Source organism: Oryctolagus cuniculus, chromosome 14 (assembly GCF_051225735.1).
Source record: "Oryctolagus cuniculus isolate XC-2025 breed Fujian yellow rabbit chromosome 14, ASM5122573v1, whole genome shotgun sequence".
Taxonomy (NCBI): Eukaryota; Metazoa; Chordata; class Mammalia; order Lagomorpha; family Leporidae; genus Oryctolagus; species Oryctolagus cuniculus.
The window spans coordinates 69,494,746-69,638,924 of NC_142880.1; the positions used below are offsets into that span (position 1 = coordinate 69,494,746).

Consider the following 144,179-nt stretch of genomic DNA (forward strand, 5'->3'; position numbering starts at 1 on the left):
TTGTCAAGATCGAAGTCAGAGAACTCAAGAGGCTTCCATAGCCTTGGCAACTCATGACAAGAGCCTAGGGAGATTACTGACGCCATAAACAAGAGTGTCAAATTGTTAAGTCAACAACAGGAGTCACTGTGAACTTACTCCTCATGTGGGATCTCTGTCCTTAATGTGTTGTCCAATGTGAATTAATGCTATAACTAGTACTCAAACAGTATTTTACACTGTATGTTCTGTGTGGATGCAAACTGATGAAATCTTTACTTAATAAATACTAAATCGATCTTCTGTATATAAAGATAATTGAAAATGAATCTTGATGTGAATGGAATGGGAGAGGGAGCGTTAGATGGGAGGGGTGCGGGTGGGAGGGAAGTTATGGGGGGGGGAAGCCATTGATAAAAAAAATCCTATTTAATTTTTTTGTGATTCAGAGTAAGCTTGAATTGTGAAATGCACTTCATCATCATTCTGTGTTTCTCTTTTGTTTGTCTCAGTTGAAAACACTCTAAAAACAGGTATGTCATTTTTATAAATATTGGATTAAATACCACTGATATAAAGATATTGATAATGACACTTTAAAAAAAGAGCCATTGGGAAAACTGATGGTTTAATACCAGATGTTAAAATGTTTTTAATATTGAATTGAATTGATAAGTGACCCCTAACCCTAATGTTTCCCATAACCATATATGCAGTCTTTTTTAAAGTTTATAATACCTCATGAAACACTGGTTTTAATTTACTTCTCCTTGAAAGACTTCTCAAAGAATATTTGCATTGTCAGCAGCTTAAATTGACCGCAGAAATGATAACTAAATAATTCAGAAAATTGTAAGATGATTTAGGCATTTCAGATGTGTATAAGGTAATTAAAACCAAACTTCACAAGGGTTAAGGCCATACTGTAGTTAGTTATTCTACAGCTGGGGTCACTGCCTAAGTTGTATGAAGGCATATGTTCAATTTATGATTGTAATGAGGAACATGGGATGTTTTGATTCTTATTTGCTGTGCTCATCTCTAGAGGATGCAATTGCCTACATTAAAAATGAACATAGGGTTCTTTGTGGCAGATAATAAAACTGTAAAATAATGCTTGCACACGCATGGACAGTGTATATGCCTTTCTCTCGGCAGGGACTTGTTGCCTTTAGCTCCTGTGATGGAGCAGGCTCAGGGAGCTGTTCATTGTTAGTCACTGAGGAACTGAGGAACGAAACCAATTTCTTTGATCTCAGTAATTTGATCATGATTATCCTTTTTTATTTTTTTATTTTTTGACAGATGCAGAGAGAAAAGATCTTCCTTTTTTTTTTTTTTTTTTTTTACAGGCAGAGTGGACAGTGAGAGAGAGAGAGAAAAGTCTTCCTTTTGCTGTTGGTTCGCCCTCCAATGGCCGCCGTGGCTGGCGCACACGCTGATCCGAAGGCAGGAGCCAGGTGCTTCTCCTGGTCTCCCATGGGGTGCAGGGCCCAAGCACTTGGGCCATCCTCCACTGCACTCCCGGGCCACAGCAGAGAGCTGGCCTGGAAGAGGGGCAACCGGGACAGAATCCAGCGCCCTGACCGAGACTAGAACCGGGTGTGCTGGCGCCGCAAGGTGGAGGATTAGCCTAGTGAGCCAAGGCGCCGGCCTAGATCTTCCTTTTTCCGTTGGTTCACCCCCCAAGTGGCCACTACGGCTGGTGCGCTGCAGCCAGTGCGCTGCGCCTATCTGAAGCCAGGAGCCAGGTGCTTCTCCTGGTCTCCCATGGGGTGCAGGGCCTAAGCACTTGGGCCATCCTCCACTGCACTCCCGGGCCACAGCAGAGAGCTGGCCTGGAAGAGGAGCAACTGGGACAGAATCCGGTGCTCCAACCGGGACTAGAACCGGGTGTGCTGGTGCCGCAGGCAGAAGATTAGCCAAGTGAGCCAAGGCGCCGGCCGATTGTCCTCTTTTTAATACATGAGGTTTACGAAGATGTTTTCAGTAGGTTATTCATTTGAAATCTCATTTTGTATCATTTTTTACTCTAATCCTCAAAGGGAAGGAGAAATATAAGTTATAAAATTTTCCCTTAAACTCATTTTTAAATGTGCATAATACATAGTAAAAGAAACAAAGTAGGTTTTGCTTTGCTTTTCTTTTTTCTGTTTTATTTTACAATTTAAAAATAAATGGCATCGGAGTTTCAGGATGTTTTCCTATATGTTGATATACATGAAAATACTAGTATACATTCTAGGGATAAATTTAAAGAAATAGTTATAATATCATGTTGTGGTATAGGTTGATATTTAATAGGAGGACCAGCTATTTATTCAGTGAAAACGTGTGTCTATCCTATCATCCTATCAAGTTTGCAAAACCACAATGAGACTGGCTATCTCTAGAGCTCTACTATTTGCTTAAACCAAAACAAATATTGTATTTCCATTTTTAAACATTTATGAAATAAAAATATCCTTAGATTTCTCTGATTTGAACAAATTTGTGAATAACTGGAATTAGTGGAAAATATAGGAATAAAAGAAACATGGTTAAATCTGTACTCTCATTTAAATAGATGTATTTAGCAACATTTTGGTTTTGCACCTGCTTACCACTACTGCTTTTTCCTTAGTGCACAGTTCCTCACTAGCTGCCATCACGTGGGAGAGTGAAATTTGGACCTTGCCTCTTCGTGGTCATGTAACTGAAAACTGACCAACCGCAAGTCCCAAATCTATTGTTATATTGATGGGTCTAAAAGCTGTTTTATTACTCAAGTTTGAACAGTAAGAGTGGTATCTAGGAATGCTTCCAATTTTGGATCTAGAGAAAAAGGAGTGTTAGGTTTTGGAATTGGAGAGTAGTATGTTAGAAGCAAACATCAGCCAATCAAATAAAGCCAATCTGAGATGGACAGAAATGAGTGTCTGAGAAAAAGCAGAGCATCATTGCTTCATTTCTCAGTTCTGTAGAACTTGGAATTGCTTCTTCCCTAACATCCTTGTAAGATCTGCCTCTTCTATCCTTTTGCTTAGCTTAAGTTGCAAAAGCCCTGCCTGATGCAAGAGACAAGAACTTTTTTTCAACATGGTACTAGTCTGTCTTCTATCTATCTATCTATCTATCTATCTATCTATCTATCAGATATCATGTGTAATGTACAAGTATTTAATTGCAAGTTTCCTACATATTTCATGGTATAGCAAAAAGTTCATGGAAAATTAATTTTATGGAATACCATGCATAGAATACCATGCATAGATTTCAAATTGTTCTGCACTGAAAGAAACTTTTCCTTTATTTCAATTTTCCAGATTATTTTGAAGTTCCTTTATATATTATTTAGACAAAATGCATACCTGCTAAAGACTTCACTGATATGGAAAAGGTAAATTTTACTGTGTTGATTAATCATGAACCCACAATGAACACTCAAATTTTTAGGACAGTGCAACATTAATTCTGGTTTCCTTAAACTGTGTCCACAAAGTTTATTGAGCCTTGGAATCAACTTGTGTTATGATGTATTTTTTTCCCTCTCTCTTTTTCAAATCCAATTCATTGGTCTACTCCCTCCCCTTGAAATCAGATTTTGTGGGCTCCTGGCTTTCCTCCAAAAAACTTCCATTGTTTCACAAGCCATACTTGTTTTCAATTCATTCTTCTTTATCCACTGTGTAAACTAGGTGGACCTGAATACTTAGGAAAAATCAAAAACATTTGGTTGTTATTAGAGTAAGGACAGCCAACTCACACATGTAAAACATTAAAGAAACCTTACAAATGTTTGAGCAGGTTTTTTTTCCTGTTGTTGTTTGTGCTGTGGGGTATTTTACCACGCATACAAGACTTGAGCTTCTCTTGCTGTGGCAAGGTAAAATTTTAGGCTAATAAAACAAACAAGGACAATATTTTTGTTTTCTTTTCCCAGCATTTTTATTATGTTTATTTAAATGTAACATACTATATACCGTTCGGCCTTCTGGGAGGTAGGAGAAGAAGTGATTCTATATCTGTATGAGGACTCTCCTCAGACTTTCACCCAGATGGACACCTTTTTGTGGCTGATGCACCTTAACTTGACAGACCGAGGCCCATGATTCCTACAGAGGCAGAGCTCCTTAAAGATCACTATTGTTTTTTTACACCTACAACAGTCAGGGCTGGAGCTGCTTTTCTTTCAGTAGTTGCAAAGGGGACTAGAATTATAGCTCAATATTTAGCAAGGATGCCATCTTTAAACGAAGAGGGTTCTCATTACTCCCTACCACACTATTACTGTCTTTATCTGTTGGCGTGTTTGTTTGATAGTGGGGGTCAGGAGAAAGGGAGGAATTGTTTTCTAGTTTTGGCCTCTGTGAGCTTTGAGACGTCTGTTATATGTTTTAGTGTCTTGAGTCCTACAATGAAGACTGTTAACACATGGTCTCTTTGGTAATCTAAATGGTTCTGTGAAATCAGAATCCAGTCTGTGCCCTATTTACTGTTAATGTGGTCATCTAATACTATATTTGTTAAACAAAACATTTAATTTTGATTATGGGTGGTCCATGTTCATGTGTCAGGTGTCATTTTTATTTCAAAGTAAAAGAAATACGTTATCTGGTTCCGATAGGAATGCATTACATTATAATTCCCAGATTTAGTTACCAACTAAATTTTAGCATATAGTATTCCAACCACAATAATTAAGCAGTTTTAGAATCCCATTTGTCAAAAAGCAAGTTGGAAACAAATTACCATGAAATACAACTGTAACCATAAGCCAAAATACTGTACCTCAAATGCATTTCTTTTGAAGTACCCACTTTTTGAAGGAATGAGTTTTTAATGAGAAAATGTCTTAATAAAACAAAGTTTTAAATAACAGGTTTACTGGTAGTGCTGGTTAAGCATTGACACAAATAAGTTAGAATCACAAAACACCAACCTTTCTAGAACTTATATTTTAGTAAAAAGACACATTCAGTGAGTTTTTTTTCCTTCTACCAAAATACTGGGTCCAGACAATAAAAAATAAGCAAACTTTTCAAAACAAGAAATATAAAGATAAAACTGCAGCATCAATATAATCTTATAGTCATCACTTAAAGTATTTAGAACAAATAATATTTTTCTACATTTTTTAAAATCACTACAGACACTGCAAATAAGGCTTATGTATTTATTTAGTGGAATACAATGTGATGATGACCGATAAACTCTTATGCATTGTTTTCTATACCTGCTCTAACAAAATGAATTTCAATACGGTTACGTTATGGAACCTTCTAAAGCTCTTTAAATTTACAGAAAATAAGTTTTATTTGGTAATGTAAAGACTAGATCATACAGCTTGAACAGGTTTCAATAAATGATTAAACATATGCCAGGATATATTTGCTCAGTTTCAGCCCCTGGGACAGTTGCACTTCAAACCAAATTTCTTGATGGTTCCTTGGGGGAGATGCATTATGTGGCATATGAAGGTTTCTTCCATGTGCAGAAAGCCTCGTCATCATTTACCACTCTGACATATGGCAGGAAATCATTAGTAAACAACGAGGCTAGGCTACTAAAATGCACTTAACAATTAATTTTCTTCTTTTAGTAGCTTCTTGGAGATTAATGAGATTAATTAATTAGATTGATGAGAAGGATTTGGCCTTCTGCTCTATTTCATGGAAAAGGAAGCCTCTGGAGTAATGTGTGCTTTTAAACAATGGTAGACATCTCTCAGTAAAAGCCATGGCACAGCTTTGCCATCTTTATGGTTGACAGTTCTCGTTGCAGAAGTGCAAATCAAGTCACCTGATAGCACATGGGGCGCTCATACTGCTTTCCTAATTTCATCTGTTTTTGAAGTATTTGCCAGGTTTTAAAAACACTTTGTTATGAACATGCATGTGATGTGCTCAAGACAAAGAAAAGGGAAACCAGAGGGCAGCTTCTGAGGATATTTTTAAAAACCCCAACAGATATTTAACATCCTATTAAATAAATAACTTAGAAAGAAATAGAAAGGGTAGAAGGCAGAATGCACAAGCATACCATACTATTTGTAGTGTTAGAACAATTTCAACTAACATGTTTATACTTTTTCATCCTATCCGATGCTTCCACGGTGCCACACCCAAAGCTCCTTTGGTTGTGCATATGATATGACCCAAGTGCTTTCCAGTAAATGCTTGCATGTCTTACTGCTCATTGAATCATTAGGCTTGAATGAGCATGGATAGTCTTTGATATGAGTTCATATTCCATAAATAACTCCCAAAGATCATTCAACAGATTGTTCCATGTCTCAGAGGTTCAAAAATAAAAACAAAAACTTAACAACAACCAAAAAACCCAGCCACAATATTGTTCACTTGGGATAACTTCCATCCCATTTGATCTGCCTATATCTTGATTATAAGGCATGACACAGAACTAATTTAAACAACATCATATGTCAGCAGTGAGTACAAAAACCTTGAAAGGCCTCATTTCGTCTAAGCAAGCAGACTCTGCCATGTGTCTTTGCCTTTCGAGCTACTGTCTTCATGAAGAATTCCAACTATCCTTGGCAAAATAGCCTTTGGTGCCACCACATCCATGAACATTGCCTTCCTCTATGAGTGGACCACCATGGGAAGAAAATGAGCTGAGGTGTTTTTCCTTCGTGTTTTCTGTCCTCTCCTTGGAGCTCCTTTTCCGTTCAATGCCACATACATTTGCCTTCCATTGTGCTGCCAGTTAAAGGATGCATAGGTATTGTATCCATTTTCCTCTATTCTTTCCTTCAGCTTACAGTCATTGTTAAATTCTTTCTGCAAAGGAAACACATAATCTTTTATTCCTGTGGTGATGATACTTGATTCCATTTGACACAAAGCACCTAGAGAATTTCAAAAGTTCTGTGTTATGAATGCCAGTTTTATACAAGTTGTGTACTCAATACGTAATATCAACAGAAAACTGGAACTTATAACCATAAAGTAGACTCTATGACTGAAAGAACATGATGCACTTTAACTGATCACCATAGCCACATCCAGGAACTCTTTTTAAAAGCTAAAGTACTTGAAGATAACATGGTTTAAGTGCCTAGAATGATTGTCATGAAGCAGACATCTCACTACCAATAATTGTGATGGGCTAATAATAAAAAAAAGTATTAAAATCCTTCTTTCATAATGATAACCATGTGAAAAATAGAACTGCAAAAAAAATTAGGCTTGCCAAGTTTACAAACTTGTTCTACCTATAAACCCACAATAAGTAAACACACATTGAAAAGAAATCAGATCTTATCATAAAACCTCTGTAGGACAATAAAGCTACAAATGACCGTTGTCTTTCTCTTTTCCAAGTACAAAATTTCTCAGTTTTGCTGTTCTTTATTTATAAATTTTCCATAACTTGTAATTGTGGCAGATTTTGTTCTGAACTCTAAGAATGACTGAAAAGTATGGCACAGAAAGTTTTGTGAATTGTCATATTAAATAAATTATAAAAACATGATGAATAACAATGTCTGTATTACATAAACCTGGAGACTATCAATGTGGGAACCCTTCTCTATAGTCATAGCTCTTTGGCTTTGCTGGAAGTAGTCAAGTGGTTTTTAAGGAGAGCTACTGGGATAAGGCTTGCCTCTCCCTCACTCCATGAATGCATGATCTCACCCTAGAGGTAATAACAAAGAGGAGAGTCCTCACTGGTCTCAAGACTTTCCCTTCAGAAGCATTCTTTTTCTCTCAAACTCAAACTCAAACTCAAAGCAGTTAAGATGCTATGGGATTCAGCTCTTGCTCCTCTGATTCCAGCTTCTCTATCCAAACAAGGGCATTGTGGACATATTTTGAGGGGTTTTGACTAAGAACTTTCTCACACCTAGGGGCTTTTGAAACTTCTACTAAATTCCAAATTCTTAAATGTATGTATAAAAATATCTATGTTCCTATGTTATAAGTCATACTTTTGCACATTACCAAAACCATCACAAGCAGCTATATTTTATGTGGATATAACCAGTTTATATTTCCTTTCCTGGAATTGTTAGTCCTAAGTGCTTCTCTTCTAATATTTAAGTATAACATTCAAATATGGCTTAACTGGTTAAAACTAAGAAAGAAAGGTGCATTATTTAAGGCAAGGGTTCTAGTCAAAACCAAGAAACCTATATTGGAGAGAAATTCAAATACATATTGCTGAATTATTATTTATCTCCTTAAATTCATCTCAGTCTAAGATTATGTAATATTCAGAGCAGAGGGATTTTTTATATGGATAATTATATCTTTCAATGAATAGTTGAAATTATTTCATTTCCATAAATAATTGAAATTATTTCAGATGATCTCATATTTGAGGCACAGCTGTGTGTAGAAAAGTGAGAGTAGCTCTAACTATTTTTTGTCCATAAATGAATTTATAGAGTAATGTCTCTTGAAGTGAAATACACATGTATGAACCTCCTCATTTTAGGTGCACTGACATTTGGACCATAATTCAAATATATTGAAAGCTCTGGAAGAGTCCATGAATCTGTGTTGTTTACTTTATCTCAGTGAATTCATAAACACTATTATTTAAAAAGAATATAGGCTAGAGTAAGTTCTCAAAAGCAGAGTTTTGGTAGTTTAGAAAAACAGTTTTAAATTTTATCCAATTACATAGGAAATTGCTTTGGTCTTTGAGTCTTACTGTGTGAGGATCCATTCCATTTAATTGCTTTAATGTTTATGTACCTAATTCCATCAATCAGGAGAAAATTTGGAATGCAATAAATGTATTGTTCTGAAAGTATAACAAAGAGAATAGGCACACGGCCGGCACTGCAGCTCACTAGGCTAATCCTCCACCTGCGGCTCTGGCACACTGGGTTCTAGTCCCGGTTGGGGCGCCAGTTCTGTCCCAGTTGCTCCTCTTCCAGTCCAGCTCTCTGCTGTGGCCTGGGAGGGCAGTGGAGGATGGCCCAGTGCTTGGGCCTTGCACCCGCATGGGAGACCAGGAGGAAGCACCTGGATCCTGGCTTCGGATCAGCGCAGCGCACCGGCCGTAGTGGCCATTTGGGGGGTGAACCAATGGAAAAAGGAGAACCTCTCTCTCTCTCTCTCTCACTAACTCTATCTGTCAAAAAACAAAACAAAACAAAACAAACAAAAACAAACAAACAAAAAACAAAAAAATAAGAGAATATGCACAGAGCTGGTTTAATCAATCATTCTGGGTGTTTGCATATTTGAGATTTGCAGGGAGACTTAGGAAATCAATGCAACTTGTAAGTAAAAGGAGTTGTCACTTGGTATACAGACCTAGATTAGGTAGGTGCTCATGAATTTTAATAATATATTCTTAGATGCAAAATTGTTAGCCCTATTCCACTTGAATAGGACATTCAATTTAAGAAGATTTTTCATAATTTGAATAAGGTACAATTTTCACTATTCCTTGTAGAAATGCAAAATCCAAAAACAGAAAGAGAATTTATGTCCTTTAATGGGCTGCGCTGCTAGGAGAGGTAGTTAGGTTTATGCATCCTACAATTCTATGCTCTGTATGGTTCCAAGTGCTGAACATAGAATGGGAGACAAGGCTGCTTCTGGTCTCCTGAAGATAACAATCTGCTGGGGAAAGACAGTCAACAATAAACACCTTAGTGAGAGAAATATCAGATAAGAGCCACTGCAAATAATTACAATGGTGTGATGTGACAGAAAGCATCTGGGCACTTACTCTAGATAAAGAGATGGACTGAAATGATTCACTGAACTTAGAGCTCAAGAAGAACCATAGGAACAGTACATTAGCTGTGTTGGTATGGAAGAAAAAGTTGGGACATGGCAAGGAGAGTATTAAAAATTCTACCTCACAGTTCATTTGAGAGCTAACAATTTCCCCTTAATGTCACCTAAAAATTTGTCACTAATTTGAGAGGCAGAGATGGAGATACACATAGAAGGATAAATAGATGGGGGGGGGGGATGATCTTCTCTGATTTTTTTACTCCCCAAATGCCTGCAAAGGCACAGTCCAGGTCTTCCACAAATGTAACAGGAAGCCAATTACTTGAGCCATGACTGTTGCCTACAAAGTAGAATCTGCATTAGCAAGGAGCCAGAGCTGGAAAACAAACCTAGCCACTCCAATATAAGACATGGGCATTTTAATCAACAGGTGGAATGGCTGCTCTCCACATTTTAAATAAGTTTAAAAGTATTTTAATGTTTTATTTCAATTAATATTATTTATGTTTTTTCTTTAAATTAGTGTTAGCTGGCTTTACTTTTGATTTTGTATTCTTGGTTATTCAAATTTTGATGGACACATAATTTTATGTATGTATTTAGGAGATACAATGTGACATTTCTATACAGCTATACCTTGTGTAATGAGAAAATTAGAGAAATTTTCTGACTTTACTTTAAATCATTATTTCTTTACTAAATATGTTTATAAGTATCTTTTCAAAGAATATAAACCTGTTCCTCTCAGTAATTCTGATATAATAGATTAAAGGGATGCCTGAGCATATTTAATGAAAAGAAAAGCAAACAATGACTCAAAAGTGATTATGATGTGAACTTCTAAATTTAATAACTTTTTAAAATGATTCCTTACTTTTCTAGGTCCACTAGTGGAGGGATGTAGAGTAGAAAAATTTAGCTAAAATTCTTATGACCTCCATGCAAAAAACATTAACCATAGCTAAAGTGACCATCCTAAAGAATTCCTGACTAAAAAGCTAAAAGTGGATGATAAGAATAAAATACAAGACTATTCTAAGTCCAGATCAGTGGTTCTCAACTTGGGGTTACTGAACCAGGAACATCAGGAACACTGGGAGCCATTATAGAAATGCCAATTCTTTTTTTTTTTTAATTTTATTTTTTTATTTATTTCACAGGTAGAGTTATAGACAGTGAGAGAGAGAGAGAGAGACAGAGAGAAAGGTCTTCCCTCCGCTGGTTCACTTCCCAAATGGCCACCATGGCTGGCGCTGCGTTGATTGGAAGCCAAGGAGCCAGGTGCTTCTTCCTGGTCTCCCATGTGGGTGCAGAGGCCCAAGCACTTGGGCCATCCTCAACTGCCCTCCTGGGCCACAGCAGAGAGATGGACTGGAAGAGCAGCAACTGGGACTAGAACCCGGCATCCATATGGGATGCTGGCGCCACAAGTGGAGAATTAACCAAGTGAGCCATGGTGCCGGCTCCGAAATGCCAATTCTTAAACCCTAACACACTGAATGACAAACTCTAGACATGCATAGCTTCATTCTGTTTGCTTTCTGAGATAACATATTTTCAATTTACATTATAGTCAAAGCTTACTGCTCTATTAAATAAATAGAGTTAAATAAATAAAAAGTGAAAAGACCTTAATTCAGCAGAAGTATAACAAGAGCTATAAACAATCAAAAGAAAAGATGACTATTTTATTCATATAAGGTGAATTTTAAAATAGTCACAGATCATTAAAACTATAGTAGTTTATCATTCTTAACAATTTGACAAAGATTTCAAACAAAGTTTGACAAAACATCACATCTGTAGGAAACATTTCAAGACACTGGTGTACATGATGACTTCTTGGATAAGACCCCCAAAGTTCAAGAAACAAAAGCAAAAGCAGACAAATGAAATTATATCAGATTCAGAAGCTTTTGCACATCAAAGGAAACGATCAAGAGAGTGAAGAGGCATCCAACAGAATAGGAAAAATATTTGTAAGCTGATTATCTGACAAAGGATTAATACCCAGAATGTGTTGGCAACAAACTCAACAATAACAAGAATACATTGAATAAAGGTAAGAAATAGGCAAAGGGCCTCGATAGACAGTTCTCTAAAAAATAAATACAAATGGCCAACAATTATATGAAAAAATGCTCAAATCACTAGTTATCAGGGAAGTGCAAATCAAAATCACGATGAGATATCACCTCACCCCAGACAGAATGGCTATTATCCAAAAGACAGGGGGCAACAAACACTGGTGAGGAAGTGGAAAAAGGGGACACTTACATGCTGTTGATAGGAATAAATATTAGTGCAGCCACTGTGGGAAACAGTATGGAGATTTCTTTAAAAATTAGAAATAGACTTGCCATATGATCCAGCATAGATATATACCAAAAAGATATGAACATACTTTACTACGTTGATAGGAGCACAGCTCACAATAGCCAAAATATAGAATCAAACAACTTGTTCATCGTTAGATGACTGTGTAAAGAAAAGGTGATATAATACATACACACACACTGGAATGCCATTCTGTGTTTTAATAAGCACCCCCCCCTTTGATTCTGATGTATCCTCTCAAGTCTCAGAGCTATTAGCTCTAGGATGGGTCAACACAATTATCCTAACCAACAAAAAAAAAAGTTTATTTACAATGAAACTCTTCTGTCATACTTGAAAAATTAAAAAATGACACAAATATTGGTAGGAAAAAATGATCTTTGTCTCACAGGTTTTATTTCTAGTCATACATATTACATATCCTCCAAAAATACATTTTTTCAATTAATTAAAATTTTAAAAAATTAAAAATTAATTTTTTTCAATTAAAATTTTTAAGATCATGTATTTTCTTAGAATGGAATCTAGAAAAATTTAATTCATTTAGCAATTCCTTGATCTACCTCTGAGAAAGACATCAGAAATGAATCTGCATTCTTAAACTGACCTATTCCCACCATCATTCAATGGCAACCAAGAGATGAAAATTTAGTTTCTGACTTTATCATGGGCTTACTCTACTAGTCCTAGTCCTTCCTATACTTGATCTTAGCCAAAAGGCCAAGAAGTGTTCCTAGTCCTTCCTTACATTTGAAAACTAATTGTTCTGTAATCATTTCACATTTGCTAACATTTTTCCCTAAATACATCAGAAATTATTTGAAATTAAGGCCCATTTTCTATATTTCTTTCATATTCCTTTAATCAGTATCCAGTATTTAGATGTTCATATGTTTGACTGATATATTCTAAAAACCTAAACTGGATAGACTGTTACATTGTTTATAATTTAATTATAATTCTAAAATAATTATTGGCTTTTATAAGTGAGACCTTAGCTAAGAAAATGAATCTAAATGAGTTTGATCCAAGATTGAAGAGGTGATAATCAGGATACATAACACTTGGCATGGCATGGAATAAAATTATGGAAATATCCAAACCATTGACTTAACATCAACTCCACAAGGACTCTGTTGCAAGGAATATCATAAGTGTGTGTGTGCTTGTGTGTGTGATGCTCAGACACAATTTGGATTAATGACTATTGTGTAGGTAAACAATATTATAGAATTGATTAGACAGCAAACAATGATTTCTTTACATGTTTGTTCACTTCTTAATTTAACAAAATACAAAACAACTAGGCTATGTTGTAGCTTCAGCAGGAACACACATGTAATGTATTCTACTCAGTTCATGATCTTTGTTTTTAATGGTTCTTATCCAAGTTGTCTGCAGCTCTCATGCCAATCTAACCAGATGCTTCCGTCAGAGTCAGACTGGGTGCAGTTCAGAACATTCTCAGACAAATGCCAGCAACAGCCTGTGTGGTAGACTAATGGGTGAGCAACAAGGAGTTGGAGAGCTGCTTTGAAGGCCTGCAAACTCTGGTGACCAGCCCTTTGTGGCTCTATTTACTAGCAATAGCACAAAAATAAAGCTATTCAGTGTCTGAAAACATTCCAAAAAACCCGTGCCAATGATATTCTGCAGTGGATTTTGAAAACAAAAGCAGAAAACTTACTGAGCCATAGAGTTTCCCCTTCTTGTTCATGGCTAAGTAATAGTTGCTGTTAATGGCTTTGACAGCAACAACTCCAATCTCCACTGATGTTATCTCCAGGATACCTAAAACATATAATTAAAGAGAGTTAAAGGTAAACGGTCACATCAATGTTTTTGAAAGAAAACAAAATCAAATGAAACCATTGATTTTATGTTTTCATGGTTCTAAAAGGAAAACACAAAGAAACTGAACAAACAGCCAATTCTCTTCCATGTGTCCCAAAACTGAACATGGTTTTAGAATTCCTCCCCATTTTACTCAGCATTTATAGGAAAATATCATTTTATAGGAAAATATTGTTTTAATTACAAGGCTTCTTTTGCTAACTCTGCATCTTCAACTTCATAAACACTGAAACAACTCTCCTCATCTTAACCTAGATTTCATAAAACCTTATCAGAGCACATATCTGTACTATGGTATTAAATTAAATCTATAGCATATGTCAGTAATATGTCAGATTTACCTCAATCTGTATAAACAGTGGCAAACTATTTCTTCTTTGTAGAACACCAAGATAAACCAAATCTCTTAGCTACATTTAACTGATAAATTCATTTTTGGCAAATGTGTTGACATTCTGAGACACAGGGATTCACATTGCCTTAAAAATAGCACAAATAGCTGGTAGGGAGGAAAACCCACCAACATTTTAAATGTGTTTTTTTTTCTTCTATAAAGAGTGAAAACCTGAAGAAATTAGTAACTGATAATCAAACAATCTTTGCACCTGGTGAAACTACAGATAATTTTTCTAAAAAGTTTTTCAGTTAGCTATAAATAGCACAGTTGATATTCAACCTAAAGTCCTCACCCATACCAGGTTAAGAAGACCTCAAGAAATACATAACTACTTATGCTACAACTTTAAAGCATTGTGATTACCATGCAGGTTGCAATCAGAGTGGGATTGACTCTTGGCTCTGCATCTACTGGTGAAGAAGAAGTCACGAAAAGTGTCTTCTGTCTCAATGTCATTTACATAAAAGGAAACCTAATCCATTTTTACTCTTAATCTTCTTGAGAAGAGTAAATGAGAGAGTGCACATAAAACAATTATTTTGCCTAAAGCTTATATTTCCTTAATTGTTACTATTGGGAACTTCTCCAGTAGTTCTGGATCTTAGGACTTCTCCAATGGGCTACATAATTGCAAAGAGAACACACAAATTACCATTGGCTTAGCCCATAAAATCTGAAAGCAACATGTCATTTATTGTGTGTCACCTATCATCAGATCCTATTGCGTCTATGTTCTTCCCATAAGAATAGAGTGGCTTATTCTCAAAACACGATGTCTTCTTTCCTCCTTTTCCTTCACTGATTAACGTCATGAAGGCTAACAGAAACGTTTGAGGCCTCCTCATCACAGAGCTAGCTCGGAGTTGGCCAGACTACATACTACAGATCATTCTGTCCATGTATTCTGCAGGAAGACTCTGACAAGACACAGCCCACCTCCTCATTAATAGAGTGAGATGGATCTCATTCAATTTGCAAGCCTAAATCAAGGAAAGATCATGAAGGTTTAAGGGGAAAATATCAATATTTTTAACACTCCTTTCCTTTAAGTTGGTAGTGTTCCTCAAGGTACCCCTTGGCACATTTTAAAAAGTACTTTACTGGGGCTGACACTGTGGCGCAGCAGGTTAAAGCCACGGCCTAGAGCACCAGCATCCCACACGGGCGCCAGGTTCTATTCCCAGCTGCTCCTTTTCCAATCTAGCTCTCTGCTATGGCCTGGGAAAGCAGTGGAAGATGGCCCAAGTCCTTGGGCCCCTGCACCCACGTGGGAGACCTGGAAGACGCTCCTGGCTCTTGCCTTTGGCCTGGCCCTTTCTCAACAATTGCGACCATTTGGAGAGTAAACCAGTGGATGGAAGACCCCTGTCTCTGTCACTGCCTCTCTGAAACTCTGTCTTTCAAATAAATAAAAATAAATCTTTTCAAAAAAGGACTTTATTGTAATTATTATGAAATTCACCCAACAGCTCTTGATGAAGTACTGTTATTCTCTATTACAGATCAAAAAGTAGAACACAGTGTGGTTATAGAACTCAGACAAGTTGACATGGTAACTCAAGTCAGTGCTAAGAGAATCAACACCTGAGTCTTTGTTGCACTGACTTGCTCTCCATCTGACTATTTTGCTTATTTATCACCTCTTCCTCCTCTTTCCCAGTCTCACAAGGTACTGTTGTTTGAAAACATGTGACAAAGGGAATCAGCAACATAAGTTTTTAATGACAGACTGTGATATTCCTCCCAAGGATATTTGCGTGCCATAGAGGAGGCCACCTGGTATTCAAAGAACAAAATTTTAAAAACTTAATGATGTCAGAAACAGAAAATTTTGATTACTTAATTATGTCAGAAGCAGAAAATATAGAGCAAGGCAGCAGATAGAATTCCAGGGCAAAATATTTAGGCTGCTGTTGACTTTGCCTACCCAACAGGGAAAAAAGTACTGTCAGTAAACAGTAAGGTATTCTTTAGGTATGCTTTTGAAACCAGAAATTAACAGAGCAAAGAGGATTGAAGGACATTACTAGCAAAGAATAAGATTTTTGATGATGAATGAGAAATAGTGGCATTGGCTGGCCCTGTGGCTCACTAGGCTAATCCTCCACCTGCGGCGCCTGCACACTGGGTTCTAGTCCTGGTCAGGGTGCCAGATTCTGTCCCGGTTGCCCCTCTTCCAGTCCATCCTCACTGCCCCGGGAGGGCAGTGGAAGATGGCCCAAGTCCTTGGGCCCTGCACCCGCATGGGAGACCAGGAAAAGCACCTGGCTCCTGGCTTCGAATCAGCACGGTGCGCCAGCCGCAGCGGCCATTGGAGGGTGAACCAACGGGAAAAAGGAAGACCTTTCTCTCTGTCTCTCTCTCACTGTCCACTCTGCCTGTCAAAAAAAAAAAAAAAAAAGAAAGAAAGAAAGAAAGAAACAATGGCATTAAGTTACAGTTAACAGGCTGGATTGGACAAAGGAATATCATCAACAAAAATAAATACAAATTGCATTTCTCATTTATTTAAGTCAGATGTAGTGAAATTCTGTTATTTACATTAAATCATAACCATGTAAGTTTTGGTGCCCCCTCCAAAGATAAGTATCTTAGGTAGTATTGTAAATCTATTTCAGGGTCTCCAGATAGCTGAGTTAAACACTTAGGAAGATGTAAAAGGAAAAGAGCGCTCTTTAAGGAAATAAAACCAGAAAAATAAGTTGTGGATCTTCCCCTGAAAAGTCTATTTTCTATTAGAAATAAAAGAAAAATTATAGTCTTTTTTTTTTTTTTTTTTGACAGGCAGAGTGGACAGTGAGAGAGAGAGACAGAGAGAAAGGTCTTCCTTTGCTGTTGGTTCACCCTCCAATGGCCGCCGCGGCCAGCGCGCTGCGGCCGGTGCACCGCGCTGATCCGATGGCAGGAGCCAGGAGCCAGGTGCTTTTCCTGGTCTCCCATGGGGTGCAGGGCCCAAGCACCTGGGCCATCCTCCACTGCACTCCCTGGCCACAGCAGAGAGCTGGCCTGGAAGAGGGACAACTGGGACAGAATCCGGCGCCCCAACCGGGACTAGAACCCGGTGTGCCGGCGCCGCTAGGTGGAGGATTAGCCTAGTGAGCCGCGGCGCCGGGTAGTGAGTGGGAGGGACGGTATGTGGGGGAAGCCATTGTAATCCATAAATCGTACTTTGGAAATTTATATTCATTAAATAAAAGTTAAAAAAAATTTAAAAAAAAAAAGGAAATGTGACATACTGAAAAAAAAAGAAATAAAAGAAAAATACACAAGTAATTATAATAAAAATACTATGTGATAGTAAGTACTCAGATGAAGCCAGGAGCATTATAGAGCAAAGAGGAATGCAGTTTATACTAGCTGGGGCTCTGGGGTACACTTCCCTCTGTAGATAAGCCCGTAAATGCGTTTTGAAGGCTGAGTAAGAAGTATGCAGGGTAAGAGTGGGAAGACAAAAATTGTTAAGGTGAAATAGGATGGTACTTTCAGAAAAATCCCAAGACGCCTAGTGTTGTGGCATAGCCAGTTATGTTACTGCTTGTGATGCTGGCATCCCATATCAGAGTGCCAGCTGCTCCACTTCCAATCCAGCTTCCTACCAATACACCTGGGAAGGCAATGGATGGTGGCCAAGTGCTTGGGGCTGCCACCCATGTGAGAGACTTGTACATGGTTCTTGTCCCAAATGTAGTAGCCTGACCAACCCTAGCCATTGCTGCCACTTGCAGAGTGAACCTGAGGATGAAAGATATCCTCTTTCTCTCTCTGTCTCTCTCCCCCATCTTTCACTGTATCTCCGTCACTCAGTCATTTTACTTTTCAAATTAAGAAATCTTATAAAAAAGGATTTTTTACCCAGTAGAGTTCAAGAAAAACACAGAAAGTTGTGAAAAGGGGAGTTGGGTAGTTATATTAGATTCAGGTTACTGTAGATTCTAAGAATTTAGCAACCAGGAAGTGTTTTACCTAAAATATATGTGTTTAAGCAACTTTTAACAAATTTTTAAAGTAAATAGTAGCAATCAATAAAATTTGCTTTGTATTATATTTGAAATGTTACAGAACAGGTTTTTATAATAACACCACAATATTACAAAAATTATTGTCACAAAAATCAGCTCTTATTTATTAGCAAATGCTTCTTAGTGTAGCAAAATATCATCAACATAGTAATTGGGAGGATTTTATAAACTGATGCATTATGCTTGGTAATAACATAAAGGTCACAATTTCCACGTAAATCATCTTTTGCTTTAACTTGCAAACATGAGTGTATAATTGTAGGATAATTATGTTTAGATGAATCACTAAGCAGTTATTCTGAGGAAGCAGCCATTCACAAGTAGCATTCTCAGATTCATGTCTCACTTTTCTCCAGGAGAAAAGACTACTTGAGTCAACACAAGTACTATTTGGGAGCCGGGGAATAAGCAAGCTATTGATTTAGATGTAACTTTCTTTCTAAATGTTTTTTATTATACATCAACAGAGAAAAAAAGATAAATTCAACTCCTTTAATAGAATGAATACACACAGAAGGAAAGCTGGATGCAAAAAAATTAATGTAAAATCTTATTATCCTCTCCTAGATAAGCAGGACATCAACATATAAAGGAATTCTATTTATTCAGTAAAATAATTTGGCTAAAACGTATTAAGAACCAATGTGTAGCTCTGGCATTAGGTCTAATAACGAAGAATGGAAAGGCCAACAGGACACAATCTTTGCTTTCAAAGAGTTTTGAAACTAGGTAAGATAAAGACACAAATAATTAACTACAGTAACATATATTAAGTGCTATATATATGTGAGATAAAACACAGTCTTGGCTTTCAAGAGTAAAGTTGTATTAGAGAAATAGTCCCAGAAAACAGCTGGTGTTTGAGGTGAAGCTTCCAGGAAGTCAGGAGGTAGAATTTCAGGCAGAGCAGTTTGCCTATGTGAAGAGAGGCAGGGAAGGGGACAAGGGCTCAGCATGTGCTGGAACCACATTTCCCTCACCCACCCCCACCGCACTTTGTTGTGGTCACTTAGCTAAAAGCATGGGGTTCTGCCTCATTGAGTAGTAGTGCTCTCTTGGGTGAGAAATGTACTTTTCAGGAAAATATTATTATGAAACTGAGAAACAGCTCAATAGATGTCAGAGCCCCATGAATTCAGAATCAGTTATGTCTGCTATTTTTCCCTAAACATTTTAACTCAAAATAGATTATAATTTTATGTAGCTTAATAGTTTTTTTTAAGTAGCCAGGCATACAGGTTAAAATCGATTAGGTTTGTGAGCCGGAAGACCATGCCTTCACCACGCCCCTGTGTGACATAATGCTCCTACCTGGCCACACCTGGGTGCCCACCAGCCAGTCAGGTTAATTAACTAGTCCCCTTTGGAAGTGGGTTAAAAGCCTGGGACACAGTGTGTCCTGTCCTCTCTTTGCCCTGGCTTCCAGCAAGGTGGGGACTTGCTGTAGCCCTGCACCTTCAAGGCGCATGGCCTTCAGGCCACCCACCCTAGGCTTCCTGGCATAGATGCTCCTCCACGTGGCGGGTTCCTGGTGTTCGATATGAACCCAGATTTACCTCTCTCTCTTAGATAAAGCTCTCACTCTCCTATGCATCTTTTGCACTAAATAAAAGCCTAAAATGTACCATGCTGCCTTGTTTATTGATACCAGTATTTAGAATTCTTCTCTAAATATTAGGCAAGAACCCTCTTGGGCTTATTAATATTGGGTATTTATTAATAAGCATATGGTGATATCGTATGGCACCCCAAATTCCAGTAACGTATGTGGCATCCCAGATAGTGCTCCTGAGGAACTCCAAGGGTTACATTTTCATATAGATTTTAGAGGGTCATTTCCGCTATCAGTTTTTGTTTATTATTTAATAAATGTGAATTTACAAAGTGCAACTTTTTTTTTTTTTTTTTTTTTTTTTGACAGGCAGAGTGGACAGTGAGAGAGAGAGACAGAGAGAAAGGTCTTCCTTTGCTGTTGGTTCACCCTCCAATGGCCGCCGCGGCTGGCGCACTGCGGCTGGCGCACCGCACTGATCCGATGGCAGGAGCCAGGTGCTTCTCCTGGTCTCCCATGGGGTGCAGGGCCCAAGCACCTGGGCCATCCTCCACTGCACTCCCGGGCCACAGCAGAGAGCTGGCCTGGAAGAGGGGCAACCGGGACAGAATCCGGCGCCCCAACCGGGACTAGAACCCGGTGTGTTGGCGCCACTAGGTGGAGGATTAGCCTAGTGAGCCACGGCGCCGGCCTAAAGTGCAACTTTTGTATTGTTGTGGCTCCCCCCTCCCCAACCTCCCTCCCTCCCACGGCCCCTCCCCTCTTCCCACTCCCTCTCCCATCCCGCCCTTCATCGAGTTTCATTTTCAATTACCTTCATATACAGAAGATCAACAGTATACGCTAAGCAAGGATTTCAACAGGCTGCACTCACACAACCTCACAAGGTATAGGGTATTGTTTGACTAGTAGTGTTGTTTTTAAGTTTCATAGTAAACCACATTAAGATAGAGATCCTACGTGGGGAGCCTGTACCCAGTGACTCCCGTTGTAGATTTAACAATTGGCACTCTCATTTATGGCGTCAGCAATCACCTGAGGCTCTTGCCATGAGCTGTCTAGGCTATGGAAGCCCCTTGAGTTCACCAACTCTAAACTTGTTTCCACTATCAGTTTTAGTCAATGTGTTGAAATGTAGCATGGTTAGTATAACAGAATACACAAATATTAATCTGTTTTTCTTTCTCATGAATTATTATCAGTTTCCTAAGTTGATCTACCGTATCCTAGCTTCAAAAGACTTTGGAGCTCATTGGGGCTGTTATCACATTTATATTATAAGCTTCAATGATTATCTGGTCACATTCAGTAGAGTGAGACTAAATGGCTCCAATTGTGGTCTTTTGATTTGGTATCTTTGTCAAAGAACCATAGTAACACAGTAGTCTTTTTTTCTTTTTCTTTCTTGTTTTAACTAGAAAAGGGCGTAGTTTACATTATGTGCTTAATATATATATTTATAGAATGAACAAAATGAATGAATGAGTGGTCAGTCCATTGACTGGCTGATTGGATGAAAACTGGGTATGCATTAACAGAATACTTTTCTTTTGACAGTAGGGTCATATTTGTAAAAGTTTGAGGTGAATTAATAATTTCATATCCAAATAAAACAAAAATGTAAGAAAAAGGAAACATCAAAATGTAGTTTGATTCAAAGTGGAAGTCAATAAATTATAAAATATATTTAATATCAATTAAAGGTAAACTATCATAAATCTGAACATCCTTTAAGTTTGCTAAATTACATATGTATAGCTCTGCAACTATTCATTATTGCTATTTTGAGAAAAGGAGTCTTAACAGGAATCTGGGATAATATTTACAGTGTGAGGTCCCTGGTCAAGGAAGCACTCATTCAAGTTTAAGAAAAACACTATTTAGGGTAAACTGAGTTTAGAGATAGGATATAAGATAAAAATCGGGATCTGACTCAGATTGATTATCAAGTGTCATTTACTGCTGTATCTCATTCGTATCTCAATTCATTTTCACAAAATATACTACAAGTAATCATTTTGTTCTATGCAGTTTATAACTCGCCTGGGTGAAAGTAAGTAAACTGGCAAACATATATCAATTTGAATACATTGAATTTCATGTTTAGATCAAACTTCATTATCTTTCCAATACAGTACATCAGGCTTCAATGGATGAAGTTGACAACAGCAAAACAACAAAAGCAATGGTAAAGTTTTAGATGCTTTTCTCTATGTCTTAGCAAGCACTTCATAGCTATGCTTCAAAAACACTTTAGAGAAACATACCACTCTGTCAACACAGAAGAGTTATTTCCATATAGGACTGGTTTTCTGACGTTTTCCAGCCTTCAGAGTTTATTCACTTAAAAAATAATTTTTACACCTAAGTCTTCAAGTTCACTCAGTTACTGCTTTCATATATGGAGATTACCAAGCTAAATTTACTGTTTTTTCTTGATGAGTTAGGGTCATCATTATTAGCTATGATGATATTTTCTGCTGTGAAAGTAGAATGCTCTCAGGAACTCATGAGTAATTATATTCAAATAAACTGTTTAATTAATATGTAAGCCTGTTAGAGTTGACTCAAAAATATAAGCAAGGTTTGGCAGTCTTTGTTGAGGCTAGGACATGAGCTTTTGTATAGAAACTCTAGCACCTGTTTTTTTTTTTTTTTTTTTTGACAGGCAGAGTAGACAGTGAGAGAGAGAAACAGAGAGAAAGGTCTTCCTTTTTTCCGTTGGTTCACCCCTCAATGGCCGCTGTGGCCAGCGCACTGTGCTGATCCGAAGCCGGGAGCCAGGTGCTTCTCCTGGTCTCCCATGGGGTGCAGGGCCTAAGCACTTGGGCCATCCTCCACTGCACTCCCGGGCCACAGCAGAGAGCTGGCCTGGAAGAGGGGCAACCGGGACAGAATCCGGTGTGCCGGCACCACAGGTGGAGGATTAGCCTATTGAGACGCGGTGCCAGCCAGCACCTGTTTTTTGATAGGTTCTCTGTTGTAATAAAAAGGAAAATTTATACACATGTGATGTTATAATTCTGGGAGACTCATAAATGTCTTTTATGACTACAATTTTATTTTTGTAACTTTTTCCTCAGGTTGGAATACTTATAATTAGCAAATAATCTAATGTACTATGTTTTTGCTTCATAAACACTAGAGTTGAAAAAATTGCATTAGCAATTAGTATTTCAGGTAGATATTAGTTCATTAAAGCCTTGAATTTGTTGAAACTGAGATTTCACTTGTGTTTTTTTTTTAAAGATATATTTATTTGCAAGTCAGAGTTACACAGAGAGGAGAGGCAGAGAGAGAGAGAGAGAAAGAGAGAGAGAGAGGCCTTCTATCAGCTGGTTTACTCCCCTGCTGGCCGCAACAGCTGGAGCTGTGCCTATCCGAAGCCAGGAGCCAGGAGCCTCTTCCGTGACTCCGACGCGAGTGCAGGGGCCCAAGGACCTGAGCCATCCTCCACTGCTTTCCCAGGCCACAGCAGAGAGCCAGATAGGAAGTGGAGCAGCTGGGTTTTGAACCGGCACCCATATGGGATGCCAGCGCCTCAGGTCAGGGTGTTAACCTGCTGCACCACAGCGCCGGCCCCCACTTGTGGTTCCAAACAATACTACGTCACTTTACTTCCAGAATGTCCAATAGACTCTCGGTCTCTATGATCATGCACACAAAAAATATGCTTTTTAATATCTATATTTTCAAAATCTAAATAATTTTCATTATAATAAGTAAGTACATTTTAATTTAAAATGTTTCCAGGTGTTTTTTTGTGTGTTTGTTTTTTGAGATGCAGAGAGACAGAGAGAGACAGTTCCTATATACTGATTCACTTTACAAGTGCTCCCGAGAGCTATCCCTGGGCTGAGGCTGAGGCTGAAGCTGGGAGCTGGTAATTTAATCCAGGTCTCCCATTTGGGTGGCAAGATTCCGCTCACTTGGGCCATCACCCGCTGATTTGCAGGATGCACATTAGCAGGCAGCTGGAATCAGAAGCCAGAGCTGTGTGTCAAACCCAAGTTCTCTGGTGTCAGACATCTTGGTTATCTTAACTGTGAGACTAAATACCTGACCCACTCATCTCTTTTTAAATAGAAGGAAATTAAGTGAAACATCAAAACATTATGGGAACTGGGACTTCTTACACAACAAAGGACCTGCCTGAACACTGTGCTGAGAGACTTAATTCAACTTTAGCCTGACTTCCACCTGCACTAGGTAGTATCACTAAAGGTGACTTCTCAGGTCCCCTGCTGAGACTACTTAAGAAAGCAAAAAGTTGGGGGTGACACTGTGGCACAGTGGGTTAAAGCCCCAGCCTGCAGCGCCAGCATCCAATATGGTGCCAGTTCAAGTCCAGGCTGCTTCTCTTCTGATCCAGCTCTCTGCTATGGCCTGGGAAAGTAGTGGAAGATGTCCCAAGTCCTTGGGCCCCTGCATCTGCGTGAGAGACCCGGAAGAAGCTCCTAGCTCCTGGCTTTGGCTCTGGCTCTGGCTGTTCTGGTCATTTAGGGAGTAAACCAATGGAATGGAAGACCTCTCTCTCTCTGGCCCTACCTATCTCTTTAACTCTTTGAAATAAATAAATATAATCCTTAAAGAAAAAGACTTAAAAAAAAAAAGCAAAAAGTTTACCAAACTGCAAAATGTGCATTGCCTCAGCTGACCCTGCCAAAGCATTTTCAGCAATTCTCCTCTTGGCTTCTTCTTAAATTTGCCATTTCCACATAGCTCCTAATGCCTTTTAGTTCTCTTTTTTTATTCTCCTAGTGTAAGTATTTTTTGTCTCTTCTTCTGACTTGAATGAGTTCTCCAAAAATTTAAGCCCTAGAAATTTAAATCTCAAATACATGTTAATGGCATATGGAACTGAAGCCTTTGGGAGATAATTAGGGTCAGATGAGGTCCTGAGCTAGGGTCCCCATGATGGCATTAGTGGCGTTAGAGGAGGAGGAAAGACCCGAGGTAGCAGGCTTGTGCCGTCTCACCATGGTATGCCCTCTGCCATGGTGTGCTGCTGCCAGGAGGCCCTCAGTAGATATTGGCACCATGGTCCTGGACTTCACAGCCTCTAGCATGATGAGCTAAATCAACTTCGATTCTTTGTAAATTACCTGGTCTCGGGTATTTTGTTGTAGCAACAGAAAACAGACTAAAACATTCCCTTTGTGTTCTTTCTTTAAAAACATCAGCAATTTTGTATTAAGAGTGGAGCTCAGTTTATTTGTATTATGTCATTTTTAACATTGATTTGTGAGGAAGATACAGATAGACACACATACATACACACCCATGCAGAGAGGCGGAGAGAGAGACAGAGTGCTGGTTCACTCTGGAGCTGAAGATGGGAGCTAGGAATGTAACCCAGGTCTCCCCATATGGCTGGCAAGAACCCTTTTATTTACGTCATCACTGCTGCCTCCACTGGAGGGTATGTACTGGGAGGAAGCTGGAATAAGGAGCCAAAGCCAGGAATTGAACTCAGGTACTAAGCTCAGTTTACACTGGAGTTTCTCTCCCCTACTGCAGTTGTCTGAAGATCATCTGTCTTGTTCCCTTCAACAAGTGTTCAGCACTGCTTTCTTCTCTTTGTCAAATCTGGGAGATTAAACAAATCTCACAGAGATTACGGAACTACACTGTCATGGAACTCATGGGTGGCAGGTATCGAGAAAAATAGTTCCTAGGTAATTAATGCAAAAAGGAAGACAAGAAGGGGTTTTTGAAGACTGGCTAAGGAAGACACCTAGCTATGCAAGAAAACAGAATTATGATTGTGTCTGTTAATTTAAATCTCATATTAAACCATATTAAAGATATCTTCCATCTGCTGGTTCATGCCCCAAATGACTGCAATATCCAGGCCAAAGCCAGGAGCCTGGAACTCCATCTGGGTCTCCCATGTGAATGGCAGGGTTCGTAGTATTGGGGCCATCATCTGCTGCTTTCCCCAGTGCATTAACAGGGAGCTGGATCAGGAGTGTAGCAGCCAGGATTCAATCAGTGAGCATATGGGATGCTGGTGTCACAGGCAGAGGCACCACATGGTTGGCCCAGAAATAAATGTTTAAATACAGAAAGAAATAAAGGGCCTTTCTTCTGCTCGTTGAGATCCCTCCTTTAGGGATTCCTAAGGGACAGTGTTGGGACTCTTAAGAATTAAAGATCCCTATGGCTCCTGTACAGTTATGCACATGGCCAAGAAATGATCTCAAAGCAATGGGGATTCACTTTATTCCCCTCATGCCACCCAGTGTTGAAAGCACACACTTGCTCTAGAAGGAGCTCATCACCTGTAACAGGAGAATAGCAGGGCTAATCTTTAATCTAGGTCTATTGAACTTGGTCTGAAATAGACTCTGGCAGTGTTTAGAACATCATGGAACAGCGATATTTGGTTTCCTCTACCTGCCTCGGTTGTTTCATATACCTTTGACATCCATTTAGAATTACAAATAGAAATGTATCTGAATTGGCAGATAATCCTTACCATCCTTACCAATTTGGTAAACACCAAAATGACTTCTTACATTAATATTTCGTACAAGTTATCAGATAAATGTAATGATTACCTTGGCCTTACTGATGAGTTTTTTATAATTCATAATATAAATAATAAAACTTAAAAATGAGTTTTTATAATTTGCAATGGCAAATTATGACAGTTCTCAATTCAAGGCTATGTTAACTAACCCATATTGCATTTAATTACTATCACTGATCTAATATTAAAAAATACAAGAAACTTACAATGCAATCTAGGAGCAATAGTCCCAAGCTGTAGATTAATTATTAAAAACACATTAAAGATCAATTTAATACTGATCTTAAGGATCAGTATGGGTCTTCCATACTGATCACCAGTCAACAAATACTTGCAGATGGTCATTTTATGTGCCTTGTTCACATCACTGTGCCAGTACAACAGATATAATAAACAATATTTCCTTTCTAGTATTTTTCTTTATTAGCAGAGATTTACCTTTCTACTTATATTTATGTAAATGTGTCAGAAAATAGATAATTATTTTCACTATTGTATTAGACTGTGTTTATATTATTCTATGTTCTCAGGATACATACAAAGTGGGACAAAAATGTCACGTTTCTAGCAAAGGAATTATTTAGAATTCCTAAGAATTGTCCATCATAACTGCTGACATAAGCTTAGCCCACAAAGTAAGAAATGATTCTACAGCTAGCTTTGGGTAAGCACTTAGAGAAGCTTGTATGACCCTGCACAAAGGAATCTCTGTTACCAACTACAGCAATTCAGAGAGAAAAAAAGAAACGTTTACGTGTTTGAGTTATTTGCTGTGACCTAAAATAATAGACATTTCATCCTATTATGCAACAGGACAAACAGTGGAAAACAGCAAAAAAACAGAAGAGTTTAGAATTGAACATAACCTCAGAAAACTGGCACAATTCATCTGAATGATGACAAAGCCATGAGCCAGGTGTAGAGGAATTTATGAAAATATTTCTTCCTGCAAGTTGAACACAGTTCCTAAGCTATTTATTAGTCTTTCTCTCCCCCTACCCCCCGCCACCATCAACAATTCATTTATTAGGTAAATAAACCCTTCAAAAATTCTAGAAAGTTAGAAATCCTGGAGTCTTGCCAGTGCATCTGACCACACCTTATGTTAAGGCATATATTTATTGTGTCTCCTGCACATGTTTGGGGAAAAAATTAAGGAGATCATAATGTGACTTGGACCTCCTCACTGAACACTGGAAAGAAGAAAAGTCTGGCATTCTGTGTAGGAAAATTCCATATACCAATCATGTAAAACCAAGGGACAATCATTTCAATGTTATTGCTCCTGGAAAAGTCTGTAGAGAATGCAAAATAATATTTGAAGTGTGTTATGTACTAAAAAAAAAATCAGTTGACTCCCTAAATTAGATCTATCGTAACAAGTAGGCTTTGGTAAGCATGGCATTTGTAATAATTTTCCCCCAAAGCTAATTCATTTCTGATTATTTTAAGAAATCTCTGTTTCGTCAAAACCTCTGATCCATCTAATTTAAAGTGTGGACTTCAAAACCTCAAAATGAATGAAAATTATAAAATTTTTAGAAGAATACTTTTTCCTAGGAAAGTTCAGATCATTTAAAGCTTAAGAAAAAGCCACATCTTAGCCAATCATAGTGTCAGAGAAGAGCTTGAGGAAATCTAGAAATTGTCTGCTTTATATCTGATTCTCTGCTACAACAGATGACACTGGGAGATCAAGGGAGATTGAAAGGCTTATCCAAGCACCGGTAGAAGGTTACTTAGAGCCTGAAATAAATACTTAGTCCATGTTCTTTCTACCACACCATGAAGCTCCTATAAACATTTACAAACTGCTGGCAGCCAGACAAAGGTTTTATATTGACTTAATGTTTTATAGACTAATTTATCTTGTTCATTACACAGAAACAATCCATTCTATTTGAGCTGGAACATTGCATATTATTATAAATGGAGAAAAATTTTAAAGCCAACATAAAGCATTAGGAGAATTACTACATCACATATTTCAATTCATGATCACCATATTAATATAGATATTTACCCTAAGGATATTGCTACAATATGTCTACCCCATTTCCTGTAGTTCTTACGAATTTCTTTAAAAAAAAACTATTTATAGTATAATGTATCTTTGTCCTTAATGAAAAGAATAAAATGGGTCAGTAGAGCACATCTTGGTATTACGTTCCTCACAAGAAAAAATCTTACCTAACTCACTGAAATATTCACAAATTGGCTAAAGTGTGAACAGCCCTATGTAATTTGAAATGCTTAATGTGGAACAAGTTTGAGAGATTCAACCCCAAGACTCAATTTGGACGTAATGTGTTTATTGTAAATTTGACAATCTTCCAACAGGGTATGGAATAACATATAATTAGCTTTTGAACAGTATCAAAGATTCTTTCCACAATTACATAGATAGTGAGTAATTATAATATTTACTAAGGAATACAAACACTACTATACGGTACAGGGATTATTTTGGTTTGGCCATGCAAAAGATGATTTACTTATGTACACTGACAAACTGTAACACTGATTCATTTTCTGTATATAACTATGGGTTTCTATGATTTGTAATATTGGCACTAAGAAATTCTGGATTCTGTTGTAAAAGGAATAATTAATCAATACACTCATGTTCTCAGGAAGAACGTGGCTCTCTGTGGGCTGCACATCAATACTGAAGTGAGTCTTTATACCCAGAGATCATGGATATGCTGTGTATTGCCACAACACAGATCTGGCAAAGAAAACAGAATGCTTAGATAAGAAGTAGAAGAAGACAGCAACACACATTCATTTTTGCCTATCAGTAAAGTATACAGCTAGCAGTTTGGACAGCACATTGAAAGGAGTAATTTTATAGAAATTAATGTAGAGAGGTTTCCTGATACTAAAAGATAGTATTTTGAGAAAGTTTCAAAACAAAGATCAAAATTGGAAGGGTTGACCTTCAAGCACAGGCAACTTGGGTAAAGCAATTTGAGTTCAGATACATCCTAAAAATATTATTACCTTAACCACATGTGGAGAGAGAATACTACCCCTTTTTCAATGAGATGCAACAGCAGGTAGATACTAGAATCCAACTTACATGTTTTATTGATTTTTTAAATTATATATAGAAAGTGGAATATTGGATAAGATTTGTGTAATGTGTGGTGAATACTTTTGTTGTATTCACTAAGTTTTGAGTTGATAAACTATCTATGAAGAGATTCCAAGATAGAGTGAGTTCTACTTGACACATCATGGCTTATGTCTATATGGTGAGCAAAGCCTAGAATTATCTCAGTATCACATTTCATTTAAAAACAAGGCTTAAATTGTTTTAAAATAGTGTGTCCTTGAGAAAGCTCATATGTTCTTTAAGAAGAAATACAATTTAGCTGATCTAAGCTTAAAAGTGAAAGTTGATTTGGATAAGGAGAACATTTTATGTATGTGTTGGTCCCAAATAATCAACAAAAAAAGCTTAGGAGAGCTTTAAAAACAGAAAGAGCTGAGTCCAGAAAAAAGCTGTGTATCTTCTGTATACACAGAAAAAAGCTGTGTATACACACACACATATACGTTATTTCATATTCATCTTGATGCATATCTTAGCAACTGTTAAAAACAAAATTCATTATGTTGAAACTTCAAATCTTAAGAGTAGATGATAGATTACAACTACTATATATTTGAGTTTTCATGCATATACACATTTCTGGGATCCATATTGAAGATGAAACAGAGGAAGACAAAAACTAAGTTAATGGAGAAAAATCACTGAAATAAGATTAGTGGACTGACTTGACTCTGTATTTTCCTAACTAAAAATGTATCAAAACTGTGCTAATTATGAAAATCTTAACTTTGCTCAATTCAAATTTTTTCCAAAGCTGTTAATTTTAAAAAATTTATAAGAAAAAAATAGTTATCTTTAATTTCCTTGTGTTGTATGTAGATTTACCTAGATAAAAATTCATAATATTGTTTTGTCAAGAAGTGTTTCCATTTCCATTTATTTTTCAAAATCTGAGAGCATTTCCTTCTAAAATATATTTTTACATATAACAAATTACAAAAATCAATTTAAATGGTCTTGCTCATTCGTGACTAGTTTATAAAGCATTGCCAGTTCTAATTATCAAATTCAACTTAAGTAAAATAACTCATAATAATGTACAATGATTAAAATTTTGGTGCATGGATAAGGCATGGGGAAAACATAAGCTAGAAAAGACTGGACAAATTTGGAAATAATTGCAAATTGTCATCACAATGGAAAAACACAATTCTAGGTAAAGTGGTTGGCTTTTTAATAAGTCAGGGTAATAAATTATTAGAAACAACTGTAAAGAAGAATGCCCGACATTCAATAGTTTCATATTATTTGATTTTTACTGCAAATGTTTCCTCTTTTCCGCTAATTCTAGAATATCAGGAAAAAAACAATCTAATTAAATTTAGTAAAAATACTGAAATATTTCAGTGCAGATTATTCTTGGGTAAGATTCAAAGTAAACCCTGCTTGTTTTCATATATGAACCTTACAAATGATGTCCTAATAGAGGTCAAATTTAGTGCGATAATTTAATTTAAGAAGAAGATATACTCAAAGTATCTATATTTTATCAAAATATATTAAAATTCAGGCCCATAGTATGTCTTAGATTTAATAGTCATTGTTATCCAATAGTAGATCGATGAATACATAGGAAAAAAACATAAAAAAATGAACCAACGGCAAAGGAAGACCTTTCTCTCTGTCTGTCTCTCTCACTGTCCACTCTGCCTGTCAAAAAAATAAATAAATAAATAAAAAATTTAAATTTACAAACTAACAAAACAAATGAAAATGGGCGCATCCTTAAAAAGCTTGAAAAATTAACTATGACAATCATGGAAATGGATCTTTAGATTAGAACTTCTGCATAGGTTAAAGCTACTGAAGAGCTAAATTTATATCATTATGCACTGACACAACAGTCAGGCATATTTTCATTTAAAAGAGAAATAATCATTATGCAGTTTTCAGATTCTTTCAAAATTTTGATCTTTGATCCCATGGCAGAATGACAATTATGATGAAGAAAGAGGAAGGAAAATTTAGCTGGAGGTAGGAAGAGATCCAACTTCTCTTTGAGTTTAGTGAAAACAAGACTTTTGTTTCTCTGTATGTGCTTCATTGGTCTCTTAGTTGATGCTGTCCTATTAGCACCTGGCCCAAAGCAGGTGCGCAGTAAATAATCATGGAACAAATTAATGAATCTATCTGAAGAAGCTCATATGCTAAGCTCTCATTTCAACTATGGTAACTTTCTTCCAGAAAAAGGAAAAGAATGGGATGAGTGCTTTTTTTCTGTTCCCCATGTTTCAATGCTCAAGCTGAAAGGGGACACTGCCAAGAGGAAAGCTACTTTCCATTGCAGGGGTCCTCTCAGCTGTGTGCCAACTATCCCCAGAATACTCAGTAGGGCAAAATCAAATGCCCTTCCCAGCCAGGTAGACAGGAGTATGGATCGGCACACCACTTCTCTCGACTCCCACTGCCCCGGTTTCTCTTCCATTCTCAGTGTAGTCTCTAACATAGAGACTGAGTTCTCACAGTATTTTGTATGTGTGTATTCTACTCAAAGCAATGAATGAGTACTCTGAAGGTGAAGTTCTGACTACTAAATGTAACTCTATGAACATCTCATTGACAATGTTAAAGGTCTTCAAAAAAATCAGAAAATATGCGTTATGAAAAAATCTGTGTGTTGGGGCTGGTGCTGCGGCACAGCGTGTTAGGGCCACGCCCTGCAGCGCCGGCACCCCATGTGGGTGAGTCCTGGATGCTCTACTTCCGATCCAGCTCTGCTATAGCCTGGGAGTGCAGCAGAGGATGGTCCAAGTCCTTGGGCGCCTGCACCCTTGTGGGAGACCTGGAGGAGGCTACTGGCTCCTGGTTTCAGATCAGCTCAGCTCTGGCCATTGCAGTCATTTGGGGAATTAACCAATGGATGGAAGATCTGTCTCTCTCGCTCTCGCTCTCTCTCTGGCTCTACCTCACTCTGTAGCTCTTTCAAATAAATAAAAATAAATCTTAAAAAAAAAAAAAGAAAAAATCTGTGTGGATTTTGAAACTCTTTGTGCACAATTTATTTTCTAATGTCATTTTCTGCAAATTTTTGAAATATCTGCATATTGGATGCTTACTGCATATAATAGCCATCTACTGAGTAGAAAGAGCTATGGTGATGTACATGCTATAAGAAGAGAAAAAGTAAAATAGAAGCCAAAGAATAGAAGCCAAAGTATAAACTATAATTATTCTGCGCAATCTTTTCCAAAAACTCCACTCACTTTAATCACACACGCACACACACACACACACACAAACACACAAAATCAAAAAGCACCACTTTGTTTCCTTTCCTTCTACACCTGTATGGTCATAAGAAGCTGTATTTTAAAAGTCCCCTAACCACAAAGCCTAATACCTCAGTCCACACCCATTTCTCCAAGGATATTAAGGTAATGAGGTCTGCTTCAAATGTCCAGATAGGAACAATTGCTTGGTGACCCTGAAATTCTGATGAATATTTTCATCTTGAGTGCGTAACAGCTTTCTGACGCAATGGGAGATCTTAGAGTTCCTCCTCCAACCATCAAACAGCCTTCTCATCCCTCTTTGTCTGCTCAGTCAGCCTTCTAACTCTGGAGAGGCTGACAGTCCTTTCCTTAGGTGGAGACAAACACTTTTAGGAAGAGTTGCAACCATTTCACACCCTTCCTCTTTCATCATCATCAGCTCCCCTTTTTATTATTTTTTTCAATTTGCCAGTAGACCCGAAGCAGCCATTCATAATTGTGTTTGTGGTACCGGGCTATGTGATCTAATTTCACAGGCTGTGCCACGTGTCTTGTCCAGTGCCATACACTTGATTTCCAAAAATAAAGCTTTAGAGATATTTCTGCAGGTGTCTCCCCACTCAGAAACGTCAAGGGCGGTGAACAATATACTGTAAAATAGTTGTACTTGAAAATTGTTTTCATTTTTTTCTCTTCCTCCTTAATTTAAACCCCTTAAAAAATATTGGCATACATGTCATGGCACTCACTGGAATCTGACAGTTTTCTTTTCTTAGTTGCCCTTGGAAACTAATCACTAAGTAAGGTGACCACACTGGAATGTCAGGGATATTTTTTACTTTGAAACTGAAGCAAAAATATTCACACTCAAACTCTTTTCATAGCAGAATTTGATGACAAATTGATTATGGGAGAAAACCTCTATGATCAGTTATTTTCTTTACAAGATATTTGCTCAGACACATTCTGTACATTTTTCTTAATCTTTAATCCAATCTCATCTTTGTTCATAAAATACTTTGTAAAAGTCTAAAAAGAGGAACACCACACAAAGAAAACTATTTCAAATGTGTTCTTATCCAGAATAATTGATTGTCATCTGAAGGTTCTTCAAAAAAGTTCATGGAAAATAGAATTAAAAGATAATGTGCATTTTCCATGAAACTTGAAGACCCTTGTATTTGGTCAATTATAGACATAAAGGTTTTTTGCTTAAAGATTTAGTTATTATTTATTTGAGAGGCAGAGTTATGGAGAGGGTGAGATGAGAGAGAGAATCTTCCATCCATTGGTTTACCCCCTAAATAGTTGCAATGGCTGGAGCTGTGCCATGCCAAAGCCAGGAGCCTGGAGCTTCTTCTGGGTCTCATATGGGTGCAGGAACCCAAGCACTCAGGCCATCCTTTGATGTTTCCCAGGTGCATTAGCAGGGAGCTGGATTGGAAGTGGAGCAGCTGGGTCTGAAACAGCGTCTAAATGGGATACTGGTGTCACAGGAGTCGGCTTAACCCACTGCATCGCAATGCTGGCCCCTGACACCGACTTTTTGCTTTTACTGGTACATCTCACTGACAAATAGGTACATCTCACTGATTTTTTTTATTTTTTTGCTTTACTATGTATTTTTTAATTGTCTGTAGAAACAGATTACTCCCTAATTGGCTCACATGTTTTGATCATAACCTTTAACTTGGCATCACTGTTTTCTATTTCATCAATATCTTGTACGTACATGATGATTTAACCAGAATTCATATGCACACGATAATTTAGATGAAAATATCACAAAGTGAGCATGCATTCAATGTCAAAAATATTTGCTTTGAAATTTATGGCTCAGACTAGGTCAGGAAAAATTACTATCTAGTCTCCAACACAAAACATCTGTTTTAGGTGGCAAAGTCTTGTCAAACCAAAGCATTCAACCCTTAAGAATGGTTAATTGGCAAGACCTTGTTGCAACTCATCTTCAGTCTCTGCTGAATCTGGGCAAACAATTGTGAATTTGCACCACATTTCTCTTCCTATAATAGGCAGCCTGGCTTTTTACAGAAACAAAGACTTCTCAGGGAAACTACCAATATTAGCTAGTCTAGGATAAACCACATTCATGGCAGTCTCCCTTGTCATTCTTGAACTGTCCTTTCATATTTATGAGCTCATACCTATTGAGTTAAATATTTTGAAAACATTTTTGCTACTTTAATGTTTATCTAATATTTATTCAAAACTGTAAGTTGTTTAATCCTTCAGTAAATAACTTTTCAACATATCTAAATATATTGCTTTTTCAAAAGAAAGTTGGTTCAAGGAGAATTATAAACAAGGTGCAAGGAGACAGTGGCAGTTGATATTCTCTTTCTCAACATATGGCTTATGTTACCATTGAGCAAATCCTCAACTTTTATCTCCAGGAGCTGTGAAGTTGACTGCTCATAAGCTCTCATTATCTAATTAATTTTTACTTAAAATTCACTTTAGTTAAGTCCAATAAGGATAGGAAGTTAGTTTCAGCTAGTGGTTCCACCTTTTACCCTACCACACATCTGGGAAATATTCAGTTTAAGATCAAGTCCAAGCCTTTTGGCATCAGCTACCTTAAAACATTAAAAAATTACCAGCAATTTGCCTGTGTTTAAGAAAACTAAAAGCATATTTGAGATAAAAATATGATTGTGGCATTAATATTACTGGCAATGATTGAGAGCTATTCTTTTATTATAATGGGGGAGAAACATAATGGCAGATGAAATAAGTAGGGAAAAGCTAAAAGGTAATACTTTTCATCTATAAGAATGCTTATGTATTTTTGGTGAATGCTAGAAATTAAGCACTTAAGTGCTACTGTTTTACTTCATGGTGATTACACTGTTATTATAGTAGAGAAAACACATACCCAGTATAAATAGTATAAAAACTATTCTATCCCTTAGGAAAATATCAAAACTCTAAATTAAACTGCTCAAAATTACAAATTAAGGATTACTAGATCAATTATCAAAACACCATTTTTTGGCAAGATTATTTAGTATTTATATAAAACAAAAAAACACAACATAAATGTTCTCTTGAGACCCTGACTTAATCTTAGTGGCTGAATTTGGCATTCATATTCTCGATGATTAAAGGTGAACTCGAGGGGAAATCAAGAACAGTTATTCCTGGTAAAACATGACAATTGGTTATGATTTCATTTATACATCAGAGTTAGTGGTAAAAGGAAAGATGGGAGAATGGGATATGTCATTCTGTGGTTTGAAGACATGACTGAAAAACTTGGGGGCTAAATTTGAATTTCTCACAATCCTCTTGTCTTTGTTAAGGTAGAAATTAAGCTATATGGGCTGGTCCTTAAACTTTATTCACTTATTTGAGGAGCTCTTTTTTGCTGGGATTATTCCATTAAGACTTTGCTTCATTACATTTTTCACTTTGGAGCTTCAGAAACTCTTAGAAACTGTTTGTAACGTATTTATCAATACCCAAATACTTATGCTCATAAACTATGTGATTTTAGTTTTCATTGAATAATTGCATTGAAAAGTAAGAGAAAGAAGAGGAAACTGAAACTTTAGCTTTTTGTGCCTCTAAGTAGAGACTCAGAAATTTTTCTCCAGCAGTTTCTGTGTTTGGTTCAATGTTTTCTAAAAGAAGAATTGACATTTATAACATTCCTTAAAAGGTCACTTTGAAGACATGTGGGTAAGTTGTACTCAGGGTGTGGTATGTACAATTAGGATTCTTTTCTCTGTAAAGCCTTGCCAGTTCTGTAGATGAATGAAGATCCACCAGCTGAGTTTTCAGGACCTTTAATATCTCTGGGTCTGACACAATTTTGTTGATCTTGTTTTGCATGCAAAAAAACATATGGGATTGAGAATTAAGAACATTTATCAACCAAACTATTATAACACACATAGCCGAAGACCACCAAGAGCAGGAATCATACTAGCATCGTGCTAAAAGGAATGTGAAAGCATGCCATGAATATTATGCTTACTCAATATTTGGTGATTGGTTGATATTTACATGTGGACACTTTGGGCTTGAGATGGAGACATCCAAGCTGTGTTCTGATGGCAATGCAGTTGAATATAAATAACCTGAAGGGGAAAAAAATAACCCTACAAATTCCTCCCTCCCCTTTTCCCCACTTCATCAGAAACAACAACTAAAGAGTATTGAACCCATCAGATGTATAAAATGCACATATGAACCCCATTTTCATAATGGAATATTCAAAAAAGTGTTTAGCATCTTGTTAAAATCTCTTTTTGCTTTTGGTAGGAACTCTTAATAGTAGTTCCAGCTTTGGCTTGGCAAACTGTAAGTTGTATGATTTTGGAGGAGTCAGTTAACCTCTTGGAGTCTCCTTCCTCATCTGTAAAATAAAGAGGTTGCCCCAGAGGTGATTATCAAAGCCTTTTCTAGCTTTACAATTCTGTGATCTAGGAACAACAGCCAAAATTACAATTTAGGATTTGGCACCTGATTTTATACTAGGCTAGTGCCATGGAACTGCTTATTTAATTAATCTCACATGTTGAATTTCTCTGTGTAACCTGCTTTGACTTTGGTTTTCCTTTAAAGGAACTAAGCACACTATCCTTTGACAACTGCAGGTGGTTCTTAAAAGAACTTTTAATCATACTTGAGAATTAAATGCATTGCCCGGTGGTACATATGTCCTACTGCCCTCTAGTGGGTGAAACCATATCTCCCTAGATCACCCTCAAAATTGGTTAAGATGGCACTTCTCAAACTTGATCTGCATAGATCACCTAGGGTAGGACCTTATTGCCTGTATTACAAACTCCCAGGCAGCTTCATTGCTGCTGGCCCTAGGACCACACTTAGAGTAGCATGAATTTAAGTGATTAATGTTCCTTGGTGCATAACTGGTTCAAGCAAGGAAGGAAACATTCGGCATGTGTTATGAAATGTTTCTAATTTGCAAAACATGAAGAAGGAAAAAAGGGAAAGAGGAGAAGAATGGGGGTGGGGGAGAAAGGAGAAAAAGCAAGTGGAAGAGGAGTAGAACAGGAAGGGACAGGAAAAGAAAGAATTAAATCCACCAAATTCAAAGGTTCATGTGGCAAAACCACATTGTTCTTGATTGTTACCAATCTCTGGAATGTTTGTTAAGTCTAGGCTTAATGCAATAGACCATACATTAGAATTTATATAGTGTTCCACTTATAGTTTATTATTTTAGTAAATATTAATTGAAAAAATGTCTTCACAAAACAATTTTATCTGAGTTGAACCAGAATCAGAATCCTTTAATTGTGTAAAAATATACATTAAACCCCATCTAGACAAAGTTTTCACCATTTTGGTGTAATTTATTAAAGAATAAGCTGTACTGATGGGACAACGAGTATATATAGCTAGATGCACCGAACTTGTACATAGTGGGAGTTCAAGATCTTTTGAGATAACAAAATTATCTAAGTTTAGCAACAATGAATAATGTATTCAAAATACTGTGCTTTGTACTGAATGTATAAACCACATAAGGAGGCCAATAGTTGTTACTTTGTCACAGGTTCATTTTACAGAGATGAAGGGAAAAAACAAAATAAACATATAATTACTTAAAATGTGGCCAAAGTCATGGGAGATGAATAATAGCTCCCATTTACAGAGTATCACTAGTGCTTGGCCAGGCACACTGTTGCTATTATGGTGATGGTTCCATTACCTACATGAAGGAGCTGAAACTGAAAGAGTTTAGAGTTAAGATCCAAACTCAAGGACCACACCAATGTGTTGGCCCTTAACTACTAGATCAGGCTATAATTCTGTTAATTTCCAAAATGCTAAGTAACTAATGAAGGGGTAACTTCTCCTCTGTGTGATTTCATTTCCACATTCTTAACAGCTGCTCCTGAATAACAGAAGATGTGAATCTGGATCTCAGCATCTTTTCATTGGCGTGCCACTCTTTATCTTCCTACTTTTCTGCTTCCAGGTAAGCCTAAATAGTCTTGAAATTGTGATGCCCCACATTTATCACCACCATCACCATCACCATCATTTTGAGTGAGGATCAAATGCCCATATTTTCCTCCTTGACCATATTATGCCTATACTCTGCAGCATCTGTTTGAAAGTACTGGTTATTTTTTTTTTCTAGCACTTCTAGAATATTATAGGTTTGTGTCTGGATTATTCATACTTCTGTTTTATAAAGATGTCTTGAAAATCCAATACCAATATAAAGATTTTCCAAGTTTACTTAAAAAGTGCCAGCCCCCTTCTCATCCTAGTGGGTATAGAGTCACTTCACGCAGGATAAACTACTCAGAATTGCCTCAGAAGCATAAGGATGGCAATGGCTTTAGAGGCCATGGTTATGAAATGTCACCAATTTGGATTGGACACCATATGCACTCACTGGTTAAGTGGGTACCTAGGCTAACACAACTGGTGATTAGCTTAGGTGAAATCTCAAACTCAAGTATTTTCATCCCAGTCTAACCTTTCTATTAGCTCTAGCAAAATTACGCTGTGGCAGAGTATCTGCCACCTGAGAAAGTAATGCTAAGAGAATATGGAACACTTTGCTTGACATCGCCCAATGAGCTGTTTTGCCTATTTCAGAAGTCAGAAAATTTTGTCTGAATCATGTTCCATCTAAGTGAAGTCTAGATAGAGGAAAAAGCACAGAGTTTATTAGCTAATTTAGGGAGGAGAATATGGACAGGCAGAACGGTAAGCCATAAAAATAGCCAAAGGTAAGCCTCAAATTTTCTTAAATCTTATATTTCTCAAACTCTCATCTCAAACTGAGAAAGGGAACTCTTTTAAACAGGATACAGCATCATTGTTACTATTATGAAACCACTTCTTCGATCCTAAAAAAAAAGAAAAGAAAAGAAAAAGAAAGCTCTAGGGTCTAATGGTATTGCTTGTGAATTTTTATTAAATTTCTTAAAACAGGTAAGCAATGCTATATTAGCAATCTCAATCTATTTTGCAAAAAAGTCACAACTCTAGTACTGAAATATGATCAAGATAACACAAAATGAAAGCTACTTTTTTTTCTAAATAAAACACAAATTATTTGAATTCAACAGTATACTACAGGAAGATACTATTATGATAAAAAATAGATATAGTTCCAAAAGTAAAATGGTAAATTTCACACAACAACACTGCTAGCTACATTTTTTGTTACTAGCAGTCAATGCTATGTAGCACTGAAGAAAAATTAGATAATCATTGAAAAATGATCGTATGACAGCATTATCTAACTAAAATACAAAAGTAATCTACTGAAACTCTTAACTGCTGTTTAAATTGGTTTAATACAGGATATTTTAAATTGATAGTTTGTGTGCCAATCAAAATTAGAAAATACAATGGTCAGAAATATGAAAAAGACAGATTTCTATATCAAAATATATATTGGAACGATTGCATCCTCATATTATATTCCTGTGTGGCTTTTATATGTCAGAGTGGAGGAAGAGACTTTAAAACATCAGTAAGTACTTCTGAGAGATGGCATTGTTGGTGATTCTTATTTACTTTGTATTCTCCTACATTTTCTACAACCAGTATTTAAAACTATTCTTTCAGAATACAAAATTGATTTTCAGAAAAGATGACTTAACAATCAAAGTTGATGGATATTAAAAGAAACAGAAATTATGAAACTCTGTAGACCTTCTAGGCCAGAGTTCCTGCAGTGGTGGGAACTCTTTTCTGTCATTTAAAGGAGATAAATGCCATATCTGCATTGAAAGATGCTGCACAGATACCATTCAGGTCAACAAAAGCATTTGTCCAGCATGTTTAGCTTTCTAAGGCTTTGATGTGTTTAAAAGATCAGCAAAGCTTTCCCCTGGTCTCCTCATTGCAGCCCAAGTACAAAGAAACATTTCTTACTAAGAGGCTAAATGGTAACAAAAGCCTCTACCTACCTTTGAATTATAAGGTAAGTGTTCCATATAACTTTATCAGAAATGCTCCAACAGCTGAGTTAAAATGCTCTATTAATTCCATCAGCTGTTATTGATCAATGTAATTTGTTCCAAGTATCAAAGACAAAAGAACAGAGACATTTTATTGTTATTCAGTGAGGAAAATAAGTAACATACAGAATTAATTAGAAAGGTGAGCTATATCTAAATTGGGATTAACTAACCAGCTACTTAATGCATTTAAAGTATGTTGCAAACATAAATTAGAATGTGGATAGACATTCATGTAAAGCCAATTCAATGAATCCAACTTCCTGTTCATTTAGAATTATGTAATTTTGCAAGCCCCTTTCCCTTTACACTTTCTTTTTAAAAGTGATCAAAACACACAATGAACATGACTTAAAGAGAGTATGTTATGAAAATGTTTAAAATATATAATCTGTCTTTAAATGAACAGATTAAAATCCAAGTGCAAAGAGTATGTTATTTAAATATTTCTTTAAGGTTTGTACATCTTAGGTTCCCAATGTTGTAAAGAGAGGAAGTGAACAGTCAAATTATTTTGGAGTTCAATAATGCAGATAAAGGTAGATTCACCCACCTTTCAAAAAATGTTGCACATATTATTTTATATTGATTTTTAACAAATGTACAAATGATAATATATGATAATATTATCCTCACAGCACAGTAAAGAAACTTTAAGAGGTTAAGAGTTATAGAAAAACAAAATAGAAAATTTAAAATATTTAGTACAGAGGCATTTATGAGTATTAAGGAAATTATCTTTCTTTATATGAATGGGCTTTGTTCTGTCACAGCAAGACCATTTTCCTTGTTCTGTATCTGCAAATGATCTAAAATGCAATGATAACCTCCCATCAACACTCTGTATGTGGAACAGTAGCCTATTAGGCCCATGCTGAGAAATTTCCACTTCTTTTTCCACTTGGAAATTCTCTGAACAGTGTCCTCTTGTCTGAAGTTTCCTCTGCTCATTTGACCCTTATCTTTAATGCCATGCTTTCTGCTCTCTGCTCCTCAGCTCTTCACCTTCCCACTTTTGACTAAACTCTTCTTCTCTTTCAGGATCCTTATTATCTCAAACAAAGGACTGGCACTTCAGGCCATCTGCCCCTGTTCCTTTCATGTTCCTATGAACACCAGTCTCTGCATCTGAACACTTAGGTCTCTAGTCTAATATACCACTCCTAGATAGGGTGCAGCCTTGCTCATTTTCCCTAACTTCTAATTTCTTGCAACACTATTTGATGAATAGTGTGTGGAAAATGTTAAGAAGTCAGGACATACAGGAGACCAGGAATCAGGAAGTTTAAAATGTAGTCATATCTCTTTGCGCATTCACCAACTGCTATCACTGCCAAAGTGGCCACAAAATTTTTCATTTCGCACATGTATACCAATTTGAACAACATGGGAGGAAAGGTTTTAATGAAGAAAGGAATACACAAAAATCACAGTAGCAGTGGAGACAAAAATAGTGGGTAGAAGGGGATAGTAGATGTTTGAATAAACAATTTGGAGGCTGAAAATGGGAAGTGGCCCAAGGAATGGGAATAATACTTCTTGGTCTTCCTTTTTTCCTACTCTCTTAAAGAATTGCCAAAGAGTTACAAACGTGAGTTAGAATCACTTTGGAATCTACTCTTGCATCCATCAAGTGCCAACTTTTACTTTTTTAATGTGTTCCCCTTTATCTCTTTCAAAAAAGCACTGACCTAAAAGCAAAATATTATGAGACCTACTAAATATTTGAAAGATAAGAACATAATATATTCAGGCATTAAAATAGGAAGTGTTAATCTGAGAACATAGTTTAATATTTCTTTATCATGATGTCTATGGGTATTGTCTTTGTAAATGTGATAATTTTACTTTTCATTATTCTGACAATATTAGCATAAACAACTGATAGCCTGCAGTATTCACTTCAGGACCGGAGATTGTTACCAGACACGAAATTCTGAAAGAAAATACCTTCTGAGAATTTAGGCTCCAATGGAATAGCTTTTGTTGATACACAGCTAGCCTTCTTTCTAGGATTTATAACCTAGTACTTTAAGTGAATTCATGAACATTAAAAAGAAAGGAGAATTGGTTAATTCCCTTTTACTTAAAAGGAAAAGAATTGGCAATTAAAGGTAGAATTACCATCCTTCAATGATACTTTCTTATATAAATTTTAGTAATTAACCTGAGAAGCACTCTAAGTTAAGAAGCAGTTTACATGGTGACTTGAAATACACTTTCTATGAAATAAAAGGAAAATATAATCTAACCAAGTCTTTCTGTGTTCAAGTTTTTCAGCATCTCTGGGGTCTGTCTGATTTCTAAGTTCCAGACTAAGTTTGTACACAATACTAGATGAAAGAGATAACAGTAAATGTTTGCAAATTGACTATTTTTTGTGTTATGTTTTGGAATGGAATTTGCTCCATTCTTATTTCTATTGTATAGTTTTACTGAGCATATCTTCTTGGAAATTTGATATATGTAATAAGTGCTGAGTTTTGCAAAAATTGGTTTTATTTAGCTGTTAAGGAATTCCTAGAAAGGCAAAATAATTTTAAAAGGCACTCAGTTCTACCTCATTAGCTCATAGATTTGATTATAGTAAAAGGTCAAATTTATATGGTTCATTGTTTTATATATCCAAATAGATGATAAATAGATAGTCTGTGCTATTCCTCTTGCCCTCTTCTCCATCATTAAACAAGAACATAAATTTTATCTGAATTTTCAAGTAAGTGCATTCTTTTAACTTACTCTGTAAAGGAGAATAATGAAATTTCTATAATGGCCCTATTGTAGACTGCCATATTGAAGACCTAAATCTACTATGGAACTGCTATTGTGTTTAGCACTGCTATAGGATCCAAATGTAAGAACAAGAACATTCCTAAATAAGACCTACAATAATTAAGGAAAAATCATGGGACAGTGGATTGACAACAAAGTTTAAGTTGGGTAGACTTCCTTTTACTCTTTTGGATGATTTTGAACAAACCCACTTAATAAGGATTATATAAGGAATAATTTATTTAATGTATAGAAAGTGTTCAACAAATGCTGCCTACTCATTTTTACATCCTAACTGGCAGGCTGGAGTTCCATCCAGATCTCTCACATGGGTATAGGGGCCTAAGGACTTGGGCCACCTTCCTCTGCTCTCCCAGGTGCATTAGCAGGGAACTGGATTGGAAGTGGAGCAGCCGGAAATCCAGCCTGTGCTCATATGGGATGCCTACACTGCAGGTGGCGGCTTAACCTGCTAAGCCACAACGCTGACCCCATGTATGTAACTTGTAATAAGCCCATTATATCATCAATATTTGTAAACTTAAAACTTTCTTGAATTCAGAGAATTTATATTTTTAGTTCATGCTATCTTTTGCTACTTAATCTTCATGAGCATCATAGGTGAATCAAAGGCCACTTATGAGGTGCCACTTACGTATTATTTACTAAAGGATAGGAAGAAGCAAAAGTCACACTAGCACCTGGACCATGTTCTGAATTCAGCTACTGAAATTCATAAAACATTGTGTTAGACACATTTTGTCAAAGGACAAAACAATTTGGGAAAAAATTAATAAATATTTGATACAGAGGTCCTGAATTAATGTCATATATCCATTACCAAATAAGTTGTATAAATAATAACTTCTATAGGAGTTCAAAGAACCAGGAACTTTGGAGTTGGAAAGTTAAGAATTTATGGGAAAAAGCAGAATTCGTTATTCAAAATATTTACTGACTGCCAGCTATAGGCCAAGCACTGTAGTGCTTGAGGGAGCCAAGGGACTTCAGCAGTGAAGAGAATGAAAATATTCTGGAAATTCCTTATAATCTTGTCCACTCTAAAGTCTATCTACCCTTCTTGTAATCACTGATAATCTTCGACATTTCAGAGATCTGAGTTTGGGAATGCTACACCCACAAGAGCCCACGGACACTGCCAAACTTGTAGATGTCAATCTCTCTCTCTCTTTTCAACGTGTAAGTGGAATCTAGAACATCAAGCCAATTCTAGCATGATGAAGAGTCTCCAGCTTTTCTACTTCATGTACTAGCCCTAAAGCGCTCATCTTCTTCCCCAAGGACATGACATAATTTGGTAGCATCTCATTAGCTTGATAATAATTTCCTTCTCAAAGGCAGGGAAGAAACATCTCCAGAAATACATACAGATTCACATGAGGCAGGTGGAGTGTGGTACATCTACATGAGCAAATAAAAGCAACTAGTCTAGAGGTTAGATTTAATAATAGGAGTTTTCATTACAAGATTTTTATTCATTTAAAGGCTCTACTTAAAAATGAATCTTTCCATTTAAAGCTTAACTTTATATATAGGCTATGTACAAAATACTTATTCCTCGTTCTAATAGATGTTACAAAGCCTTATACAATCTTATGAGCTGACAAAGGAAAGAAGAACCAACACAATCATCACTTACATTGGATCCTTAAAGTCTAAAGATCCTTTCTGTCTACTCCTATTGCCCCTGCTAAGTCACAAAAAACACAACAGAAGGTCCTGCAACAGTTGACGATATTCTCCAGTTTTATCCACATTTAACACAAACTCTCTGCTTGGAAATTTTATATTAAAACACTATCTCCTAAAATTCGGGACACATGACGTTCAAAATGTTACATGATAGGTGACAGGGTACAAGGGATGCTTCTGAGGTAACACCTAGACATGACATGCAAAGACATTCCAGCACTTATTGCTTTTCACTCTTCTGATTATGTCAAGGAAAGTCTATTTAGTGCTAATATGTCTTAGAAACATTGTAACAAATGAAATCTGAGGCCCCAAATTCAGATCCTTTTGCTAAAGCACAGGATATAGCTAGAATTTAATTACAGTCTTATTTATTTATTTTCAATAAATTTAATTATTTGTGGTAAAATATTGGCTTTCCATTTATGAAAGTGATATGATAATGGCAATTTTTTAAAGTTAAAATGAGTAAATTTAAAGAACAACGCTTGGTGCATAATAGGATAGTGGCCAGATATGACAAAATGTGCAGCAATGTCATTTGAATGGCTGGCCAATAAAAATGCATGCTGTGCATCCAGACAGATGAAGGCATAGCTGAAACCAAAGAGGTGGACAGATGTGAATTCAGACACAAGAACAAAGCAAACTGAATGGCCAGAGAGCAGTCAGGAGAGCAAAGGGATTCCATAGAGAAAAGTAAGACAGGTGACACTGAAAATACAGAAAAACTATCAGCTCAAAGGCAAGCTACTTTCCAACCTCTAATACGTCACTGCATTCATTGCCATAATCTAACTTTAGGGCGTGCTGAACTTCCTGCCTGCATGTGGATAAATTCCCGCACATAATGACCCAAGTTTGATTAAAGATAAACTGTTAGGAGAATTGCATTTGTAGCAATTGCACTTGTCACTAAGTTGCTATAAAACCATAAAATTTATCATTTGACAATTACTGAAAACATTAAATGAGAGTTTTTTTCTTTTCTAAATTTCAAACACACAGTAAAAATGTCAGATTTGAGCTGAATTATAATTTGGGCGAAAGTTAAACCTCTGTTTAACCCAAATTAGGGATTTACTGAATTTTTAAACAACTCTTACCCATTTATGCTTCCAGAGACAAATATTTTGTATTTCCAACACTTGGGATTGAGAGAGTGCAAGCCTTCCTTCAAGATCATTTTCTGTGGAACATTTGCTAATAATAACAGTAAGCTTCAGCATTGTTCTGAGTTTATGGTATGCACTGGGTCAGTGGTTTCTAGGGGTCAATAAAGGAAAGGAAGTGTTTGGATTTTCAAAGGATTTCGTTTGAAAAATAACTTTTTGACTTTGGGTGAAAGCACTGGTACATTCTTAGGAAATTCCCTAATCTAGGCTTCATGTGGTAGATACGATTGTCTGTGGACTCTTTTTCATATTGTATATGGCCATCAATCTGTGGCCACCAATCTCTGAACATGTTCTCTGGAACATGGTTGGCTGTCTCTCCTCTTAAAAACAAATTTCCTTTGGCCTCAAGTTTTTCTCCGAGTTTCTGCCCATTTTTGTTTTTTGTTCCCTATTTCAGAAAAACAAAAGTTCTCTAATGTGAAATCTCCCTTGTCCCACTTTTCAATCTTTTCCTCATAAAGCTGGACTTCACTTCCCTTTCATTAGGCATCAAAAATTCCCATGTTGCTAAATTCCAATGATCTTTGTTCATCTTCCTCTTCCTTTCAGTGGCACTCGGTATGGTTGATTCTCCATGCATCTGCAAACAGTTTTCTCACCTGTCTTCAGAGGTACCACACACTCTTTTGACTTTGTTGCTAAACTTTGATACTCCTTCTAAGTCATTTTTCTATCATATTCCCTAGCTCTCCTCCACATGGAAATGCTGGGTTGATTTTGGACTCAGGCCCAAGTGCTCTATCGTCTCCACAAGGATTTCTGTTTCATGACTTAAATGCTATGCATACATTGACCTTTCTCTCTGTCTCTCTCTCTCACTGTCCACTCTGCCTGTCAAAAAAAAAAAAAAATTCTATGCATACATGAATGACTCTTCCCTAATTTATAAATCTCCAGCTACTTAAAAATTGTCATTGCAATTTTTTTTTTGACAGGCAGAGTTAGACAGTGAGAGAGAGAGACAGAGAGAAAGGTCTTCCTTTTTCCATTGGTTCACCCCCCAAGTGGCCACTACAGCCAGCGCGCTGCACCAATCCAAAGCCAGGAGCCAGGTGCTTCCTCCTGGTCTCCCATGTGGGTGCAGGGCCCAAGGACCTGGGCCATCGTCCACTGCCTTCTTGGGCCACAGCAGAGAGCTGGACTGGAAGAGGAGCAACCAGGACAGAATCCAGCACCCCAACCGGGACTAGAACCCGGGGTGTCGGTGCAGCAGGCGGAGGTTTAGCCTAGTGAGCCGCGGCGCCAGCCATCATTGCAATTTTAATCATGAGCTTAAATATTCCTCAAATTAGCTGATTTGTCCTGCTAAAGCTGTCTGTTGTCCTATTGGTTTCTTCATCTATGCACAAAATAAATATCATTCACTGCTTCTCCTTCTCTCCTTCTGTACCTCCCACTGCCATTTTCAGGCAGGTATGAAGACTTATTCCACCTCCACAATGTGTCTTGACTCTATCTCTTCTCTATAGCGCCACTGTTAGTGCTATCTGACAGCATCATTTTTTTCACCTGCATAATGTTTTCATTTTTTTTCCTCCTCTTGTCCCCAAAATCACCAAAGTTAATTTTGAAAGAAACTTAAAAATTATATCATGCCATTCACCTACATCAGTCCCTTCACTGGCTTCCCATGATGTTAGAGTAAGTGTCAGATTGCCAAGAATGGCCTACTTTTTATACAGTCAACTTATTACACTTCTCCCACCTCTCTGTATCCTCACACAACGTTCTCCAACCCAGCTGATGTTCCTCCTGTGTTCCTGAACATATCGACTTCATTCTTCAGTTCTCAAGGACCATGTGCAAGTTTTCTTTTCTTGATTGTGATATGGCTTGCTCAACCCCATCATTCAGATCTGAATGCTACTATCATCTCCCCATAAATAAGTGATCTGACATAAATAATGTTGTAAGTTATGTAACTATTAAGCACTTAAAATACAGTTAGTAGTCACTTAATAAATATTTGTGGATGAAATGGATTGATGAATGAATGTATGATCCATCCCACCATGGCTAGGTGAAGTTAGCATTGTGTAATAGTATCTCTGATTTAGTCCTCTCTCGCTTCACTCAAAGATCCTTCCTGTCACTGCTGAAGTGATCACTCTGAGTTACATCTGTGATCATCACACTGTCCTATTTGAAACACTTGGAACTTTATGTCATTCTCATGAGGAAGTGTGAACATACCTTTATCATGTGACAACTTCTGCTTTGACTGGCTCAACCTGTATCACATTGTGTACTCTTCTGTAATAATGATGTAAATACAGTTTTTCACAGATTTTCAGCCAGTGTGAACAATACTTCTCTTCATGTTTGGCAAACTCCTTTCCATCCTTCATAAATCTAAAGGACTGTTCTGCATGATGATTCTTTGCGGGTCAGTAGTCCTTATCTAAGAATGTTTTGAACATTTTTTGTACCTTGCCTATACACTGTTTGCTGTAAGAATAAATCATATTGATTGTAGAGACTGTGACTTACTTTCTAACCTTAACACTGAGCAAAAGGTCTAGTTGTAGCAAATAGTAAGTGCCCAATCAGTAATTGCCAATTAAACTCAGCTCATGCCCTTATAGCAGGATTCTATTGTACTGGTTCAAGATATGTATTGGTCTTATAAAAAATTTCTTTTCTTCCATTTTCCTTACATAGAAAAAATTTTAGTGTCTGAGTAATATGACTTTTATGTTGGGACCATGTTATATTTTTATTTAATTTAAAAGATCTCTTCCATGCAATAATTCTGTGGTATGTCATTTTATACTGTCATAATTTGGTATGGAAAGCAAAGAGAACATTCCTGAGTGAAAATATTTAATAAATATGAGGATGGTTAACAGAAGTTCCAAAAGACTCCACCTGCTTTCTAGCTATACCAAGCACAACATGGTTAATAAGACAGTAATAGATGTGCAGCCATTCTTTAAGAAAATGTCTTTGCTGTTCTGAAGACCTATGCATTTAAAGATGGGCTAGCCATGAGTTATCAAAAATATAATTTTCTTTTAGGAAACCACTGGCAATAGTGGGATGAAATATTCTATAAGTATTAAACAAAGTTAATGCTAATAAAACTTACTAATGGAATGGTCTTGCCATAAATGGAAGCAGAACTAGGGATAGAAGAAAGGGCACTTAACATGGGATCTGGATTTTATAATCCTTCTGACACTAATTGTGCATATTTGTGTTCACCAGACCCTCTGAGCCGTAAAGAAAGTTCAGTGCAAGTTTCTATCACTCCCATCCCAGATAAGATGGAACCTGTAGTCCTTCCCATTATCTCTGCTCCAAGGAGCAGATTGCCAGATTCAGTGTATAAAAATACAGAATGCCCAATTAAATGTGAATTTCAGATAAACAAAACATGGTTTTGTATTTTAAGTGCATGTATGTTCTATGCAATATTTAAGACATATTTACACTAAAATCATTCATTGTTTATCTGAAATCCATATTCATCTGAAAGTTCTGCCTCTTTATCTGACAACCCTAAACGAGGAGGAGGCTGGGAGGTGGTGACTTACACTTCTCCTCATCGCTTTTGGCTCTAAGTTCTCGCTTAACCTAAATGCTCAGTTTTAAGTGTAAACTAAACATTTATTCTCACTTTCCTTGACTCTTCTCTTCTTTATGTTCTGTGTTAGTTGTGAAACAAGGCTTATTTTCTGCAAAGTTCCCTCCAAAACTCATCTGTCGCTTTGCTGAATTAGCAGACTTTAACATTCGTAACTACAGAGGAGATATAGATCATGCGAGTATGAATACCTTAAGATCATGCGAGTATGAACACTTTAAGATAACTGAAAGATGTGCCTACTTTGCAGAGTACTTTGATCATACTTGCTGGCCTGCTCTCACTTTCCTACCATGAGCAAATACTGCACTACTTGTTTCCACAATCTTTTGCCTCCTTCTGTCTTGTTTCACTCTCTTTTTCATTTCTTTAACCTTTTCTCTTTCTACTTACCTCAGTATCCAGAGGTCTATTAAGTTCACATGCAAAGCAATTTAGCTATCTCTTCTTTTTCACCACCGCTTCACAAATTAAGTTCTTCATGTCCTTAATTTTTTAACAGTGATAATTCTTCCTTAAGAGAAAGGAAAAACATTTCCTTTTTATATATTCAGAAACACTGGGAGATATATACATATATATCTCATATATATGTAATATATATCAGCATTTCTGAAACTATATGTATTTCAATGATATTGATGAAGTTATTTTGTTTCTGTTGTTTGAATATAGTTCTTTATTTTGAAATGAATGTTAGTTTTGGCCTAGTGAGTTTGAGTCATATTTTGTTGTAAAAATAGTTTGACATTCTAATTTTGCTGTAGTTAAATATCTTTAGAAAGAAAACTGAACATCTGTTTAGGAATATCTGCTAATAACTTTAAAACTTCTAATACTCTTTGTCCTAAAATGTTGACTTTTAGAAAAACATTTGAAGACAATGATTCTGAGTGGTTAAGATCATAGACTTTAAAATCGGGTTCAAATTTTACTTTTACCACTTAGCAGCCATTGAAAATCTGTCTCATTTGTTTATTTGAAAAGTGAGATAATAAGAATACTAAAGTAATAGGATTATTGCTATTAGTTTAACCAACAATATGTATATCTTCTAACTATATACAATGGACATATATTATATGCATAAATGATTACTGAAAGTACAATATGGGTATAAGTCAGAATATTGTAAGAATTTTAAATTGATATTTTAATCAAATTTAAAGTAATCCATAAGAAAATAAAAACTATAATCAAACAGAATATATTTTATACAACATTGTATCCACTCAGAGTATCCACATAATATAGAATTATATAATCATAGAAAAAAATTTGCCAATATAGAACAGTATTCAATTATTATATTGTATATATCTAAAATTCAAAAATTATTTAAAGTAGATAAATATCTTTTAGTTGAAATTGATTTTCTCCAATCAGACTGCTTACTTTGGCATTGTTAAATGAATAAAAATAGTTAATTCTGTTTAGCCCTCATCAAAATTCCACTTCTTCTGAATCTAAAATAATCCCACCCTCCTTCTTTAAGCAGAATGTGATAATCTTATCACATGAATTTCTTATGTATTTCATTCAGATACCATAATCAGTCACACAAAGAACACTTTAGACACGTGACAAAGTGGAGTGTTTGATTTAGTTGCTAACCTGTCAGTTAGGAGACCCACATCCCATATCAGAGCCTGGGTTGAACTTCTGGATCTGGTTCCCTATTCCAATTTTCTGATAATGAAACCTTGGGAGACAACAATTGATGGATCAAGTGATTGCATCCCTGTCACTCATGTGGGAGAGACGTGGAGGGAGTTCCTGGCTTGCAGCTTTGACTCAGTGCTAACCCAGCCATTGAAGAACCTGGAAGAGCGAGTCAGAGGATAGGAGTTCTATTTCTCTGTCTCTGTTTCTCAAATTTAAAAAGTTTAAAAAAAAGAAATGAGAATGTGTATCAATTTTCTTATGTACAGGAGTTGCTTAAAACATCTGGCAATAGGTGAACAACAGAATACATCAATGATTAGTTCCTGATAATTAGAGATGGCTCAGTAAAAGATTGTGTTCTATGATTTATCCCATTTGATATGACCTAATTTCCTTTTTAACAGTTCAGTGGCTTTCCAAAGATTTGAAAACAGAAAAGTCTCTGAGAATTTGAGAGCTTTAAGTGAAGCTTAAGTTAGAAAAACAAGTTAATTCTGTTTAGCCCATATTAAAACTATCAATCAAAAAAATGTTTGTTTAATTTAACAGAGAAACATGTTACAATGTGAATTTTTTCCTCTGAAACTCAGAAATGCATGTTTTCCAAAGCATCCTCGATATTGGCATCTTATTTGCTTAAAAGAGGAAAACGTCCAGATTACCTTCAACTAATCTCTATACTAACATTTCTATTTGTATTTAGCTGCTAGCATGGGGTTGAACCATGTGAAATTTACATTTTTTAGGATAAATTTGCAGAAGTATAGTTGTTAGTATATGATTTGATGTAATAATTTATACCAAAGATATACAATAGGCATGTTCCTCTCTTCAAGTTAAAAACACACATACAAACACACAATCTAGCTCTAAGAATTTACTGACTTATCTGGATCTTTTACTTTGAAGTCTGGATTTTACAAGTGGGAACAGTGTTTTAATTTGAACGGAGTGGTCAGTAGTAAAAGCTGATAGATATTAAAAATCAATCAGTTATGCTATTATTAGGGATTCCATCTCATAGTAAGGAGAACCAAATATTAATTACAAATTACAAGCATAGTACATTAAAGAGGGGTATATATGGGGATTCACTGACATGTAGGCAGTTTACTGTCATCTAGCAACAGGCTACAACATCAGGGCTGATAAAAAGGGCGGGGGGGGCTGGCGCTGAAGCACTGGCATCCCATATGGACACCAGTGCTAGTCCCAGCTGCTCCTTTTCCGATCCAGCTCTCTGCTATGGTCTGCAAAAGCAGCAGAGGATGGCCCAAGTCTTTGGGCCCCTGCACCCATGTGGGAGACCTGGAAGAAGCTCCTGGCTCCTGGCTCCTGACTTTGGATCAGAGTGAACCAATGGACGGAAGACCTCTCTCTCTCTCTGTGTGTGTCTCTACGTCTCTCTGTAACTCTTTAAAATAAGCAAAAATAAATCTTTTAAAAAAAATGATGCCGGCGCCGCAGCTCAACAGGCTAATCCTCCGCCTAGCGGCCCCAGCACACCAGGTTCTAGTCCCGGTCGGGGCACTGGATTCTGTCCCGGTTGCCCCTCTTCCAGGCCAGTTCTCTGCTGTGGCCCGGGAAGGCAGTGGAGGATGGCCCAAGTGCTTGGGCCCTGCACCCCATGGGAGACCAGGAGAAGCACCTGGCTCCTGCCATCGGATCAGCGGGGTACGCCGGCCACAGCGCACCAGCCGCGGCGGCCATTGGAGGGTGAAACAACGGCAAGAGGAAGATCTTTCTCTCTGTATCTCTCTCTCACTATCCACTCTGCCTGTCAAAAAAAAAAAAAAAAGAATAAAATAAATAAATAAATAAATGATAACATCATGACACCGATCCAATTAGCAGAGTGAGGGCTCTGAGGGACTTTTCTGATGTTTTGCATGCAAAAGGGCAGGGTGCTGTTAAAATCTGTTGTCACAGCTCAGTCATTCAGTTAAAGATCAGCTTGGATAAATATAAAAACTGCAACAGAAAGAACTCATGCCTGGTCTTCCCTACCTCCAAAGGCAGCACCAGTACATGACATAACCCTTACCTGGAACTTTTGACAAACTGTGTTCTTATATTTGAGAAACAAAACATCAACTGTGCATTTCAGGAAATGTATCTTCTACTCAGCTCATGGCAAAAACAAAACAAAACAAAACAAAAATAAAAAACCCACTGAGCCAACTAATTTTAGAGAGGCAATCTAACATACAAGAAGAGCCAATATGGTATTCCCAGACCTATACACTTGTGTTAACTTAAGTGTTCTGGGTTGGTTCAGTTGGTTGGTCGGTTGGTTTGGTTTGGTTTGGCAGATGGACAAACACAGAAAGATCCTATTTCCTGATTTGCTCCCCAAAGACCTGTAGTGGCTGGGTCTGGTCCACAGCTAAAGCCAGGAGCCAGGAATTCAATACAGGCATCCCACATGGGTGGCAGGAACCAGATTACTTTAGCCATCACCACTGCCTTCTAGGGCTTGCATTGGCAGGAAGCCAGAGTCAGGAATCAGGCGCCAGAGGCAGGAATTGTCCCCTGGTACACAGATGAGTGATGGAGGTGTCTTAACCAGCCTCTTAAACAATAGGCCAATTGCCCTCCATCCCTGCCTTCTACCCCAGTATTTTTTTTTTTTTTAGAGATTTTATTTATTTATTTGAGAGGTAGAGTTACAGAGAGTTAAAGGGAGAGACAGAGAGAAAGGTCTTCTATCCACTGGTTCACTCCCCAAATGACCACAATGGCCGAAGCTGTGCCGATCCAAAGCCAGGAGCCAGAAGCTTCATCCCATATGGGCGCTGGTTCAAGACCTGGCTGCTCCATTTCCAATCTAGCTCTCTGCTATGGCCTGAGAAAGCAGTGGGAAGACGGCCCAAGTCCTTGGTCTCCTGCACCCGCGTGGGAGACTCAGAAGAAGCTCGTGGCTCCTGGCTTCAGATCTGCACAGCTCCAGCCATTGCGGTCAACTGGGGAGTGAACTATTGGATGGAAGACCTCTCTCTCTCTCTCTCTCTCTCTCTCTCTCTTTCTCCCTGTGCCTCTGCCTTTCTGAAACTTTGCCTTTCAAATAAATAAATAAATATTTTTTTAAAAAAGAATATATGATTTAGATATACACTGGGCAATTTCTAGGTCCTGTAATTAAGGGAATCCAGAAATCTTTGCCAGACAAAAGGACAAAAAATTTCCAACTACTTTGCAATTTTTCTAAGAGAATCCAATTTTGAAGATACTGAAGAAGCTCCATTATGGCATTTGAAAATTACTCTCAGCATTTTCTCTGTGATTCTTTTTCCTCATTAGTAAACTAGGTATATTAATTATATATAAAAAAGAAATTTCTAAGGTTTGAATTACATAGTAAATACTCAATAAATGCTAACATAACTCTTTTTGTTATTATTAAAAGCAAACTTTTAGGCATCTAACAATATTATATCTTAGGCTTGTCTCAAGGATGGCTGGGAGCTGGTTCAAGTCCTGGCTGCTCCACTTCCAATCCAGCTTTCTGCTAATGTGCCTGGGAAAGCAGCGGAAGATGGCCCAAGTACCTGGGCTCCTACACACACATGGGAGACTGGGAAGAAGCTCTTGCATCTTGGCTTCAGCCCAGCCCAGCCCTGACCTTTGCAGCCATCTGGGGAGTGAACCAGCAGGTGGAAGATCTCTTCTTTTTCTGTGACTCTGTTTTTCAAATAAATAAATAAATAAATCTTTAAAAATAAAAAAATGGTTGAGATATTTTCCTGGGAAAATGTTTTGAGATTTAAAAAAAAATCATCTTAATATTATGTCACATGCAGATGGGAGGAAACTACATAGTCTCTGCGTTCAACTTTCTTGAGAAAATACCACTCATTTCATTGCACCCTTGTAATGACCACGAATTAAATTATTCAGGTAAAGAACCTAGACCAGCACCTTGTCAGTCATTTCTTATTAGTTATATTAGTTTCCATATCTATTATCCATACTCCTATTTACTGAGTATTCAAATAAGACTCCAATGCCACAACATATTCTTTGTTGTTCAAGTAACCTGTTGCTATTATTTGTTTTGTGGTTTTGGTTTTTGTGTTTTGTTGAGAACTATATGCTTTGTTTTGCTTTTTCTTGTTTCTTTACATTTCAACAAACTTCATTGCTTAACAGTTCCCCCTAGTATGGTTTCCAATCAAACTAGTCCAACTACATCCTCATTATTTAACTTTTATCCTCATTTCTTTATTTAGTGGTTTCATTTTGGCTTTGGATTTTTATTTTAACTTGTACCAAAATCTTGGATAATTAGGTAGAAATAATACATAAAATAAATCCTGAGGGCACTTTCCACATATCACAAGAGCTGCTTTGATATCTTTTATATTGGAAGATTTTCTTAGTAAAACTGTAATATGCTTAAAAGTCTTTTCTTAGGGAAAAAAAGTTTGGTACACAAACTAATAGAGGATCTACAATCTTTTCCTAGTAGCATCAGTGAACTGGGGTTGGTGCTGTGGCCTAGCAGATTAAGCCTCTGCCTGCAACACTGGCATTCCAAATGGGTACCAGTTAAAGTCCAGATTGTTCCACTTCTGATCCAGCTCAGTGATAATGCACCTGGGAAAGAAATGGAACATGGTCCAAGTGCTTGGGCTCCTGGACTTGGATATAGCTCCTCGTCCTGGCTTCCATCTGGCCCAGCCCTGGCTGTTGTGGCCATCTGGGGAGTGAACCAGTGGATAGAAGACTTTTCTCTCTGTCTTTTCCCTCTCCCACTCTGTAACTCCACCTTTCAAATAAATACATAAATCTTAAAGAAAAGATTAAATGAACCATCTATTATGTTATTCAGGGAGCAAACTCAGTCATTTATCATGAGAAAAAGGGGTGTTTTCCTGCTATACTGTAGCTAGGTATGGAAGAATATTTTTATGTTTATCCAAGTAACTCATATTCTAAGATTTTGTTTCCCCTATTTTTGTCTCCCACACTAGTAAACAAAACAGCTAACTAATAATGTAAAGCATAGAGGAAGATGATAAGTAATCAGCTATATCTCTCTGGAGTTCTTCTTTTTTTTTTTTTTTTTTTTTTTTTGACAGAGATAGACAGAGAGACAGAGAGAAAGGTCTTCCTTCCGTTGGTTCACTCCCCTAATGGCCGCTACGGCCGGCGCTGTGCTGATCCGAAGCCAGGAGCCAGGTGCTTCTTCCTGGTCTCCTATGAGGGTGCAGGGCCCAAGATCTTGGGCCATCCTCCACTGCCCTCCTGGGCCACAGCAGAGAGCTGGACTGGACGAGGAGCAACCGGGACTAGAACCTGGGGCCCATATGGGATGCTGGTGCCGCAGGCGGAGGATTAACCAAGTGAGCCACGGCGCTCGCCCCCCCATACTAGATTCTTAAGTTGCAACTCTAATAACTCCTTTTCAAGTAAAACTCTTAAATAAAAAGTATCGTAAGAATGGAATGTTAAATGCTGAGAATTTTTGTGCTTATGAAAATGTTTTTGTCTAGCATATATATTTCCCTGTGACTGTAATTAATAGCTTTTCTCATATTAACTAAAAGGAAAGTATATTTTAAAATTATAAGTGTTCTAAAATAATCAAATATAAAATGATCTGTATCAATTATATTTATCTTCTTGACTCTCCAATGACCTCATACTAAAAAACATTTATGATGGTTTTTAAACCAAATAACCAATTTATTCTGAAATCTAATAGCATCTGAAGACCTTGACAGCCACCACGTTTTGTTCATTGTTACAGCAAAACTGTGAACATCACTTAACACATATATCTAGACTTCCCATCCTGCTCACAAGATGTCAAATAAACCTCAATCCTCTTAGAAAGGTTACTGTCTCTAAAAGGGTGGTATGTTTGCGTGTAGCAGCAGGTCATGTATGGGAATTCGTTCTTTTAGAAAAGTTACAATGCAGCTGGAGTTTTAATACCTAACCTGTGATGGATAAAACCCAGGTACTGGTTCAGCTACTGCCTGCCCTGAGTCACACTATCTCCTCTCCAAAACACATGTAACATATTAACAATCTGATAATTAGTGCACATTCCTGCCTGCTACTTAAAACCTCACTCCCAGATGCAGCTTTGGTTGAGTCTTGGTTTTATTAGCTTTCACAATTCCCTGCTGTTGTAATACCAGTTCCCTTATCCATTCATTAGGCTTGCTATCTGGCTAGGTGATGTTGACGTAAACTCCAATCTTAGGAAAGCATTGACTTTCATCGTCCTTGCATGCACCCAGTCTCCAAATTCTGTGTCCATACTGAAATTCTAAAGCTGTGGCCTAAATGGCCTGAATGGAAAATAGAACTTAAAAGAACATCCATTAGAATTGGGAAAAAAGTGAGGTAAAAAAGAACACAATTCATCAAGCACAGCTGCTGTTTCCTGAACATTTCAGAATGTGTAAAGCTTCATGTACGGTTATGGCAGCCCCAATCGAACATTAAAAATGAATATTTCTGTGGAATAGTGTCTTTGTTGTGGACATGATAAAAGAAAAGATTTAAATGAAGACTCAAGTAGAATAGAAAGATTGTTGAGCACTCCGAGTGTACGTATATCCTATTTTATTTTTACAATCTACATTATCTTGTATCTCTACTAAGAAAACAGAGAACTAAAAAGAATTTCAGATTCTTGAGTGCAGAACAAAAGAAGACTAATTAGGTTTTGGTGTACAGATGATACCCTAAAAACAATGAGAATATAGTAGTCCATATTTTTCTGTAATACATTAGCAAAACCAAGATGATAACAGTACAATGCCCCATAGAATAGAAGAATTTTGGGGCCCAGTATTGTGGCACAGCAAATGAAGTCACTGATATGATGCTGGCTACTCCACTTCCAAAACCAACATTCCTGCTAATGCAACTGGGGAGGCCCACTCATGGCTGTTGCAGCCATTTGCAGAGTGAACCCATAGACAGAGGATATATCTTTCTCTCTTCTCTCTGTCACACTGACTTTCAAAAGCACACTTTATGCAAGACTGCATGGCTATTTTGAAAGCAAGGTGCACTGATGTTGTAAGCAACATGATTCAATTTTCCTATTTTACATTTTATAAGTAGAGTAAATTGAAGTAAATTATCCTAAGTAGTACATTGAGTCAAATGTTCAAAACACATCACTGTCTATCCCAAGAACATTAGTCCACTAATTTTTTAATAAGAAAATGCTGATCATACAACTCTCAATGTCAGGAAAGAGAAGGAGGTGAAGTTGTTACAATCTCCCCTAGGAAATAAATTATGGGAATCTAAGGATTTAATTTCAGCTCTATTCCTACTTTCACCAACTCCACTGCAGCTTACAGTCCATAGGTCAGCCAACAGGGAAGATAAAAAATATTCCTTGCCAACTGCATTTTAGCAAATTTGGGAATCAAAATCAATTAAACAGACAACCATTAGCAATTTAGTCAAGATGGGCCAACTTCTCCCACTGAAAGGGAGTGTTCCCATGGGTGACATGTAGATAAAGGATCTCGCCCCATTTTATCAACAAAAAGTTGGGTATGTTTCAGTTTATCAGAAAATCAAGTCTCTTTGTCCCTGATGGGGAAGCAAATTAAACCCAAATTCAACTTAGATGTAAGTCTAAAATAAGTAATTTTATTAGCTGATCTACCTAACACTTTATTACACAATGCATTCAGTGTTGTAAACATGATTTTTGGCAATCCTTTACTTTAGTGCAGGAACTGAGTTGGAAAACACTGAACAACATTTGGATAATGACAATCTCATCTTGTCTTCTTTGGAGAGCCATAATGTAAACAAAATGAACTCTTTACTGGCAGCCAAATGCAATGGGGTTTTCGTGCCTGTTCCTTTTCTAATATCAGTGTCCCAAGGCTATTTTGTGAGCATGTTTCAGGAGGCTCACAAACTCTACATCTTTATTCAGTCTATACAGATCTTACACATCATGTTATCAAATATGTCTCTCAGACTCTTGTACTCAAATGTATTACTCAAGAAAATCATCAATTATCTGCTACTTCAAAAAGCAGTTCTGAAGTTCTCTGATGCTTTAATGGAGGGAGCGTCCATGCAAAGGTGTCTAGGATGGTTTTAGCTGTTAAGAAGGGCAAGGGACCCTTATCAAACAGATGCAGTATTACCCAACAACCATGCTGAAGAATCAGGAATGAGGTGAGAGAGAAAAGAATTACACACTCAGACAAACCGGGTGACCTTACGTCTCTTTTCTTCTGATACACTTTGTTTTCAAAAATCTAATGTTTCACTTCTTTCTGTTTCAGCTGCCAAAACTGTTAGTAAAAAGACTGTTACAAAGAAAATATATGTATGTGTAGGTAAGGGATGCCATTTAGATCACCGACACTACCTGTTATTTCCTAGATTTTATGAAAAAACATTCTAATGCAATTTGGAAACATGTAGTTATTTTGGCTTAGTAACAATAAAATCCTATAGTTAGAGTAAGTGGGTGTTTGACGTGAAAAGGGCCATAAATGTAATTTACATCATCCTCTTTGTTTTGCAGCTGTGCAAATTCAAACCCCAAAACATCAAGTAATTGTGCAAAGTCACAGCTTGCTGAGACCCAAGGCAAAAATATGTTTTTACTTGTGGGTTTTTTCCCCCATTAGTTCACAGACATGAAAGTTAATCTACAGATAAATGACTAATAATGAACCTGGTATTAGGGATACTAAGTGGAATTGAGAATTTCCAATGAAAGTTTGCTTGACACTTACCAGCTAACACATATCAAGCATTTACTACCATAAGGTCCCTGAGTAACACATTATTAGTACCCACATTTTACTCAGAGGTGAGACATACCTGAGGTTCAGTGATTTGACCAGTAAAGCCAGGTTTCAAATTCAGTGTCTAATCCACTGTCCTTGGTCTTAATCATTATGCTAGTTTGCCTCTCTTTATGAGATGCTTGGATAATTTAGTAACAAAGATGCTGACTTGAGGCAAACTTCTCCCACTTTCTATTTTTTTAAACAATTTTTTAAAAATTAATTGAGAGACAGAGAGCTTCCATATGTTGGTTCATTCCCCAAATGCCTGCAATGGCTGAGCCTGGACCAGGCCAAAGCCAGAAGCCCTGGACTCAACCTGGGCCTCCCACATGGGTGGCAGAGGCCCAACTACTTGAGCCATCCTCTGCTGTTTTTCAGGGTGTACATTAGCAGGAAGCTGACCTTGGACATGGGAACTAGAACCTAGGGTCTCCAATATGAGATGCTTGCATTCCAACCAGTAGCTTAACCACTAGGTCAAATGCTTGCCCTTCTCCTGCTTTCTTAACATCTTGATAAATACAGACTTCCCTTTATAGCTCAGTAATTATCTTTGCACTTACAAGGTTATCAGGACCCTCAAACTTCCCAATCTTTCTGCAGTGTGGGTTTTAGAAACACCATGGAAATTGTACATTTCCCTCTATTGCCCCCAAAACTTACCACATCCACTACATTGTTTGGATGGTAAAGCAGAACTCCTATAAAGAAAATGGAACTGGTGTACATCAGAGGCTAACCAATGGCAAGCAAGTCAGGAGGCTTGATGGAGGGCAAAGGCAATTCTGGATTAGTGTAGACTACAGGATCCCCAGTGTTTTTCCACCCTTCCTGAGTTTAAGAAAAGAAAGAGTGTTGCAGATAAGATTATGGTTCATTGAGAATGAGGAAGATGCTACATAGCACAAGGTCTGCTAGATAAGACACAATATAGTCAGTGAAGAAGCCCCTTAACTTTTGCTCATTGGCTAATTTCTTTAGAAAACTTCTGCAGCTTAGCATGGCTTCAAACACTTCCCCATATACTTTGAAATTATGGGTAAACACTGGCATGCTTTCCCTGAAGTGCAATAGGCTGCTCCCTGGGGTACACACTCTTAAATTAAAACTGTTCCCAAATATAGAAAAATTGTAGTCAAGATTTTGGTCTTCTTGGCTCTTAATTATTTGGCTTACTAAGTGCACATGTGATTAAGCATACATTAAATAAAACAGAAGGGCTATTTGAGTCAGAAGCTCTAAAAAATAAAAGGACATTATAGAACACAGACAGCTAGCAGCTTTCTTGCTCTGCTAATAAAGGTCCGCTCCAGACTGTTTATGTAGTATGCACAGAGTGTCAAATGATGTGGATTGTACTGGAAACTCTCAGACATAATTAACCTCAGTAGCCTCATAATGCAGTTTCACCTATAATCCACAGCCCAGCCTGCACCCCAGAAGAATCTAACAGCTAGCTCACCCCAGTATTGCAACATATCATGAAGAATCCGTGATTAAAGCCAGACATATAGACAGTAAGAAACCATGTGGTGCATATTATCTCCACACATCAGTTTTAATGGTACATGCTCTACCCATGACAACACTAAAAGTCAGTACATTTTATCTTAAATTGATATATCTATATTAAAAAGCCAAGAAAAATGGAAATTATGTAATTAAAGGCTTAGCCTCCGAAAATAAAAATCTTAGTATGATATTCTTGACAAAAGACCCATTTGTTCTTTGTGTGATGTAACAGACACAAACTCAAACCTAAGTGTGCACAAATACTCAAGCCTTTTAGCAGCTGACTATGTGCAACCTTGTACCCCCGGCAAAGCCTCCTCACAAACCTCCAAGTTCCATGGAGACAGGGTACAATCTTTCGCATCTTTTGAACTACTCATAGCACCTTAAAAAGACCTTATATTGACTATATATGCTAGTGAAGTTTTGCAGATTTCTGTCCCACTCTTTAGTGTGCTCTGAATTTGCATGCTTCTGCATAATGGATTTCATTAGGAAATATTATGCTGACACATATTGCATAGAAAGCTTTGCAAAAATCAGATGCTCATTCAAAGATACTTCCTTGTAATATTCTGGATCTTAGAAGAACAATGATCTTTAATTATTCAACCTGGTATTTGTCATTGTGCAGCTTTTCAAAAATCGCTGAATTGCAAAGACTTCCACTGGGAAGAAGGAAGACTGGGGGAAGGAAGTTTATTAGACTAATCTCTCCTGGGCCGATCTTGCAGATTGAATTGGAAGAAGGATGCTGTACATTGAACTACTCAAAGACAATGGGCTAAAGTTATAAATTTATTGCTCGGGTAACTTCAGTAAATTGACTTACCAGCTCAAAATTTTAGTTTTCCTAATTATAAAATGGGGATAATTTCATTTTCTTCAATGGTTTATTGTAGGGATGCATACAATAGTACCTTTACATCATTTGCATGTTTCAGACATTCTTTAACACTTGCCTAGTTTGCCTCCTAGGTAGTGATATCGTTTGGATATGGTTTGATATGGTCTCCCAGGAATTTATGTGTTGGAAGCTTGGTCACCATTGGTGATGACAAAAAATGGTATGTAATCTTCAATATGTAAAATCTAATGAAAACCTTAGGTCTTTGCTCTCATAAGAAATTGATTTAATTTTCATTTGATTCTGATTAGTTTTATGAGGAAGTTAACATAGAGAACAAGCCTGATCACAGAATCATTCCTTGCTTCTTATCTCACTATTTGATCTCTCCTTCTTGCATATACTCCAACCACTGTGATGCATTTGCTATGATGCCTTCATGCTAGCTCAGGAGAAACCACTCTTATGCCGTTTAACTTCTAGAACTGTGAGCTAAATAAGCCTCTTTTTATTGTAAAGTACGCAATTTCTAGTATTTCATTATAGTAACAGAAAACAAAATAACATAGGTAGCTGACTACATAATGGCGGACTGATTTTACTAGACTACAAAATAGTTCCATCCAGAAAAAAATATATAAATATATGCTTGTGATTGTTTAGAAAATGCCACCCTCCTGCACTGAGTGACATTCTTGGAATATCTGTAATCTCTATGAACCCAGCACTTATTCAATGTTTTGGTTTATACATATCATGACTTCACGGAATGGCTTTTGCTAAGGTTCACTTGGAGAATTTTGAAATCCAAATGTTATAATTAATTATGCCACTGTAAAAAAATGACATCTTAACCATATCAGAAAAATATTTAATTAAAAGTTATTACTTAATTATTTAAAATATATTCCATCAAGGCTGGCGCTGTGGCTCAATAGGCTAATCTTCCGCCTTGCGGTGCCGGCACACTGGGTTCTAGTCCCGGTCGGGGTGCCAGATTCTGTCCCGGTTGCCCCTCTTCCAGGCCAGCTCTCTGCTGTGGCCCGGAAGGGCAGTGGAGGATGGCCCAAGTACTTGGGCCCTGCACCCCATGGGAGACCAGGAGAAGCACCTGGCTCCTGCCATCGGATCAGCGTGGTGCGCCGGCCACAGCGCGCCAGCCACGGCGGCCATTGGAGGGTAAACCAACGGCAAAGGAAGACCTTTCTCTCTGTCTCTCTCTCTCACTGTCCACTCTGCCTGTCAAAAAATAAAAAAAAATAAAATTAAAAAATATATATTCCATCAAAAAATAGTTCTATCGGGCAAGAGATTTAATGTGTTAATCAAGTTTTCCTACTTAGCCTGCATGAGAGATTCTCTGTTGGCTTTTGATATCCCTGCTAATCTCCAACACTCTCTCTTCTAGCACAACCATTCATTCAGTCACAGGCATCTATCTAGTCCTTGATCCCTGAACCTACAAGCTACTTGTCAAATTTAAACCAGTGTTATCACTTTGAATTCCCTGAAGCTACTCATCTGGACTTCTCTAAGAGCACCTCTTGAGTATCTACCTCCACGACTTCATATCTGTGTGTGTATTGATTTTATATGCTACTCCATTCATATTTAACAACTAGAAATTTGCACAAGTCCTTATTACACTACTTGCCTTGATTCCTAAATTAAGTACGAAAACTCTTAAGGATGGTGGCTGAAGTTTTAGGTCTCTTTATCTTATGCCTGCAGTTACTTAAAGAATATTTGCAGTGCATGACAACAATTATCATTACTGCTACCAAAGAAGACACCTCCAGCAACCCAATAATCAATTGAATGATTTATAAAGAAAATTAAAAGAATGGCTTTATCTAGAAAATATTCTGCCTTAATGATACTTTGAGATTTGAATCTTCTAAGGAGGCTTGCTGCTGTTAAAAACATGGGTGAATTTCTTAATTTTCCTAACTTCAACTTCCAACTTTTTTGAATGAATGTCCTTCTTGTTATCTCATTGGTTGATTATAGAACACAGCCCAAAGTGCCCAGAGATGTCTATGTTAAAAGGTACTCTGTATACTTACAAGCAATAATAAAATTTTTAAATGGAAGGAGTTGACTTGCAGCAGCAACTCTGTGTCAAGATTATGCTTGAGTGTTGAAATCTTGACTGGAATGATGACAATCATAGGGTTTACTAGTTCAGCTAAAAGCAGCTTCTGCTGCCCCACGGAAGCTTGCTAGGTCTTCTTAGCTTGTAGTTTATTGCTTTCTGAGTTCAAAAAATTTCAACTTGGAGAAATAACAGCTGAGATATTTCAGACACTCATGAGAGCCTTCTATTTTAATGCTGAGGCATTTGAAGGCCACTGAAAGGGTCCACACAACCCGGTCCTCCCCAGGGCCAATGGCATAGACTTGAATCTGAGAGTCCTGACTCTAAGAACTACTTGGTGCACGGGGGTGATCCATTTGTTAATTAGGAGAGCAAAGTTTGGTACATCACTCTGAAAATTCAATGGGGAGTAAGAGTTCTGCTCCAGATGACTGATCATCAAATAATAACTTGGAAGGGGTCAGAACATCTGGAATTATCTCTCCAGATAATAGTTCTATTTAGGACCTGAGCCAAGCAGTCAAGATAAGTCTGTCTTGTGTAGTTTGGCAAGACTTAGAGTCATTGGGTTCTTACAGATTCACTGTGCCTTACAAACTCATTTTTATGTTGCATGTAATCAATCTGCATTTGATATTTTCTGTACATTGGCTTGAAACTTTTAACTGATTTTGGTTTGCTTAGCAGTTTTATAGTATTCATTTCTTAAGCACCTAGATACAATTCTCTTTCCCATTTCTCTGCATTTGTAAAAAGTCTTCCTCTTAAAAACACATAAACAAAAAACCACCTCCTACCACTATATCAATTGCCCCATTTCCAGAAAGGTGATCTGTATTTATTTTTCCCATTATGTCTCCCTCTTCCATTCCTGAAGGTCTATACTCTCTAAAAAGCCTGCTAAACCAGATAAAACATGTAGAAAAGGTATGATACTCCACAATGACTGGATGCAAGCACACCTAGTTTGGCATGAGTCTCTTACTTACCGTCATTTTCAACTCAAACAGTTTTTATTAATTCTTCTGAAAAATGGAAGTAGCACTATTTGCTCCATATTATTTTTGATATAATTAACTAGGACATACAGAAGGTTCCTAGAACACAGTAGACAGCACCTATCATATCCCTGCATATTTGCCAATATCAATAATATTCATAGCTGATTCCATATACATTTAGTCATATTTTCCATTCTAAGTAGATATATCATAGACTACAAATGGATACTATGTATATATACTGGAGAAAAAATATTAACATTTTTTGCTTTCCCAGTCACTACAAATTTTAGTTTTAATCTTATTTTCCCTTATCTAATGGGGCTTCAAAAACTTCATGGAAAATTCAGGTATCTTTTAATTCCATTTTTCCATAAACTTGTTAAAAATGTTTTATTTATTTTAGTTTTCTCTAAAGGGAAAGCAACAGAGAGAGAGAAGGAGAGACAGAAAGAAAGATAGAGGGACACTCTTTCATCTACTAGATCAATCCTCAAACGCTCCCCACAGCCAGGGCTGGGCCAGACCAAAGCCAGGAGGAGTCTGGAACTCTATCCAGGTCTCCCATGTGGATGGCATGGACCCAATTTCTGGGCCGTCACCTGCTGCCTCCTAGCAGACATTAGCTGGAAGATCAACTAGCAGCAGTGCAGTCCAGACTTGAACTAGCATTCAGAGATGGGACGTGGGAGTAACAAGTGGAGACTTAACTCTTTGCTTTACAACCTCTGTCCCTCCATGTTCTTTTAGAAGCCCCCTTGAAGCACCCCTGTCCCTCTGCCTTCATGTCACTAATGTCTTGCTGACCTTTTATATTTTTTCCCTCTGCTAAAGATTTTTCTTGGAGAAACTGGAACTGACATAGTTCATCTCAGAGTGTTCCCACACCAAACACTCAGACCTAGGCAGGGTTAACTTTTCCCTCTTTTATGTGCTTTGCATGTCCTGTTATTCTAGCACTTGCTGTACTACTGGATTATGCATTTCTGTGTTTTTCTCTGTGTTTATGGGTATTCCCATATGGGAGTCCGAATTTACTAATTTTTTGTCCCTAAAATATTTCAGAGTCTGAAATATAGTAAGTACTCAATAAATATTTGTTGACTAATGAACATATTTCTGAATAAATGTGCTCTTTAACTCTTCCAATATTTCATGAAAATATCAATTTTTTCTTGATTTTACTTTGAAGAAAAATAAGATAATATAATTTATCTAAAAATTACATGTCATAATAAGTGTTCACTATTTCCAGGTCACTAATTTCCATCATTTTAGGCACTGATAATACAAATTTAAGTTCGCAATTCAAAAGACAGTGGCTCTGGGGCCCATGCTGTGGTGTAACAGGTAAAAGATAATGGCTCTTTACATGAAATCTTGTATTAAATCAGCTGGTGAATCTCAGCTAAGGTAATTCTCTTTTAATAACTAATCATAAATGTCACCTGGAAATTCAGATAAACAGAAGTTAATGGAATGGGAATTTTGATCTTTCAAAAGGGAATACAATTATACTTACTGTGAAACAGAAAGACTCAGCCATTAGGCATTCTAGAAAGCAATAGCAAGTTTAAAATATAGATCAGAAGACTGAAACACATTTCAACTACAGTATGACTACTGTAAATATTTTGTTGATAATGCTGGACCAAGCAAGTTTCACACAGTTTGGAATTTCACACAAAATTTTTGTACATCCAAGAAGCCCAAAAAAACAATATTTGTTGGAATGTGAAGCTAGAACATGAAGAATTAATTAATTCACTCACTTTAAATATGACTTTTCATTAAGGTCATTGACAGTACCTTTCCTCATTGAAAGACTCTTTAAAATATGATGAAAGTAATTTTCAGCAACTTAGCATTTGTCAATGTCATTAGTTTATTTTATTTTATTTTTTTTTACTTTTTTTTATTTTTTTTATTTTTTTGACAGGCAGAGTGGACACTGAGAGAGAGAGACAGAGAGAAAGGTCTTCCTTTGCCGTTGGTTCACCCTCCAATGGCCGCCGCGGCTGGCGCGCTGCGGCCGGCGCACCGCGCTGATCCGATGGCAGGAGCCAGGAGCCAGGTGCTTTTCCTGGTCTCCCATGGGGTGCAGGGCCCAGGCACCTGGGCCATCCTCCACTGCACTCCCTGGCCACAGCAGAGGGCTGGCCTGGAAGAGGGGCAACCGGGACAGAATCCGGCGCCCCGACCGGGACTAGAACCTGGTGTGCCGGCGCCGCTAGGCGGAGGATTAGCCTAGTGAGCCGCGGCGCCGGCATAGTTTATTTTTAAGTTAGAGGGTGGAATATCACTGGCCACATATCCACTTGAAATCACTCATAATTTTATATACACTTTTGATCTATGGAAATCTTTATTTTTTTATTATTTATTTCCTTGGTCATCCTTGGTATATTTCCATAATTTGTGCCTCTCCAGACCTCAAATACAATTCCGACTACACAAATAAGACAGCCCTAGACCACATATTAATGAGGCAACAAATCAGCAACTGGTATTATTCCTGGATTTTTATGTTCAACTTACATGGTAGCATTCACTATATATTTCAGACTCTTTAACTGATGGAGCAGCATAAAAAAAGAAAGAAAACTTTAGGGCTTAGATATTGACTGTAACTCAAGATTCAGGTGGCTATGAGACTTCTGAAATTCATCTGAGCTTATGTTTTTCTTCTTTTGCAATTTAAACTTTTAAGAAAGGAAAAAGAAATTACATTTCTTATTGTGGATCTTCAAAAGAAAGGTAGAAGATTATTTAAAACCTTAGAAGTATTAAGGAAAGATAATAGATTATATCCTCTATGAATGGACAGGCAACTCAAAAATGCTATGCATGTTCATTGGAAGATGTACATCTGACATTTAGGGAATCTCCTGCTACCATCAGTAATTGAATAAGGTATTCTCAAGATATGTAAAAGTTACCAATGCCTCAGCTCATGGTTTATGACAATAATAAATTTTAGTTGTCTTAACTGGAAGGTTAGTACTACTGCCATCCAATGGATAGAGGCTTCAGATGCTATTAAGCATTTTTAACAGTACGCTGGGTGACCTCTTATACTAAAGAAATAGCTAGTTCAAAATGTACTATTGCTAACAAACTGTGATCAAAGAGAAATAATACAGTGGAAAAACATTCATAAGAAATCAAAGGAAAAGTATTTCTGTTTAAGTTCAATCTGATGAGTGTTCTCACAAACATAATGATGAAATAACTACCCACTGTGCCTAAGGTAGACATATATTTTTCTACAAAGATAGAAATCTGGTTATATAATTTCTCTAGATGGTTTTGTATAGAAAATGTAAAGATTTTAAGTAAGTTTTTGAGATCTTTTGTTCATGCTCACTTAGGAGGAGCCAAAACATATGAGCTGGGGCCAGTATCTTGGCATAGTGGGTTAAGCCACCGCCTGCAGCATCAGAATCTCATATGGGTGCCTGTTCAAGTCCCATCTGCTCTACTTCCAATCCAGCTCCTTGCTAATGTACTTGGGTAAGCAGCAGAAGATGGCACAAAAGTTTAGTGCCCTGCACCCATGTGGGAGACATGGAAGAAGCTCTGGGCTTCAGCCTGGCTCAACCCCAGCTGCTGCAGCCATTTGGGCAATGAGCTGGCAGATGGAAGACCTTGCTCTTTTACTGTAACTCTGCCTTCCACATAAATAAAATAAATCTTAAAAAAAAAAAAAACAGAAACAAAAATGAACTAAAATTAGAGGATTAGAGGTATAAGTTAAAAATTAATATATATTCATATCTCCAGATATGGTAACTAAATGCTAGAACTGGATATTAATGAGTACTATAGATTTTCCAATTATGACAATTTTGCCAAGTATAAGTATGTGTGGGAAAAGTCTTAAATGACAAAGAGGGTGGTTTGTGGATAGGGACTGAAGTGACTTAAATGACCTCTGAAAGCTCCTTCCATACCTAAAACCTCCACTCAGATTTTACACCCCAAGATTAGCTGTCAACAGGCTCTGGCAAGTTGTCTTGTAAGACTCCAGACGTTGCCACATTCGGGAGCTCTTTAATCAATCATCTCCTTTTGGTCTCTTCATGCTTTTTTTCTGGTAGTCAATTCTGTTCTTAAATAATTGACAAAAAATGCTCTCTTTTTGTTATTGTTTCTTTCTTCATAAACCCTGATTCTGTAATGCTATTTAAAAATACATTTGGAAGGAAATTCAAAACCTTCTTCTTGCACCTCCCCCTTCTTGCTCCATAAAATTCCTACTCCATTCTGAGCCATGACTAATATATACAGTATGCTTGCAATGAAAATTACCCCCCTAAAAAATGCCCTAACTCCAGATTTTTCACTGTTACAACTCTAACCCTTGATTAAGATATATGATGAAAGTAAGAATCTGTACTCATCGCCCAATCTAAGGTCCATTCCTTTGTCACTGATGTACTTGGTAGGAAGATCTAACCTGACCACACACTGCAGTAGGTTTCAGAGTGTCAGGGTGGGGAACCATAAATAGCTAATGCTATTAAGAGGGTAAAATACACAAGGTTTGACAAGGGAGAGCTAACTATAAATATAATTTTCTACAAGTGTGACTCTGTGTATCTGCTCAATAAAAGTCAATGAACATTTGGCTCTTCCTTCAAAGTATAAAAATAAACGTAAACATGAGAAGTGTTAAAAATAATATAGCTTGGCACAACTGATCACAGTTGGACAATTTTGGGCTCACAGAATTAAATAAATTATTTCCCTCCCTCCTATTAGAATTATAACAATCATCATTGATTTGATCCATTGAAACTGATCCTTCTCATTTTTAGATTTGACCCAATGAAATTGCCTTCTGATTATAAGATTCCCAGATCTGAGCCAATTTGACATTAAGAGCTTCCTCTCTTACCTTTGCATCAATTATTTCTTGTTTTGTGCTATTTTTATTTTTCTCTCCCTCCCCTAATGGAAACCAATTAGAATAATGAGGGCAAAAGGTTATGTATACATCTGGCCCCTGAATTTAACATCCCTGGTTTATCTTCTATGCTTTGTTGGGACCACTGGTGGAAGGTGGACAAGAATACTCCCTTGTATATATTTTCAATACAAAATAAAAGACATCCAACATTTTTCACATATGTGACATCTGAAAAAACTCAGACATGGCAACATTAAGGAAATCACTGCTTCTTAGTTTCATGTTTAATTGTCAGAGCCAGGAAAGAAGGAGGTGTAGAAAGAAGGCAGGACTTGCATGGGCTGGCGCTCTTTGAGGGACTGGGCTAGAGCAGGCATGGCTTTCATTATATTTAAGTGAATTAGTCTGTTTCCTTTAAACAGGAGAGATTAACAAGCCACCAAGGGCCTGCTGTGGGATTCTGACACTTTTAGTGGCTTGTGACATATGATTTGTGAATATCAATTCGCCTTCAAAAGCAAAAAGCAAATCTACCATTAGCATGAGCTCTGCCAAAAGCTGATTCTAAGGTTAGTTCGGTTGAAATTCATTAGGAAAGGCATTTGCTAAGATGGGGAAATAAATCTCTTATTTGATCCAGTGTTCAGATCATTTTTAAATTATCCTTTTGACTTAGAAAAGGCTACATGTAGGTGTGGGAATTTAATATGAATGACTTTCTTCAATAAAGAGAATTCTTCAAGTATTGAACTTGGAAACTCTGGGGATATTAAATAAAAGGGAAAATATCAGCAATCCTGAGTAAATGTCTCTTAAAAGTTTGCTTTCTTAGTGAAAGAGTATGTCTTCAGGCAGTTTGGCATCCGGACAAATATTTCTCAAACTGCAAGGAAACAAAATAAATATTTTGCTTCATATGTGAGATCAAAAATCTTTCATATTAAATAAATGACATAAGAAATTTAAAGTTGAAGAAACTGATAGAAAATTTAAATTCTTTATCATACTATTTAAAAACATTTCAAGTTTATCATCCATTGAAAAAGTAACTACTGGAAAAATATATCTATCTTCCACTCAGTTCCATTTTTTAGCCATCAAGAATATCAGCGCAAAAGTGGTCAGGAGCCAGACTTTTGCAGCTGCAGGTAAAAATTTGTAGATGGCAAGAGGGGGTATTTTTTGGTCTTTATGTAAACAAAATCCAGTACAGAAAGGACAGAACACTGTGTAAGTTTCCTCCAGCTATAAAGTCTAATTTGCTTTTACACCAGAGTGCATCATTTGCCTCTATTTGACTGCAGGATTTCAAGTAACACTAGCTGTACTTCACTGAAGGGCACAATAGCATAGTGATAAAGTACATGTGAATCACGGCCACAGTGCCTGGGTTGAAACTGTAGCCCCACTATCAACTGTAAGACTCCAGCGATGTTTACTCAGTCTCTTAGTGGCTTCAAATTTTCTCATCAGAAAAATGGGATGACCCAGTATCTACACTCTGGGGTCATTTTGTAGATTAAATGAGCACTCATGTAAAGTACATGGAGTGAACTAGGCACTCAATACTATAAACTATTATTATTTTATCTTATTCTAAAAAAACAGAACTTAAACACTATCAAAACCAGAAGTCAATAGCTATAATAAAGACCACTCTGCCCAATAAAATTCTTGTACACTATTATTGTTTTTAAAAATCTACCTGGTTAGTAAAAGGATCCTAATGATATAAAAAAAGATTTTAAAAAAGTCACATGGAGTGGCCGGCGCTGTGGCGTAGGGTAGAGCTGCTGCCTATAGTGCCAGCATCCCACATGGGCGCCAGTTCTGTGTCCTGGCTGCTCCACTTCCAATCCAGCTCTCTCCTATGGCCTGGGAAAGCAGCAGAAGATAGCCCAAATCCTTGGACCACTGCACCCATGTGGGAGACCCAGAAGAAGCTTCTGGATCCTGGCTTCAGATCGGCGCAGCTCTGACTGTCGCGGCCAATTTGGGAGTGAACTAACAGATGGAAGACCTCTCTCTCTCTCTCTCTCGGCCTCTCCTTCTCTCTCTGTGTAACTCTGACTTTCAAATAAATAAATAAATCCTTTTTTAAAAAAACTCATATGTTGAATGACACTGAGCTGCCTCAAAGGAATTCAAAAATTATTGAATGTTGCAATCATGTTTAAAATGATAATGAATTTAATATCACAAATTACTCTAACATCTTTTCCCTTTTCTCTACTTCATCCTAACATGTCACTGTTACTAATTAAAAAGTTTATTTAGTTGGAGTGTCAGTCACAGAGTAAGGACATATGAAGACAGGATAGTTTAGGGCCCAGTGTATTTTTATTCCATAATCACTGCTACCCAAAGGAGAAATAATACATAAAATTACAATTGGTAGATGGCATTTTTCTGGTGGGTAAAATTGGCAGAGAATGCTTGTGATTGTTTAATAATAGAAATAATTTATGCTTTCTTCTTTTTTGGGGGGGGACAGGCAGAGTTAGACAGTGAGAGAAAGACAGAGACAGAGAGAAAGGTCTTCCTTTTTCTGTTGGTTCACCCCCCAAATGACCGCTATGGCCAGCGCACTGCGCCGATCTGAAGCCAGGAGCCAGGTGCCTCTTCCTGGTCTCCTATGCGGGTGCAGGGCCCAAGCACTTGGGCCATCCTCCACTGCACTCCCTGGCCACAGCAGAGAGCTAGCCTGGAAGAGGAGCAACCGGGACAGAACTGGCTTCCCAACCGGGACTAGAACCCGTGGTGCCGGCGCCACAGGCGGAGGATTAGCCTAGTGAGCCGCGGCACTGGCCTAATTTATGCCTTCTTTGGAGCACAAAACATTATGATAAAAATGCCTTTGGCCAAGTGCCTCATAAGACATAGCACAAAAGGATACAACAAATCATTTGAACCCCCCATGCAGTCTTTGGGGATCATGAAAAATCCAACTACACTACTTTAGGTTGGTCAGTTCAATAACGACTACAGACTAATGTGAACTAAACTCAGTTGAATATATCTGATTAAGCTTATTAAATGACTTTGAAGCCTGAGATAAAAGAAAAATTAATTTTAATAAATACATAGAGAAAAAAGATGTACCGGTGGTATGTTACGTGTTAGCAATTCTTTAATAACATCTCCAGATTCATATTCTTTACAACTTTGCAAGAGATATTCTGTGAGCTACACAGGATTTAAATCTCTTCTGATATCGTTTGTAGGCATAAAGTAAAGTCTTTGACAGCAAAAGTTGAACCTACAATTTGCATACTCATGGAACACCCAGGGTGGACCTGGTCACAGCTTCTATTTTAATGCCAGTCTCAATCACCTGAGAAATGGATCCCATACAGGAATGAAACTGAAATAATATTCACAACCAACAGAAAGAATTCCTTAAAATAAAGAGGAATTCCTCTCAGTAAAACATAGATCATTAAGGAGATGCAAGTTCAAAAAATCCCAAGGAAACCACAAGATCTCCTCAATGTTCCTTCTTCATTGCTTCAGCCTGGGGAGGCTGTACTCTGAATTAAAGTGATCACATTGAGAGCTAGATTCCTGCCAACCCTGGGGGTGAGAGGCGCTGCTGCACAGATTCTTGTGGCTTGAAAAAGAAAAAGAAGAATCAGGGAGGAGCCCTAATTCTCTAAGAGTTTGTTTACACAGTTGTCATTTGGTGCAGCATCCACAGCTCTGGCTCTAAGGAGCAGTGGGGGAGCAATCCGACGTGGTACAGAGAGAGAAGGAGACAGCCAGCGACAAGGGAGAACTAGGTCTTCTCTCCTCTCCCTCCAGTTGTAGCACACATGCACTCAGACATAACAGCAAGCTGAAAACTGAGCTAATCTCAGATTTATCAGCAAATCTCTCCCACCAACCAGGCAGAATTTAAACTTAAGCATATGTTTTAACTTACTCTAAAAATTACTTCCTTTTTAGAGAATATACTGGCACTTTCTCCCTTTCCAGAATATGTGCAAAAATGGAAAATGTGTAAACATGGAATATGTGCATGAAATTCATTCTGCCAAATTTTTCAGAGTATCCCAGTCTCAAAACACCTTTGCCCTTTCTTCTCATCATCTCCACATTTAACTTAATGTCACTCTTAATTTTACAGTTTCTTATAGGTTTTTTGGCATTAAAAATCACTTGAAGCTGTTTATTGAGTTTCAGATTTCTATGCCTGAATGCTTTATTTGCATCTCTGCCCCCAGTGCACTACTTCTGAAATTAGACTCACAATTGGCATTTTGAGCCAGCAAACTAGTTCATTCTGATCTTGTGGTTCACAGATCCAAGTTTAACAAATATCTATTATTGTTTAGTATTATTATTGCCTATTTCCAATCTGGCATTTCTTTCCTTCTGCTGCAAAGTTCTTTTCTAATTGTGTATCGGGAGGAAGCTTATCTTTATTATGAGAAATAGGCTAGCTCTCAAGTCAGAATACACCAATGTCTTTGTGGCCATTCTATCACTATGAAAGTTTCAGAACCCTCCTAGAAATTTGAGGGGACCTATGGTATCTGCTTGGTCCCAGTAATATAAGTAAAGCTGGTTGAATGTCACCATGGCTGGTAGCGTAGAGCTCACTGTACTCTAGGTAATCCTGGATCATAGCTCTTGCCCAGTTGCTCTGCAGAACTCTTTCTTAATTGAACCCACTTTTCCAAGTATGGCTGTCATTCTCTGCCTTCTCAAAGTACTACAGCCCCAGCACTCAGTTGACAGTAACTGCTAAGGAGAAAAGCAGTGAGCGCCAGAACCCTCCAGGAGCTGTCACAGTCAGCCTCAGCTTGGCAAAATCCCCAATATGCTAAGATTTGACAACACATTTATCTGCTGTTTATAACCTCATGTCCCCTATTAATATGAAGGAAATTAACTTTCTGCAAAAGGAAATGCCAATTTTAGAATTGTACTTTATTCCAGGCCCTAAAACTTCAAGTTAAATAAGCAGACTTGATAATAAATTTTAGGAGAATTACACTATTATGGAAACATTTTGAGATGTGAGAGACTTACTTTTAAGATGTTAAATGAATTCTATCCATAGTGGGGGATGACAGATGATGGAAGATATCAATTTCAGACAGCGTAAATGTATACCAACTTCAAAGTTTTTAAAATTTGAAAACATTATTCAGAGAGGACTACTTATTGACATTTTAATTGTATTAATTATCCATTGCTTAACATTAGCCTTCTGGACCCTTAACAATAAAAGGGTCTCTTTAAATGGGAAAGGTTTCCATGAGTTGAGCATGTGTCTTCAGGATAGGGACACTTGGACCAGGGCAAGAGACAACCATTAATAAGGTCACTTGAATTTATCACCCACTGGAAAGATAGACCAACTTTTACAGCCAGCGTCTGCATCAGTCAAAGTCTTATGCTCCTGTAGTTCCTAACAGTCAAGGTGATGTGAGCAAGTAAGCTATTAAAAATGTATGACAGACACTGTAGTCGTTTAAACTTGTTATCCCCCCAGAGTCAACCAAATTTTGAGGTTCTATTATGAACCTGATAGTTTGCTAGATACTTTACATAAATTATTGTGTTGAATCCTCACAGATGAAATAAGGAAACATAAATATAAAGATTTATCTCAGTCATACAGCTATTTAAGAGGTGAATAAAGTGTTGGTATTTTCATCTGATTAAGTCTATGCTTAGTACTTTCTAAAATAAAATATTGTGTTGTTTTTGTCAAATCACTGTTTGGGCCACACAAAGATGTCATAGGTTACTATTTAGCTTCCTAGGGCAGTAACAGCAAATGGTCGCAAAGTTGGTGGCTTAAAGTGACAGAGTTCTGGAGGCCAGAAATCCTGTATCAGTTTCCCTGGGATGAAATCAAGTTGTTGGCAGACACACAATCCCTTGAGAATCTCTCCTTTCTTTGCCTCTTTCAGTTTCTTGGCCCATGGCCCTTTCACTATAACAAAAGCCAGCAATGTAGCATCTTCAGATCTCTACTTCCATCATCAAATCACCTTCTGCCTTTCTATGTACATCTGATCTCCCTTTGCTTCTCTCATACAGACATTTCTGATGGCATTTAGGGTCCACCTGGATAATGCAGGATACTCTTTTCATTTTCACTTAATCACATCTGCAAAACTTTACCATAAAAGATAACATTCGGGGCCAGCGCTTTGGTGCAGTGGGTTAACGCCCTGGCCTGAAGCGCTGGCATCCCATATGTGTGCCGGTTCAAGACCCGGCTGCTCCACTTCCAATCCAGCTCTCTGCTATGGCCTAGGAAAGCAGTGGAAGATGGCTTCAGCCTGGGGAGGCTGTACTCTGAATTAAAGTGATCACCTGCACCCACGTGGGAGACTGGGAAGAAGCTCCTGGTTCCTGGCTTCGGATCGGTGCAGTTCCAGCCGTTGCAGCCAGTTGGGGAGTGAATCAGCGATGGAAGACCTCTCTCTCTTTCTCTCTCTCTCTCTCTCTGCCTCTCCTTTCTCTATGTAACTCTGACTCTCAAATAAATAAATAAATCTTAAAAAAAATAACATTCACAGGTTTCAGGGATTGGAAGTTGATATATTCAAGTGACCATTATCCAAATTTCTACTTTCTACCACTTGGTGCCCACAAATCCACACGCAATCCCTATGCAAACTCCATTCATGCCACCCCAAACTGTCTAGCTATTATAGCATACATTAAAATCCAAAACCTCATTTAAATATCATCAGCTCAAAACATCTCAAGCCTCATAACCTAAATCTAAACGAGATTCTGAGTCTTTTCCTAACTATAGAGCTCTGGGAATACAACAGACATCATTCTCTTTGACCCTTCAGTTCAAGGTAGTAGTGTTGCTGCTGATACAACATTCTCAAAAAAATGTGAGGACCTCCTGTATTTGTCATGAGGTTCCTGCCACCAGAGTCCTCCCCAGAGCTTTCCTGGGTACTCTCATCTCTTTTCGTAGCTTCTGTTGAGATGGCTGGGGGATCTGTCAGTCACAAGTCTCATATCTTCAGCACTAGCATGAAGTTGTCCAGCCACACCTTTGGCCTTCTCTTCAGAACAGACTTAGCTAACAGTGAGCCAAGTCATTTAGCATCTTCTGCAAAGTGGATAGGTTGGGAACTTCTAAGTCATCAAATGCTATTTCCATTTTGCTTAGCAGTTCTTTCTTCATTTACCTCCTTCATGCTGTCTTTTATTATATGCAGCAAGAAGAAACAAGGCTATTACTTTGCTTGTAGATTTTCTCAACTAATTTATCACTTTCCACTTTCAAGTTCTGCTTTTCACATAATTGTAAGACACAGTTCAACTAAATCTCTGTCCTTATACATCAAGGATTGTCTTTCCTCCAGTTTTTAAAATAACATGTTTCTCATTTCTTTGAGTCCTCACCAGGATCCCTAATATTCATATTTTTACCAATATCAATTTTTTTTATTTTATTTGAAAGGCAGATACCTACTCATACACGTGGAATGAGAGAGAGAGAGAGAGAGAGAGAGAAGCAGAGGGTGACCTCCCATCCATTGATTCACTTCCCAAATTCTTGGAACAGCTGAGTCTTGGCCAAGTAGAAGCCAGGAGCCACAACTCAGTCCATGCCTCCCATGTGGGTGGCAGCAATGCAAGTACCTGAGGCACCACCTGCGGCCTCCCATGGCACACAGTAGTTGGAAGCTGGATTCAGGAGCAGAGATGGGACTGGATCTCATGCACTGCAGTCTGAGTGTCAACTGCTACACTGTACACCTGCCCCAGTATTGTTTACAATGATATACATAGTCTGTAGTTGATGTAGACTTTCTCTGCTGTGCCCCTCACCTACTTCTCAGCCAGAGCACTATCAATGTCCACAGTCGTACCAGAAGTCTGTTTAAAGAAGTCTGTTTTTTTTTCTATAACGTGACTCAAATCTTTCCAGTCTGTATCTGTTATCCAAATCCCAAGCCAATTTCACATTTTAGGTCTTTGTCAAAGCAGTGCCCCACTTTGAAAACTGGTATCTATATTAACATTCTATGCTTCTGTAATAAATTATCAGAAAGTTGGTGACTTAAAATAATAGAAATTTATTCTTTCCCAGTTCAATTTCTGGGCCTAAATCAAAGTGTCAGTAGACTAAGTTTCTCTCCATGTTCTAGAGGGAAAACCTATTCCTCTCCTCCTCCAGCTTCTAGAGCCATTTTTCTAGTTCATGGCGCCTTCTTATTTATCTTCAAAGCCAAAAGCATTCTGTGTTTAAATATTTTAATTTCCATTGTCAAATCTCCAACTTTCTCTCTATTATGATAAAGACACTTGTAATGACATCTAGGGCCCACCTGAGTGACGCAAGATAATCTCTTTATCTCAAGATCCTTAAGTTAACCTCATCTGCAAAAACTTCACCATACTCTCATAAAGCCACATTCACAGGTTTTAGGGATTAGAGCTTAATGTCTTTGGTGGGCATAATTCAGCATATGATAGCTATTATTTTCATTAGAATATGGTTTTTAATCTGTAAAGTGACCATATTAAAATAAAATTAATAATAATTTAGTTCAATACACTCATTTCATAGACTAAGTGCAATATAAAGCAAATGACCTGCTTAACATTGCATAATTAATGCTCTGATTCAACCAAGACTACAAAACATATTCTTTTACTCCCACTCTTTGTAATATTATGATTCTTCTCTAAAGCAACTAACAATAGTAGCTCATTTCTTGGGCTAGACAATAGCTGCAGTGGTTAAGATCCCACTTGGAATGCCAGCATTCTATACCAAAATGCCTGGGATTGAATCTCAGGTCTGCTTCTGATTCCTGCTCCCTACTAATGTGCACCCTGGAAGGCAGTAGGTGATGCCTCAAGTACTTGGGTTATAGCCATCCATTCTGGAAGGCCTAGACTGAGTTCTGGGCTCCTAACTGCAGCCTGGACCAGACTCAGCTACCGAGGACACTTGGGAGTGAACCAGAGATGGGAGGTCTTTCCATTCTTTCCTCTCTCCCTTCCCTCCTTCCTTCTTTCCTTTTTTCTCTCTCTCCCTCTCCTCTCCCTCCCTGTATTCCTTCCTTACTTTCTTCTACCCCTCCTGCCTTTCAAATAAAATGAAAGCAGATATAAAACAATTTTTTAAAAAAGAATTGTTCATTTCTTAATTATCACCAGACTACCCAAGAACCCAAACAGAACTCTGAAACCATAATTAACTATCTCACAGTCAGCAGGAATTTTCAAGAGCAATAAACATGTAACCAATAGTAAATTTTAAAAATTAGAGAAGATGGCCGGCGCCACGGCTCACTAGGCTAATCCTCCACCTTGCGGTGATGGCACACCGGGTTCTAGTCCCGGTCGGGGCGCCGGATTCTGTCCCGGTTGCCCCTCCTCCAGGCCAGCTCTCTGCTGTGGCCAGGGAGTGCAGTGGAGGATGGCCCAAGTGCTTGGGCCCTGCACCCCATGGGAGACCAGGAGAAGTACCTGGCTCCTGCCATCGGATCAGCACGGTGCGCCGGCCGCAGCACGCCGGCCGCGGTGGCCATTGGAGGGTGGACCAATGGCAAAAGGAAGACCTTTCTCTCTGTCTCTCTCTTTCTCACTGTCCACTCTGCCTGTCAAAAAAAAAAAATTAGAGAAATAGGAACAAGGATCTGTTTCTTAATTACACAATTTTTATTCAGAAATTTGAATTATTTTAAGTACTTAATGGTCAGTGAAGTAATAATATCCCTATTAACTTATTTTCCAATTTTTCAAAGTTATAGAACTTAGAACTGGATGGAATTTTGAGAGTTCATTTACTTCAACTACTTCTTTTCAGGTAGGTAGTATATTAGTCACACTTTCCAAAGCAGATAAATGAACCAAAGAAAGTCTGAGTGACTTGAGCAAGGTCATGTGGTTAAAAGGAGTAATTCCCTGAAAATATATAGCTAGAGGACTTATTATACGCCAGATAATGGAGTAAATCCTTACATACAAAAGTCAATGAAATATGGTCCGCAACATCAACAAATTTTGGTTTTGAGGAAATACAGATGAGAAAGCTGTCAATCAACCAAGTGTAGAATTGTGTTAAAAAGCTAGGTATAAGGTTTTGAGGAAGAGCAACGTTTTCAAGGACAGCAGAGTGGTCATAAAGGTTTAATAGAGATGACATCCACCTAAAATCTAAAAGGAAGAAGAGCTGGGAATTGGGGGAAGGGACAGCATTCCAGGCAAACCTGGAATGTCTTCAAGGATGAAATTTAGGAGACAAGGCATGTTCGGGAACTAAAATCAACTTGGAATCTTTATAATAGGAGGTAACAAGAAATGAAACCAGTGAGTTGATAAAGAAGCAAGTTATGAAAGCCTTATGTGATGTGTAGGAGACAGTAGATATTTTTCTAAGGCTACTGGGAAGAAATTGAAGAATCTGTTAGGGAACTGGCTTGTATAGATGTGTGCCTTATATGTAGATCAGGACACCTTGAGCCTGAATGAGATGCTATTGATAAATATGCCGGAACAAGAGCTATGTTCTAGGACTGTCCCAGGCAAACCAAGACAGAAACTCACTGTCACTAAGGCTGGCCTAGGTTTGCATTCTGACTCACTTATGCTAACTATACAACTTCAGTCTGGTACCATAACTTGTAGGTTCTCATCTAAAGATAGGATGTGATAACAAAGACTATCTTACCCATGTAATAGCATTTTCTGAGGATCAACTGATGAAAATATTAAATGTTTTAAAAACTGTAAAATGTTACATAGTATGTTATTGATTTTATGCCTAAGGTTTTTCTGTTATTCCATAATATAGAGATTTTTATAGATATGGGGGTAATTAATAATATAAATAGTTACAGTGTGAAAGTAATGACAGGTTATATCTTTGAGCCACTAAAATATACCAGGATCTATATTTATGACTTCATAATTTATAGTTTCATTGCAAATTCTTGAATTTATCCTAACAATGATGATGTGGGTGATATGATTTTAAGTTAAGAAATGTAGAGAAACCACCTCAAGCAGTAATTGGGGTCAAGGTCACAGAGCTACGAAGTTTCAGTACCCAAATTCTTCACCAAGAAGTCTGACTTCAAAGCTCCTGGTCTCACTAGTTACTGTAGTTGTATAAGTGCTGTCTGTATCCTGCTCCTTAGTTTGTTTAAAAAATACTTACGTATACTTTTTAGCAAGAAAAAAAGAGTTGTAGTTTATTTTGTTTCTTTTTATTATCACCAAAACCAAGAAAATCTAACCAAATTTAGAATGGGAATGACAAGAAAAAATAAACTGGAGAAACAATATTAACGTATCAAAAGTTTCCTGTGGTAATTTGCTAGAAATTATAATACTTCATTGATATATGCATAATATGAACTTTTGAAGTATGGATTATTCTTATTAATTATTTATTTCACTAATTTCAAAGGCAGAGAGACAGACACATAGACACACTCCCGTCTGCTGGTTCACTCCCCAGAGATCTGTAATAGCCAGGGCTAGGCCTGGCTGAAGACAAGAGCTGGAAATGATGAAAGTCTACTGAACATGTGTCAGGCACCACTAACACGTTGATCTGCATCTCTGATTTCTGCAAACCCCCACCAAGTCCAGCCTCAATGCGCCATCTCTATACTTCCTGGAGGAGGCCCCAAACTCCCCCCATGTGACTCCCTTCCTCTTATCTCTCCCAAAGGCTTCTTGAGACAGCTGTTTGGTACAGTTCCCAGTTAGTCCTCAACTCAGTTCTCCATCACATATCTCTGCACATTGGCTATTTTCAGAAATCTCTGTAGAGTGTACCTTCTATAAGAGCAGAAAAACCCACATTTTTCATCACAATATTTACTCAAACCCTCACATTAGTATCCGACACAAGCAGACACTCAAATTTCTGTTGAAGGAGTCATGAATGAATACATGATCTCATTTGATCTTCACCAGGCAGGAAAGAGGTTTTGTTCATATCCTGGTTTTACTGATGATAACTTGCCCAAAGTGATACACTCTTGTCTAGCAATTTGCATCCAAATCTGTGGCTTCAAAGCCCTCCAGGCCTATACTTCTCATCACTTTGAATCAAAGCTCACACTTTTAATCACTCTATCAGACTGCGATTACTTCTGTGAGATTCCTTTTGGATCACATGTTCTCATTTCAGTTAATTTAGCATCCAGTTGAATGCCAGGGCTTGGGTTATATTTCGCTCACACCTTTCTTGTCATGTCAGGCCTTCTGCTGTGCTACTCATTAGCTTGATCTCTTTCCTGGGAGTTCAAGACCCTTGTCTCCATCACTCCAGCACAGCACTGCGCCCTCCTTTCACAGTGTGTGTCTAAATGCTCCATGGCCTCTTCTGCTGTTCTACCTTTCATCTGCCTTCTAAGATACTCATGCAATGCTTCTTCATATTCCTTCTTGCTTCTGGGATATCGGCACATTCGAGTTTTAGAACACTTGGGGTTTATTTTTTTTGCATCAAGTTTCTACATTTCAATCTGATTAAAATCTCTAGTACTTCTTTTTTCATATTTATGGAATCCTGTATCTTTACAGAGGTATTTCCATATAAGCCTGAGAAACCTGGGGATTACTGCTATTAATATAATGATAAATGTATTTTAATTCATAAATAGTATGTAAATTGGTGCCAACTGTTAACATTTTCCCTTTCTTTTAATAATTTTATCAATGAATGTCCTAAATTAAAAGTTAAACAACTGGAAGTTTGTATTTTCATTATTACTAGAATAACAGAGTAAGTATATGTAAACAATAGTATTCTGCATATAACAAAAATTAATCTAATTCAGCAACCAATGTTCTTGAAGAAGTATGGAAGAACACTTATGGTATTAACTCAGATTCTGACTCTTGTCAGTGTTTTAAAATATTCCTAATAAAGACGTGTGCATTTCTGTATTTGGTCAACCTGAAGTACATCTGCTACAATAGTTTACATTGTTTCCCCAATGATACTCAGTGTGAATGAGAAGATAGGTTTTGTTTTAAAAAGCTACATACATTTGGCAAATTATACAGAAAAGTTTGATAATCTTTGTGACATTTCAGAAACTGACACTGTCAAAGATCTCTACATCAACATTACCTTCTTTGAAATAAATGATTATTAATGCAGAGGAAAAATAGTTACTCAATTTCACTTTTTTTCTCTTACAGAAGTCCAAACAAAAGACCAAAGAGAAAGAACATGACAAAGTACCCAGTAAGTATTGTGTTTAAAAAAAAAAAAAAAAAAGGAGGTATGGAAAGCTAAAATGAACCTTCAGAGAGAGTCAAGGGAGCAGGCATTTAACCTGGAGGGAAAGTGCTGGCTGATAACCTAGCAATAGGACAATCAGCATCCATTCTCAAAGATTGCTTCGCAGGGGTTTGCCCACTTAACTAAAGGCAGCAACTGAAAGAAACTGCCTGGGACCAAAGTCACCACCTGCGGTGCCTGCATCCTGATTCCCCGCTGCTCCACTTCCTATCCAGCTCCCAGCTACAGTGAAACGGAAAACAGCAGGAGACAGCCCAAGTGCTGTGGCCCTGCACTCCTGTGGGAGACCAGGAAGAAGCTCTGGCCATTGCAGCTATTCGTGGAGTGAACCAGCAGGTGGAATCTCTCTCTCTCTCTCTCTCTCTCTCGCTCTCGCTCTCCCTCTCCCTCTCTCTCTCTCTCTCTCTCTCTCCCTTTCTCTCTCCATCTTCCACTGCTTTCCCAGGCCATAGCAGAGAGCTGGATCAGAAATGGAGCAGCCAGGACTCAAATTGGCACCCATATGGGATGTCCACACTGCGGGCGGCGGCGGCTTTACCCGCTACACCACACCAAATAAATCAATCTTAAAAAAAAAGAAAGAAAGAAAGAAATTGTCTTTGGGTGCTATGATAAGGCATACTGCACTAGAAATTTAGAAGGAGAAGAGACTCCTGTTGGACTTTGCTGAATTTACATTGTTAAAGGTATTTTGCATAGAATATAAAGGATTACTTTTGAATGCCATACATCCAAAAGGTGTCCAGGCCTCTGGATCTGAATGTCAATGCTGTGCTAAGTAATGTTAATGAATGACCTTCCCTGGCCTCAAAGGTTTACAGTGAATTTAGAAACCAGGGAAAAGGAAAAGAATTTTTTTAAATAAACAAAAACCAAGGAGGAGAAAAAAATGATATGGGGAAGGAGTGATGAAGTGTGTGAAGTATCAGAAATTCACAAGGCTCGGGATCAGGATTATCAGAAACTACCTCAAAACGTAACTACTGGAATGAAGTCTTGAATTGTAAAGACTCCATAATGAGGTTAAATTGTACTCAATACAGAAGCAATGCTCACAAAAAGTTAAGGATGAAACAGCATGTATGCTTATCAGTAAAGTATCTTAACAAAGTCCCCCCAAAGAAACTAAAAGTAATTATAGAAAGAGTATTAAAAAACTTAAAAAATAAAGTGCTTAATCTTGCAATTTACACCCCCCCCCCTTCAGAATTAGGCTGCCCTTGTTGTTAGCTTTGCTTTGTTGACAATTGTTTGAAGTTTGGGGCACATCAACTTAATCTAAATTTTGCTTTCTGTGAGGTTCACTTGGATGATTCAATGACATCATTCATTGTAGGGAACATGCCAAACATTTGAAAATTCCTCATTAATGATAACACCCGTACTGACAGATTAGGTATGGGTAAAAGTAGACAGATTTAGGTTGGAGAATTATTAGGTGAACTATAAAATGAGGCAATGCTTTACTGCCAGCACTATGAATCTATCAAATGGTAATTGGATGCACGTGTTAGCAGCAGTAAAAAGTCACTGTCCAGTTGTCCACCTTACATGGGAATCTACTCTGAGTGTCTTCTTTGATTTATTGTCCCAATTAGAACGTAGCGTTCAAAGAAAGAACACAACTGACCTGATTTAAAAGCAAGGAAGCCCTTAAGGCCATTCGTTTTGGAGTGACCTGGATCCCTTTTAGAAATTGTGAAACTTTCTATTTGTGTAAAATTTGTACAAATTAATTACTGGTTTTTAAAGTGCTTCTGTAAAGCATCCACATTTTGTATTCATTAATTCAGTATCAACTTGGCCTTGGTGGATTCCCAAGATGCAGGTGCACTTCTTTCCATAATTTTAAAGGCACATTTCTAGTTTATTCTATGTTATACTGACTTACTAGATCAGGTAAAATTCATGTGCACTGAACAACAAGAGTGGCAATTTTTAAAGGCAAGCATGCAAAACCAAGTAACAAATGCCACTGGGTAAGTGGCAAATGTAAATGAGCTTAAGTCATTGAAATATGGTATGGACGAATAAGATACTTTTGCATAAAGGACTCAAAACTGCTTTAAGTTCATTACATCACTAGACTGTGAAAAAGCTATACCAAAATTATGTAAGCCTGCATCTTATACCTCACTTTACTTCAAAATTTAAAGAGGTCTTTAATTTCTGGGAGGAAAATACTAATATTTTACTTACTTATATTAAGCAAACATCAGCTATTAATGTTGACAAGTGTTGGAACAATAATACTAAAACTGTCATCTGAATTAATCTCCCTTGCAGAGTTCACAGAACTATTGTTAAGAGATTAAAATCACTTTGAACTAATACACATGCATTACTCTTCTTTCTGAAACCTAATAAAGAAATATCACTTGCACTGCAATTTTCGATAAGCATAAATATATTTCAGGCTTAGGAAGGATGTAGATATTCATGGGCAGCTCATAAATGTGAGGAACATTAGTTCCATTTCAAATGAGCTGTCAACTTTTTTGGCTTGTGGAAAATTAGACATTTGGATAATAAATAGAGTTTGCCTCTGAACATCAAGGTACCTGTACAGGAGTTTTAAAGTGCTCATTCATGTTCTAGGTAAGTTCTTTAATTACTAAAGAAATGCAGTGTAGCAAGGCTTTTGCTCTGAACTGGGTAGTAAGAATGTAGAATATAAATACAGTGCAATTTCTTTGATTCTGTAACACACAATTTTCCTCTTCCTCCATAATCCTTCTCTTCTTGTCCTCCTTCTCTTCTTCCTCTTTCTTCTCCTTTTCATCATCCTCCTTGTTCTAAATTTTTGTGCTAAAACATCATTTTGAAAACACCTGCTTCTAAAGAATTTTCCATATTTTGAATATTAAGTTGACAAAATATCCAAGACCTAGAGATTGATGTCTCCAATTCTCTTATGCCAACACTGGCATATGATTGCTGCCAACTGTTTTCTTCTAATACGTGGTTATAAATCAAGTTTATGAAGAGAAAACTCTCAAATTGTGTATTTTTAATGGATTTATGATAAAGCCATCAATGTGGAGGGTCCATATGGTAGGAATGCAGTAAAGGTAACAGGACAGTGTCACATAAACATTAAATACAGTGCCTTCCACCTTCATAAATCCTTATGCTCATGATTAAATGCTGCCGGTTATAAATTATGCAACAAAATTCTAGTAACCACCACAACTTAAATAAGACACCAGTGTAGGGCATAAATTGTCTACAGGTTTTTCTTCCCAGAAAACTCTTGTTTACTTATTAGGAGATAATATTTGAGTCCCTACTTCCTCAGCAATTATTTTTCTCACTTTATTTAACTTCCTACAATAAACTCTAGTCCTGATTAAAAAATTAAAAAGAAATAAAGCAAACTTGTAATCCTACATAATAACCTGTCATTTTTATGCGGTGAAGTACTTTTTTTATTTACAGACTCATTTGAAAGCTTTCTTTTTACAAATAGCTTTAGGTCTCTAAGATAATGCCCCTTTTTTAAAGTCATATATCAGAAGTTCCTGCAATAGCCCAATTTCCCCTGGGTATTTACAATCAAATTATTTTATTACACATGGGAACAATTAAACATTTGGCCCTCAGCTGTAAACAATTACTATACACAATGACATTCATGGATTTTTCTTAAATAGTCATGTATTCCTAATGACCTCTGTTAACATAAGTGAGATTGATGTATGTGTACTTTGTGTGTGTCCATAAGCAATTATATTCCCAAACACAATATCGAAAGACGGGTTTTACCTAGAGACTACATGAACATTGTCTGATATCATGTGGCCACCTGTAATGCTGCTGCTAAACATATTTTGTTTCTGTCCCATGGTCATTTTACTTCCATTCCAACTTAATTCTAAAGAACCATTGGTATTCCCAATAAAAAGCAAGCAAGATTTTAGATAATTTGTTTTTTGTTTTTTTACTGATTTGGGGTGTCTAATTCTAATAAGGCAGCATCAATGTTAGAAGTAATGGAATGATACAGCATATAACAAGGAGAGTTACAACCAATAGGCTCAGTCTTGAATCCTGGCACTGCCAATTTCTAACTGATGACGCTGGCTAATTTGCTTTCTCCAGCATTTGTATTCACATTTGAAAAGTGTGGATAGTTATATCTAAATCATCGCACTATTGTGAATATTAAATTGTGCGTGTGTATATATATGTAATATATATATGACAAGATAAGGCACATACCACATACGTGGTACACGTGATTTACTCTATTGCCAGTACCCTCACCTTCCTCCTCCCCCAACACCTGCCACTCCTTTTCCAGAAAGACCCATGAGTACTGAGATTCTCTGTTTTGGGAATATCTATCCTTGGTTGTCTCACATTTAGGGATATATTATCTTTTCATTAGATTTCTCTTTTCTGTAAGTGACAACCATAGGAGAAACCCACAGCTGTTTTACTCATGTCCAGAAATAAGTCAACCAGTCCCAGTGGCAAGGGTATCTAACAGCTGTATCCAGCCTTTCTAGGAGGTCAAAACCGGAGCTGAGTGCTAATGTTTCAAGGGCAAAGCTCTAGATATAAAGAATGATAAAACAAAACCTAAATGAGCCTGCACATATCTAGTGACAGATACACCACAGCTATGCTAAATTATTCAAGCTTTCTCAGACTTCTAGCAGGAGAAACATAATTCATCTCTGCTCTCTTTAGTCTACTCCCATATAATGGCAAACAGCAAATGAAAAATAAATCCCTCTCCCTTACAAAAGAAGTTATCATAATCACCCCAATTGAGAAGAATTTCTTTAGCATATGGAGTATTCTTGAAACCGTCTGTTTCTGGAAACTAGCTCTGGATATAGAAGTTAAAAATGATTTTGCAATACTTATGGGTGATTTCCTTACTTCCTTTCTGCTAGTATTTTGCTGGCAAAAAGCCAGTAAAACAGTTGCTTAATTGCCCAGGACATCACAAACATATAACCTCTAGATAAGCTGTGACTGTATTTTACCAGCAATAATAGTAGGGTCAGAAGCAACAAAGAAAATTAATCTTCAAATAAATAAACCTCAAAAGAACTGCTTTGTGTATTGAGAATAATTAATAACTTGTTTAGGAAAATGTTACTGAAATGTGGTTTTTGGACAAGGAACTGACACTCTTCAGAGGTCAGATATCCTTATACATAACAGGCTACCATTTGGTAAGTTATCTGGCTGGCTACCCTGTAGGCATTGGCAAAAGTTTGTTCACGTGTAATTATGCAACATCCAGACAATATCTTAATGATACCATGTGTGGGGAGCAATCCGGACTAGACTAAGTTACTCGAATTAAGACTTATTCTGTGCATCTGCTCTCCCACAATATGGCGCTGGGAGAGAAGTAAACAGCTTCCGCACAGCTGCCTCCAGTTCAACTAATAAACTGTAGGACTTGCTCCTGATTGGAGGAGAGCAGCGTACTCGGCGTGTGGGCAGCCGAGTTGGGATTGGCGGAGGAGGACTATAAAGGAGGAGAGAGACGGCATGCACCAGGAACATCTATGGGGAACATCTAAGGGAACCCGTGCAGCCCCCGAGAGAGCCGGCCGGCGGTGTGCCGCTCCCCTGCGGAAGTGGGGAATGCGGCCAGGGGGAACTGCCCTTCCACGGAGGTGGAAGGGGTAGTAGCCAACCCGGGAAGAACCAGCAGCAAACCCGGGGAGGGCCGAGCAGACGAAAGAACAGCGCAGGGTCCTGTGTCGTTCCTCCACGAAGAGGGGGAGCGACATAATGGTGCCGTGACTTGGATATGAAGCCTAGGCAGGGCTTAGTGTTGCTCCTCCACGAAGAGGGGGAGCGACATAATGGTGCCGTGACTCGGATAGGAAACCTAGGACGGATAGAAAACTTAGGAGGGAAGAAACGTGACTCGGATAGGAAACCTGACTCGGATAGGAAACTTAACTCGGATAGGAAACCTAGAACGGATAGCAAACTTAGGAGGAAAGAAACGGGAAGAACTGGGAAAATACTGGAGAGAGAGACTAGCAAACAGCCTAGGGAAAAGCCGGACGAAAAGGGTGCCGGAAGAAGCTATTGAAAGCCTAGGCATAGATTCGGATACGGACTACGGGGGGAAGCTGGGAGAAATCTCTAAGGGCGAAAGTGAAAGCTAGAACAAACAGACTCGGATGCGGACTGTGGGGAGAGGCCAGGAGAAATGAGGGAGGAATATTGTTGGAAGAAAACTTAGGGAAACATACCGGGTAGAGAAAAATGTTAGGGAAATTGAAGCCGCGGGGGGCAGGCCGAGGCGGAGACGAAAGCCACTTTGGGGTTCTCAAGTTAGCCCGGGAATAGGGGGCGAAAAGTTGAAACCAGAAGCTGAGACGCAAGCCAGATTGGGATCCGTCTGATTAGCCCGGGGAGCAAAGGACGGGAAGCCAGATCGTGGGGCGGAGACGTACGCTGGGTTGAATTCGCCAGGCTAGCCCGGGGAACTTAGATTGAATCCTAGTGGCGGAGACGCAAGCTACGCTGTGTTACTCGCGGAAGCCGCCGCGTGCAGAGAGAGCACGGGGCGTGAATAGATAGGGAACGGGGCTGGCGTAGGCCGTGGTTCAGACGCGAAAGGGTTAAGCGTGGAGACCGCGGACCGCGCAAAGCCGGGAAGCCGAGCAGAGAGGCGCGCGGGCTGAAGCGGCTCAGCCGGGAACCCGCCGAGAAGTAGCCTCGGGGCGGGCAGCGGGAAGCTGCGGGGATAAGAGAAACACAAGTTTAGAAGTAAAAGAGAAATAGGAATGCTGGAAGATAGAAGTAAAATGGGAGAAATAGGAATGCCCGGAGATAGAGAAATAGAGAAATAAAAAGGCCTCCCTACAACACTGCAATGTGAGAGCTTGGATTCGGTCTGCCTGATTTAAGGCGGTAAGCGCCAGCAAGCAGCTCGACCAGAGTATGAGCTGCAGGTCACCGAAGATAGGCACAAACCAACACTAATAAGTCTCCCCCACAATACGGCAATGAGAAGGCTTGGATTCGGTTTGCCTGATAGGTTTTGTAAACACCTGCAGGCAGTTCTAGCAGAGCAGAGTATGCGCTGCAGGGCACCGAACACAGGCACGCATCAGCGCCTAAAAACCTCCTCACAACATGGCGAAGAGAGGACCCGGATTCGGTTTGCCTGATAGGACTTGTAAGAGCCTGTGGCAACTCTAGCAAGTAGAGCAGAGTGTGTGCCGCGGGACACCGAAGACAGGCGCGTATCAACGCTAAAAAATAAAAAGAAAGGGGGATCTGTGGGGAGCAATCCGGACTAGACTAAGTTACTCGAATTAAGACTTATTCTGTGCATCTGCTCTCCCACAATATGGCGCTGGGAGAGAAGTAAACAGCTTCCGCACAGCTGCCTCCAGTTCAACTAATAAACTGTAGGACTTGCTCCTGATTGGAGGAGAGCAGCGTACTCGGCGTGTGGGCAGCCGAGTTGGGATTGGCGGAGGAGGACTATAAAGGAGGAGAGAGACGGCATGCACCAGGAACATCTATGGGGAACATCTAAGGGAACCCGTGCAGCCCCCGAGAGAGCCGGCCGGCGGTGTGCCGCTCCCCTGCGGAAGTGGGGAATGCGGCCAGGGGGAACTGCCCTTCCACGGAGGTGGAAGGGGTAGTAGCCAACCCGGGAAGAACCAGCAGCAAACCCGGGGAGGGCCGAGCAGACGAAAGAACAGCGCAGGGTCCTGTGTCGTTCCTCCACGAAGAGGGGGAGCGACATAATGGTGCCGTGACTTGGATATGAAGCCTAGGCAGGGCTTAGTGTTGCTCCTCCACGAAGAGGGGGAGCGACACCATGTAGTTCAGTTGAATCAGTCCAGCTGGAAATGGTAACAGCATTCTGATTACTGTGCCATATGTGAAATTAAGGCTTTTTTTAACCTCAGCTGTTCAGTTGCTGTGTTTTGATACAGATGTTCTTAGAAACCTGGATTGCTTTATGGTTTGACAATGTTCAGCAGAGGAAGCCCCTCCCACTTTGATTTTTAATCATTGATTAATTTTTTTTTTACTATGTAGGACATCTAGGTAGGACTAATGGTATATTTAAAAACACAGAAGAGAGATTAATAAATTTTAGATAGAATGAAAATTTTCCACACTTGTTTTATAAGATAAAAATTGCATACTTTTTTCAGATAGTTCCTATTGAAAAAATAAAATTTATTGTATACCCTAGAAATCATCTTGCTAAACAGTCAATCACACAGTGATCATTAGCTTAGAAAACAGTAGCATAAGTTGCATAAACTAAAATAATGCAGATTGGTCCTTACTTCACATCATAAACACACTTTAACTATAACGGCAAAATCAAGTTAGTGTCAAACATTTTTAAAAGAGTAAATTTTCTCAAGGTTAATACTCTGAAATTTTACTATATTCCTTTGAGTATTCTCTGTGAACTAAAAATACAAAGAAATCCAGCCCATGTAATTTTTTATTAATTCTCAGCACACTCTGGGCCAGTACTTATATAGCATCTTCCCCAGTCTCCTAACTGGGTCACATCACTACTTTGTTTTCTAAGTAAACAAAAGCATTAAAAATTTTAATCAGCAATCATGAAAGGAACATGTGAAATCTAATAAATTCAAATAGCAAATGATATTCAGGCAGAAAGAACCATTATTGAAGACATTAGCTCAGTCTCTATGAATCAGAATGGGAAAAAAATAGGTAACAGAGTATTTGTTAATTCTAGTGCTAAATACAAAATGGGACACTTTAAAACGCTTCTAGAAATATGTTTATGACTTGTAGATATATGGCCAATTTTAGTAAAAATGCACAGTGGCTGAAGAGTAACACAAGTCAATGTGGAATGCCTGTGAGTCCCAAAGAAGAAAACAGTCTTACTCCCTGTAGACTTGTATTTTAAAATAAAATGCTATGAATTCTGATCAATTGTCATTCCCCTTAGTACCTGATACTTTCTAGGCCAAGGAATCCTGAAATGTGTGACGCATCTATTAAAATTAGCAGACAAACATGTGCTTGAAATCCCCAAACAACCAACACCAACAAAGCCCCCTTAAGAGGTTCCTGGGAATTTACCATTGGCATAATGTTAAATGGTCATTAAAAGATGTTTAAATGTCATTGTCTACTGTCTTCAATGTGCCATTACATAGCCTTGAGAACCTTTCAAATAACAATCAATAGAGAATGAATAAGCCTCACCACTTGAAAGTAGCTAGGAAAGGAAGCCAACAGAATAATCTGGCTTTGCTGAGTGGATTCAAGAAAAGACACAATATCCACCCACCCTGTCCTGTGTTCCCTCCCTCTGCCCAGCCCACACCCTTGCAAGAAAGAAAGAGGGAAAACAAGGGAAAAGGTGAGAGAGAAATCCAGGGACCCTGGCATCAACTGTCTTTAGCAGAAAGCCTCATCCTATGGGATAAACTATAGCCATGGAAACAGACGTATGACTCTTACTTTGAAAAATAAAAGGATGACAATGAAATTTGTGTGAGGTCTGTGTGAATCCAGCCCCAGATGTTTACAATGCTGTAGTAGTAGGGCTCTGCAATATGAGAGGTTTCAGACCAAACAGTACAACGGGACACCACAAAGCAGCGCATATGCTATTGACAATGCAGACACGAGCATCATGTTACCAAGAGAGAAGGCAGGCAGAAGACAAATAGCAGCGGAGTTGCCTGAAAAGCTCACTTCACGGACTGCAATCGCTCACAACAAGAGGGACCAAAAAAAAAAAAAAATCAAAACCAGAAAAGGGCTTTTCGCTCCTATCTCCGTGTTAGGCAGCCAGTGGAAATGACTTTTCTTTCTTAAATAAAGTTCCCATAAAGCCCCTATAACTGACAGGGGATAATTATTTTCAGCTTGGGGAGCCTGTCCCAAAACTCTTCACAAGATTGCCAAGGAAAAGAAACAAAATGTGTTTACTTGAGCCACTTCCAGAAGGGAGGGAGAGAGGGGACCTTCGGACGCGATGGGGAAGGGCGGTGCAGACATAGAGGGGCATCGGTGCCCTGCACAACTCGCGAGCGCCCTGCGCGGTCCAGCGAGTGACAAGCCCGGGAGAAGAGACCGAGAGGGTGGCGCCGGGTGGGGGGCGTGCAGGGAGCGGGCCTAGGGGAGGGGATGCAGCCGCACAATGTATACACGGGGGGGGGGGGGGGTGATTTAGTGTGAAAGTATTCCACTTAATCATTTTACAGGGGTTGGCGACGTAAATATTTAGCTGGCCACATCTGGAACGGATTTCCCCCCCGCGTGGGGTGGAGGTGGATAATTGGCAGGAAGGGAGCACGCGTTTGTTACTTACTGTACGGGCAGTTCTCTTTCTTGGTCCCGCTGACCTTCCCGTTCTTCTCAATCTTGAGAAAGTACTTGGTGAAAGAGAATAGCTTTCTCCAGCGCACATCTCCTTGGAGGTGATTGTAGCTCCGCACATGCCTCCCGGCACTGGAAGGAGAAGAGAAGGAGGAGGAGGAAGAGGAGGAGGAGGAAGAGGAGGAGGAGGAGGAGGAAGAGTTGGTGGCCTCTGGTGACACCATGTCTTGACCAAGGGCTTGGCAGGTGACAGGGACGGAAGACACCAAGAACAGCAACAAGAAGCACCAGCAGCAGCCGCCGGGCAGGTGGGGAAAGGCTGAGGCACAATGTGTCAGTATCCATTTCCACATTGTACTGAAACTCTCGGCACTGGAAATTGTCTCATCAGAAGGAACATACTGGAAGGGTGAGACCTGGTGCAAGGCAAGGAGACAGCTGGAGGTGGCGGCTGCTGGTTAGCTCCCTCCGGGCGCGGATCTGGCCAGAAGTGAATGCACCAACATCCATAACTCCTCCGGAGGGCCGGCAGCCTGGGCTCGCTCCGTCCGCGGATCCGCTGCCTGCGCCTCGCGGGGTCTGCCCGGGCACAGTGGACGTGGGTGGCCGCAGCAGCGGGAGCCGGCGCTGTGGGTCACCGGCGCTCTTCGCTCCCCCAGGAGTCACTTTGTTCTCTTCTTCACTCCCTTCTTCACCATGTTAGATGCAAAAAAGGTCTGAAAAACAGATGACAGCACGGTGAACAAAACCTAAGGGGGGTGGGGAGGGGGAGGGGGGATCCCTGCGCCCCTCGGCGGTTGGCACCTCCTGGTCCCCCTCCGCAGAGCCTCAGCCTGCTGGCCGCTGCAGAAAACGTGTCCCTTTGGGGATGTCAGCTCTGCAGGCAGCTGCCCGGTCGCCGTTGTTTCGTTGTTTTCTTCCCCGTCTTCCTTGCTCTTTTTGGTGGTGCCTGCTGATGTGAAGCCTCCAGAAAGTCGCTCCTTTTGGGGGGGAGGGGGGTGGCGGCTGGTGTTTTTGTTTGGGCCCTCTCCCCCACCCCCCTTCCTTTGGAAAGTCCGCTTGTAAACAGGTTGAAGCTCAGAGTCTAAATGTCAGTGGTGGTTCCGAGCCAGAGGTGGGCTCTGCCTCTGCTGGTCAAACCTCATTTGCAGGGGTGGAGGAGCGGGGGGAGGGGGTCAAAAGGCGGTGGGACATCTGAAACCCTCGGCTGCTGGGAACGCCGGGGCGGGGGGGAGGGAGGAGGCCGGGCGGGGGGAGCCCGGGGAGAGCGCGCCGCCTGCGCCCGGAGCTCGGGGGCTCCGCGTCCCGGCCCCGCCGCCGCAGCCTCGGCGGCCGCCTCCGGCTCCTCTCGCTGCCCCAGCGCCCTGCGCTCTCCGCGCCGGCCGCCAGCGCGAGCGGCGTCCTCCAGCTTCGCCAGTTGTGCCGTCTGGCAGCCTGAACCAATCCCCTGTCGGGAGCCCCTTTCTCACTTGTTTTCCTGCGCTGCTGTTGTTGTTTTTCCTTTTGGCAGTGAAGTTCTTGAGAGCCACCTGGAGCCTGGTGCTTACTGACTTTTTTTCTTCCTTCTTCTTCCCCAGCCCCTCTGTCTTCCCCAAGGAGGGAGGGCTGCGGAGAAAGCAGAAGATGCTGAGGATAAACCCTCCCAAACAGCAGATTATAAACTGGTGGGAGCGAGCACGGCAAAGGGAGACTTAATGAGCTTCCTCTCCTTCTCTTCTGCCCGCTTCCAAGGAGGTCTCCGCTTTAATGAATCACTGATTTCTCGCTTCCGTTGCTGAAGTAAAAAGTTCACACTTTGGCCCTCTCAGCCTTTTAAGCTCAGGGAGATTTATCGTCACCCTTAAAAGTCGCCTCTCTCTTGGCGCAAATGAAATCAGGGACCCAAATGACCGATTTCTAATTGCTAACATGAGTCCCTGACTGAATCGCGCGTGCACTTCAAAGCGAACGCACTTGATTGAGATCCCAAAGGTTTTTACCATACAATTTTGCCAAATACCCTGCTGTCTGTTTTCTTTTCTGTGCAATTTCCTTTGCACTTTACCATAAAGGGCCTGGTTTTTTTCTATCTTCGGACGCAATGCTTAAAGGGTCCTACTTGACAATATTACTGCACCATCAGCTCACTCCTCACTCTTCCGGAAGCTGCGTTGCTCGCAGAAACTCACTCACAACCCAGGTATGGATAGAACTAAGTCCAAGGCTCCGGAAACTTTGCCAAGAGTTAAGGGGCACAAAGAAGGGAATACTGCGAGAACCCATTACAATCGAAGTAAGGGACAATTCCTCCGGGACCACTTCTTCTAAGAATTACTCTAACCTGGGAAATTTCACTGGAAGGAATGCCTAAACACATATTGGTCCAAAGCATATATGTTATGGAGGGCAGTTGGACAGTTGCGTTTTGTTGGAACGTCAGTATTTTATCCACTGGACCTGTGAAAGTAGCAGTTCCCTATGTTTCAACCTAATTGCCTGCCAATCTAAGACAGAGATTCTAGGTGAACTTGAGAGTCAAACAATTGCCACTGTTACTTGGAAGGAATTAGCCATAAGAGCTTATGATATACAAACCAAATTCCTTATAATGTGCATTTCATTGTGAACTGAAGAAAATACAAAGGAATTAAAATTGTACTTTTAGAGGTGAGAGTACGCATTTGATTGAGTAACTTAAAAAACAGCTTTACATGTAAGCTCTTATAGTTTCCTGTGCATTCAGAGCCTTTGAAATAGAACCATTTAATACTAGAATCGGGACATTAATCGCATTATTTATAACTTATTGCAAAGCTTATTTATTAGATTTCAACAATGTGGTAAACATCACAGTAGATTTTTATATTTAATATAATTAGTCCTTATTACCGTAGCTATTAATTGCAAAGTTAAGCAAATAAAGGGCATACATCAAACAAGTCTTGCTCTTTAATTAAAACATGGATATTAAAAAATGAACCCACAGTGCTGATTTCAATTTCCTAGCTCACACTTTTATACCTGAGTAGACAAATGCCAACAAGAAGGGACTGTTTCTAAAGGATTTGAGTTTTCAGCCCAATACTTCAGGAGAATTCAAATGTCTGAATTGACAAGTAATTAAAACTACATGGTTTTTATAAAAGAATGCTTAATGAAACCATAAAATGAAGATTCTGCTGTGAAAAGTTACAAAACACAGGAAGTTATTATTCTGGGGTTTTTCTACACTGGGAACCAACACTATTGATGCCAGCTTGGGTTTAAAAAAAATTTTTAACCCACAAAAGACACCCTCCCAACCCAAACCTAGTGTCTTCTCCCCACCCCAAACACACACACACACACACACACACATCTCGCAACTTTCTGCTCCACTAGAAGAAGCTGTTCCAATTTTTAGTTAGAAGTTTTATTTCTTTCTAACATGGGGAAACACCTCTTCAAAACTTCCACATTAAAATCTGTTTGCAGCAGGTGCAGTGTTGGAAAGTTCTAGAGTCCTTTTGCCACTCTTTCTGTACAACATGATGACAGGAAAGGCATTTATAAAACAGCCCAAAGGAAAAGCTGACATAGCTTTTTAGATTATATCTCATTCTTCTTTTTCTTTTCTGCACAGCCTTTCTTTTATAGCACAGTTGAGTCCCTAAATACCCCACTACTCTGCATTGTTAGGTCATCTCTTAGGTTAGCCTGAGAAAGCCTGAGAAAAGTTCCGCAGGAAAGATGCACTATTTAACGGAATTCAATCTCTCCCAATAGATTTGAATCACTAACATAAATGTATGAATGTAGATTATATCTCTGTAATGAGGCCTGAATCATTCTCAGTTACTTCAAAGGACTGAAATTCTACCTTCCTTTTTTAGCAGCAATAATCAGGTCTTAATGGGTTCCTTTATTAATTGTTTCTCTGCAAGGATTGAAAAGACCAGTACAAGCTTCAGATCAGAGTGGTACCTACCAATTCTGAAAGGCTGTTTTTCTCTTTTATACAGCTTCTGGAAGGCATGCTCTATTTCTGTTACCTAAACACATTCAGTAGTATTAGGCTAAGTCTTTATTTCTATTTCCTAAACATACTTAGTCATGTTAGGCTAGGTCTTTATTGAGAACGATAGATGTGGCCTTTTGTTAAATGTGAAGTCTTGAGAAATCATTGAGGCTTTTTAAGGCAACACCATGGCAGTAGCCCCTGAAGAATCGTAATCCATGGCTCCTGAACCTCAGAAAAGTGATCTGTGTATGTATTACCAGATCCTTCAGTAGCTATTCTGTGTGAGCAGTTTACATTTTAAGTATGTATTTCCTGGATTCTTTATGTTATTCAGCAGTCTCTGTGGTTCAGTTACAAGATGTGTGTTACACTATGTGTGATGTTATTGGCAGTGTCAGTGAGCTGCTTCAAATAATGCTAAGTCAGGTCAAAAGTCAGGCGGGCTGGTCGGCAATTTAGACATGTGCAGGCCTCATTTTTGAAGCCTGTGGTGCGGCCCTTAGGAGTTTGTGTTCCAGCCCATTTTCCCTTTTGGATACAGGCGATGCCAGTGGGAAGGCATTGTTAGGGCTTGTGGTCTTCCCAGGCTGCAACTTAGAAACGCTGCCCATAATCAGGGACATTTGAGGCACATAAAGTTGTGGTTGCTTCTTATTATTTTTAAACTAGGAGCTCCAGGCAAAAGAAAAAGAGGTATTCCTCCACAGAGAGTAGCGCAGTATTCAGAGAAACAGTGAAATCTTAGCAACACAGGTTTCTGTAGCCCTTATCTGAAATGCGTTGGATCACAAGTGTTTCAGATTTAGGACTGTTTTCATTTGGGAATATTTTCAGGTACGTAAGGAGATGTCTTGGAGATGGGGGCCCATTCTGATCCTGAAGTTGATTTATGCTTTGTACATAGTGTACCTGTCTTTTGTTTGTGCCCTATTGCATTAGATCCATGGTGCCACATTGGCACTCAAAGGCTTTCAGGGTTTGAAGAATTTTAGGTTTTGGACTAGGGATGTTCATCATGAAACTGAATCCAAATCTTGCATTGCATGGGTGAATAAACTCTTCTCCAAGTCATTCAGCAGTAGAAGAGAATTTGGAACTCCTATTACAGATTTTAGGCAATTACCCTAATGTTTTACAACACCTTCTCCTTTATCCCTCCCTGTTGCTCTTTTCCTTATCATTGACCACTCATCACTCCATTAGGTCTGAGATGCCAGAATGGAGGTGATAAGAAAGGTTAGAAGGCTTTCCTTATGGTAACTCAGTGTATCTTTGTTGCAATAGATTATCCAGAGAAAAGTAATAAAATAGTTTAGTGTTAAATTTCCAACTGATTAGCCAAAATAAATATTGATATACATATATGACAAAGAGAATATTTTATCGAAGCTTTTGAAATAAAGACAATTAGATAGCAATGCATACCTTGTATTTTAAGAATAGCTAAGGTTTTATTTTTATATATGTAAATATGTAAATCTGAAGTGACAAGTTCTCCTTCAGAAAATTGATGCACCTTCTAGGAAAGCAGTTGTATGTAATTTGATTCAGCTTTCTGTGTTCTAATATTGTTTCCATAAAAAGCAGCAAAAGATTTCAAAATATACATATTTGCTTATATAATTTTTCTTTCAAAGTTTGAAACCACAGTTTTTTCTATTCCTTCATCTTCAAACAGACTTAATGATCTGTTATTGGGAAGGTAACATGTCCAAGACGGTGAAAGGGATCTTTTGAAAGAAAAAGAAACCTTTATAAGAATTTTTAAAATATACAATAAGTCATCAAACATCCGTGGAAACTGAACTCTGCTTCTTGGTACCAAACACAACCAACATATTGCCACAAAGCTGCTATTTGTTCCCTCCAACCTGATGGTAAACAGAACCTTTCTTTGACAGAGATGTGAAGTCTCTGAAGAGTTCTGTTTGTTTTCTGTGTTCCAGGCTGTCCCTTTGTAGATTGTGCCTCCTTCTGTTTCAAACCCTTTTGGTCCTATTACCGATGTCAAAATCTTAAATATTTTAATATCATCTATCTTTGTGAATTAATGGGCATATTATAATGTTTTTCTTGAAGCTTTAATTTTTGTCACGATCAGCATTTATAATGTGTTCTTTTCTTCATCCATTCACTTAATTGGCTTTTATTCAACTAATATTCATTGAGTATCTATTATGTGGTACCTAGGCACTGTGAGTGGTATAGTGTTTTGTTTTTAATAAGCAAGACAGAGCACCTTACTCTAAAGATGAATGAATGAATGATTTTAGATACTTTATCATTAATGATGGACAAGGTAGGACTCAGAAAGCATATGGAGAGACTTGAGAGGAGGAAAGAGGGGCTCCTGCCTTCGGATAGGCGCAGCTCCGGCTGTTGTGGCCATCTGGGGAGTGAACCAGCGGATGGAAGACCTCTCTCTCTGTCTCTACCTCTCTCTGTAACTCTGTCTTTCAAATAAGTAAAATAAATCTTTTAAAAAAAAAGAGAGAGAGAGAGGAGGAAAAAAGAGCCCCTGAAGGCTTTTTTTGTTTCTTCTTCCCTACAAAAAATTGCTAAGGAAGTTTGTGACTTCTTTGCGCTGATTTCATAAAGGATCACAACTTGATCTTTTCCTGTTTTATGTCCCTGGAAGAATTCCTCCCTCTAGATTTCTTGCAGTGCCGAGGATTTTGGCTGTATCCTTTCTGTCAACTCAGTATGAGTTCCTCTCCTTTCCTTCTGCTTCCAGACTCTCTGATGCATTTTATACTTTCTACTTGATAATTTTAATAACTTGTCAATCAAAGTTCTCTAATCCATCTGTTGTCCTTTGCACCTCCTTTTAAAACATACATGTTATCTAATATTTGTTATGACCTCATATCCATTCTTTTTGACAGGTATTGTCTCTGTTAAGTAGGTTTTGACAAAGAAGATGTATTTTCTATGAATTAGTATTAACAGAAATATCGAATTTGGGGTTGCAGTATTTGCTGTACTATTGTTTTTCTTGAACTGACCCCAGATCCATTTTCCTGCCTCTTCACTTGATTCTGTGCTGGCATTTGCACATTACCAATGTCCTTTGGCAATTGACAGGTAATTGGTTTTATGAATTGGAAAATGGGATCTTCAGAAGAGAGAATACCCATAATAGAGAATTATGGGTATGTCTTCCACCCCTCTTCTTCGCTTCAGGGTCATTTTTCTGGCTGACTTTTCCTCCAGGACTCCAGGACAGGAGTCTCTAAAAATTATATTTCCTCCCCTCATCTCTTAAGCTCAATAAATGCCAACAGTCCCTTTCTTCCCAGTCTGTCGTCATCATCCCTCGCTTGTTCCTTTAACTGCTCTTATACCTCTGTGACTCGTGACTTCATTAAAACTCTTTGCTTCAATCAACTGGGATGAACTCTGTCCCAATTAGGACCCTGACTGCAAACTGCTGTACACATCTTCTCTGCAGAAAGAAACCAGTGCATAATAATGTGGTTTTTGTATGTATGCAGAGCATCAGGGAAGTGCAATTTAATACAAAGTGCATTATAAAACATTTAATGCTTGCTTGGCAATATGTTAGATTCTTTCAACTGTACAAAACAGAATGACATATGACATGATCTAGTGTTGAACTGATTTCTGCAAAGCTCTGTATTTAATGATTCTGAAGTCTAAAATTGAAGATTAAAGCATTTTGATTGCTGAGTGTTCAGTGGAATACTTTAACACAAATAATTTTAGAAAAAGGTTTCAATAAACCTAAATATTTTCTAAAATGAATCTTTAAAATCATCTTTTTATTTGAGTAAACATGCTAACCTTTGCTTATAGTGTGGCTTAGAGAAGGAGAGAAATTTTCTAGCCCATTGAGAAGTATTGTTTGAATCTTTTGTTTTCATTTCAAGACAAGTGCTTTAAAATAGAGAAGTCAGCAAACCTGAATTCTGTGTTTTGCATGAAATCTGTTTTATAAAAATCTCAAGATAAAATACACATACACATATGTGTATGTGGTTAAGTCAAAACCACAAAACCCTTGTGGGTTGATCACTGTCTGGACACAACTTTTACACATTCAGGACTTGTTACAAAAATCAGAATAACCTGGAGTTCGCAAGGTTCAGATCATCTTAACACTTTGAGCAATTGCAGGATTTTGAACATTTATAGCCTAAGATGGCAAGTCCCGTAGAGATAATCTGCTCCCTACTCACTTTGCTAATAAATGACAAAGGTTTTGGCCCTAACAGCAGAAAGGATATAATCCACTTTCAAGAGTAATAGTGGTACATGCTGAAACCGTGGGTAGGAAGGGAGTAAGTTTCTGGGACATTAGGCACGTGATGTTAGGAACACTCTGAAGGTTTATTCCACTGAGTACCTTTAGGGGATCATATCCTTATAGCTGAGAACCTACTGGACTATGTAAACCCCTTGAATCCTGGCTAAAGCATCAGGATGCAACTCTCAGGTTAATGTTTCAAAATCATGCCATTTTTCAAATTAATTTCTACTCAATAATCTGCAATGACTCCTTCCTGCCTACACCATTGCTTCTAAATTTTGATTTTCAAATTCCTATCTCATTTATCAGTAGAGGTTTGGATATTTTGGCTTAACATTTGAATTTTTATTGGCAGGGGGATAAAAGGACTTAGAACTATTTCTTTGAATATCTTGTGGGAAAGAAATATTCTTTTGCCTTTAACCAAGGAAGTCAAGCTCACTTGTATGTAGATTTGGGTTTGTTCTTCCTGTTTTACAGCACTAGATAACAATTCCTGGATTTATTTGTTTACTTACTTAGGTGGTATTGTTTATGCTGATACTTATTTACTATGAGTAAAAATAGGGAGATAAATGTGAGAAATATTTTAATCTCAGATTTCCTGCATTTGAAACATAATTGTGGGAGGTCATTCTACTCATTCCTGTCATTTCACACACACACACACACACACACACACACTTTTAAGGATTCTTATTCAATGTCTAGTTTTATTTAGCACCTTTGGAAAACAAAGTCTTCGAGATCAGATTGAAAAGAATAAAAATGAAGTACCAAGACACAGATAGACCACCTTTGCACTGTCTGATCTTTACCCATAACAGATAAATATTATCTATATGAATTGGTGGTAGATTCTGTCTGCTTCAGTGGTCAACTTCTAGATAAACAGAAGTAATCCTAGTGAAATAATTGCTTACTAGAACAAAGTAGCCCATTATCAGTGAAATGCTACTCTGAATATTTGATATAAAAAAACATTTCAGTCTTATAAGGACAGATACGTGAGTTCTTTGCTCTGTAGTCAAGATGGGGATGAGGTAGAAAGGGTCACAGACCTTACATTTGTAAGTTCAGGCCCTGGAACTTGCAATATGCCCAGCAGCAGAGTTAGCATTTATCCCCATCTTCCAACACAATTGTGAGAGCTGTTATATATTAATGTTAGCCATCACAAAACACACTGAACACCGGAGTAAGGGAAAGGGTTTATTGGGGAACACCCAGTAGAACTCCAGGTACTTAAATTAAGTATTTTGAACTTCACAAATACATGTACCAGTTGGTAAATTTAGGGACTATCAGTGTTGGGAGACTATGTTAGGAGAGTGGATCTTTGCACTGACATCTTTACAATTTTCCCTTTCAAGTGCTTGATTTATTGCTTATTCCAGAAAGATTTGGGTTCTGAATGCATAAGAGCAGTTCCTGCACTTCCCGGTTCTGCTCCCAAATGCAGAGGTTTGTTCTGCACCACTGACTCCTCTCCTGGATTATTGTCCCTACAGCAGTAACAGTGGAGGGAGCCTCGCCCCCAAATGCGTCTGTGCTCTTCCTGACAAGTTAGCCTTCTCCTCTCTCTTGATGCACAGACCCAACTCCTGGGATAATTTTGCACCAAGTTGAAAAAATAATTTGGTTGTTTTCCTTAGAAACATAAAGCCGGATGGCTGCACGTGGGTTCTATGTAATTAGTAGAGAACAAACTTTCCATGCTAATTGAGGACAATCTCTGTGAGTCTTTGAAGCTCCCTTCAGTGAAGAATGTTTCTTATTATTTATTCATTTATTTTATTTGAAAGGCAGAGAGGTAGAACAGTCTCCAGTCCAATGATTCCATCTCCAAATGCCCACAACAAGGGCTGAGTCAGGCCAAAGCCAGGAGCCAGGAACTCCATCTGGGTCTCTCCCATGGGTGGTAAGGACCCAAGTACTTGAACCATAATCTGCTGCATTCCGGGTCTGCATTATCACGAAGCAGAGCAGAGTTGCAAGTCAAATGCAGGTACTCTGATATGGGGTGGGGGGGCAACACAGAAAACACTGTTAAAACCGCTGCTCCAAATGCCCTCTCCAGTAGAGATTTTTATTGCAAGATCCCCAGTCTTAGCACTGAAGACCTGTGGCATGATTCCAACTCATTTTTATTTTTTTGAGAATAAAGGAAGCTGTGAGGTAAAAATATTAGTTAAGAGTTAGAATTTTAGGTAACTAACTCTACTGCCATTTCCAATTCCGTTTTCATATTTTGAGTTTGTCAGCTGAATTTTAGTTTATATATTTTTAACTTAAGCAAAATTTTAAATTAGAACAAATGTAGTAACCTGAAGACAGACTCTCCTATTATCAAAGTCCAAAATAAAATTGTGAGGTTAAAAAAATTATGATTGAGCAAAGCCAGGGGGAAAATGTGACTAGTTTATCTTTTGGTAAATAAGCAAGGGAAATGAAATACAGACAGCAAGGAAGCCACATATTTGGTAAAGATAGAAGCCTCAGTTTTTTTTTTTTTTTTTTTAAAGTAAAGCAACTTCCAGATTTAGCAATAGAAAGTATAATTAGTTTTGGTACTTAGGAACGTTTTATTGATAAACACTCTCCTGTTAGGCCTACTGAGAATAACACACAGCTATAGCCACTTGACAGAAGGTAAATGTTCTAGGAAGAAATTGATTGCTGTAGAAGATGTGGAGTATTTTCATTTACATCGTTTTCTAGTGTCAAAAACATCTGGGAAGGAATATTTATTTTCCCTGATTGAATTGTCATTGTTACAAAATGAATTTTCCAAAACTATACTACTGAGGAAGGGTGTGTGACAGAGAAAATTGGAAATTTGTGGTGGACATTGTGCTGGTGGAGAGGAAAGAGAAAGTACTGTATCTCCCAATTTCCACCAGGAAAGAGCAGAAGGTGGAAATAAGCAGTCAGGTTGACAGGGGCTGAGGGAAGCTGGCATGTTTGTCACAGGGCTGCTGCTCCTTATGAGGGCTTAGGAAAGGGGAGATGAAGAGAGCTCTCCCCTGGTAAACTGAAGGGGCTCCACCCACAACTCTGCCTTTGCTCAAAACAGCTGCAAGACTAACAACCTCAACCAAGCACCTGCCTCTCTGTCTGAGAGAAGTGGATGTGGCACTGGTCACAGCTGCAGAAGCACAAAGTTCCCGAGAGGAGATAGGAAAGACCGTGACAGAAGGAGCAGGTGCCCCTCTTCAGCACATTTTCCAAAAGTGACACCCTTAAGATCACTTGCTAATGTATCGCTTAATTTGTTTTTGCAATGTTTTATTTCCAGTGCTGTCCTGCAGATGCCATCAAAATTAGAAAACTAATATGTCTTTGTTAAGGAAATAGAATCTTTAATTAGTATATTTCTTAGGAATTTTTCCGTAATAAAATGTCTTAACTCATAGAGTGTGAAGGTAATGTGTCTTAAATTGAATAACATTTTGAAATAAGTCAGTGAGTGCCCTAATAAATATTGTGTATATTGTGTGCTGCTGGATATTATTTTGGGTTTATTCTCTTAAAAAGAAATATTTCCTGGGACTATTTCTTAAAGGAGAATATACAACTTCTCCATCTTCACTTGTTAGATTCTCATGTTGCTGAAGAATGTATTCAGTGTTTCCAGGAAGCAAGTGAGATGGGAAATAATCAGTGCCTTCTTAGCTTGAGTTGCCTGTATTAATAGGCTCTTCCATAATGTTCAAATTGAAAATGAATAAAATTCAAAATATCTGTCAAGCTTAAATAATGTAATTGTTACATTTTCAGATAAATATAAAGGAAGGAAGAGAACTAGATCCAGAAATTAGGAAGCCTACATTGTTTTTCTGGTTCTGACAGTAATAGAAGTGTAGCCTATAGATAATACTTAGGCAATGGGGTAGTTAGCTTTTGGCTCTAAAATTCTCTAACCTATGAGATTCAGACTAACAACATACATAATTACCAACACATCAATATGACAATAGTAGAAATAGAAAGTATTGAGCATTCAAAGCCTGACCTTATTATTTTATTATTTCATGGAATCACAAAATGATGGCACTGAAAGACCTATCTAGCACCAAACTCTATTTTAATTTGTTTTCCCCTACAGTTGCTCATGAGGCAACTGTGATCCATATGAGAAAAGTTATTAGTCCAGGACGATCCAGCTAATTGATGACAGACCGTTTGGAAATGGTATATCCTACTTTCCAATATTATTTTAACTGTCCCAATATTTTCAGACAACAGAATGCAAATTATTTTTCTGAAAAATTATGAGTTATTTAGTGAGTGAATGTAAGAGGAATTTAGACTAAATAGGTTTTAAAAAAATTAAACATTTCTATTAAAAGACAGTGGCATAAATCTAGGTATTTTAGGATGGAAAGGAGTTGGAAATCAAACCCACAGCTCTTGGTTAAAGACAAGAAATGAAGATTAACAGTAGGTAGTCCTGCTGGGATGAGATCACACTGAATATTTATTGATACTGGTAATACCTGAGACTCCTCAATCAAATAGGAATGATTGACAGTTGGAAATTCTCCATTGGTAACAACTGAGTAACAAGATATTGTCAAAATAATGGATGAATAAACAAAAAAGTCTTTTACTAGGTAATTTCTGGGGCCTTATACCAAGGGAAGACTTCTGGGCCTTCCCTTCATGTGTGTAGAATGGTGATTTCATTTTTCATAGCACTCTATCTTGAATTTCATCATTGTCTATCTTGGTCCTGACCTCTTCTAGAAATACTTCTTTTTTTTTTTTAAACAGACAATTTTGTTTTTATCATCACCTGGTGATACATTTTTGTGGTGATTAATTTTATGCATAAAGTTGACTAGACCACTAGGCATACATGTATTTGATCAAATGCTATCCAGCAGGGGCGGTGCTGTGGGTTAACACCCTGGCCTGAAGCGCCGGTAGCCCATATGGGCGCCAGTCCCAGCTGCTCCTCTTCTGATCAGCTCTCTGCTATGGCCTGGGATAGCAGTGGAAGATGGTCCACGTGCTTGGGCCCCTGCACCTGTGTGGGAGACCCAGAAGAGGCTCCTGGCTCCTAGCTTTGGATCGGCCCAACTCCGGCTGTTGTGGCCATCTGGGGAGTGAACCAGCGGATGGAAGACCTCTCTCTCTGTCTCTACCTCTCTCTGTAACTCTGTCTTTCAAATAAATAAAATAAATCTTTTAAAAAAATACTATTCTGCAATGTCTGTGAGAATGTTTATTTGGGTGACAGAAACAGTTGAATCAGTAGACCAAATAGATTATTCTCTCTATTGTGGGTGGGCTTCACCCATTCAGTTTAAGGTCTGGATAGAACAAAAAGGTTCACTTTCTCACAAACGCATGCAAATTTCTCCTGCCTAACTGTTGGTTGAATACAGACATTGGTCTTTTTCTGACTTCAGCCTCAAAATGGAAAATCAACTACTGGGACTCAAGTCTGTGTGGCTTTTGAATTGGAACTTACATAATAGACTCTCAGGCCTTTAGGCTCAGATTGGAACTACACCATTGCTGATTCTCCAGCTTTCAGAGTACAGATATGAAGGCTTTTAGGCCCTCATTTCTATATAAGACAAATCCTTGCCTGGGGGAGGTGGGAGCAGGACGGAGCGTGAGTTGCCATCCTATTACTTCTCTACAACATCTTGATGATTTCCTTAAAAAATTTACTCTAGGGTTTTTAGAAATTCTTTATCTAATCAATTCCATTTGTTCATATTTTTTTTTCTCATTATGGTTAGATATTAATCTATACCCTCCTTCCCCTAGAATGATCTCCTTGATCCTGTACTTGGGATATGTATACTTTGAATTCTTAACTAACACCAATTTCTGTTCCATTTAAGTAGTTCTGCAGTAGGTGGAAATAAAACTAATTTCCATTTTATGAATTTCCCAATTCTGTTTTTATAAAATAGCTAGTAATTAATTTAACAACACACATTGCACAATTCTAGGGTCCACAATTCCTGTGTTGGTCTATGTGAATAGTGTATCCTGAAATTTTGTAATGCAGAAATTTATGATTCAGACTCTATTGGCTTCTTTTGTTAGAGTTATTACCAGCTTTTCCCTTTATGACAAAGTCTCTAATTTATTCAGTACACTCATCCTTCTCAAAGCCATATAGCTTACTGGGCCAAACATCATATGCCACAGACTTTGCTAATGATTATTCTTTGTTTTGGTTTGTTTTCAAGATAATATTTATTTATTTTAAAAGTGGAGTGACACACACACACACACATACAGATCTTTCATCCATTATTCACTACTCAAATGCCCACCATAACAGGAGATAAGCAAGGCCAAAGCTAGGAGCCAGGAACTCCATCCAGTACATCTACATAGATATCATGAAACTAAAGAATTGGGCCATAATTTGTTCCCTCCTTGGCACATTTACAGGAAGCTGGATACTAAGCCCAGAGTATCCAGGACTCAACCAAGCATTCCAATATGGAATATGGATATCCAAAGAGGTGTCTTATCCCATGGCACCACTACACCTGCTCCTGGTAACTGACTTTTAAATGGATATGTGGTGTAGTTCTGTTGTAAGGGAAGACTTCTGGTAATTTTACTGAGAAATGTAAAGAGATGTCTTTTTTCTTAGGCCAACCATAGTGTTATATAGATGAGGTCCTTGGAGTTGTGGCAGACTGTAAAGGGAGAATCCTGAAGATAGGCTGTGGTTGGTGGCCAAGTGGGGTGATTAAATCTCTCATAGAAGACCACGGGCTTTTTAGCCCAAAACACAGGTGACATCTTGACAACTTGGAAGTGAGAGGCAATACTGAGAAGTGGAGAGAGAGAGAGAGAGAGAGAGAGTCAGAGAATGGGGGCCCCATATTTTCTATATAACTTCTTTAAAATTATTTGGCTAGCCATGGAAACATGTATGAGTGGAACAGATCCCAGCTAAAGATCAAAGAATTAAGCTGAGATTTGAGCTACTATAGAGTTTACAATTAGAGTCCATTCAAATTAATCATTCAGAGAAATGCAACAGAATACACTATATATCATTTACAACGTCCAGTATACATCAAAATTCACTCAACATGTGAAGAATCAAAAAAGTTTGACCTTTTTCAAGAAACAGAACAATCAGTGTATGTCAATATCAGGGTGACCCTAATGTTGGAATTAATATAGAAAGGACTTTTAAGAAGCTATACTCAACATATTATGTTTTTTTAAAAAAAGATTTATTTTATTTATTTGAAAGACAGAGTTACAGAGAGAGGTAGAGACAGAGAGAGAGGTCTTCCATCTGCTGGTTCACTCCCCAGATGGCCCCAATGGCCGGAGCACTCATGTGAGAGACCCAGAAGAGGCTCCTGGATCCTGGCTTCAGATTGGCGCAGCCATTTGGGGAGTGAACAAATGGAAGGAAGACCTTTCTTTCTGTCTCTCTCTCACTGTCGATAACTCTACCTGTCAAATAAATTAAAAAAAAAAGTAACATCAAATTTTTAAAAAATATTTATTCATTTATTTGAGAGGCAGAGTTACAGAGAGAGAGAGAGAGAAAGGTCGTCCATCCACTGGTTCACTAGTTCACTCCCCAGATGGCCACAACGGCCAGGAGCTTAGGAGTTTCTTCCAGGTCTCTTATATGGGTGCAGAGGCCTAAGCATCTGGGTCATCTTCCTCGGCTTTCCTCTGCTTTCCCAGGGCATTTGTAGAGAATTGAATCAGAAAAGGAGCAGCCAGAACACAAACCAGCACCCACATGGGATGCTGGTGCCACAGGCAGAAGCTTAGCTTACTGTGCCACAGTGCCGGCCCAACATCAACGTTTGTGTGATAGGGCAAAAGCAGTGATAGAGCATGCATATATTAGAGAAAGAGGATAATCTACAATAACCCATGTAACGTCTACCTTAGGAAACTAGTAAAAGAAGAGTAAATTACATTCACAATAAGTAGAAAAAAAGAAATCATAAGAATTAGAGCAAAAATCAATGAAATTGTAAGAAGGAAATCAATAGCAAAAATTAATGAACCCAAATGATAATTTTTAAGAGATTAATAAAAATGGGTAAATTTCTGCAAAGCTAAGAGAAAATATAATGGTTAATATCGGAAATAAAAGAAGAAATCATTATAGATCCCATGAATATTAAAAGGAAAATTAAGGAATATTATGGACAATTCTATGCCCACAATTCAGTAACTTAAATGAAATGAACCAATTCTTGAAAAATATCATGGTGCCTAAACTCATGCAAAAAAAGAATACATAACCTCTTAGATATATATCTATTAAAGAGATTGAATGAATAAGTAATTAGCTTGCAAAACAGAAAGTTCAGATGGGTTCACTGCTGAATTATGCTAAAGATTTAAACCAAGAAATGATGCCAATTTTCTACAACCTTTTCCAGACAATAGAATATCAGAGAATTGTTCCTAAGATCCCATGAGACCAAATACAAAATACCAAAACTGGACACAATCCAACAAACAGATGATATCGTGGTCTCAAGTTTGTGATGTTAGAAGTGGTGGCACCTGGAAATACATTCAAGTACAATCAACCTGATTTGCTGATGGCACTAAAATTTTTAGTCTTGAGGAAAAGCAAAAATAGTTAGTGTGGGAGACAAAGAATGAGGGGGAGAACTGCTGAAGTACAAACATCCTCAAGAAAGAATGAGATAGTGTATGGCTGGGGAGACTGGAATTAGAGGGGAGAATGGACAGTTCGTTTATGATGGATGAGAGGACACGGTATTTGAGACAGAGCCTGGCAGTGGAATCTTTGAGGCGACTGCTGAAAGTTATCTTCTGATTGCTTCTGTTTTCTCAGTGAAACAGGAAACCAGGTCATCAACTGAATTTCTTTTTACTATTTGTTTAAAAATTACATATTATTGGACTTGGGAATCCTACTTTTGTGTACCTATCCTTTAGAAATAAAACACTGCTATGTAAGTGCATAGGTGCAAGGGTTTTCAGTGTAGCATGTTGTAAAGTGACAGAAAAAGAATCCCATGTCTGCCACTCATAGGGAAATAATTTAGTACATTTTGTGTTATTCATATCATTGAACATTTTCTTTTATTTGAAACTGAAATAATTATATATATACTATGAATAAATATTTCATATAATAGGATAACATATGCATAATATGTTAATATGCGTACATATTTATATATATAACCATATATTATATATGTATACAAGTATTTTATATTTACATAAATGTATAAATATTTTATATGTATACCTGAAGAATAGTCTTGTAATCTTGTTAAGTGAGAAAGGGGAAATAAAACATATTATTAAGCATGCTGTTACAATTTTTATAAATAAAAATAAATCCTATATATGTGTCCATATGTTTATATAAATGAGTAGATACATAAGGATAAATAATTAACAATTAAAAATTGATTAATTGAGGGTGTAAAAGTAGAGGCGAATTTGTAGATTTATAATTTTTTTCAATCCATGTACTTGCATTGCTTCAATTATGATAAGAAACACACATTGCTTTTGAATAGACACTTATTAGAAACATTCATTTTTAATAAAGCCATGATAAATATTTTCAGTGTGAAAGATTTTACATATATATTCAATAATTACATTTTGGGAGTATTCTTTGTTCTCATTATGGTCATATTTAGCTTTTGTTTAGATAGATAAATCCAATTGAGATTAAATCTCATGCTATTAATCCTGTCTATCAAATGCTTCCTGAATGTCTTACATCTTAATTATAAAAGCATTTTGCGGTGCTGGCACCCCAGGTTCTAGACCTGGTTGGGGTGCCTCTTCCAGTCCAGCTCTCTGCTGTGGCCCGGGAAGGCAGCAGAGGATGGCCCAAGTGCTTGGGCCCTACACCCACATGGCAGACCAGGAGGAAGCACCTGGCTCCTGGCTTTGGATCAGCCGGCGCAGCGCGCTGGCCGTAGCGGCCAATTTGGGGGGTGAACCAGCGGAAGGAAGACCTTTTTCTCTGTCTCTCTCTCTCACTGTCTAACTCTGCCTGTCAAAAAAAAAAAAAAAGCATTTTATTTATTTAAAATGTTAAATCTTATTTGTGCAATATTTCATGCATAATACATTTTACATAATATAATCACCATCCTTATATATCTTACCTGTTTTACTTTTCTTTTTAATCTAATTCAAGCCATTATGTCTTGAAGGTGATGGATGAATTTATACTCTGTTCAGCTACTGTAAAATTAAGTTGAGAGGTCAATTCAATGTCATTCCAGAAAATTTTCGTTACATTTCCTTTTTGTAATTTTTATTATATCTCTAGGCTTCTGGATTTATTTTGGTTGTAATTATCAAGTAAACTACCTGATTTCGAAGTTTTGTTGTGATTGGCTTAAAAATTTTCCCATAATTGTTTTAATAAATATGACTTTCTTTTTTAAAAATATTTATTTGAAAAGCAGAGTTAGAGAGAGAGGTAGAGGCAGAGGCAGAGAGAGAGGGAGAGATCTTTCATCCTCTGGTTCATTCCCAAAATAGGTGCAATGGCCAGAGCTAGGTTGATCTGAAGTCAGGAGCCTGGAATTTCTTCCAGGTCTCCCATGTGGGTGCAGGTGTCCAAGGACTTGGGCCATCTTCTGCTTCCTTCCCAGGCACATTAGCAGGGAGCTGGATCGGAAGTTGAGCAGCTGAGACTCTAATGGACTCCCATATGTGATGCCTGCACTGAAGGCTATGGCTTTACCCACTATTCCACAGCACCAGTCCCAAAATATGATTTTCTTATAAAGGAATATTTAATTGCATTATTTTGTGAAATGGAGTGTAGTTTACGTATGCTACGGTCTGAATGAATATTGGTGTCTTTTCAAAATCCATGTATTGGAATCTAATACCTAACGTGACAGTTTTCCGAGGAGCTTTGGTAAGTGGTTAAGACATGAGGGTTCCACCACCATGAATGGGAACTGCACCCTTATGAAACAGGCTCAAAGTCCCCTCGCCTATTCTGCCATGTGAGGATGCAGCAACAAGGCAGCATTTGTGAAGCAAAGGCACAGAATCTATTGGCCTCTTCATCTTGGACTCCTTCACCCCCAGACCTATAAGCAATATGTATTTGCTTTTTAAAATTTAGCCTGCATAAAGTATTTTTATAGCAGCCCAAAGGGACTGAGACAACTATATAAGTTAAAATTACCTGTAACACTCCCAGCATTGTGCATCTTTTGCCAGAGTCCCTCAGATACCTTTTACTGATTTACTAAGCCCTGACCCAAAGATGGTTGTACTTTTGCTCCCAACAACTTGTAACCTACGATTCTGCTCAGAAGAGGACTACCTTTGCTTGCTTGTGACGAGAGCTAGAAGTATCTGACATTTATTTCTTCTCACGGTGTTCTGGCGAAACACAGGAGTATGAAAGCTCTCTCTTGCCCTGAGGCAGAACAACTCTGAGTTCCCGGCTAGTCTACACTCCAAGAAACCTGTTTGGCATCAAGTTGCAACTATATTCCAGGGCAGGGGACTTGGCCTTCAATCACATCCTCGCTTGGGTTGGCCCCTCTCTTTCCTGTTCTCTCACTGTCACACTGGTTTTTCCTGAACATACCTTCTTCATAATAAATCACTTAACACAGGGATTCTTATACCTGAGTTTCTTTCAGGGAAACTCAGTTGAAAAAAATTAAGTTCCAAATAAACTATTATTCCCAACCTATCATAACCAAACCTTCACTCTTTAACTTTCTGTTGTTTTTGCAGAATAACAACCCGTTAAAATGTTTCCAAAGGAGATTGACAAATTGGGAATCTGCAAAGATTTTACATATATATATATGTATATATACATATATTTATAATATATAATATATTATATTACATTTAAGATTTATTTATATATTTGAAAGTCAGAGTTAGAGAGAGAGAGAGAGAGAGAGATCTTCCATCCCCTGGTTTACTGCCCTGATGGCTGCACTGCTAGGGTAAGGCCAGGATCTCCCATGTAGGTGCAGGGGCCTAAGGACTTGGACCATCTTCTGTTGCTTTCCCAGGCCATTAGCAGGGAGCTGGAATGGAACTGGAGCAGCCAGCACTCAAACAGGTACCCATATGGAATCTGGAGGCTTTACCCAATATGCCACAATGCTGACCCCAAGGATGTAATATTTTATATCATTCTTCTGAAAATCATTTCTTATTGTATATCAGTAACTTTTGGAGGCAGAAATTAAAAAATCTCTTTGAAAATCAAAACAATAAAGAATATGCTTTGGAAGAGCCTATCAGCTTTTTAACTCATGTTATATTTGTTACCACATAGTACACATTCCTAGAAATCTTCCATGGTAAAATTAATTTCTAGCCAATTTTTAAAAGCCAAGTTGTTCACCAAAGCCTTTAAATCCTTTAAATATACTGTGCTTGTCCTACCTTACACTCAACCTAGTTGAGGAGAGCTCAAGGAATCAGACGCTAGTCCTTATCTCTTCAGTTCCCAGTTGTGGTCAACTGTGTCTTAGTATAGTTTTCTCTGGATTCTTGAATGTCTTGGCTTCACCTGTCGAGATTTCTTGGTTTGACAGCACATTTGGACACATTTCTGTAAGCCGACCCTAGGCATCTCTTCTTGGAACCCACTTTGGCGTTTGGACTCTGGCACCATGCACCATGGATGCAAGCAGTAGGCACTTCTACCTTCTGAAGCAGCTCTTCCAACTTGAGCCAGCTGGACCAGGCCTGTACAGCTTCCCTCAGGGGAGGAGTGGAGGGTTGCCGTGCACAGACTTTCCCAACTGTCGTTTCTTAACCAGTGTTTTGAACACTGAGCTTATGAACACTGGACTCTCTCCTATAGTTTCAATTCTTAAATAAATGACTACTATCCTTATTTAAGTCCCATTTTTAGTTATTCATTTTCTGATTTCATCTCAAAAATATTTGTAATGCATTTGTGTTTATTCTCATTTTACTTCTGACCTTGATCCCAACATAACTTCATCAATGAAATCAGGATATTAAAGCATCTAATTATTATATTTTAGCTCTAAGACATATTCTTACAACTTTTTGTGAAATAGGATTTGTGATCAGTTCTATGAAAATCACTAGGAGAAAACATATAGTGGCTACCATAGGTACTCTCTAGTTAATGTAAAGAATATTATGCCAGTTTATAAATTACAGGATAATTTTTTCTTTGAATCTCGGAGCTATATTTGATAAGTGAATGAATTCCTGCTTGTCCTTGCTGAAGACACACCTCTTATCTGGAATTCTCTCTCTAGCCTCTATAGCTGTATAAATTCCAAATAATATCCATGGTCATCCCAAATTCCTAACAAAGATCCTGAATGTATTGGAGTTGAAGTAGGGTGTGACTTGTAGATAGTTTAAAGCAATTCTATCACCAGAAAATATCTATTTTCCTCAAGTTATTTATTTGTATGGTTGTAGAGTCTCTTTGGAGGTGGAAAACTGTGCTTTATACAAACTAATGGTTCAATAGAAGACTCTGGAAGCCAAGTTAAAGGGAGAATTTAGACCCTCAACAGAAGTTTTCAGGCTCAGAAATGTGGACTAAAAGTCAACATGTAATGATACTTCTGAGTGTGGTGTGGTGCCAAGTCCTAAGATCAGTCCCAGCATATTATCTACCTTAAAAACATGGAAGATTCTAGGAACAAGAAAGAATATTCCACTCAATGTTGAAATGCTTATGAACTATGGCAGGCATAGCCAATTATCCAGCAAAAGTTCATGAGGTGTTTCTGAAAAGTGACTTCCCATGTAGTATTACATTTCCCAACTCACTTTGTCATTAGATGCTGCCACGTGACTGAACTTTTTCCAGTGAAATATGACAGGAAGTGATGCTGCTATTCCAGACTTAGCTCACAAAACCCACACATAATGCTCCTCTATGCTTTTTTATGTCTTCTTGTTGCCTATAATGGAACTTTTGTCCAGGGAACAGGGGAAGTTGGATGCTGAAGAAGGCAGAAAGTTGATCTTTCTGAGTCCTGCATAGAGATGTCTGCACACCAGTCTGTTCTCTCACTCAGTACTGTCACACAGACATGAAATATTCTGTGATTTCAGCTTTATATACTTTTGGGTTTATTTGGCATAATTGTTAGTCTATCTATGTCAGATGCCTAAACCATCTTGTTATGAAAGGTGTTCTTTTTCCAATTGAGTTTAATATAATGGGATGGAATAACATGAAGACCACTGATATACTATGATATTGTAGGATAGAGAATATTAATTTTGCAAATAAAAATGTAGGAATATGCACCTTAATGGGATCAGAGGCTTGTGTGACATAATCAGACAGCCATGGCGGTGAAGGTAGATCTTGGAGTAGCAGCAGATTATCAGGAGTTACATACAGTTCAAAATGACATTGTAGTGCATTTAAGAAGATCCTTTGTGTTGTTGAAGAAGTGGGATTTCCCTAGACATTTGAGTTTCTGAATGAGTAGATGGGAGGTGGAAATAGATATTTAAACACTAGTAATAACATGATCTAAGATGTTTCTTAGATTGGTTAAAAATGAATGCCTTGTTTTATGCTGTTTTACAATCGGGCATGATTCAGATGTCAACAAATATTTGAATCAATGGATAAATGAGCATTGTGCTGATGACAACTGAAAACATTTTTTGAAAGTGCTAGCATTTTGCAATAGAATCTATGCTTTAGCTGAATTAAGGCATTTAGATCACTCTATTACTAACAGATGTGGTAAAGTGGCAGAAGTTGCAGTATCCATTCAGTCACTTAGGCATTCAGAAGTACTACTTGAGTATCTGCTATGTCTATGGCATGGGGCTAGACAATGGAGATACAGTAGTAGATAAAGGAGTAAAGTCTCTTTCAGCCTGTTCACATTTTTCAGTAGGGTAAATAGAGGACATAACAATTAAGTGTGATGATAAATATTGAAATTGATATTGGGAGGAAAACCAAAGGGTTCCTTAACAGTGAGTGTCAGGAAATGTGAAAGTGAACAGGAGCCACACATATGAGGAGTGTTCTAGACAGCATGTACAGTAAGTGTAAAAACACTCTGGCAGAAGTGTGAACTGAGATATTAAGCAGGCAGCAGAAAACAAAGCTGTTATTATTATCCTTGTGCTGGTCTTTCCAGAGAACATTCAGCTCTATGACAGACAGCCTGTTTCAGGGAGTAGCTCCACTCAAGTTTGCTTATGCATTCAGTTCAAGAAAAAGAAAAAGATGCCTCAGTTCTTAATTTCTAGTCCTCTGCCTTGATTACTAGTTGCAGTAGTTTCTGCGTGACATTTACCCACAAACTTAAAACAAAAAGCACCGCATGAATTCTCTGGGTAAGGAATTCAGGTAGAACTCAAATCTTCTGCTTCTTATGGTATCTTAAGAAATCACTTAACGGTATTCAGCCAATACACTTGACTGTAGAGTTTCAGATGACTTCATTTTCTTTTTGGCACCGTGGATGGAATGACTGGGATGGATGGAAACAACTAAAACTGTCTATAGTAATGCTTTCATGTGGCCTCTGAAGTATGGCAATCTCAGAATAGTCAGACTGCTCCTGTGAAGCCAAGCTTCACCTAAAGCGATCATCCAAGAGAACCTGCAGAAGGTATAAGACCTTTTCATAATTTAACTTGGCTATCACATGCCAACACTTCTGCTGTACTCTATCAACTGAAGCAGTCGTAATGTTTCTCAGAAACAAAGAAAGGGGATATAAGACTCAACTTTCATTTGGGAGGAATTTTAAAGAAATTGTAAGATTTTAAAACTACCACATCAGGAGATGGCATTGTGGCACAGCTGGATAAACCACAACTTGTGATGTCTACATCACATATCGGAATGCCAGCTGGAGACATGGCTGCTCTGCTTCTGATCCAGCTTCTTCATACTGCTCCTGGGAAGGCACTGGATTATGGCCCAAGTGCTTGGTTTCTTGCATACATGTAGGCGACCTGAAAAGGGTTCTTGGCTCCTGGATGTGGCCTGGCCCAGCCCTGGTTGTTGAGGCCATTTGGGGAGTGAACCAGCTGGTGAAAGATTCATTCACTCTTTCTTTCTCTCCCTTTCTCCCTCTCTCTCTCTCTCTCTCTTTCTATATCCCTCTCTGATGTTCTGTTTTTCAAATAAATAAATAAAATCTTTTTAAAAAACCTTAATACATTAGGGGTGGACATTTGGCAGTGAGTGAGCCCCTGCTTGGGATGTCCATGTCCCCTATCCAAGTGCCTGGGTTCAATTCCCAGCTCTGCTTTCCATTCTTGCTTCCTGCTAATGTATACTTTGGGAGTCAGCAGGTGATGGTTCAAGTACTGTGTCCCTGCCACCCACATGAGGAAACCTGTATTGAGTTCTAGGCTCCTGGCTTTGTCCTGGGCAAGCCCTAGATATTATAGGCATTTTAGGAGTGAACCAGAGATTAAGAGATCTGTTTCTCTCAAACTCTGTCTTTGTGCCTCTCTCTCCTTCTCTTTGTATATATCTCTGACTTCCCAATAAATGATTTTCAAACAAAAATAACCATTTTAGTATAAGCATGTTTCCAATCTTTGTATCTTCTATTACAATGGTTATTTAAGATGATTTTAGTTTCTGAGCCCATTAAAAAAAGCCATCACTTTGAGGTAGATTCTACTTCAATAAATATAAAGATGACAAAGAAAAGAATAAAATCAAGTAAGTTCTCCAGTGCCAGAGATCTTGATTAAAGAATATTCTGTTGAGGGCTGGCGCCACGGCTCACTAGGCTAATCCTCCGCCTTGCGGCGCCGGCACACCGGGTTCTAGTCCCGGTCGGGGCGCCGGATTCTGTCCCGGTTGCCCCTCTTCCAGGCCAGCCCTCTGCTGTGGCTAGGGAGTGCAGTGGAGGATGGCCCAGGTGCTTGGGCCCTGCACCCCATGGGAGACCAGGAGAAGCACCTGGCTCCTGGCTCCTGCCATCGGATCAGCGCCGTGCGCCGGCCGCAGCGCACCGGCCGCGGCGGCCATTGGAGGGTGAACCAACGGCAAAAGGAAGACCTTTCTCTCTGTCTCTCTCTCTCACTGTCCACTCTGCCTGTCAAAAAAAAAAAAAAGAAAAAGAAAAAAAAAAAGAATATTCTGTTGATAGCACCATCTAAAGAAAGTAAAATATAAAAGGAAGAAGTTAGGTCTGGAAATAAGAAACACCAATGATACTTTCACTTTTCAGCTTGGATGATTAGAACACATAGATTACTGAGGTTTAATATGTAAATAAGAGAATGAAATTCTGTTTAATAAAAAGCAAGTAGCTTCATCCTTCATTTGTGTGACCATTTATATTGTATGGTGATTAATCTGTGTCAACTTGGCTAGGCCATGGCAGCCAAATATGTGATCGCATATCAACCTAAATGTTTTTTATGAATGAATTTTTTAGATGATATTGATATTTAAATCAGTAGGTATTGAATAAAGAAGATGGCCCTTCATAATATGGATGAGCCTCTTCCAATCAGTTGAAAGCCTCAAGAGGAAAAAGTCAGTCCTCAGAAAGAGAATTGTGGCTATAAACTATTTTCAGACTAAATATCAACTTTTTCCCAAGTAGCCGACCAAACAGTCTACTTTCTAGGTTTTGAATTTAACAGTTTCTACAGTGACATGCTCCAATTCATTAAAATACATCCTCCCACTAATAACACACACACACACACACACACACACATACACACAGAGCATATTCCTATTAAAGTTGTTTCTCTCGAAAGTCTAATACACAGAATTTCAGAGGTTGTCTTCTGAAATGGCTGCATGTGTCCCTAATCTCAGCCAACTCTCTAACAAACATGTGTGATCAAAGGTAAAGTATGGAAATAGCTCTCTGGGATTTGAAAAACAGCTCTGTGATCCGTAAATATTTAAATTGTGAATCTCTTCCTTGGCCCATAGGAATTAACATATAAGCTGAAAAACATAAATAGTCTTCCAGTGATACAATCAAATCTATTTCTTTAGAGTAGAGATTCTCAACCTAGGCATTAGTATCACCGAGGGAACTTGTTAAAAGATGTCAGTGCTGGGGCCGGCATTATGGTGCAACGAGTTAAAGTCCTGGCCTGCAGTGCCGGCATCCCATATGAGCACCGGTTGGTGTCAGGGCTGCTCCACTTCTGATCCAGATTTCTGCTACGGCCTGGAAAAGAAGAAGATGGCCCAAGTCCTTGGGAGACCTGGAAGAAGCTCCTGGCTCCTGGCTTCGGGTCAGCTCAGCGCTGGCCGTTTTGGTCATTTGGTGAGTGAACCAGTGGATGGAAGACCTCTCTCTCTCTCTCTCTCCCTCTCTCTCTCTCTGGATCTATCTCTCTCTGTAACTCTTTCAAATAAATAAAATAAATCTTTAATAATATAAAAAAGATATCAGTGCTCTGAGCCCAATCCCATACAATTCAGCCCACATTTCTGGAAGATAACCTGGACATGCTTAAAAAGTACCGTAAAGATCTTGGTTTTCTGATGATGGTGGAGGAGGTGTTGAATTTTTGAAATAGAACTGTGAGTATTACTCATTTATTCTTTTTTTTTTTTTAAGGTTTCATCTCTATATAATATAGAAAAAATACAGAGGGGAAGAAAAAAGGAACATCTTTTTTAACTAAAAGAGCTGACAATTTTATTTTCACATTTCACAATTCAAATGAAAACTGCACTTTTTAAAATTCCACTTCTTCCCTCCCAAACTAGTCTTTCTTTGATAAGAAGGGGGAACAAGTCTTATTTGTCATGCTGTTAGGAAACACCCAGAGTCCCAGCACCGTGGTGCTGGTGAAGTAGAACAAGTGATGCAGAACTGCTAGGAAGAGGCTTCCCGTCTACCCTTATTTGTCCGGCCAAGTCATTCCTTGATGAGTGGGCATCATCACGGGATGGGAGGGAGATCTCATCACTGGGGTCCCCGCATCATTGGCTTATGGCCTCCCATGGGTGGCCTCATTCCAGGAGCAGTTCCCATTGGTATTATTCCAGGAGGGATATGGTATTATCCTTGGTATTATCCCAGGAGGAGGAGGGCCCATTGGCATCGTGGGAGGGGCCTCCCTTATAGGTGCGGGCACCATTTCAGGGCAAGGAGGACCCGAAAGACTCAGGGGAGATGAGATCATCACTCTGCAGGAGGAGGAGCAGAAAGTGGAGGATGAGGTCTTCTGAGTCATGGGTGAAGTACATATCACAGTAGTCACAGTGAAACTTGGACATACTGCTCTGCAGGCTGTTGACCACTCCATTCCCCGCTGCCCAGAAATGACCTCATTTATTCTTCATCCGTTATGTAAATTAAGTCCAGTGGGATTGTATTGCAATAAATATTACATTGATTCTATTGGCAATCAGGTTATAAACTATGCATCGTTCTTAATTTAGTGGGACTCAGAAGGACGCTAATAAAATGGCTTAATGAAAACAGTCTTAAACCTTGGGTGGTATAAAATCTCACAGCTTCATTTGATTATTTGTTGCCATTGTGGCAGTATGATCTTCCAAAACCTCCCAACACTCCAAAGAACTGAATTAATGATAACTTTTAGCTGAAATCTTAGCCACACAGAATTTTCCAGAGTTGGATTGGTACTTATTATTAATACAGTTACCTATATGCCTTATATCTATAAAGCAACAAATTTTGTTTTGATGATAGTGGTGACTATCGTTAGTAGGTTAGTCCCTTTGATGATATAAAATTTTCTCAAATTTTCGAAATCTATGTTGATGCTGAGTTCAGAATTTTCTATTTTATAGTGGGTTAAATTCTATCACATCTCTTGCTTATGTCTCAATATAATCCACAGAGGGAGGCCAAATCACATAGTATTTGTCTGGAGAAAGTTCAATGACACTGGAATTCTGTGAGCTCAGGGAGGCTAAATCCAATAATGATACTTAGAACTTTGGTTTGGTTCTTAATGGTATCTAATAATTGTCTCTGATAATTGTTCTGACTACATCTCTTGATATAAGCACCTCTTCTATATATAATGTTGTCAAGAATCTATTAGTTATATTTCATTTCCAACCAAAAGCACGAGGGAATTGGTTAGTTCATTTTGTGTTATTGTTCAATAATCCATGTAGAATAAGTCTTTGAAATTTTGAAGTATTTTGCTTTGGTTTTTCATTAAATTCAGTATTATTTGGGGAGCAGGAATTTGGCATAGCTGTGAAAATTCAAGTTGAGATGTCTGTATCCTGTAAATGGGTAACTGAGTTTGAGTCTCAGCTTTGCTCCCAATTGCAGCTTCCTGTGAATATGCAGCCTGGGAGACAGCAGGTGATGGCTGGACTACTTGCATCCTTCCACCCACGTCGAGGCATGGATTGAGTTCTGGCTTCTGTTTCTTCAGACTGATCTAGCCCTGGTTATTGCAGGCATTTGGGGGAATAAATGAGCAAATGAGAACTCTCATCCCCATCTCAAATAAAATCTAAATACATAATTTTTTTTTATTTGACTGGTAGAGTTATAGACAGGGAGAGAGACAGACAGACAGAAAGGTCTTCCTTCCATTGATTCACTCCCCAAATGGCTGCCATGGCTGGTGCTGTGCCGATCCGAAGCCAGGAGCCAGGTACTTCCTCCTGGTCTCCCATGCGGGTGCAGGGCCCAAGCACTTGGGCCATCCTCCACTGCCCTCCCAGGCCACAGCACAGAGCTGGACTGGAAGAGGAGCAACTGGGACTAGAACTCGGCACCTATATGGGATGTCGGCACCACAGGTGGAGGATTAACCAAGTGAGCCATGGCGCTGGCCCCAATACATAATTCTTTTAAACAAAATTATTTGGTTTTGTAACCAGTTCCTCCATCCCAATGTTTAAATATCTTAAGAACACTATCATCAAATTCTGGAGCTTCACTACTCTCTTGGTCTTCACAATTATAATGACCTCTTCAAAATGAAGAAAATAAATAATTCATAAACTGGAAAACAGACTCCTGAATAGTTGACTTATATTTGAGTAGATATTAGGAATCAATGGACTATATTCCACTATACGTTATCATTATGCTATATACATCTGAATGTTCATTCTATGAGTCAGAGACAAAGTCACAGGGATTTGAACTTAGGAGCACAATCTTTCCATGAAAAGATATTTCCCCCCTACTAAGACTCTTCTGAAAATTTGGCTCTAAAACTGCTTGAAACTTTAAATGCTTAATCATGATGCATATTATTAGCAAATTCTCTGATTTTTATTAAAATTAAGATGGCTAATTGAAACATCATGATATGGTATCTCTGTCTAGTATTATTTGAAATGTATACAATATGTTTGGGATTAAGAAAAAGTTTCTAAACTACAGTTACATATTCCATTTTCCTTAAGCTGCAAGTTATTTTTAAAGTATATTAAAATTCAAATGAATACATCTTTTCATCACATTGTGAATTATTACTAATAATTAGCTCAAAGAACTCTATTTACATAATAGGGCTTTACATTTGTTGGCCCTTTTCAAAAAACATAATTCATAGACAAAAAAAGAGCAAAAGCATTTGAAAAGCAAAGAAGTCTAATGTTACTCACATAGAGGATATTTTAATTACCAGAGGCCAGTTTCCAACATTAGCATTTTACCATTCTTCCCTGGAGACCAAAAGGAGGTAGTCCCTACTAGATGATGCGGCAGAATAAAATGGAGTAAGACTGATATATACCTCTTTTTCCTTTCTGGGCATTGTTTTTACTTTCTCCATAGGTACATTTCAAGTAGTATTTTCACCCTGTGATAAAATGATATTACTAGTTTGGTGAATTATTTCTCAATTAAGATAAAATGGGAAGAATTTCACAAGGGAGCCTCAGTATGTCTTATAAAATCTACTTAAGGGGCCGGCGCTGTGGCACAGAGGGTTAAAGCCATGGCCTGAGGCACTGGCACCCTATATGGGCGTCAGTTCTAGTCCTGGCTGCTCCTATTCTGATCCAGCTCTCTGCTATGGCCTGGGAAGGCAGTAGAAGAGGGCCCAAGTGTTTGGGCCCCTGCACCCACGTGGCAGATCTGGAAGAAGCTCCTGGCTCCTGCCTTCGGATCGGTGGAGCTCCAGCCATTGTGGCCTTCTGGGGAGTGAACCAGTGGATGGAAGACCTCTCTCTCTCTATCTGCCTCTATAACACTTTCAAATAAATAAAATAAAATAAATCTTTTAAAAAATAAAGTCTACTTAAACATATAATTTCCAAATTCCACTCATGAAAATTTCCGTTTACTTTTTGGAGAGGAAACTAACATCTATATTTTTGAATCTCTGAAGAGAGAAGCTTGAGAGCCAGATTGAGTCAGATTATTTAGATCATTAAAAAGCAGTATGACATGCATTCAATTACCATTTTTGTAAAAGGGTGAATTTCATTGGCTCTGAAAAATATTTAAAAATATTTACCTATGTTCCTATATTCCTTGCAAGTGATAATACTTTGTGAAACAAAGTGAAGGGTCAGCTAATTAAGTAAAGTTGGCAAATGGTGGGTGGCTCATCATTCCTTGATTCTGGGAGGCTGCAAGGAAGGTATGGAGTAGAACATGGGTTCCTGGCAGGTTTGGAACATGACGTCAGAAGTTGCAATAGTGTTCCAGACAATGGAGATAGTCTGCTGTCTTCAACCACTGGCAAAGTCATTTAGGAGGGCAATTTTGTCAATATGAAAGAAGACATTTTAATAACTTCATATAACCACAAATAGAAAAGTTTCTAGGGTTTAAGTTAACTATCATTATGAATGTACTTCTGGTCAAAGAGAGTTTGAAAGATATTGTATACACAGAAAGAATGTTAACTAGCTTAGTATACTAGTTATTACAAACCATAACGTAGCTTAAACATTTAATCGGGGTCTGTTAATCTGAGTGTACTCAAACAAGAGATTACAGGAGTTTTAAAATAACTGTTAACAGTCAGCATAGTATAAACTATGTTATTCTGTGCACAGATCTAGCCTGTAAAAGCCAGTTTGTAAGATCATTTTCCAGTTTCAATTGGGGTAATTTGATTAAAAACAGCTGAGACAATGACATCACAGTAACCTTTTAGAAGAAAAATGAAAAATCGAGAGACACAAGAGATCCAGTAAACAGAGTTAAATGACTACAGTTGATGATCAGAAGAAGATTCTAAAGAAGAGAAGAGGAAGAAAAATAAACAATCAAACAAACATGGGTGAGAGACAGCACTTCTCAAGGAAACTCTTCAGTCTAGTGTCTTCTAAACTTCTACTTTGATTATAGCCCTGTCTAAATAATGTTAGAGTTTGTGGACTCAAGAGGCTTCCATAGCCTTGGCAGCTCATGACAAGAACCTTGGGTGAACACTGATGTCATAAATAAGAGTTTGAATTGCTAAATTAACAACAGGAGTCACTGTGCACTTGCTCCCCATGTAGGACCTCTGTCCTTAATGAGTTGTACTATGAGAATTAATGATGAAACTTGTCTTCAAACAGTACTTTATACTTTGTGTGTCTGTGTGGGTACAAACTGTTGGAATCTTTACTTAGTATAGAGTTGATCTTCTGAATATAAAGATAATTAAAAATGAATCTTAATGAAGAATGAGATGGGGGAGGGAGTAGGAGGTGGGACGGTTTGGGGTTGGGAGGATGGGTATGGGGGGAAGAACTGCTATAATCCAAAAGTTGTACTTATGAAATTTATATTTAACAAATAAAAACTTTCTATAAAAAAACTCCAAAGAAGAGTGCATACGACTTGAGAGCAGGCTTCTAATTGAAGGACTGATTATAAGAACAGAAAGTCTGAAAGTCTTATTGGAAAACAGGTTCAAGGATAGATATTAATGCAGATGATGATGATGGTGGTGATTATGACAATACCAACAATGGCTGACATTTACTATTGGCCAGGCACTATTTCAAGCACTTTACCTGTGTTAAGTTTTTAGTATATGTGCTGTCAAACCAAGCACCTGTGTTAAGTCATTTAATCTTCATAAGAACACTGTGATATTTGATGCCAGAAATAAAAAAACTTAGGCACCAGAGTTTCATCTGTTCATTCATGGAATACATAAGAGTGTTTGAAGGAACAGAAAAACTAACGAGAAGTCAATGAAAATAGAAAAGTTAGTCACATTCCTATTTATGTTTCACTTGGACTATAATTGGATTCATTTAATGAATAATTGAGTACATTATATACCATGACCATACTAAATTCCAGATACATAAAAGGTGAACAATTCATGTTGGGTGTTAATATTTCTGAATTTTATGGCATTAAGGAGACATGCAATCTCACAGTTAATACTTTTTTTTTTTTTTTGACAGGCAGAGTGGACAGTGAGAGAGAGAGAGAGAGAGAAAGGTCTTCCTTTGCCATTGGTTCACCCTCCAATGGCCGCTGCAGCCGGTGCGCTGCAGCCAGCGCACCGTGCTGATCCGAAGGCAGGAGTCAGGTGCTTTTCCTGGTCTCCCATGGGGTGCAGGGCCCAAGCACTTGGGCCATCCTCCACTGCCTTCCCTGGCCACAGCAGAGAGCTGGCCTGGAAGAGGGGCAACCAGGACAGAATCTGGCGCCCCGACCGGGACTAGAACCCGGTGTGCTGGCGCCACAAGGCGGAGGATTAGCCTAGTGAGCCGCGGTGCCAGCCTAATACTTCTTTTATACTTGCTAATTGCAATGTTGAGTATTCAAGGATCAATATGAGATCTCCAGCTTGCAGTAGGTAGTGATTTTTTAATATTTAGAGGACAGCCAAGTATCTGGTTTTCAGTGTCAGAGAGTAAAATAATTGCTGATTGATGTGGTTGTCCTATGAATAAGTGCTTGTTTTACTTTTAATGTAATATTGGTTAAGACTTCACCATGAAACCCAAAGCATAAGGCTTTCAACCAACAGCAACAACTCCCCCCTGATGACCTCCAAGAACAGAAGGACAAAATATAGCAAACACTTAAAAGCTGTTTTAGGATTTACCCCAAAACACACCCACATACACACATGATGGGATAGGTCATAACATCTCTGAGTCTAGCAAGACTTCTGAAAACTGAACTGTATTTTTAAAGAGGATTTGCCTTTACTCTGTTGAAGTATTCTTTTGTCTTTTAAACACATTCATTGTTAATTTCCTTACATCTATCAAGATAGCCTAGGAAGAAAATTTGTATATTTTTATTATAAAGACATAATTTCATATTTATTTTCCTTTGGCTTTTCTTTTATTCTCCTAACTGTACATTTTCCAGATAAACACGCAACTTAAATTTGCCTTTCAGATAAACAATGATTTTTTTTTCAGAACTGCTCTTTTACTTAATAAATCTGGCAAATTTAAATTGGTTTTTATAAACTATGTTCCCTATTCTATCCACTGTCACTCATCAATTTATTGACCTTTTTATTCATATATTCAACTAGCATTTATAGAGTGACAATTACAATTGTACCTAATGCTAGGCTAACTGAATCGGAATGAGGAAATTAAAAAGATTTTCAAGTGTTTTCTAAGAACATTGGGTTAGAGAAGCACTGCTATAAGTCAGCCTAACAGAATCACTTTCTCCAAACATTCTCTGATTTCTACTTTCCCAAGAAGTCTTCCTTGGCAGTTAAGTTGATAGACTTCTGAAAGAAAGCAAGTTACTTCAAGGCAAAATAAAGAGCTCATCAGATAATCAACTTTAAGCTGAATATTAGTGACAAGAGTAGACTGATATTTGCAAAGGGATCACTATGTGTAAGGAACAGCTCTTTAAATTTATCATCTTGTTTAATCTCCCTGACATCATAGTAGTATAAGTACTATTATTGTAGTTCCCATTCTACAGATGAGGAGTGTAAAGATTAACTTCTTATTAAACATCATTGAACCCTGCAGAGCCATGTTTTATATGAAGACTATTTGATTCTGAAATCTGCGATTTGAATTGATTGTGTCAAACCACTTTTCCCATGCAGAATGAAACTCAAGAGACTCCAGGAAAACTGAAAATTGCCAACACCATTTTATTTCTCTTCGCTTCTGAGTCTGTGCTAACTCCAAACTGCTGCCACTGCCACCTGCCCACACCCACCTCCTGTGCACTAAACATTCTCTACCATTGTAATCCAAATACTGTCTTACTCTTTGTTGCTTGAATCACTAATTACTTGACACCAACTTTTCCATAACACACTAGCTCACCTTTAATCCTTCCGGCTTCTGACCACTCTTTTTTTTTTTTTTTTTTTTTTTTTGGTCTTGTCTTGTTGTCTTGATTTTTAAATATGCCATTCAGAACTGTTTTCCTTTCAACTAAGACCCAGATTCTTCCTCCTGTTACAGAGTTCAACTTTTTAGGAAAACACTATTCCCAAGAGGGTCTAGCCCTAGACTCCTGTGTTGGGACCATTCATTGGCATAATTCCAAGATCCAAGCTCATTCTAGTCCTTTTTTTCTTCAATATACTTAATATTTTATTTATTTTTTGAGATAGTATATTTTAAATTTACATTATAGTCAAATGCTTAATGACTCCACTAAACAGAGTTCAACAAATAAAAAGTAAAAAGACCTAGTCCATCAGGAAAACAAGCAAAGACTATAAACAGCGATCAAATGAAAAGATGTTAGACTTCACTCATAGTTTTAATAGCTGGAACAAAATCTTCTTTCAGTAAGTAAGCTATAGAACATTTTCTCTACCATTTCACTTTGTTCTCACTATTATCTTCAGTAGGCTTTTTCTCTGTGTATCATAAGCAGAACTAAAGAACTTTACACAAGATTATATCTTCGTGACTTGAAAAATACATCTATCTCTTCATCTAAGTCCTTACTTGAACAAAGCACTCATCTTCATTGTTGTGACCATGAGTTCTAAACAAATCTTAGTGTTTTCCTATCTTGCATTATACTCTATCTCTACACTAACTATACTCCTATCTTGCATTAAATTTGCATTATACTATGATTTAACTATCATTTCTGTCTTTTTTAACTATGAATTTTTTTTCCGTACTGTCTCCATAACTTATTTTATTATAATGGCTGCTGTTCTTCACTTATATCCAGTTTTATAGTTTTATTGGACAGTGTTCTCTTCCCAGTAGATTTTGATTTTATGTATAAATTCAGCTGACTTCCAGATGGTTCTATGCAGTATACTCTAGGTGTTAATCAATCTGGCAGAATAATCTCTAGTGCAGCAACCAAATCCTTTCCTGAGTTCTGTTTATTTAGATAATCCTCTATCTCCAAAATCCTCAGTTATAAGATAGGAGCATAGACAAGACCAGGCTACAAACAAATCATTTCATTTCTAACATAGAACTCCATATTTCCTGAAGATTTCTCCCGAAATATCTTCTGTATGCATTGCTCATCTCCATCTAGCATGATAGCAACTGATGGTAAACCTGAGGGTTTAGTAAGCAATTATGTGGTTAAAATAATATATTATCAATTGAGGACTGATAATTTAAAAGGAGATCTCACAGAATGTAGTAGGTGCCACGTGGCATATTAAAGTCAATTAACGTACAATTACTGAGAGTTCAGTTTACTGTAATGTTTGCTGCAAAAGTGGAAACTAATCCCCTATAAAACCTGAAATAAGATTACTAATGTGCTAAACTAAAATTTTTATGGGGCTTCTTGTGGGAAATCTATTCTCTTCTTTCATTTATAATGGCCTTTGTACCATAAAAGGTGTGAATTCCTTGGGGTTCTGTTTTATACCCACGACTTGATGATAGATTATTACCTGAGCATCCATATCAGATCAGGTGTACCCTGTGCTGTTCATAAAGGCTTGGTGTGATTCACAAACCAACTTTTGCAGGATATGCATAATTCATAAACTTCATGAAGCTCTATGTTCATCATCCCCTCAGGACATCTTTTTTTTTGCATGAAAGGAATGGGAAATTACAAAATACCTACATTTAAATAAAATTAAGAATGTAATACAAACTGAAGTCAGCAAAATGAATTTTTTAATCATTTGTGGTTTCAAAGAACTGTGTTGAATTTAGAGTTCTCTGGATCTTTTGTGACTTAATTTAAAATCTTTTCTTTATTTTAAGTGAAATGGATCTCCTATGACGTGAAAGAAGTAGTTGGGGTTGGAAAATTCTGAATTGTAAGCACTATGGGTTTCACAAAATTGGAAGTGCTTCAAAATTGTTCTACCAAAGACCTGCATATAGGATCAGTACAGTTGGAGGTTTCATTTAAACAGAAATGTCATTCTAAAATTAAGGCAATAGTTCAGTGCTGCAAAAAAAGAGTGAGCTTTGTGTTTTAAAATAGTATTAAGTCTACTCTTATTTACTAATATACAAATAAGTCCATGATCAAAAAGGATATCATACTTCCATTCTTTATCTGTGTGTGTGTTAGCTAAATCCTCAAAACTATAGATAATAGGCACTAGGAAACTCCATATTAAAAATAGTTTTTAGGAGATGTCAGATAGGTGGCCGATGTAGTTCATCAACTCTCATCCTCACCATGACTCCCAGGCTATATAAATAGAAGGCTAGAGCTTAATGAAGATTGTATTTACACATTTCACTAATTTTTAGCCTACCAGAGAGTGCAGTAGCATCTTGCTTCCTATTTTAATGAGAGGAGAGTTGGCTTCTCCTGTGCTTATCCAAGGAAAGATTGAAGAGAATTCCTGGATATTGAGTAGACCATAAGAGAGCTCTTGGGAAAAATTGACATTTTTGCATTCCACAGCAGCTAGAACATACATCTTGGTTCCTTTTTATTCCTTGGTAATTTTATTTATGTGGATCAGGTTGAAGCAGCTTCCAAAGATGGCAACAGAAGAACAGCAGGCCTTCTCATATAGTATGAAAATAAGGTATGATTCCAGGGTCATGGACATGTGAACAGACATTAGGGTGAGCAGATGTAGTGCAAGGTAATCCTGTTGGAGCCATCTGGAAAATTATCTATCCCAGAGCAAGGTCTGCCAGTGTGAAGTCACCTCATCCAGCAGTTGGAGACCACGGAGTATGTTTTAAGGAATAATAGCTGAAAATGGATAGGGTAAGAGTGCAAAGAGTCATGGTGGAATATTCTTTCATTTATTGAAAATATATTTTTCCCTATCTGTGGGAGAATGGTACTTCCTCCTCTATCAATGTTAGGCTCCTTTAGGTGGCTTGCTTTGTCAATGAAATGTATTAAGTGGCAAATAACATTCTCAATGGTAACGGTTTTAAAGTTGTGAGCTTCTTGTGGTTTCTTTTGTAGTAATATTAGCAAGTACCAGATATGGTCTGCTTCATCTTTATGAGTCCCAGAGTGAAAATGATAATGACTCGCAGAAGTTAATCAGATATAAGTCTTTGCTACTGTAAGATACGCTTACTTGAGATATGGGCTTGTCTGATGGTACTTCAAAATCTTGCAAAATCAACAGATACATTCCCCCAGAAAAGGCAACACTGGGTGAAAAATAAGGAAACTTTCTATGTAGGCCTCTACAAAAATCCACAAATGTATCCCACAAAAGAGCTGAAATTTGAATGCCTGCCCATAGGCATCAAATATAGCTGCCTGTTAAAAAGGTAAGCATATTTTCTTTTTCTCTCCAACATTCTTTCCTTTCCTCAATGTAAAAGTGAAGGGACAAGTCCAGAGTTTGGAGAGTGAACAAAAAGTGAAGAATGATAAATGTGGAGAGAGTAAAACAGCAAAAAACCACACCTCATCCATCTCTTCAGCAAAGGTCCAGGCTTGTATTTTGAAGGCAGGGAAAGACTTTTATTGGATATGACATAAGAACTGACATTTAAATTGAGTTTGGCTAAATTTTGTTATACAAAAGTGAATCTTTGTGACCAAGATGATACTCTTCATATAATACAAAACCTAGAGAGCAAAAATCTCTCTCCAAAATATCATTAATCAGTGAAGAATAGAGAACAATGCAAAGACTGGAAAATATCGAAATATTTTATTGATTGTATCACACAGGGTAAAGATTGTTCTCTAAATTGTTCATCTGTTACAGTTATGTGCCTTGTAAGTAACAGAATTATAACCAGAATCTAGGAATCCTAACTGTAATTTCAATACTATTTTCAGCAGCTTGCTTATTAATATCCTTCTTAATGTCTTAAAGGATATTGTCTGTGGAAATTCTATTAATCAAATAATGAAAGAAAAACTAAGTCTTTAGTGGACCACAGTGTAAAGTACTATACTGGTTACAACTGTAGCAAATTTTTATTACAATTGGAACCACAAATAAATATTAAATTTTTACTCTAGAGAGCCCTAGTATGCAATCACTGGAAGAGAAGTCATTGTGATAATTGCTGAAAGCTTTTATTTAATAATGTGTTCATGATTTATTCTTTGTCCAAATCTAAAAAGGATATGTGATGTGTTTTTCTCAGCGTTAAACTTTTCAACCACACAAATATGTATTGACTGTGTACTATGTGCCAGGGACACAAGTGCTCCTGTCCTCAACAAAACACTGAAAGTAAATAAATTCATATTTCATAAATGAAGGCAATAGAAAAATGGAAAATGACAACAAACTTCAGATCTCACAGTAATGCCAGATCACCAAACCCTTATTCATAAAATTTTAATTCTGCCTCCTTGTATTTATGTTCCAGAATAGCTGTTTCATAAAAGGACCATCAATGAAATGTTTTTTTAGTCTCTGCTTTCTACATGGATATTAGCTAAGAGGAAAACATTAGAGTTCAAACTTCTCTACACTTTTTAAAGAGACACAAACCAACCAAAACACATTTCCCGAGCCCACGTTCACTGTTATGGCTAACACAATTTTAGATTAGCAAAAAGAGTGACCCTGGACTTAAATTTTTATGTAAAATATACATGGTGCCCCCTATGTAATCTAAAGATAGAGTATGTTTATTCTTAAAAATTTTTTATTGGATTTTCCTTTCAATTGTGATGACGGGAAAGTAAAACTCAAACTGCTTAAGAAGTTACAAAATCTGAGTTCTGTTTCTTCATTAACAGATAGCTAAATAAACTCAGACAAGCTATTCAACCATCTAATCTTAGTAATTTAAGGCAAAGATGAGGATTTTAACTAGCTAACCTATAATCTACTTTCTAACTTAAAATTTATGATTCTGACATAACAGTGAGTTATTAAAATCTCATACAATTGCTTAACATATACATAGCAGAAAAATTCAGCAAGTGGGATTATGATCATATTTAATTATCTAAGGATAATATTATATATTTTTACAATTGTTTCTATTAATTTTTGTGTACACATGCTAAACAAATATTAAATGCAATGCTATATTGGATAATTATTCTGCTTATCCTTCCCTTTGACAACATTGTCTTCTACAAAAATGTATTTCTGGCCAAGAACATTGTGCAGTTATTGAATTACCTTTTAAATTTTGACTATTGCTCACTGCTGTGAAGTTCAGTTTGGTATTAAGCTTTAAATCAAAGCTCTGAATTGGAAAGACATCTAATACGGTAAAACCATTTTACTTCATTTCCTTACTTAACAATTTCCTGCACTGAATTTTCAAAATTTGAGAATCCTGACCAACAGGGCCCTAAAACTATGTCTATGTTATATTTTCCCCTTATGTACTGTGTGCTAGGGATACGTGTTTTCCTGTCCTCATCAAAATACTAAAGGTAAGTAAATTCACATTTCAAAATCAACTTTAAAGAAAACATATCATATGATCAAAACAAAAGATAACAAAAATTAAGTCTTTTTACCATAAAGTAGAAGAGCTATAAAAAAATGCACAGAGCCTCTGGATACCCTACTGAAAAAGAGAAAGGATCTTTTACAAAGTAAAGAGAGGGTTGAACACTGTCAAAATATTTAACTTCTATTAATAGTGCCAGAGGAACAAGTCGAGACCTCTTTCCTTAAGGAATTTGGTGTGTAAGGAATGAATGAGAGGGCAGAGAGAGTCAATGAAGATTGAAAAATGTCTTGATCAGTGTCACAGAAGAAGCGCGGGAGAGAATTCCAAGGGAATCAAGAGATTGGAAATCTAACTGCTTTGAAGAAAAAAAAAAAAAACAGGAAATCAATGAGAAACAAAAGTAAATGGGTAAATATGTGGATAATATGCACTTTGTAAGACATTTGTGTTTGAACCCATAGGCAATGGACAATTTAAAGATTTAGAAGACAGAAATATGATACGATTGTTGCATTGGTTTTCTAGAGCTACTATAACAAAGTACTACGAACTCTGTGGAATTAACAATAGGAATTTGTCTCACATTTTTGTAGTCTAGGAATCTAAGATTAAGATGCTGGCAGGGTTAGTTCTTTCTGAAGGTTGTTACAAAGAATTAGCTCCTTGTATCAGGGTTCTGGAGCTGCATCTTTGGTGTTTCTTGCCCATAGACACATCACCCCCATCTCTGCCTTCAGGCTCACCTGACAGTCTGCCTGTGTGCATGTCTATGTCCAAATTTACTTGTTCCTAAGGACTCCAGTCATAAAGTGTTAGGCCTACGTCACTCTTGTATGATCACGTACTAATAAATTATATCCATATAGTAATTGTATCTATAATGAATTTGTTTCTAGTTTCATCTTCTGATGTTCTGGGGGTCAGGACTTTAGCATATGGTTTTTCAGAGGGACTCAATTCAATCCATATTAATTATAATCCACAAGGCCGGCAACGTGGCTCACTTGGCTAATCCTCCACCTGTGGCACAGGCACCCTGGGTTCTAGTCCCGGTTGGGGCGCCATATTCTATCCCGGTTGCCCCTCTTGCAGTCCAGCTCTCTGCTGTGGCCTGTGAAAGCAGTGGAGGATGGCCCAAGTGCTTGGGCCTTGCACCCGCATGGGAGACCAAGAGAAAGCACCTGGCTCCTGGCTTTGGATTGACGCAGCGCCAGCTATAGCTGCTGTTTGGGGGGTGAAGCAATGGAAGGAAGACCTTTCTCTCTCTTTCTCTCTCTCTCTCTCTCTCTCTCACTGTCTAACTCTGCCTGTTTAAAAATTATAATCCACGATATATTTTCAAAAGATTATCCTGGCAGCATAATCATGGCTGGCATCCTGAAACAAAACTGAGGAATATCTTATTGTAATTCAAGAAAGAAAAATATTGGCTTGAATTATAGCAGTAACCACAGAGATTCAAAGCAGATTTTATAGATATTCAAAAGGAGGGCATGCTGAGGTTGCATAGACTAATTTTATACAGGGTTTGATGGCATAAAAGGAAGTTGGAATGACTAAGTTTCCTGGAAAATTGAACAAACTGTAGTTATTAATAGAAAATGAAATTTTGTGGAAGGGTTGAGCAAAGATCATGTGTTTAGTTTTGAAAAGCCTATGGGACATGCAAACAGATGAGGTAAGTGGACAATTAGATATATGAGTCAAAGAATAGGCCATCAAAGAAGGAGGCACCTTTCTCTGAAGGGAGGAAGGAACCTCCACTGTGATATGGCCTTGACTAAATAAGTTCAGAGTTGGTGAACTCAAGAGGCTTCCATAGCCTTGACAGCTCATGGCAAGAGCTTCGGGTGATTACTGACGTCATAAATAAGAGTACCAATTGTTAAATCAACAACGGGAGTCACTGTGCACCTGCTCCCCATGTAGGACCCTGTCCTTAATGTGTTTTACTATGAGAATTAACGGTAAAACTACTAGTCAAACAGTACTCTATATCTTGTGCGGTTGTGTGGGTGCAGTCTGTTGAAATCTTTGCTTACTATATACTAAGTTGATCTTCTGTATATAAAGATAATTGAAAATGAATCTTGAGGAAGAGTGGGATGGGAGAGGGAGTGGGAGATGGAATGGCTGCGGGTAGGAGGGAGGTTATGGGGGGAAAAGCCACAACGATGCAAAAGTTGCACTTTGTAAATTTACATTTATTAAATAAAAAAGATATATGAGTCAAAAGCTTAGGTTAGAGATTATACATTTGGAAATCAGGATAATCCAGATGATAAGTGATACTGGGAGCAAGTAAGAGAAGCAAAGGAAAAAGTGAATTAAAAAAGCAATTATTTTAAGGGTTGGTTTTAAGGTGGACATTGTAGCTCTCGGGGTTTGGGCCACCACTCAGGAGACCACATATCCTATCTGAGTGCCTGATTGGAGTCTCAAATGCATCATACTTCTGATCAAGCTTCTTGCTAATGTGCGCCCGGAAGGCTGCAGATTATTGCCCCGGTACTGAGGTTCCTGCCACACATGTGGGAGGTCCAGAAGGAGTTCATTTTCACTGGATTTGGCCTGGCTTAGCTCTGACTGTTGCAGGCCTTTGGGCAAACATCTTATCTGCTGATTAACATCAGCAGATAAAAGATGTTTCTTTCTTTCTGTCCTTCCCTCCCTCTCGTTCTGTCACATTGCCTTTTAAATCAATCAGTCAATCAGTCAATATGTTCAAGAGTTGGTTTAAGGAAAGGAAACTCATAATAAGTAAACAAACAGTAATATATGGATCAGAAAAAAATAATATTCCAGGAACTAAGGAGGAATGGTGTCAATAAACAGAAAAAGAAAATGATCAGCAGTGTCAACTGTAGCAGAGTCCAAAGAACTGAAAATTATCCACTGTAAGTCATTGATGGCTTTAGCATGGATATTTTCAGTGATGGGTGGCAAAGACACACTTCATATGCATTTATTCTACTTGAGTCCAGTTATGTGTACTCAGCAAAAATAATAGTAGTTACAGTAACAATAATTTAAATTGGGCAATTCTGACATTCAACTCAGTGAGATTATTGCATATAGGCCAGCAATAAACAACAAAAGAGACAGATATGCTCATCACACAACTGTATATTGGTTTTGTAAATGGAGACTCTTGCCATGTTACAAAATTGTAGTGTTAGAAAATATTTTTGTGAATTTTGTACATCATAAGTTTGGTCTACAAGCATAATTCAGTGCCAGTAAAACAAAACAAAATGAAACAAATTGAGCCATCCCTTCAACACAGGAAGACAAACTGAATGAGATGGATTTATAGAACGACAGTGAACAGTCTTCAGCATGGTTGTTTTTGTAGCAGGTTTGTAGAAAACTTGCATTTCTGAGATCTTTTCCTTATGTATTGACTTTAAAACTTGATCTCTCTATATAGCCTAACTCCATCTTATCTGTAGTTGGCAGTGTTGAACAAATGGTAGTGTCAGAGGAGACACAATCAACTCACCTTGAGACAATACTAAGAGAACAAATTGGAAATGTAAATAATGGAAGATTATAAAAAGTGATGAAATGGAAAAAATAGTTTTATATAAATCAGTTAATTGATTGACTCCATAAAATAACTTTGCTTCCAAAAACTATTACAATGGTATTTACAGAAGAAAAGTGATGTTATGATCAGTAGCATTAATCTCTAAGAAAACCAGAAGGCTTTTTGAATTGTGTAAGACTCAGATTTATATTGTCCAATATTTTGACACCAATACTCCAAAACCAAACAGAATGATATATGGAACTCCATGTTACCACAGTAGTCCAGTCTTGGAATTAGAAACTCAAATGGGAACTGAAAATGAATTTGTTTGTTTCATATTAAAAGCAAATGATGACTAATGATCCTGGAATAGCTTAATCCCAGAATCAAGACTTCTGAACTCAATGATCTCAGAATAATCTACTAATTCTATGAGTTAGAATTTTCTAGAAAGGCTAAAACATTGTGATTACTGAATATCCATGATGAATTCATACCAATAATGAGACCCTGCTTTAAATCAGTTTCCTTAGAGGAAACATTTGAATGGTGGTTGGTGGCCCTAGGGTCAAAAAATAGAGATCATTATAGGGATTTTGTACTTATTATGAAATGAGTAAAGAGTGAGAATGAATGACTAATTCTGGGTATGGAAAAATGTTATAATAAAGTTCCTGTGGGGATAATTGGGATCAAATAAGTCAAATATATTAAAAACATGAGCATAGCAAAGAGAAGAATTTGGTACTGGCAAAATATTTAGTCTAACAAAGAGTAAAGGGAAATAAACCCCAGAGTACTATAAAAAATAATAATTGATCAACACAATAGCAGCTAAATTCAACACAGACAAGTACCAGGGAAAAACAATAACAGAAGAAAATCAGATCGTTCATAGATTCTGATAGTTTCTTAGTATTCTGTGGCCTTCTAAAGCAAGTATTTACTGTGTCACTTTACCCTTGGTTTCTCTTCCTCCACTTCAGTTACCTGTGGGCAACTATAGCCCCAAAATAATTTGTGGAAAATTCCAGAAATAAACAATTTATAACTATTAAATAACATTTATTCCATGGCATTGTTATAATTCTTTTATTTTATTGCTTTTATTGTTAAGCTGTTAGTGTGTATAAATTGTAAGTTAAACTCTACTTGAGATATTTATGCATGGGAAAATTCTATAATATATACTTATATAGGGTTTAGTGCTATCTGTGGTTCTAGGCGTCACTGGGGACCTTGGAAAGTACTCCTGGCAGCTAAAATGGGACTAATATGTGCCTTTTTATGATCAACAAAGTGCTCAACTTTTTATGATTAAAGCAGACTGATAGAAAAATTATTAAATAATTGTTAAATAAATGAGAAATAGAAGTTTCAGTGGGCTTCAGTAATATGCTGAAATAGATTCCTAGTTTAAGGGGGAAAAATGAAGGAGATATTTTCACTGATTCATTTAATTTTGAAACTTAATGATTATTCCTATCATCTTTTTCTTGTTGTCGAGGAGAGACATCAACACCAAGAAAGGATCAAGGAAGAAACAGAGATGTAATGTAATGTATGCTAAACTGATCTTCTGTATATAAAGAGAATCAAAAATGAAAAAAAAAAAGAAACAAATTTCTCAGAGAAATGTTCATACAAAGGGAGGATTGCAATAATGCCGTTTCCTTTCATTTGAAACTTACTGAAGGAGTGAATCCAAACACATATTTCTACAATCACTTCCTTGAAAACATTCTTCATGCATGTGTAAAATATTTTCATAGATACTCTCATAGAATCTTGGATGTTCATATACATGTTTAAATACAGTAAGGTGAGGATGAAAGAGAATTTCCCTTAAGCTTGGTACATGGAGATGACAGACGAAAAGGCAACAAAGCCAAAGGCTTGGAGATACAGCAGAGGGAGATTTTAAGATTTAACTCTTCATTCATTCAATGAAGCAACTAGAAATATTAATATGGTTACATTATGATATGGGAAGCACAAAAATTAAAACATTTTCCCTCTGTCTTGAAACATTGATGAGAATACGAATTCTTTCTTTTTAAGATATATTTATTTATTCTTTCTTTTTAAAGATTTATTTATTTATTTGAAAGTCAGAGTTACAGTGAGAGGGAGAGAGCAGAGAGACACATTTTCCATCCGCTGTTTCATTCCCAGAAGGCCAGAACAGTCAGGAGTGGGCCAGACTGAAGTCAAGAGCCAAGAGCTTCTTCCAAGTCTCCTTCATGAGTGTCAGGGGCCTAAGCACTTAGGCCATTTTCCAATGCTTTTCCCAAACCACTATCAGGGAACTGGATTGGAACTGGAACAGCTGGGACAAAAAGTGGCCCCCATATAGGATCCTGGTGTCACTGGCAGTGGCTTAACCAGCTATGCTACAATGTAGGCCCCGGTAATATTTTCAAACTGAAGTCTAAAACCACGTATCATTGTACATGGGAACAATGGCAATTATAGAAGATTGGTTAATACCTTATCTGTTTAAAAAAAAAAAAAAACCTAGATTTTCTGACCTTTCTTTCAGCTGTAATTGAGCGAGCATATGACACATCTCAGACAATAAGAGGGAAATGGAAGCATGCTGGAGTTGCCTCTCTCCTTGGGAAACTGATGCTAAATGAAACTGAGGGCCACAGCCCAGCACTTCCAATCACTAGACTTCTTAGTATAGTGTTAAACTATTCAAAGTTCTGTAGATAAGGTTTTCTCTTCCTCATCTCTAACTGCAATTTCTAATTAATCTGAGATGATTCCAGATAAAAGAAATACAATGAAAAGAGAAAAGAGAAGAAAGCTACAGTGGATTAGAATGGGAGAAAGATCCTCTGTGGTGACATACAATCATTCACCTCCAATCATGTATAAAATGCAGTAAGCACAAGATGAATTCATAGTTTTGAAATGATATTACATCAGGGCAGAAATGATAATACTTCATTCTTTATTCAAAATTCTCAAGGTCATAGATATGACTATAGTAAAGTAATAAGTTTTATGTATTGAATTTAACAATGCATCTCCGGCCGGCGCTGCGGCTCACTAGGCTAATCCTCCGCCTGCAGCGCTGGCACCCCGGGTTCTAGTCCCAGTTGGGGCTCTGGATTCTGTCCCGGTTGCTCCTCTTCCATCCAGCTCTCTGCTGTGGCGCAGGAAGGCAGTGGAGGATGGCCCAAGTGCTTGGGCCCTGCACCCCATGGGAGACCAGGAGGAAGCACCTGGCTCCTGGCTTCAGATTGGTGCAGCCCGCCTGCCATGGCAGCCATTTGGGGGGTGAACCAATGGAAAAGGAAGACCTTTCTCTCTGTCTCTCTCACTGTCTAACTCTGCCTGTCAAAAAAATTAATAATAATGCATCTCCTTCATTGGAGCTGTGATAAAGAAGAAATACTTCTGTGTGATAATATAACTGTAGTTGCACAAAAAGGAACTCGAAAAGGCTATAAGTAGTCTCATGACAAAGTTCTATGTTTGTAAATTAATTGTGAAAAATAGTTTTGTTTTCATTTTCTTTTGATTTTGTATTCATGGACAGGAAACTCAAGCTGTGACAGCTAATTTGTACAGCTTTTATACTGAGTACTCTATCAATTTGTGATCATTTCAAGAATATAATGAGCTGAGTGCTATGATCATCTCTGATTTACAGATGGAAAAACTGAGTGAAAGAGTAACTAAAGCCGGCACTGTGGCTCACTAGGCTAATCCTCGGCCTTGCAGCGCCGGCACACCGGATTCTAGTCCCAGTCGGGGTGCCGGATTCTGTCCCAGTTGCCCCTCTTCCAGGCCAGCTCTCTGCTGTGGCCAGGGAGTGCCGTGGAGGATGGCCCAAGTCCTTGGGCCCTGCACCCCATGGGAGATCAGGAGAAGTACCTGGCTCCTGCCATTGGATCAGCGCGGTGCGCCGGCCGTGGCGGCCATTGGGGGGTGAACCAATGGCAAAAGGAAGACCTTTCTCTCTGTCTCTCTCTCTCACTGTCCACTCTGCCTGTCAGAAAAAAAAAAAAAAAAAAAAAAAAAAAAAAAAAAAAAAAAAAGAGTAACTAAAGTAACTCAGAGGTAGCTGGAATGGATTTGTCTTGGGATTTGAAATCATGTAGTGTGGCAACAGAGTCCATGATCCAACCACCACGCCACAGTGTTCACTTTGATCCAAACACCAGCATGCATATATGTCTCATAAAAGTATGAAGCACGTCAGTTAAGTTCTTTTTTTTTATATACTGCCTCTGAATCAGCTATGAGCTTCTTTTTAAAAATTTTTAGTACAAAGAGAACAGATTTCATTCACTACATAGGCACAGTTCTAAGATAACCATACTTCCCTCCCTCTCTTTATTTGTCCCTCAATCTCTCTCCTTCTTTCCTTTCTTTTTTTCCTTTAATTTTTCAAAGATATAATTTCAATCCACTCTATAATTACAGGTTTAATTAACCACTAACCATAATATTGAAAAAGTGAAAAGCTGGAAGACCACAGTTCCACAGGAGTATAAACAAGGTCTAAAAATAAAAATAGTATCACAAACATATATTTCACTCTTACACATTTTTGGTGTTCTATACTAACGGCCACATACCAGAGAAAGCATATATTTATCTTTTGGTGATTGGCTTATTTTACTAAGCATAATGGTTTCCAATTCCAACCATACTGTCATGAAAGACAGGACTTCATTCTTTTTTTATGGCTGAGTAGTATTTCATAGTGTATATATTCCACTTTATCCAGTATTAGTTGATGAACATCTGGGTTGATTCCATGTCTTAGCTATTGTGAATTGAGCTGCAATAAACTTGACAGTATAGATAATTCTTACATATGCTGATTTCATTCCCTTTGGGTGAATTCTCAAGAGTGGGATGGCTGGGTCATATGGTAGATCTGTTTTCAGGTTTCTGAGGCATCTGCATACTGTTTTACATAATGGTTGTACTAGTTTACATTTACATTCCCACCAACAGTGAATTAGGGTAACTTTTCCCTGACATCCTCACCACCATTTACTGTTTTTTGATTTTCAGATGATAATCATTAAAACTGGAGTGGGGAACCTCACTGTGGTTTTTATTTGCATTTCCCTGATAGCTAGAGATCCTGAGTATTTTTTCATGTGTCACATGGCCATTTGAATTTCATCCTTTGAAAAATGCCTGTTCATGTCCTTTGTCCATTTCTTAACTGGATTGTTTTTGTTGTTATTGTTGAGTTTCTTCAACTCTTTATATATCCTGGCTATTAATCTTTTATCAGTTGCATAGTTTGCAGATATTTTTTCCTGTTGTGTTGGTTCTCTTCACTTTGTTGAGTGTTTCTTATGCAGAATAGAGGCTTCTTGGCTTGATGTAATTCAATTTGTCTATTTTTGCTTTTATTTCTTTTGCTTCTGGGGTCTTTTCCAAGAAGTCTTTGCCTATGCTATGCCAATGTCTTGCAGAGTTTTCCTGATGTGCATTACCTCTAGTAATTTGATGGCATCAGGTTATAGATTTAAATCCTTGATCCATCTTGAATTGATTTTTGTATAAGGTGTAAGGTAGGGGGTGTTGTTTCATACTTCTGCACATGGAGATCCAATTTTCTCAGCACCATTTTTTTGAATAGACTCCTTTCTTCTGGGTTTGATTTTATCTCATTTGTCAAATTTAGTTGGTTGTATAAGTGTGGCTTATTTTCTAGAGTTTCTATTCTGTTCCTTTGGTCGACACATCTATTTTTATGCCAGTAGCAGGCTGTTTTGATTATAACTGCCTTGTGATACATCTTAAAATCTAGTATTGTGATGTTTCTGGCTTTGTTTTTGTTGTTTAAAATTGCTTTAGCTATTCAGAGTCTCTTGTGTTTCCATATGAATTTTAGGAATGTTTTTTCTAGATTTCAGAAGAATGTTCTTGGTATTTTGATTGGGTTTGCATTGAATCTGTAAACTGCTTTGGGTAGTATGGACATTTTGATGACATTAATTCTTCCAATCCATGAATATGGAAATTTTTTCCATTTTTTTGTATCTCCATCTCTTTCTTTCTTTAATGTTTTATTATTTTCATTGTAGAGATCTTTCACATCCTTGGTTAAATTCATTCCTTTATTTCTATGTGTAACACATCCTTAAGTATCATTTTTTTTTGGTCTGTGTCTTTTTTTTTTTAACTTTTATTTAATGAATATAAATTTCCAAAGTACAGCTTATGGATTACAATGGCTTCCCCCCCAATAACGTCCCTCCCACCCGCAACCCTCCCCTTTCCCACTCCCTCTCCCCTTCCATTCACATCAAGATTCATTTTCGATTCTCTTTATATACAGAAGATCAGTTTAGCATACATTAAGTAAAGATTTCAACAGTTTGTTA

The 144,179-nt window shown here is 38.0% G+C and overlaps 1 protein-coding gene across 3 annotated transcripts; it reads right to left on the reverse strand.

Moving 5' to 3' along the window:
* Positions 1-3,881: 3,881 nt before the first annotated feature.
* FGF10 (fibroblast growth factor 10) lies at positions 3,882-97,297 on the reverse strand. 3 transcript variants are annotated; one of them, XM_008262183.5, is made up of 4 exons: positions 95,172-97,265; positions 94,360-95,083; positions 13,708-13,811; positions 3,882-6,761 (listed from the first exon to the last, which is right to left on the reverse strand). In XM_008262183.5, exons 2-4 carry the CDS (start codon positions 94,718-94,720, stop codon positions 6,564-6,566), a joined length of 663 nt encoding a protein of 220 aa, XP_008260405.2. In that variant the 5' UTR covers positions 94,721-95,083; positions 95,172-97,265; the 3' UTR covers positions 3,882-6,563. The 3 variants fall into 3 exon arrangements, 2 of the variants coding, with proteins under 2 accessions (XP_008260405.2, XP_069912802.1); XM_070056701.2 differs by having other exon boundaries at positions 94,360-97,265; XR_016220742.1 differs by lacking the exon at positions 3,882-6,761 and adding an exon at positions 50,332-50,452 and having other exon boundaries at positions 94,360-97,297.
* Positions 97,298-144,179: the final 46,882 nt, after the last annotated feature.

What these genes read in the sequence shown, in the direction of transcription:
- FGF10 (XM_008262183.5), bottom strand. Translation starts at nt 94,720, where the DNA reads ATGTGGAAATGGATACTGACACATTGTGCCTCAGCCTTTCCCCACCTG. An exon ending in GAAAGAGAACTGCCCGTACA is followed by an intron (nt 13,812 to 94,359) that starts GTAAGTAACAAA and finishes TATATGTTTTAG; the next exon opens with GTATCCTGGAGATAACATCA. An exon ending in AGGGGAAACTCTATGGCTCA is followed by an intron (nt 6,762 to 13,707) that starts GTAAGTTTTCTG and finishes TTTCCTTTGCAG; the next exon opens with AAAGAATTTAACAATGACTG.